The sequence below is a fragment of the Cavia porcellus genome, unplaced genomic scaffold (genome assembly GCF_034190915.1).
Source record: "Cavia porcellus strain 051 isolate PalLab524CR breed Dunkin Hartley unplaced genomic scaffold, mCavPor4.1 scaffold_19, whole genome shotgun sequence".
Lineage (NCBI taxonomy): Eukaryota > Metazoa > Chordata > Mammalia > Rodentia > Caviidae > Cavia > Cavia porcellus.
The window spans coordinates 4,827,947-4,942,485 of record NW_026947502.1 but is presented as its reverse complement, the minus strand read 5'-3'; the positions used below and the strand labels follow the sequence as shown (position 1 = coordinate 4,942,485).

At 40.5% G+C, this 114,539-nt stretch overlaps 4 protein-coding genes and 1 pseudogene across 7 annotated transcripts; 2 read left to right on the top strand and 3 right to left on the bottom strand.

The window, feature by feature from the left end:
• The first annotated feature begins 1,006 nt into the window (after window positions 1-1,006).
• Aff4 (ALF transcription elongation factor 4) lies at window positions 1,007-87,235 on the top strand. Of its 4 annotated transcripts, XM_063230620.1 has the most exons (22): window positions 1,007-1,472; window positions 24,145-24,252; window positions 29,305-29,431; window positions 31,553-32,335; window positions 33,585-33,629; window positions 37,708-37,794; window positions 55,533-55,569; window positions 57,088-57,133; window positions 60,047-60,101; window positions 60,360-60,397; window positions 60,810-60,972; window positions 62,053-62,970; window positions 66,226-66,314; window positions 66,888-67,128; window positions 70,267-70,361; window positions 71,507-71,570; window positions 71,866-72,002; window positions 72,349-72,420; window positions 73,562-73,655; window positions 74,418-74,461; window positions 78,268-78,485; window positions 81,665-87,235. In XM_063230620.1, the coding sequence occupies exons 3-22, from the start codon at window positions 29,309-29,311 to the stop codon at window positions 81,790-81,792; spliced, it is 3,477 nt and encodes a 1,158-aa protein (XP_063086690.1). In that variant the 5' UTR covers window positions 1,007-1,472; window positions 24,145-24,252; window positions 29,305-29,308; the 3' UTR covers window positions 81,793-87,235. The 4 variants fall into 4 exon arrangements, with proteins under 4 accessions (XP_063086690.1, XP_063086687.1, XP_063086688.1 ...); XM_063230617.1 differs by lacking the exon at window positions 24,145-24,252 and having other exon boundaries at window positions 1,007-1,284; XM_063230618.1 differs by lacking the exon at window positions 24,145-24,252 and having other exon boundaries at window positions 1,009-1,472.
• Window positions 52,254-52,740, bottom strand: LOC101787466 (signal peptidase complex catalytic subunit SEC11C-like; annotated as a pseudogene).
• A 682-nt stretch (window positions 87,236-87,917) lies between the features above and the next one.
• Leap2 (liver enriched antimicrobial peptide 2) lies at window positions 87,918-89,109 on the bottom strand. Its single transcript, XM_003464467.5, has 3 exons — window positions 88,771-89,109; window positions 88,490-88,629; window positions 87,918-88,208 (listed from the first exon to the last, which is right to left on the bottom strand). Exons 1-3 carry the CDS (start codon window positions 88,894-88,896, stop codon window positions 88,172-88,174), a joined length of 303 nt encoding a protein of 100 aa, XP_003464515.2. The 5' UTR covers window positions 88,897-89,109; the 3' UTR covers window positions 87,918-88,171.
• Window positions 89,110-93,664: 4,555 nt separating this feature from the next.
• Window positions 93,665-94,967, bottom strand: LOC100722793 (cytochrome b-c1 complex subunit 8). Its single transcript, XM_003464466.5, has 3 exons — window positions 94,826-94,967; window positions 94,523-94,689; window positions 93,665-93,858 (listed from the first exon to the last, which is right to left on the bottom strand). The coding sequence occupies exons 2-3, from the start codon at window positions 94,674-94,676 to the stop codon at window positions 93,764-93,766; spliced, it is 249 nt and encodes an 82-aa protein (XP_003464514.1). The 5' UTR covers window positions 94,677-94,689; window positions 94,826-94,967; the 3' UTR covers window positions 93,665-93,763.
• Window positions 94,968-95,106: 139 nt separating this feature from the next.
• Window positions 95,107-99,549, top strand: Gdf9 (growth differentiation factor 9). Its single transcript, XM_003464506.5, has 2 exons — window positions 95,107-97,651; window positions 98,341-99,549. Exons 1-2 carry the CDS (start codon window positions 97,258-97,260, stop codon window positions 99,264-99,266), a joined length of 1,320 nt encoding a protein of 439 aa, XP_003464554.1. The 5' UTR covers window positions 95,107-97,257; the 3' UTR covers window positions 99,267-99,549.
• The last annotated feature ends 14,990 nt before the right edge of the window (window positions 99,550-114,539 follow it).

Genomic DNA, 114,539 nt, shown 5'->3' with positions numbered 1-114,539 from the left:
CCCAGCCCCCAACCCTGGTTTCTTCATGTGCTATGCAGTTCAGGCTGTCTTTGAACTCACTTTGTAGCTCACACTGATCTGGAATGTGAAATGATCCTGCTGCCACAACCTCCTAAGTGCTGAGATTACAGGCCTGTGTCACCATGCCTGGATTCTGACATTTTAAAAACTGCAAACAACAAATATGCCCCTCAAGAGCTAAAGAAGCTGTGCTTTGCCCGTATTATTTTCCCTGTATTTTGTCTTTTAGTTTTGGATTAATAAAATTGTTAATTTATATACAGACATTTATGTAGCCACAGACTAGAAGGGTGCTTTAAAAAACAACTGGTGGTTAGAAATTAAAAAAAACAAAAAAACTATCCTATTGATGCTGGTGAATTTACCAGCTTTTGGAGGCCAATAAAAGCATTTTCATACATTTCTTAGCCGTATGGGGAAGAAAAATTCACTAGGTTCCTTCAGATGAAGCATGCAAAAACGAGCCAGTTATGTGTTTTCCATATGCGCTGCAGGGCAGCCTCCCTGACAGTTTCCACCCCGGGCCCTGAGCCCCTCCGACGCTGTCTGGTCTGTCACTACCAGCCTATTCTCAGTTCAATCCTGGCTTCGCCCCCTGGCATGATATTAAGAGGCGTAGCAAGTGTTCAGAATGACAACCAGAAAAATGATCAGTGGCAAGGGAGGTGCAGAGGATGACCAGGGTGGGCTCGGCCTCCCGGGCTGGGTGAAGCACAGATCAAGAATAAGCGCCCCGCAGCCTGCCCTCCCCGCGGGTTCCGGCCAGGCTCGGTCCGGCCCGGCCGCAGGCAGCACCGGAAGTTGCCGAGGAGCTTCGGGGCTTCGGCCCCCCCCCCCCCGCAGAACCGGTCATTCCGGCTCGGCTCGTCTAGCCCGGCCGAACCCCTCTAGCGAGCCGGGCAAGGGAGGGCGTACGAGCTGCATCCCGGGCGGCCGCTGGGACCTGGACCCCGGGCGGCCCTCGGCCGGTCCTCCGCCTCACGCGACCCGCGGGCGTCGCCTCCGGGCCCGGTCCTCGGCCCGGCGGGAGGGGCGCGGCCTGGTCACGTGACGCCGCCCCGCCCGGCCTGGTCACGTGGGTGGCGCGGCCGCTGCGTCAGTCAGAGCCGGAGCTGCGGGAGTCGAGTCGTCGCCGCCGCCGCCAGCGGACGGGGCGGGAGCTGGGTGCCCCGTCGTCGTCAGCCCGCCCCCCGCCGCCTGAGGCAGCCGTCGCGGGCTGGGCCCGGCCGTCATGCAGCGGGGCGGGACCTCCGCCGCTGCCCTGTGAGTGCGCCGCCGATCCCGGGCCTCGGAACCGCCGCCCCCGGCCTCCCGCCCTTGGCAGCCGGTCGCCGCAGCGGGCGGCCGGATGCGCGTTCCGTGAAGGCAGGCCCGCTCCTCCTCCTCCTCCTCCGCCGCCGCCGCCGCCGCCGCCGGGAGATGGTTTGGGCCTAGCGGAGCCGGGACTGGAGGTGAGCAGGGCCGGCGAGCCGCGGCCGTGCCGCGGGGGAGGGCGGCGGAGCTGCGCCATCGCCCTGGGCCCTCGTCCCTGCGCGCGCGCTCGGGCTCTCGGTCTTGGCGAGAGAAGGAAAAAGCCAGCCGAGTCCGGCGGAGGCTCGCAGACGCCCATCTCTCGCCGTCTTCCTTCCCTCGGTGGATCCGTCCCTTCCCGCGGACATTGCCCCTGCCGAATTGCTCCCTTTTAATAGCCTCCTCAATTTCAGGTTATTCTGATCGGAGAGCACAGAGGCCCCAATTTTCTGGCTGTCGTTACCCAGCTAGTTCTCGCTTTCCTTCTCGCGATCCTGCGCACCTCCCCCACCTCTCCTCTCTCCTCTGAAAAAAAAATTTTTCGTCTTCGTTAAGCGAAGGAGGTTGACTAAAAATGGAAACGTGGGGGTGTAATCCTTGAGTCTCCCCCCACCCCGAACTTCTGATCGGCCTGTTACCTTCTTACCCCAGAGCTTGCACTAGGCTATTGATGTTTAGGCCTTTCCTACAGCTGCCTGTGCTCGGGGTTAATCTCGTAATTGACGTCAGTGCTTTGTTCCTTCCACTTTACTGTTCCTTCCACTCTAGGAGGTTGGATCATGGGATCCAGGAGTTTGGGGAGTAACCTTCTTGCCTTTTCATGCACAGACGACATCATTTACAGGGTGTTGAAAGCACAGATCTGAAATGCTTGTGTGTGCAGTTTACACGAAGAGGAAGAGCTCGATTTGGGATTCTCATAGTTTTGTAAGAATTAAGAATTGTTAGATTTATTCCCTGGTGGCCATAGAGAGATTTTCTTTTTTTAAAATTAACCTCAGCCGTTTCGAGTGTCCGGTATTTTTCTTGACAGACTCCCAAGTTATAAGTGCCTGTGAATAGGTTATTTGTGTGACGTTTAAAATGTCTCCTGTTTTTTAGGGCTCAGATAAAGCTGTGGTTTGTATTGATTGTACAGAGCTTTATAAAGCCTTTTATTTCACTGCTTTTTAGCTTACCTACCTTCAAGTATTTATGAGAACTTTCTTAATTTTGGATTTGATAAAGAGCCTTTGTAGCCCAAGGAGTCTGCTTAGAATCTTTGGTCGTATGTGCTGCATAAAGAAGTATTGGCAAGTGGCCACTGGGTTCTCAACAAAGCTGGTTTTTTCAAATCGCTTGTGTTTCTTCTACTTATTAGTTGCTGCGTTTTTCATTCTCTAAACAACATATCTCAAGTTATTTTTAATTATGTTTCAGAGTGAATTTATTGAAAACGTTTGCAAGCATTTTTAAAAAATAAGCAGATTCGTTCAGATTGTAATAGTTTGGAGGCTGATTTTTGTTAACTTCGTTGGAACAGGAGGCAGAGTTTACTTAAGACAAATCTTGTGAGGTGTTTGTAGATGACCAAGTTTTTACTGGTTAGTTGGGGGGAAAAAAACACTAGTTGGAATGTGTTCTGCAGTGCTGGGGGTGAAAGGTGCCCTTCCGTGCTTTGTGAAGCTGTGTAATTAAGAATTCCTCAAGACAGTATTTTCGTTCCAATTCACTTTCTGTTTGAGACTCCAGGTCTCATACTCAGATTCATTCACTTTCTTTTCTGTACCCCTTTCAACTATTGTACCCTTTCTGTAACAGTTACCGTGTTGTCATTTTATATGTCTTATACATTTTAGCGTCCTTAGGGCAAGTTCCATATCTATCTTTTCCCTCCCCAATATTTTATACATTTATAAGGTCGGATTAGAATGTGATAGCACTTTGAACCTGAAGTTGTTATATCATTATCCATACTAAAATTTCACAAATAGGTAAACTTAAGGAAAACTACATGACCAAATAATCAGTATTTAAAGGGGCAAAAATGAGCATCATCTCAAGAATGTGAGCAGAAGATGAATCTTTCTAAAAGTTATGTGTCTTACCTCTTTTGAAGCAGTAAGGTAAATGTCATGGTTTGTGTCTACACGAGAGAGACAAAGAAAATAGGTGTTTCTTTTGTGGATTACAATGGAGTCCAAGATTATGTGGCCTTCTCTTCTTAGTATTTTTCTTTACTTTTTTTCTTTCTTTCTTTCTTTTTTTTTTTTTTTGGTACTGGCGACCAAACTCATCACCTCGCATGTGCCAGGCAGGTGCTTATGCCACTGAGCTAAATCCCTGGCTCCTTCATAGTTTTCATAAAATCAGGTAGTATCCTTAAATATGGAGGGCACACCTGAACAGTGACCCAGAAGTGCATTTATAGCATGAAAATTGATGGTATATATATATATATCTTTTTGCCTTAACTATATTCTATAGATAATCTAAAAATTTGCCTTTATAAAGCTTTCCTGTCTTTCCCATAATCATATTTTATCCTTTCTGTTGTTCATTTCCTCTGATAAGTTGGAATAACTATATTTGATTTCTGGGAGGGTGTTTGACAGTCTCAGTTATTGTGAAATAAGATGCAGTTAGTGACTGATGACTGCTCAAAGCTAACCTGACCTGTTATCTTGCTGCTTTTTTCTTTGATTTAAGGAATGTGCCCCCACTTTTTCTGACTCCCTATACTTACCCATCTTGGATATTTGGAGTTTGTTCTGGTACATAGAAGACAGCAACAATAGACATTACAATTACTAATTTTTGGCTGATAATTTATATTCCTTTTTGTCTTGATATTCATTTTCACTGGCATGTCCTGAGAATTTTAATGATATTGAAACATAGAAGATATTCATCACTAAATTTAGTTCCACAATACTCCAAAATATTTTAATGTTAGGGTTAGTCTACTTTTTTTTTTTTCTCCTCCTCCACCTCCTCTGTTTTTCTTTTTTGAGACAGGGTCTTGCTATGTAATTCAGAATGGCTGGACTCTCTGTGTAGTCCAGGCTGGCTTCAAATTTGCAGCGATTCCCCTGCTCAGTCTGCTGAGTGCTGGGATTACAGCCATGTGCCATGCTGCCCAGTACCTGTTCTGTTTTTGAAGAAATAAAAGTCTTATTTAAGATCTACCTCATCAGCTATATTTTTAAAAAAGTCTGTAACCTGAGTAATGTTCTGAGGGTAAGGTATTTCATGTATCTTTATCTTACTTGAAGTGCCTAATGTGATGGCAGGGAGACACAGTTTATTAGTAGATGCTTTTTAAAACTTAATTATTTTAATAATCATTTCCTGGATCAGGTAAAAGAATCTCATGAGCTTTTAGGTCAAGCTTCCTTGGGGAGGGAGGAAAAAAAGGAGGGGAAGAGGAGTAACACCAGTAGATTGCCCTGCAAAGCCAGTGTGGTTTGGTTACCTAGAGACTATAACCTGTTTCTTCCTGGGGCTCTGTAGGAGTAGTTTGGTCCTAAATGGCTCTTCTTCCATTTTGTTAATTTGAATTTGCATAGTGGGTTATGCTTTTTACTTTGACTTTTCCTTTCCAAGTCATCCTTGAGGAAGGACAGTTTTATGGAGAGGCGAATACAGCCTGGTACACTACAGCAGGAGAGGCTTTCTCACCTCTTTTTAGTTGCTTCCATTTTTTTCAACCTGGGATGTCATTTTTTTTCCTCTCATGTTCCTTTCTGTTAAAATTTCATCATCTTTTAAGATCTGATGCAAGTACAGTTGCCTTCCTAAAGTTTTATTTGACTTCTCAGCCTACTCCAGTAATGATCTACTTGCTTTGAATCCTTGTATCACTTTGTAGCTTTCACTTGCTTTGAATCTCTGTATCACTTTGTAGCTCTCACTTGCTTTGAATCTCTGTATCACTTTCTAGCTTTCATGGTATTACTTTGTATCTTAAACAGCACAATGGAACTACCCTGATGGTTGACAAGCTAGTAAAAAGGTAGACTTTGTATATATTTCATTTTGTATCTAAAAGGTAAGGATTAAAACAGTGTTATATATTAAAAATCAACAGAAAAAGTTAACAGGTTTTTTAGTAATCAGTATCTAGTCAGTGTTCACATTTCCCTGATAACAATTTTTTTCCTTTTTCTTTCTTTTTTTTTGGCATGGGGGATCGAACTCAGTACTGTGCACTTGCAAGGCAGGCCCTTGTACTGCTGAGTTAAATCCCCAGCCCTGATAACAATTTTTGTTTATTTTATTTTATTTTATTTTATTTTATCTTATTTTATTGAGATAAGGTCTCATTTTGTAGTTCAGACTGGCCTCATACTCACTATGTAGTTTAGGCTGGCTTTGAACTCACAGCGATCCTTGCGCTTCAGCCTCCTGAGTGCCAGGATTAGAGGCATGAGCCACCATACCCAACACATTGCTTCCATTGAAGATTGAACTACATCACCAGCCCTCTTTAATTTTTTGAGATAAAGTCTGGATATCACTGCTAAATTGTATCACAGCCTGGTTTTGAACTTGTGTTCTCCCATGGCCTTGCCTCCTTAATGCTGAAATCACAGTGCTAGAGCTGGACCCAGGGATTCTGTGTTACAGAGGTACATGCTTATTTTGGGATAGGGTCTTGCTAAATTGCTCAGACTGACCTTGAATCTATGATCTTCTGAGTGAGCTAAGTAGTTGGGATTACAGGCATGCACTGTTGCCCCCATTGCCTTCCATCTTTGTGTTACTTGCACAAAATTGATTTATTGAAGAATTTAGATCTTCTGCACTGTGAGATTTTTTCAGTCTGAATTGTGCTGATAGCATCCCTGTGATTTCATGTAATGTTTTTCTGTCTCCTGCATTTTCTGTTAGTAGTTGCATCTAGAAGTTTGATTTCAGACTTGATGTTTTAATAGCAAGAAATTTCATATGTAGTATTGTGCACTTACTCTTAAATTTTCAGTTTGATTTCTCATTCCACCATACCAGTGGTAATTGCTCTTATTGTAGAGTGTATGTTGCTGAATTGTGGAGTAATTGTTTAGTCCCTTATGTCTTTCTGTACTTGGTATCATTAACAATTTCATTGGCATTGTTTTCATTGACTTTTATGATGTTGCCTGTTTGATTTTTCCCTTTTCTATTGGCTATTATTCCTTTGCAGACTCTGATTTTCTGGTAATGCTTTTATATTGGTAGTTCTGCATTTTAGCTTTGGCCTTCTTTTTTTATTCTTCAGAGTTGATTTTATCCTTTTCTATTTCATTAGCCACAGAAGTATGAGGCAAAAACTTAAAAGGACTAAAGGTTTATTTTGGCTTATAATTTCAGGGATTTCAGTCCACAGTCATTTGGCCAGTTACTTTTAGGCTTGTGGCAAGGTAGCACATCATTGCAGAAGCATGCAAGGTTCATCTCTCAGTGGCCAGGAAGTAAAAGGAAAGAGAGTAGGCCCTGTCTTCCATTAAAGCCACAAGCTGGAGACCAGGCCGTTAGCACATGAGCCTTTTTGCAGGACCTTCTCAAATTAGACTATAACAGATACAGTCTTTTTATCTATCTATCTATCTATCTATCTATCTATCTATCTATCTACCTACCTATCTACCTATCTATCGCTACCGGGGATCAAGCTCACAACTGTACGCCTGCAAGGCAGGCGCTTATGCCACTGAGCTAAATCCCCAGCCCCCTATTTATTTTTTTAAGACAGGAACTTGCTGTACAGTTCAGAGTGACCCTGAATTCACTGAGTAGGCCAGGCTGGCATTAGACTTCTGTAATCCTGCTGCCTAAGCCCCCCAAAATGCCGGATTATAGGTGTGTACCAGTATGCTTGGCTGCAGCTACCATTTTGAAGTGATTTGTTATCGCCAGAACTCTTTAATCATAGAATACTCTTTAGATTGCTCATTAGAGACTCTTTTAGTTAGGAGATTGACACATACCTAACTGAAGCAAAAGGAGTTTATTTGGAACATACTAGGTACCTCATGTGTCTTAGTTACTTTTCTTGTTGTGAGACAAAGTATCTGACACTCATACCTACAAGAGGAATGGTTTATTGTGGCTCTCAGTTTGAAGAGGTTTCAGTTCATAGTTGGCTAGCTATAAGGCCAGATTTGACTGGGTCCAAGGCATGGCAGAGGGGCATTGCAGAGGAGAAACAGTTCATGGCAGGTAGAAGGCAACAAGTGACAAGTGACCACAGCAGCCTTCTTTCTGTCCATTTTATTGTTTGGTAGCACTCACACCCACAGAGGACCTTCCCATTATCTACTTTCAAAACTACGCCAAGCCAATCAGTGGCCCAATTTAGTAATCACACTCTTAATCCAAGTGTCTCACACTCTAGACGTAGCCACCTCTGAAAAGCCACACATATTGACTGCATGAGGCTTTAGGGGACAGCTAGATACAAGTTACAACATCATGAATTCCATGAACAGCTAAATCCAGGGTTTAAAATATGGTCAGGAGTATCTCTGTCGCCTGAGATGTAAGGTATTCAGTTAGTTCTCTTCTGTTACAGACTAACTTCAAAATTTGCTAATCTCTTTGAGTTTAAAACGTGTCCTTTTTTTTGAGACAGGGTCTTGCTGTGTAGCATAGCTGGCCTCAAACTACCATTGATCCTCCTGCTTCAGCCTCCTGAGTGTTGGGATTACAGGTGTGCACTACTGCACTGAGCATCTCTTTTTTTCTCCTGTCATCATAATTCTCAGTTCCAGATCTCAGGAAAGGGACTCATTAGATTCTGTGTCCATCTTTGGACCATTAACTCTGGTGAGGGAAGTCTAAATTGTAATGATATTTACTTGCAGCATTATAGGAAGAAATGGAATAAAGCACATTTGACATAGTTCATTCTGGGGCTGGGGATTTAGCTCAGTGGCATAAGCACCTGCCTTGCAAGCAGGCAGACATGAGTTCGATCCCTGGTACCGATAAAAAGGAAAAAGGCAGGAAAAAAAAAAAAAAAAAAAGAAATAGTTCATTCCATTTATCTCATGACTAGTACATATACATAGTTCTACTTTTTCCATATGTATTATTTTTCATTTAACACAATCTGCTTCTATACAACACTAAACAACCTCATTTCTTTTAGTGTAGATAACCTAAATTCATATCTTGCAACACAACCAGAGGCCACTGTTCTCCAAGTCTTGATTTGTATGTATATATGTGTGTGTATTTTATGTCTTCAGTCATGATTTTAAAGGTGCTGTTTCTTTTTTTGTGTTTTTATTTTTGTTTTTTGAGTCAGACTCTCTCTGTGTAGCTCAGGCCAGCTTTGAATTTACCGCAATCCAGGCAGGCCTCAAACTAGTGGTAATCCTCCTGCCTCAGCCTCTAGAGTGCTGGGATTACAGGAATGTGCCCTCATGCCCAGCCGAGGTGATGTTTCTGTTAATAACAAGTCTGAAAACTATAGGCTTAATATTAAATATATTTATACTTAATGTAACTGATACCCAGTAGTAGGAAAAACATTAATTCTTCCATTTAGAAAAAGAAGGTACTGTTATTATAAAATACCAAACACAAGTGATAGAACCAGCAAATTTACTTGTTGACTCAACTTCCTTGCAAATGGAGTGAGGTCTTTTGATCAGCTAGGAAAAGGTTTTTAGTTCTGTCCACTGGGATATTTTCCTTGTCTTGTCTGATGTTAGGGTAAACACAGAGAATATTTGGGAAGGAGTTTTATAGGTTGACAATTTTATGTTGCCTTAGTATAATATTCAGCAAACCATGATCAATAAATGCAGTGCAGCCTGCTGCCTCTTTCTGGATGATCTGCAAGCTAAGAAGGGATGGATATATATATATATATATATATATATATATATATATATGAATGAATTTTTTACAAGGTCTCATTGCGAAGTTCAGGCTGGTCTAGATCTTGTGATGATCCTCCTGCCTCAGCCTCCTGAGTGCTGGAGTTACAGGTGTGCACTACTACTCCTACCTGGGTTTTTTATGTTTTTATTTCTAACACGCTCTCAATATGTCTGTATTTTTATTTATTTATATTTTGTCTTTTTGGGGGGGGCAGGGTCTCACTATGCAGTTCAGGCTGGCCTTGAGCTCACTTTGTAGCCCAGGCTGGTCTCGAACTTGCAAGGATCCTCCTGCCTCAGCCTCCTGAGTGTTGGGATTACAGGCGTGAGCCACCACACCCCCGGCCTTATGGTCTGTTAAAGCTAAAGTGTTTTCTGTCTGGCCCTCCAAAAGTTTAGCAACTCTTGCTTTATTTTAGCAGATCAAATGGACTTTAGTTGATACTTGGGTTTTAGGATTGCCTTAAGATTGATCAATAAGGCTGGGTATTGTAACACATGTCTTGTAATCCCAGCACTGGGAGGTAGGAGGATTGCCATGAGTTCAAGGTCAGTCAGAATTGCATATTGAAACCCTGTCTCAAAACAACCAAAAAACAAAACAAAACAAAACAAAAAGATTGAACAGTAAGTTACAAGGTCTGTATTTACTGCAGTGGCTGTTAGGGATTTTTATTTGTAGACAGTATAAAAATATGTATAACGTTTATATATTATACACACATAATATATATTACATTATGTATTGTACACAATGTACAATGCTAAATATATATTATCCATATAGTGTAATATGTATAATTATATGATATACTATTGTAATTGGTCATCTTATTATACTAAATAGTATATAAAACAGGTGCGTTCTTGGCATTGGCTTACTTGTAGTTGGGGGTTCAAACTCCACCTGTGAACTACCCCATGCGTAGGGTTTTTTTTTTTTTTTTTTTTTTTTTTTTTTGTCTTTTTCCTTTTTATCAGTACCGGGGATCGAACTCACGACTGCCTGCTTGCAAGGCAGGCGCTATGCCGCTGAGCTAAACCTCCAGCCCCTTGTTTTAGTAAGATTCTGTTATGTGTCTGTTCCTGATTGGGGGAGAGAATTTCCAGAAAAACTGGGTATGAGATAAGGCTAGATGCTGAGCACATAATTGTCAGAGGTGTTCAGTGTGTACACATGAACCAGTGTAGTAGTTTTTTTTCTTCCTCTAGACAGGGTCTTGCTGGCCTTGAACTCACCTTGATCCTCCTGCCTCATTGACTGATGAGACTATAGCTACTCTGCCTGGCCCTTTAAAATATTTTCAAAAGGCCTTTGTTTCTGTTATTTAAATACTAATGGCTGGGAGTGATAGCACACACCTGTAATCCCAGCACTTGCCAGGCTGACACATGACCAAGGTGAGTTCGAGGCCAGCCTGTGCTCTCAAAAAACAAAACAAAAAAACCATATTATCTTCATTTTTACCATTACTTCTTTAATGTAAAGGAGGTTTTCGTTTCTCACTTGGAGAATTCTGACAGTCTTCTCATTTGTTTCCTTATTGCTAGTCTAATCACTTCATCTTGTACCAGTGAGTTTTTCTTCTAAACTGCAATTTTTTTGTGCATGTGTTACTAGGGATTGAACCCAGGTGTGCTGTTCATCTTCAGGCCTTATTTATTTTGAAAGAGGGTCGCACTAAGTTGCCCGGACTGGCCTTGAACCCATGACCTCTTTCCTCAGCCTGTTAGATTCTTGGAGGTGTGAGCATCTGTACCTGATGAAACTGCAAAACTTACTTTTTTTTCCCCCTCTTTGAGACAGGATTTTACCTGTATACCATGCTGGCCTTGAACTTACTGTAGTCCAGGCTCACCTTCAACTCAATAGTCCTCCTGCCTCAGACTCTCCAGTGCTGGGATTACAGATGGGTACTACCATGCTCAGCAATTTTGTCATTTCTTAATACTTCTTAGTAGTTCTGTATTTTCTGTAATCTTTTGAGGATTCCTGGGCATTGAGTCTTAAGCAGCTTCTGAAGGGACTACTTTATGACCAAACACTCCCTTGGATTTTGTTGCTGTTTTTTTTTTTTTTTTTTTTTTTTTTTTGGCTTTTTCATTTTTACCGGTACCAGGGATCGAACTCACGACTGCCTGCTTTCAAGGCAGGTGCTTATGCCGCTGAGCTAAATCCCCAGCCCTTTGTTGCTGTTTTTATCAGGTTACAGTGTGTTGCACTAATGATTTCACAGTAGTTCAGGTAGGGAAAGTTGGGTCACGACATGATGTGTATTAATACAGGTAAGGTGAAACCCAAAAGGCCTTTGACATCATAGTGTATCTCCACTTTGAGATGAATCTGGTGTATATCATGTTTATAATTACTCAACATGAAACTGTAAGTGGATTGTTCCAGACTTCAGCAGTACTGTTTAGATAAACATTAAATGTTGGTTTTAAGCTGGTGTTGTGGTACATGCTTGTAATCCCAGTATTACAAGCATGGGAAGCAAAGCCTGGATGATTGCAAGTTTGAGCCTATCTTGGGCAATTTAATGACTTAAGATCCAGTTTTGTTTTGTCTCTACTCTTCTTTTTTGTTTTTTTGGTGGTACCAGGGGTCAAACGCACAACCTCGTGCTTGCCAGGCAGGTGCTCTGCTCTTCTTGAGACAGGATTTCACTGTGTATTTTAGGCTAGCCTCGTACTAACTATGTAGCCCAGGCTGGCCTTGAACTCACAGCAATCCTACTGTCTCAGCCTTCTGAGTGCTGGGATTATGAGTAACTGCCACTATCCCTGGCATGTGTCCCTCTCTCAAAGTTGGGATATATCTCAGTGTGAAGGCCTAAGCTCCAATCCCTCGTACTGCCAGGAAAAAGTTCTTTTCATTAAGATACTTAAGTACAAATGAAAACAGTAGATTAACAGTTAACAAATGAAGCATCTTTAAAATCAGCATCTAAGAACTGTTATATGATAGCATAAGGTTGGATTTCACTGAAGTAAAGACTTTCAGTTAATAAATCTTTTTTCCTTGGTATCAGGGGTCAAACTCACGACTTCGCACTTGCCAGGCAGGCGCTTTTGCTGCTGAGCTAAATCCTGGACTCTTGTAAATCTTTTTAATGTGACTTATTTGTAAACATTTTCTTTGTTAGTATTATTGAAGTCAAAATTATAAAAATGGTTTAAATATATAGAACTAGATCTGGGAGGACATGATTTCTACATTTAACTACATTTTGATCTGATTTCTACAAAGCAATATCATTGATTACATTAATGTTATTTTATCCAAGTGTGGTAGTATACACTGGAGGTGCTAAAGCAGGAGGATCACCATGAATTCTTTTTTTTTTTTTTTTTTTTTTTGTCTTTTTCCTTTTTACCGGTACCAGGGATCTAACTCATAACTGCCTGCTTGCAAGGCAGGCACTTAGGCCGCTGCGCTAAATCCCCAGCCCCAATCATCATGAATTCTATTCCAGCCTGGACTACATAGGGCCAGCCTGCACTACAGAATAAGATCATGTCTGAAAAAACAAAAGTTATTTTAAATTTTGTTTTAAAGTTCCGTAAGTATAAGAGGAATTTATACTTTCTGTTTATACTGTGTATCAGTGTTTATATATATATATATATTTTGTTTGTTTGTTTGTTTGTTTGTTTTTAATCGGTACCAGTGATCGAACTCACGACTGCCTGCTTGCAAGGCAGGTACTTATGCCGCTGAGCTAAATCCCCAGCCCTTGTATCAATGTTTATAATAAAGATAATTGAAGTCAGCACTCAGGTTCTGACAAATTTAATTTTTATTGAAATGGTCTCCTTACCTGTCTGATTTGAGAAAAAGTCACAGCCTCGATGTAGTGTATTTCTCTGGTCATACCTTCTACTTCATGACTCCTTCCCAGGCCTGTTTCAACTATATTCCTCTATCTCCGTTCCCTGAGCGCCTGCTTCCTCCTCTGTTAGGCTGTTGAACGTGTTCTCTGCCTAGAACATCCTGCTTTTTCTCCTGTCTTTCTGTAGTCACATTAGCTGCAAACAAATCTCAAGGGAGAGAAATAGTTTTATTTCTTTGGTCCTTAGTTGTAGAAGAGTGTTTGGCATACTGTGTACTAGTAGTGGTGAACCTGTGGCACTCATGCTGTGGCAGGCACACAGAACCCTCTCTGTTGGCATGCCAGCCAAGTAACTCAGCAGCTGAGCATTAGGTAACAGTTGTCCCCCCCCCCCCAAACCAAACACCTCAGTAGTCAGGTTTAATTGTAGTGTTGGTGCTTTGCAATAAATAAGTGGGCTTGAGGTGGCAGTTTGGGACCTTGTTCTCTGAAGGGTTCACCATCACTGGATTACGAGTCTGCCCAAAACAATGTGTAACTGCTGCAGCAGTTTGCTATACTAATAAATGTCTGGAAGCTAATGGCCACCACTTTGAATACCTCTTGTAATTGTAGCCATCAGAGATAACTTGTAAATCACCCTTCTTTCTTTTCTTTTTTTTGGTATTGGGGATCAAACTCATGACCTTATACTTGCCAGGCAGGCGCTTACACCACTGAGCTGAATCCCCAGCTTCAAGAGATAACTTGTATTAACCTCATTAAGTCTTAGTAACATTTTTTTTGGTTTTTTTTTGAGACAGTGTCTCAGTCTATAGTCCAGACTGGCTTTGCACTTTCATTGTGAGCCTCCTGCCTCAGCCTCCCAAGTGATAGGATCATAAACATGTGTCACCATCCCAGCTTTAGTAAATTTAGTATTAATGTATTTATACAAGTTTTATTTTCCTAATAAAAATGTTTTTGGGGGCAGATTCTGTATTTGTGCTATGTAGATGTGGAGTGAACTTCAAGTGCTAACATTGTACCTTATGTGTTATAAGTCCTATCTTGAATAGGCAGATCTTTCCTTACATTTGGTGAATATTTGAGAGAATAGCATTTAGATAAAGTTGAAAATGATCATTTTTGTATATATATGTTTCCTTCTTGTATATTTTTCCTTTTAGGGAAACTCTTTAGAAAAAGGTCTTAAAATAATAAAATTCACTTAGTAGCATTACTAATGTTTTTAATTGGATTAATAAAAATATACTGTAGGGGCTGGAGATTTAGCTCAGCGGCACAAGCGCCTGCCTCGAAAGCAGACAGTTGTGAGTTCGATCCCTGGTACTGGCATAAAAACATAAAAGCAAAGAAAACAAAAACAAAAACAAAAAACCTGTAAACAGAGAAAAGACAAGTCTTTCTGTTTTCAGATAGCTAGAAATTTTAGGGAAGAAATTGGAGGTTATCTGTGGATAGTAAAAGATAAGTAACATCATATTCTGAAAATCCAGCCTTTATTGAGTATTTTCACTGGCTTGACTTGGTTCTTGAGGCAATCAACACTACAGTATTGACCTTACGGAATCCACAGACCATTTTGAGTGTGTGTTGTACTGCCAGAGGGGAGAGAAGGGAAGTTAAATGATAGTTGTATTTATTGCCATCTAGAAGCTTATAGTGTGGGGATAAGTGTTAAATGCCAAATGAGATTCAAAGAAGTGGTTGGTGAAGAGTGATTTTAGTGACAGAGAAATTTTGGACTATTTGTCAGTGGTGGTATCTGTAGTAAACTGTGTTTGGAAGTGAGAACAAGGAAGGTCATTCTAGGTAGAGGGACTGACTTAAGTAAGGATGTAGATCTGAAGGTTCGCAGGCAATTTTCACAGCCATAGACCCTGGAGCCTGCGTAGAAAGTGGGTAAGAATTCAATTGTGGACAGTGTTAAATTCTGAAATGAAAATTTTCTATAGAGCTTAGAGTTACTGGTTTTTTAATGAGAAGAATGTAATTAGTTTTTTTATGAATAAGGTTTATTGGTACATTTGAGATATATATCATGATCATGTTCATCATAGGGAATTTGTACCGATACATGATACATTTGGATTCCCCTTAATGTTTTCTTTCTCCCTTAATGTTTTTTTTTTTGTTTGTTTGTTTGTTTTTTTTTTTTTTTTTACTGGTACCGGGGATTGAACTCACAACCATGTGCTTGCAAGGCAGGTGTTTATGCCGCTGAGCTAAATCCCCAGCCCCTCCCCTTAATGTTTTATAAAGATAATGAAATGACTTCTTGTATTAGAGAAGTCTCAACACTTTCTGGAGTTCTTAAAAATACGTATATACCTGAAGAAACTGGGTCAGAAGATTGTTTTGTCTTTCTAAAAGAAATTGTAAAATTTGACTTATAACTGTCATCTCCCTTGGTGAAGGAGAGGGAGAGAGAGTGGTGCTTGGAAAGAGGCTTGGGGAAAACAAGGACCTTTTTTTTCCTTCCTGTTTTTTGTAAATGCTTGGGATAGAACTCAGGGCCTTGCACATGATAGGCAAGTGCTCTGCCAGTGAGCTACTTTCCCAGGCTCCCCCCCCCCCCCCGCTTCCTTTTTTATTTTTATTTTTTTCCCCTTTTTCCTTTGTTTTTTTTGTTTTTGAAACGGTCTCACTATGCGGTTCAGGCAGCCTTGAGCCCTCTTTGTAGCCCAGGCTGGTCTCAAATTTGCAGAGATCCTCTTGCCTCAGCCTCCCAAGGATTATGGGCGTAAGCCACCATGCCCCATTTTTGTTTCTTTTTAAAAGAATTTAAACAAATTTTTTTATTAAGTTGGAATGGTCATGAAAGGATTCAGAAGCTTCATTCTTTTTTTTTTTGCAATACCGAGGACTGAACTCACGACCTTGAGCTTGCCAGGCAGGCACTTAGGCAACTGAGCTAAATTCCTGGCCCCAGAAGCTTCATTAGAGAAGCAGTAGAAGCTGCTGGAGGAAAGTCATGTTATGATTTGTGTCTAGATGGTCCATTAAAACCTCATGCAGTCATAGGTGGGGCTTTTCAGAGGAGGCGGGGTCTGGAGTGTGTGATGCTGGGAGATGAAGGGTGGGCGGTTACTAAAGCATTACACTAATTGGTTTGGCACCATCCTGATCCAACTAGCCTAGAGTATGAAAGGAGCAGAAAGAAGCTGCCAGTGCCCTTTATTGCTTTGCTGCCTTCTGCTACCAGGAACTGTTTTTCCTCTGTGATGCCATCTTGCCTTGGAGCCAGCCAATTATGGACTGAAACATCTACAACTGTGAGCTAAATAAACTTCTTGCCCTAACTTGTGGGTGTTGGGCATTTTGTTTCAGTAATGAGAAAAGTAAGACAAGGCAGGTACTGATACAGGTCTGGACAACATCAAAGATGGGAATAACTGTTCTTTGATAGGAATAATAATTTTTTTCTTTTGTAACCTGGAGAGAAGAGATTATTATAGCTCTTGATTGTTCAAAAATCGATCGTTGTTTGATGAGAAGACTTTGCTGTGATATTTATTTTATTTAGGTATTTGAGATGGGGGTCTGGCTCTCTGGTTCAGGCTGGTTTTGAGTTCACTATCTAGTCCAAGTTTTGCCTCAAACTCACAGTGATCCTCCTGCCTCAGTCTCAGGAGTGCTGGGATTACAAGCATGTGCCACCATGCCCAGTGCATTTTTTATTCTATTCTATTTTTTGTCTCTTTGAGACAGGATCTCTGTGCAGTTCGGGCTGGCCTTGAGCTCACTTTATGGCCCAGCCTGTTCTTGAACTTGAAGCAGTCCTTCTGTCTCAGCCTCCAGAGTGCTGGGATTACAGGTATGTGCCTGGCTTGCATTATTTTAAATCTGAAAACAAAAGGCTAGTGGAGTAGCTCAATGGTAAAACATTTGCTTTGGGGCGGCTGGGGATTTAACTCAGAGCAAAAGTGCCTGCCTGGCAAGCATAAGGTCATGAGTTTGATCCCCAGTGCCCCCCCCCCAAAAAAAAACCCCAAAAACAAAAACAAAAAAACACATTTGCTTAGCACGGATGAGGCCCTGGGTTGAATTGCCAGGCTTGGGAGGGGAGACTGTACAAAGTCTCGTGACTTGACTTTGAGACAAGGTCCTTTCTGTATAAAATACTGTTTTGGGATTTGGTGTTTTGTTAGTTTGGCTTTGATCTCCAGGTGTGCACCTTTTGTTTTCCTACCTTGTAGGAAGTGATCTCTTCAGACTCTCTCATGGGTAGAGAAACCCTGCCAAATGAGTGGAAGGTGGGTTTCTTTACTTAGGAGACTTTGTACTTTATTTTTATTTATTTATTTTTTGCGGTGCTGGGGATTGAACTCATGACCTCGTGCTTGCCAGGCAAGTGCTTATGCCGCTGAGCTAAATCTCCAGCCCAAGACTTTATACTTTAAAATAGTGTGTTGTGGTAAAGTTATAGTTCAATAGTGGTTGTAATATACCAAAGTAGAAACAAGTGAAGTCTTAGTTCTTCTCATTTTGACTTTTAGAGTTTAAATCTCTTAATAATCTGATAGTTAAGTGACCCCACTTGTCAGGAAAATTGTTCCAAGACACCAGTTGCAGCAGGAGGAAAAAAAATACACCCCACATTGTAACAGATTTTAGTTCCCCTTGAAAGTGACAAATTTTAACATAACACATTTTACTCTAAATGCTTTAAATTTTTTTTCAACTGAAATTTTAAGTTATCAAACTAATGCCAGTGTTTAGTTAAAAAGAAAATGAATTTCTGATTGACTAGGATTGTACATTAAAAAAATTTTTTTTTGTCTTTTTCCTTTTTTTATTGGTACCAGGGATCGAACTCACGACTGCCTGCTTGCAAGGCAGGCGCTTATGCCGTTGAGCTAAATCCCCAGTCCCAGTACATTTAAAATTTTACTTTCCTGGCTCAGCAGCACCAGTGCCTGCTTGGCAAGTGGGAGGCCCTGAGTTTGATCCCTGGTACCAAAAGTAAATAAATAAGCAAGTAACTTTTTACTTTTCCTATATTCTCACTGATTTTTATTGTGGTAAAATATTCATAGCATAAAAACAGCTATTACATTTAAGTTAATTGCATTAAATTAATTCTATAGCAGTTACCACTGTCCACTTCTCGAACTTTACACCATGTTAAATAGAAGTAATGTTTTCCCATCGCCTGTACCTCTATTCTACTTTGTTTCATTGAATATTCCTGTTCTAATCATGCAGTATGTGTCCTTTAGTGTCCAAGTTATTTCACATAACTTGTTGTATTGAAGGTTCATCCTTGCTATAATAGAATTTCATTTATTTTTTATTTTGGAGAGGTACCAGGAGTTATATTCACTATCTCACACTTGTCAGGCAGGCACTGTGCTACTGAGAAATCCCCAGTCAAGTTTCACTTATTTTTTTTGGCTGAATAGTATTCTGTTCATCTATTCATCTATTGATGGATACTTGGGTTGTTTATTTTTGGTAGTGCAGGCTGGCCTTAAACTCATTAGGTAGCCTGAGTTGTCCTGGAACTCAGCAGTTCTCCTACCTTAGCCTCCTACTACTGGGATTTTGGCGTGTGCCACCATGCCTGGCTGTTACTGTGTTCTTGAAAAAATGTGTGTTTTGCTGCTGTTGGGTGTGAAATTGTGAGGGAAGAAACTCGATAGTTTTGCTGTTGTGTCTGACTACCAGAAAGTAATCAGTCAGTGTGTAAAAAAGACTTAAGATGGAAAAGGGATTCAGTTTGTTGGTGGAGGTGAACAGAAAAGGTGTTCCAGTTTGATGGCATTTGGTTTACTGGAAAGCATTGACCCACTATGAAGACTTCAGCATTGAATACCCTGAAACAAATGACTCCAAGCAATTATCATGAACTTTATTGCAGTATATTATTATTGTTATATTTTATTATCAGTTATCGTATATTTTGTATCTTTTTTTTTTAAGACATAGTCTGTGTACTCCAGGATGGCATGACCGTGCTATCTTCCTGCCTCAGTTTCCCAAGTACTGGGAAACTGTCATGGGTCATGTTGTACCATAGACCATTTCTATAGGAAAAACATAGTGTATATATAAAATGTGTCATCTGTAGTTTCAAGCATCTGCTGGGGATCTTGCCACATACTCACTGAAGATCAGGATACACTATAACGATTCTGGATGGTGGAAGTTGCTTACCAGAACTAGCTTTTTTCTTGCTTTAAGATCCAAATTCCTGGGGCTGGGGATTTAGCTCAGTGGCATAAGTGCCTGCCTTGCAAGCAGGCAGTCGTGAGTTCGATCCCCGGTACTGATAAAAACGAAAAAAAAGACCAAAAAAAAAAAAAAGATCCAAATTCCTTACTGTTCATAGTAGGATTCTCTGTCTACAGAGATCATGCATTTCTAATGTGAATTTGACTAGGAATGCTTAAAATCTGAAACATTTTTGGTCCCAGTAGTTCAGAAAAGGGATGTACAACCTTAATAGATAACAGAAACAAAGATCTAGATGGCACGATGTTTTTAACATAGAAGTTTAAGTTATTTATTTACTATTTACTTCAAATGGAAAACTGGGATAAGGTGAACAAATGTAGATTAAGATGAAAGAAGAAAGCAGTGAGAAACAAATGAAGACTTATAGAAACTATTGGCAGGTTTTTTTTGGTTTTTTTTTGTACTGGGGATTGAACTCATGACTGCCTGCTTGCAAGGCAGGTGCTTATGCCACTGAGCTAAATCCCCAGCTCCAACTATTGGCAATTTTTGACAACTGCGGTGAAGTGGTATCTTAATGTGCAGCAGTTGAAGAGAATTTAGGCATGGCCTGAGGGTAGAGTTTGGGAGGGAGGAGGCAGTGAACTGGAAAGTCAGTAAAATTAGGATGCATAGCTTAATATCTAATCTCAATCTTACATTCCTACTTTGAGATAAATGACAGGTAGGAAAAGTACATTTATTACCCAATAAAAGACTGTTGAAGCCAGGCATGGTGGTGCATGCCTTTAAGCCCAGCACTGGGGAGGCTGAGACAGGAAAATGGTTGTGAGTTCGAGACCAGCCTGGGCTACAAAGTGAGCTCAAGGTCAGCCTGAACTGCATAGGGAGACCCTGTCACAAAACGAAAAAAAAAAAAAAAAAAAAAAAAAGAAGAAGAAGAAGAAGACTTGCTTTATTAGAGAATGGATAAAATACAATGCTTGAATAGATTTTATAAAGTTATTCACAAGAGAAAGAATGTAAATGGCTGACTAGGAGAGGAGTTCAATATAATGCAGTTGACTGTAACCTCTAGTAAGGTCAAGAACTACCTGTATGTCACTGTTTTTATCTCTGGCTCCTGGCATAGTATCTAGCAGCTGTAGGTAGACTCATCTGTTTGTTTGTTGTGTGCTTGTGTATGTGTCTGGGTATGTTGTTTTTTGAGACAGGGTCTCATTGTGTAGTTCAGGCTGATCTTGAACTCCTTGAATTCCTGTCAGTCATCCTGCTTCAGCTTTCCTAGTACTGAGATTACAGGCATGCGCCACCATGCTAGGCCTCATATATTTGCTGAATAAATGAAATAAACAAATGATAGCTCATGAGTTAGTGGCACAATTTAAAGACTCATGCCTGTAATTGAAAATCATATGGTTAAAGTGCAGTCTCTGGTAGTGTTGTCAATTGATAAATCTATTAGCATTGAAAGGTATAGTGGTGCATGCCTGTAACCCTACACTGGGAAGGTTGAGGGGGGAAGATTTCTGTGAGTTCGAGGCCAGCCTGGGCTACATACTGAGTTCAAAACCAACCTGAACTACAGTGTCTTAAAGCAAGAACAAATACATGTATGTGATTATCTCCAGAATATTATTTATTTTGGGGGATAAAATTATTTTTTAATTTATTTATTTTTGTGCAGTGCTGGGGATCAACAGAGCCTTGTGCATGCTAGACTGAGCATTCGCAACCTGGGTGAAATTGGTAGCTATGTTTCATGTTGGGCTTCCATCCACCCTTTTGAAATAGTCTCATTATGTTGTGTAGGCTGGCCTTGGAAACTCCTGGGCTCAAGTGATCCTTCTGTCTCAGTTTCCCAAGGTAGCTGGGCTTACAGGTGCATGCCATAGTGCCAGTTCTATATTCTTTTTGTTTTGAATGCAAAACACATACTATTTTATAATGGGAAGAAAACCTTATGGTATATAAATCTTATGAAAAATATATAAACTGAAGGAAAGTACTCCTTACTCACATTTATAAGAATAGTCAGAACAGTAGCTGAGTGTGCTGGCACACCCTGTGATCCCAGCTCTCAGGCTGCTGAGTCAGGAGGATGCTGGATTTAATGCCAGTTTGTGCTGCAGGATGAGTTCTGGGCCAGATTGAACTATATAGAGAGACCCTGTCTCAAACAAAACAGACAGACAAACACAAGACAGAATGAATAGCCAGAACATTGACTGAGGGCCAAGAAAGATTTAGCTAAGTAGAGTGACAGTCTGCATCATTTGCTGGAAAGCTGCGTATATGTACAGATTGCAGTTTTCTTATGTTTAACTTGTGAACATTCCAAATGTAACACATTCTGATGTTAAATTACTTGTATCAAAAATAATGTTTCTTTTTTTTAGAGACAGAATTGTGCTATATAGCCCAGACTGGTCTCAAACTCTTGTCAAATCTCCTGCTTCAGCGTATGTAGTACTAGGATTTAAGACAGTTGTGTCTAATTATTATCTATATCCTCTATAGCTGACAATTCTAAGTTTGCCAAAGAAGTATGGAAAAATGTAATTTTGGTAATATTTTGAAAAAGTAATGAGCTTTCTTTCCTCTCACATTTTTTCTATAATTTTCTTTAGAGTCTGTGACTATATTCAAGGTTTTGTTTGCAGCGGTCTTAATTATAGTATTAGCTAAGATAAAGAAAAATGAAGAATTCTAGGATTAGACAAAAGGAAAAAAGAATCAAACACCTGCACAAAAATAAGAGGATTGGTTAAATAAAATTAATTAATTATGGGTTTTCCACTTCTTTATTCCAACTCTTGCAGTCAGATACAAATGTATATGGGTAGAAGGGTGTATTCTGGTTTTGGAATTTTTGTTGTTGTTATAGAGAACAGGGTCTTGCTATGTTTATCCTGAAGTTCAGGTTAGCCTCAGACTCTGCGAAGCCAAGACTAGCCTTGAATTTTTTTGATCCTCCTGCCAATGGGAACGAGAGATGGCAGCAGGAGGGTGGGAGGGAAAGGGAGTGAAAAAAAGGAGTTAAAGAGGTGCTTTGTATGTATGTGCCAGCTCACCCCAAGGAGTGTGTTATGTACTGTGAACATGTGCTAATAATAATAAAATTAGGGGCCAGGGTTTAGCTCAGCAACACAAGCGCCTGCTTGGCAAGCAGGAGTCCTGAGTTCGATCTCTGGTACCAAAACAGTAAAAAAGTTAAAAAAGAAAAAGAAAAAGCGGATTAACAGTTCTTCATGTGGGTGAACTGTGGTTTAATCGTTTCCCTATACTTGGGCATTCAGTTATCTACCAGAAAAATCATGTTGCAGTGAATATCCTTTTAGTGTAGCCATGCTTTTAAGTCTGTGGGGTATAGGCCTAGTAGTGAGAGTGGGATTTGTGGGAAGGATGTCTGTTTTTTTCTGGTTGAGTTTGAAATTTGTCTTCACTGTTTTATCTTTGACACCTTAAAAAAGTAGCTTTTTTTTTGGTACCAGGTATTGAACTCAAAACTTTGTGCTTGCCAGGCAGGTGCTTATGCCCCTGAGCTCGATCCCCAGCCCAGACAAGTAGCTCTTAATTTATTGTTGTTATTAAATAAGACACTTTTCTCATTGGTTTGATTTGGATTTATATATGGCCCCTGTTTTGTTTCACTAATTGGTTACTCTCTGCTATCGTGCTGTTTTGACAGTGGTGGCGACTTCACAGTAAATGTCCTATCTATGGACAAATTCTTTATGGTTGTGTTCCCTCCCCAGTGCCTTCCATTGTTTGATGATGATTTAAGATTTTAATAGATGGTTGTTGCTTACTTACTAAGTTCCTAAGTACAACTTAGGAAGTGAAAATAACTATTGAATCTTGGGATACCCATTTATCTTAGAGCAACTGATCATTGTTGATATTGATGGTGTCCTCTCCTATCCAAGCATGGATATAGCAATGTAACTTTCAAAAGTTGAGGAAAATAGAGTGATCATTATGAATTTCAAGGGGCACAGGTTAACCATAAGGGGAAATACTTTAGGCCTTTGAGAAGGGACAATTCAATAATAAACCCCAAGGCTAAAATACGCTATACAGAATCTCTAGAGCCCTAATGTATATTTATGACCCCTTTTGTCCCAATTTTATTTTGGAAAATGTTAAACATATAAAAAGGCATAATGAACATCCATCTGCTTTTTACCCAGATGTGCCAGTTTACTTTTTATTTTTTATTTTTTTGGTACTGGGGATCGAACTCACGCATGCTTGCCAAGCCAGCGCATATGCCGCTGAGCTAACCCCCCAACCCCTCAGTTCACATTTTTTACTGTACAGTAATTGCTGCTGCTTTGCTCCCCCTTCTTCAGTTCTTCCTGTCCCTTGCTCCTCTCCCTGTATGCATGCATGGTTACATGCACATGTGCACATATTTTTATACATGCCAGATAGATGTTTGGATGGGTATGGAACCATTTGAGAGTTAACAGACATCATGATACCTCGGCTGTTTGCTTGGCATATCAAGGAAGTTCTTTTTAACCAAATATAGCTACTGCAGTTGAGGAACAACATTAATCTATGATCATCTAAAATACTGCCTATATTCAAATTTCTCCCCTGTTTTCTGGTAATGACCTTAAACAGGCATCTCCACTCCCAGTAAAAGGTCTGAGGAATGAAGGTCATATGTTAGATATTGGTTCCCTTGAATTTAGAAGTAACGCTCCTGCCCTCCCTTTTGTTAAATGTAATAATACTTATTTTTTTGTTTTTAAAGACATTTTAGAAGAGCACAGGCTGGTTTTACAGGAAGTGCTTCAATTAAGGTTTGTTTATTCATAGACTAACTGTGGTATGATGAATCTCATCACTTTAGGAGACATATGATGTGGTCAGTTTCTCTATATTAATGTCTGATCAATAGATTAAGGATATTAAGCACTACCTTTACCTATTTTTACTTGTTTTTTTTGAGACAGGTTCTTTCTTTGTAGTTCAGGCTGGCCTTGAACTCAACTGTCTAGTCCAGGCTGGCCTCGAATTTGAAGTGATCTTCTGCTTCAGTCTCCCAAGTGCTGGGATTACAGGTGTGTGCTACCATGGCTGGTGTGTCTGTTTTTACTGATTTTATTTTTATTTTTTATTTTTTTCTTTTGAGACAGAGTCTCGGTATGTAATCCAGGCTGGCCTTGAATTCACTTTGTAGCCTGGGCTGGCCTCAAACTTAAAATGATCCTCCTGCACTCCTGAGTGCTGGGTTTGCAGGCTTGGGCCACCATACCCTACTTGTTTTTGCTGATTTTAAAGATGTTTTTTTCCTCTTCGCTCTAGGGTGATACCGAATATCATATTTTCCCAAAATTTTGGCTTAGTTTATTGCTAACTCTTGCCTCAGTTACTTACATAGTGATTGCCAATAGGTGACTTTCTGATTTTTTTGTTTCTTTTGCATTTGTTGTCATACTGATATAAAGGTGGCCATTTCCTCTCTGCTTAATTTCTCTTATTTTTATTGTTAGGTTCTCAGGGATCTTTATTTTTTTTGTCTTCTCGAGACAGGGTCTCGCTTGTAGTTCAGGCTGTCCTTGAGCTCACTTTGTAGCCCAAGTTGGTCTCAAATTTGCAATGATCCTCCTGCCTCAGCTTCCCCAGTGCTGGATTAAAGTAGGAACTACCAAACCCGGCTCACAAAATCTTCCATTCTTGTCATTATTCATTTTGTGCTCAAATGTTTTAAAATGTAATGTGGGAGACCCTCTTCCAGGCTTACTGTGCCATTTTGATGTGTCTCCATGCTGTTGTGAGCTTTCTTAACCATCACAAGATGACTCAGCTCTTGGTATCTTCCTTCCCTGCTGCAGCCTGGAATCAGCTGTTTCTCCAGGTCCTTCCGCCTTCACAGTGGGCAGGGTGGGAGAAGCCTAGAGCTGGGCTGGTGCTCCTCCTCCTGTGGAGTGGCAATGCTGCCCGGCCAGGGTGGTGAACTTTGCAGAGCTTTCCATGACACAAACAGCCTGTGGTGGCGTATGCGTCAGGGAATTGCTACCACACAGTTCAGGTAGATAGAAACAGAGAGCTCAAAGGGTATATACATGCTTACTTTCAGTTTTTCTTCTTATTTTGTATGATTTTTATACTTCTCATAGTAAGATCTTTGGTGTCTCATTGAGCTTTCATTTGCTCAGTTGATGGCAATGAATTTGCTACTGCACCATCGTCACCAGCACCAAATCTTGAAAGTTGAAGATTTCTGGTTTTTTGTTTTTGGCCCATTGAGAATGATTTATAATGTATTGTGTTAGTTTAACATAAGTACTTCATGGTTCACATTAAGTAAAATTTTAGATAGCTATCCTTTTATCTTGCTAATATTCTTTTAAAAATACATAATTTGATCATCCCATATATTTTCTTTTAATGTAGCAGTTAATCTTAGCTGAATCATATTTCAGTATATTAATTGTAGATGTTCTGAGGGATATGCTGTAAAATAGTTCTGCTTGGGCAGCAAAAATATACTTCAGACTGACTCATTTAATTTTTTTCTCACATTTAAATTTCATGTTAATTTTGTTTTAATTTTTTGTTTATTTATTTTATTTTATTATTATTATTTTTTTATCGGTACCGGGGATCGAACTCACGACTGCCTGCTTGCAAGGCAGGCGCTTACGCCGCTGAGCTAAATCCCCAGCCCCTATTTTATTTTTTTTTTTTGCTGCACCAGGGATTGAACTCATGACCTCGCACTTCCCTGGCAGATGCTTATGCCTCTGAGCTACGTGTTAATTTTAGTGTAGCACAGATTAGTGGAATTATTGGTTTTGAGAAAAACTTCATTTTACACAGAGATGGATTGATGATCAGAGAGAAGAAAAAAAGTCTGTTAAGTTTGATACAAAAATAAGTCAGATCACAAAAGTAGACTATAAGAGCTAGCTACAAGTGGGATATTTTTAGAAGCAGTTAATTATAATTTGAGCTTTCCGCCAGCCTTATTAAAAGGAAGTTTCAGTTGGATGGCTTTCATTGCTGTCAAAAAGAAACAGAGTATGTTCAGCATTTAATCATAGAAGAAATCTTAATATTTTTATAACAAATATATGATTAACCCCTCCCTTGTTTTCCTATCTTCCTATCCTTCCTTTCCTCTCTTCATTTCTCCCTTCTTTCCTTCTGTTTCTTTCTTTTGGTCAAGCGCAGGCTAGCAGTGAACTTGTAGGTTCAAGGAGCAGTCCTCTTGCCTCAGTCCCAAAGTAGCTGGGACCCACAGGCACATTACAATGCCTAACTCATACAATTACTTCTTCAGTGATTATTTTAGCACTGATGAGTGTATAACATTAAATCATATGCTGTATTATTTTTTTGTGTTTGTGGTGGGAACTGAATTCAGCGCCTTAAGCACTCATTTTATCACTCATTCTGCCAGCCTGATCTTTCAGGATTTGAATTTAGGTAGTTACCACAACCCCTAGACTGTTCATAACTTTGTAATAGAGGGGCAGCACCATAGTTCAGGAGACTTAATGGAAATTTGTTAGTAACCAAAAATTTATTAATCAGCCTAAATGTGCTGTATGATATTCTTTGGTTTTAGTCTCTGAACTTTAAGTACAGGACTGGTGTGGTGGCATGTGCCTATAGTCTATGCTTGAGAGGCTGAGGCTTGAGAATTAATCACTGAGTTCAAGGCCAATCTGAACTACATTGCAAGACCGTGTCTCCAAAAAAACCAAAAAACAAAACCCCAACCTTTACTGTAGATGTTTTATGATATTCATTAAAGGCAGATTTGGAAACTGTCTTTCTCTCTCTTCTTTTTTTATGGGGTTTTTAGGTTTTTTGAGACAAGATTTCACTATGTAGTGCAGGCTGGCCTCAAACTTGCTTATGTAGCCCAAATTGGCCTTGAACTACCAGTAGTCTTTCTGCTTTGGCCTCCTGAGTGCTAGGATTACAGTTGTGTGCCACAATGGTCAACAGATTAAGATTCTTTTTATGGTTCTGGTTTAGAGTGTGAAGTACTAGGAAAAACAAAGAAATCACTTAGTATATCTGAAATAGATTATGTTCTTATCTAAGTTTATTAGAATATCTTGCAAGTAAGAAAAAATTTGACTATATTGGAAACACTTAACATTCTCCACCCTTTCTCATTAAATTGGCTTACTTGCATGATACTAAATCATGCAAATTAGGAAGTTCTATTTTTGGATATTTACTTTCACTGTATGAATTGTTGATAGGATCCTCAGGAGTATGCTGATTTTTGCTGCCCAATCTGCTTTTATAATTATGGTTATCTTGTGGTACCTGTCCATCATCCCAACACTTGGGAGGTAGAGGCAGGAGGATTACTGTGAGTTTGAGATCAGCCTGGACTACATAGTTCAAGCCCAGTTTGAAAAAAACTTTAGGGGCTGGGGATTTAGCTCAGCGGCATAAGCACCTGCCTTGCAAGCAGGCAGTCGTGAGTTAGTCTTTTTGTTTATTTGTTTTTCAGACAGAGTCTCATGTAACTCAGGCTGGCCTTGAACTCACTATGTAGTCCCGGCTGACCTCAAATTCGAAAGTGATCCACCTGCCCCAGCTTCCTGAGTGCTGGGCTTATAGATGGCGTGCCACCATGCCCAACTTGATTGGCTTTAATTTTCTGATGTGGTTTAAAATTTAGGTTAGAAATCATACATTAATACAACTTGATTTTTCCTTTTGGCCTGTGGCTGGACTTTTTTTTTTTTAAGACAGTCTAGGCAGATGGTTTAATCTGCCTGTATGGAAAAATGTTGCAGATGATAATCTTTTGTCTCAGGATTTGACTTTTCCCCTCATTGTCGTTTAACTAGAAAGTCCTTGCTGCTATATGTAAGTAAGTTATTTCTCTTGATTTATTCCAGTGAAAATACAATGATTATAGAAATGAAGTTTGTATTTTCATGATTATGAGAATTACACTTGGATATTTCCCTCACCCAAAAGTTTTTCAGTACAATTCTTAGGTGAATTGCTAATCCAAGTTAATAATAGTTTCTGTCACTGAATATCTCAATTTAGCCATTTATTGAGTTACTGATTGAAATATTTATATATTTTTTAATTTTAATTTTTAATTTTATTTTTTTTGGTCTTGGGGATTGAACTTGTAACCTCGTGCTTACCAGGCAAGTGCTTGAGCTGCTGAGCTAAATCCCTGGCCTGAAATATTATATATTTAGAGCAAAAAGATAAAATTTTAAGGAAATCTAAAAACACTGAAGCTGAAGTCAAACTGCATAAGGGTAGACATCAAGGAAGTTATGTTCGGGACAATATAAAGTAGAGAAAAAGAACTGGACCTGGGAGAGAGGTGAGCAAGTGAGGCCAATTTTGTATGTCTGTTAGGGCAAAGAATAGGTAAGTCTTTGTGGCAGAAGCTGGAAGCATTTTTTTTTTTTTTTTTTTGGTGCTGGGGATCTCATGACCTCACACTTGCAAGGCAGGCGCTTAAGCCACTGAACTAAATCCCCAACTCCTAAAAGCTGAAAGCATTTATAGGAACTACTTAAGATTGGGGTTCTTTAAGTACTACTTTACCTCTGAATGTACAGTTTTAGCTAGCAGACTTCTTTAAAAATTGATAAACTCATTCCTGTAATTCCAGCTACTCAGGAGGCAGAAGTGAAAGAATCACAAGTTTGAACCTAACCCAGATAACTTAGGGAGACCCTGTCTTAAAATAATAAGGAAAGGGGGTTGGGGTATAGCTTAGTGGTAAGCTCCCCTAATTTCAGTTCTCAGTAGCCCCCCACACATACATGTACTTAATAAGGTTGGGCTAGTGGTGTAACTCAGTGGTAGAGTACTTGTCTACCAGACACTACAAAAAATTGTAAAAAAAAAAACAAAACAAAACAAAAAAACTTCATAAGGTTAAACGCTTCATTAGGGGAGTGGGTTCTAGTATTCTGGACTAGTATTTTTTTTCCCTGGTTGTGAAAGATTCTACTGGCATTAATTGATAAAACCATTGCCCAACCATTATCCAATGCCTGTTACTTGGAAAGGAATCTGACTCAGATATTAAACTGATAGAATCAATCCTGAAGTTTTAATTTTTCCATTTTTTGGTGTGATAAAGATTGTGTTTCTCTTCATAGCAACATGAATCTTGAAGACCGGAATGTGCTGCGTATGAAAGAAAGGGAAAGGCGGAATCAGGAAATTCAGCAGGGTGAAGACGCCTTCCCACCGAGCTCTCCTCTGTTTGCTGAGCCATACAAAGTTGTGAGTTATCTTTCTTTGATTTTTCTTTTTTCCATTAATGTGATACTTTTAAAATGTTTTTGGATTTTTATTTTTTATCTTAGAAAACTGGTCATGAATATCATTTAATGTTTTTTCTTCTAAACAGAACGTACTGTTTTAGGTAAGGTTTTTTGAAGTATTGCGGGCATGTATAAAACTACAGAAAATAAGTGTTATTCCTTGAAGAGTAGTGCTTAACTAAGCAAGCCACAGAAAATCAGTACTCAGTTCAAGAAGTGGAGCATTACAAATAGTTTAGAAGTCTTTCTCAAACCTCTCTCTCATTTCTGTTCTATACTTTTAAAAATTGGATCTGAATTGGCTCGAACATTCCTTTCTGTACTCTTGGCTGTGCACTTGCCAGTAAAGCCTTTGGTTTCTTTGTAGCTGTTCTTCGGCTGTAATATCAATCAGAGATGATTTTTGTAGATACTGTTACTTCTCTTTATTTATTTATTATTTTATTACTATTATTATTTTGGTATCAGGATTAAACTCACAACTTTGCACTTGCCAGACAAGTGCTTACACCACTGAGCTAAATCCCCAGCTTCTCTATACTTTTTGCCTTTTGCTTACTTAGTTCACTAGGTTTCATTAACTTCTTGTATGTTTGAGTAAAGTATCTTCAATATCAGTTTGGCCCTCTTTCTGTTATCATGGACTGAATTCTCTTGATTTTTCGTTTCCTTCTCATGTATTTATGTGTATATGGGGTTTCTTTGTGTGTGTGTGTGTGTGTGTGTGTGTGTGTGTGTGTGTGTGTATGAGACAGGATCTTGCAGTGTAGTTTAGGCTGGCCTTTAGTTTACCACATAGCCCAGTCTGACCTTGAACTTGCAGTGATCAGCCTGACTCAGCTTGCCCAGTGATGAGATTACAGGCATGTGACACCATGCCCAGCTATAATGTCCCCTATTAAAGCCATTTATGCAAAATTTTAAGGATTTTCTCATTTAAGGATAATCAGACCAATACCATTTATGTGAATAAGATAAGACCTACCATTAATAATTTGGGGGTTGAGGATTTAATTAGAGATTAAAGAGATTGGTAGAGAGAAACAAAAGCTTTCTCCAGAATCTTTGAATTGTACTACCATTTATTTTGTAATCACACTGTAATGAATTGAATTTGTTTTCTGATAATGATATCATCTCTTGGACAGAATTTTTGAACACTTTAATCAATTTTGGTATTTCAAAGTAGTAAAGGTTCAATTTTTATTTCTTTTTAATTAGTAAATTTCAATATGTATGAATATGGAAAAGTCCTAATGCTTATAGATGTTTTGAAACTTATTTCCCAAGAATAATTTTTGAAACTTGAAGTATTAACTTTAAAAGTAGTCAGAGCTTACTAGTCAGAGTTAACAGCTAGGATTTAAACTTCATCGGTGAGTTTTCCATGCTTAATTATTTTTTGAGATGTTTATTAGCTGGTGAGTCTCAGCAGCAGGAATTAAACAGTTGAGTATAACCTGTTTCACTAAGTTTTTGTTCTGTTCCTAACTATATCATTGAATTATAAGGGACATAGTGCTTTTATAGAGTATATTTAAAATATAAATGTTGGACCATAAATTTAGCTCAGTGGCACATGTGCTTGCCTGTCAAGCTCAAGGTCATGAGTTTGATTCCTGAGACCAAAAAAACCCAAAATAGAAATGTAATCTGCTGGTCTGGAATTTAATTACATAATAGCAGGTTACTTTTTTTTTTTTTTTTTTAATGTGTCTTTTTGACACAGGGTTGTGCTATGCAGTTCAGGCTGGCCTTGAACTCACTATGTGGCCCAGGCTGACCCACACTCACAGTAATCCAGAGTATTTATTGGTGAAATTTGGATTTTTTTTTCCATCCTGGAACCTATGTGTTTCTTACTGTCCTATAGAATGTTTTTGTTTAACCATGATTATTTTCAGAAACTTTTGGTGAACTTTTTTCACTAGCAAATTATATATTTAGAGCTTGCTTCTAGATAATAAGTTTAAGACATTAAGTGAAGACTTCCTTAGAAAAGCCCCTTCACATTTGAAGGTTAGCCAGAAGCATATCTTACTTCTGATTATGCTAATAATTTTTTGTTACCTTCTTGTAGACCAGCAAAGAAGATAAGTTATCAAGTCGTATTCAGAGTATGCTTGGAAACTACGAAGAAGTGAAGGATTTCATAGGAGACAGAGCGATACCAAAGCTTGTTGCAATTCCCAAGCCTACGATACCAACAACAGATGATGAAAAATCAAAGCCAAATTTCTTTGAACAGAGACATGGAAGCTCTCATCAGAGCAGCAAGTGGACCCCTGTAGGACCTGCACCAGGCACTTCTCAGTCTCAGAAGCGGTCCTCAGGCTTACAGAGTGGGCATAGTAGCCAGAGGACCAGTGCAAGTAGTAGCAGTAGCACTAACAGCACCAGTCAGAGGCATGATCGTGACTCATATGGTGGCAGCCGGAAAAAAGGCCAACATGGATCAGAACACTCCAAATCACGATCTTCTAGCCCTGGAAAACCCCAGGCTGTTTCTTCATTAAGCTCTAGTCATTCCAGATCTCATGGGAATGATCATCATGGCAAGGAACATCAACGCTCCAAATCACCTCGAGACCCTGATGCCAATTGGGATTCTCCTTCCCGTGTACCTTTCTCAAGTGGGCAACACTCAAATCAGTCTTTCCCACCTTCGTTGATATCAAAATCCAGTTCAATGTTGCAGAAACCCACTGCCTATGTACGGCCCATGGACGGACAGGAATCTGTGGAACCAAAGCTGTCCTCTGAGCATTACAGCAGCCAGTCTCATGGCAACAGCATGACTGAGCTGAAGCCCAGCAGCAAAGCACATCTTACCAAATTGAAAATACCTTCCCAGCCATTGGATGTAAGTTGCACATCTAGAGCTTTTTGAATTGTGACTATATAAAATAACTGACCACAGAATTATGAGTTTGAACTTTTTGTCTTACTAGTAAAGAATATAAAAGTTTAAAGAGGGAGGGATAGTTTAAGAAAGACTTGACTCTCAGATGGATTCATAAAACTATGAACTCGTGTTTTGGGAAAAGAAAGAATATGCCATTCATTTAATATTCAAATATTAAAATGACCAGTCAGTTACGGAATAAAAGCTATGATCCAAAAAAAAAGTTATAATCCATCAGTACCTTAGTTTTCCTCTTAAGTTTAAAAAGAAAATTAACTTCTCTGTTTTTACAGTGATATCATGAATAAGAAGTGGACCATAGTCCTTGGTGGTGATTGTTGGGATCTTTTGATCTGTGGCAATGTGTAGTTTGGATGCTGTCATCCTTTTCCTAGTTTTACTAAAAATATTGAGACAGCTGGTATAGGTGTGTATTAAAGCAGAATATTTAAATGAAGAATTAGGCAATCATTGTACAGTAGTTCCAGTTGTATCTTTTAATGTAGTTTGTGCAATGAAAAGTTCAAAAAAGAATGTTAGAAGCCAAAAATCAAAGCTCATGGTTCAAAATAGCGGAGAGTAATCAGGAGTACATAAAACATTGTTCTGAGAACATTTAAGAGTCTTTCCTGTGGCCTTGAGAAACTCAGCATTAGTTGCCCTTGTCATCTAATTACTGCTCTGAAGAAAGCAGTAAAGCTCTTTAATTGTTTTTAAAGAACAGAATTTAGCTCTTTAATTCTTATTTGTGCCTCAGAATAAGCAGTTAGCTTTCTGTGATTTAGGAGTGTGTAAAATGTCCATTGTGTTCCAGACCAATAATCCTTTAGGAATACTCATTTTACTGTATATGCAAAATGATATATCTTAGTATGATGGTGTATTTTGTATATGAATAAACTTAAATTTTGGATAAGCTACTTACCTGAAAAATTACATTTTAAAAATTATTTAAAGAATAAGAAAGATAGGAATTTTAAAACTTTTTTAAAAATACAAAGTTTTCAAGCTATGCACAGTTTGGTAATTAAAATTATATTTAGAGAAATTAGTCCAAAGATTCTACCTGGTGTTCTGATTTAGAATAGTGGAATTATACATCTTTGAATTATGTGTTATTTCTGATGTTTTAAAATCTGTGCAGGAAATACAAAAAAGCTAATAAATTACTCCAAATCTTATGTGTATTTCATTTCTTTTTCTTAAGGCATCAGCTTCTGGTGATGTGAGCTGTGTGGATGAAATTCTTAAAGTAAGTTTTTTAAAGCCTTTTCAATCTCTGTTGTTTAATTATGATACTCTGACCCCTCTTTCCACCTATCTTTCATGGAGTGCCTGAAGCAACAATTGGTTTTACATGTAACTTGATTGTGTCCACCATATATAATTGTTCTGCTTACACTTGCATTGTAAATCACATGATTTACTATTTGTCTTCAAAGAGTTGACTTTGCTTTTAAGTAAAACAAATTCTAATCCTACCAGTTTGCCTTGAAAAGGGAAGCCACATATAGCTGCACTGTCTCAGGTTATCAGTCAATAATTTGAAGCACTAAAAAACTTAAGTAGTTGTTATTCAAACTATTATGTTAAGACTAGCTTGTTCTGTGGTTCATCTGTATATAATAGCAAAATCCTACAATAAAAGGGCTCCTGAGCAATGTACAATTTGAATATTTATTGGTTATATTTTAAATCTGGACATAATCAAAAAAGTACATTCCTTGATTGAAAAAGAAAACGTCTGTTGGGAAGAAAGTCCAAAAAAAAGTCCAGCGAGTTAGGGAGTAACAGTGACTGCTTTTTTGCTCAGAGGAGAAAACTGTCGGTCTCTCATTTCTTGTACTTTTTTAGGGGGAGGAAGACTCCTAAATTTTTGTGTTCTTTTATTTCACTATAAGCTTTTTTTTTTTTGGCACTGGGAATTGAACTTGGGGACCTTGTGCTTGCCTGGTTAGGTGATTCAACACTTTTTCTCCCATTCCTTCCTTCAGGGTGCTGTGATCTTTCTGTCCTTGTACCGTTGTACTTACTATCTTCTTCTTTACACTGGGGGTTTAATGTGAATCCTCCCTCTACCTGCTGCTTTTTTTTTTTTTTAAGTACTGGGAATCTAGTCCTGAGTCTCACACATATACTAGGCAAGCCTCCAACATGCAGTCTTCCTGACTCAGCCTCCCTGAATAGCTGGGATTACATATAGGTTTGTGCTACCAAACTGCCTTAAGTTTTCTTTATGGTCTTTGTTGTTTAAGATTTTTAAAGTGTTTTTTTTCTGGCAATATCATTCTTTTTTTGACTGTTGTGTTTTGTTGTTTTTATTTCCCACCCACTTTGCTTGTCTCTTGTTCTCTGCCTTTCTTTAAAGTATGGGTATATTCTTTTTGCCTCTTTTGTCTGGACTTTATCTCATCGTTTCCACCCTGCTTGGCCTAATTGTTAAATAACTCTCAGTCTTCCTTTGGGTTTTTGTTTATCTCTGAACTGTTTTTTTGTTTTTTGGGTTTTTTTTTTTGGTATCAGGAATCTAACTCAGGACTTTGTGCTTGCCAGGCAGGCTCTGCTACTGGGCTGTATCCCTGGCTTCTGAACTGCTTCTTAACTGAGTTTCCATTTAAATTTTCTGTTTGCTTTCAGACTGAACATGTATAAAGCCATACTTGTCAAACTTCCTCTGTTAGTAGTATCACCATTCTCCTGTGCTTGTGTAAACTCTCATCTCTTAACTTCATCCTCTCATATTCTATTTCGTCAGAAAACTAGGTATAGACTTTGAGGTTTCATTGTATATATTCATTCCTGTGCGTTTCTGCTGTTTTGAGCTTTACAGTTTTGAGTCCTCTTTCTACCTTCAGTCTCTTTGTTCATCTGTCTTCTGCATTGCTTCCACATTCTTGTCTTTACTCCCTGGTCTTCATCGCTTAATTTTTTTTCTCTTAAATTTTTAGTGGCTTTCCAAGACCCCTAAAAAGAAAGAGTGTCCACATCTAACCTCCACAGGCCAATACTAGCCTCCCTACTACCAACTGAGCACTTTTCTGAATTGCTTTCCAGTACTGGGAATTGAACCCAAGAGCTTCACACTGAGCTACATCTTCAAACCTTTTTTTCCTCAAGACAAGGTCTTGCTAAATACTAAGTTGTGAATTGCCCAATATGGACTTGAACTTGCAATTCTCCTGTTCTAGCCTCCCGTCCTGCCTGGCCACTGCTGCTGCCTTATTTTATTTATTTATTTATTTATTTATTTTTGAGACAGGACCTTGTTATATAGTTCAGGCTGGTCTTGAATTCACTATGTAGCCCAAGAGGCCTCAGACTTCCAGCGATTCTCATGCCTCAGCCTCCTGAGTGCTGGTGTTATAGGCTTGTGTCACTACCTGGCAACCTGGCTTCTTTTACTTCCATAAAGTAAACTTTCTGGGAGTGTTTTTCTTCCTCCTCAGTCATAGATTTTCCTTTTTCAGAAGAATCCCAATGAAAACCTTCCTCCTATATTAGATCACAGTGGTAACTGTTTCCTTTAAATCATAATATTTTTTAGGTGCTGTGTATATAAAGTCTAAAGAGAGCATTATGTCTTTCCTCCTTAATCCTCAGCAATCATCGAATTTTAATACCTTAAAGATTTTCTAGCATTTAATTATCTTTGATATTAATAACCATTTAATTCACCTTTTATATGTGCAAAGCTTGGCATACAATCTTGAGTGTATTACTCAGTCACTTGATGAGAGGGGATTAAAATAGATTTTCAGTTGGTAGAGAATATTTTATTATTTGAGGTAGAAAATGCCATTGCTGAAACCCTGGGATACATGAGTTTCTTTTCCTTTTCTCTATGTGCTGTCTGCAAGAAACTTCAGCTCTGCATTCCTTTCGTTTTCTTATTTTTATTTTCATGATTTATAAAACTGTTTATAGTTTCTAGAACCCCACTATGAATTTAAGAAAAAATTTTAATGAATCTTTTATTGAAAAAATTGATTTATTCAAAGCCTATTAAGTAAGAACCAATTATGTGCTGAGCACTGGGGATACAGTGCTGATAATGATAGCTGCACACTCTTGAGGGGAGGTTCTTGACCTGAGTGTAGGAAACAGTAGCAGTATAAGAAGGTAAAGAGCAGTTTATGTGCATGTGCCTGTTTAAGAGGTCTTAGTACATACTACATCAAGTGCCCTGGTCTCTTCTTTCTGTAGTTGTAGTACTGAAATGTTAATTGTCCTTCCAGAGACATTTTCATATACAAAATTTAGTAGGATATAGATTATGATTTGTGATTGTCACCTAACAATACACTGTGGACCTTGTTTCATGTTAGAAGTTAAATTTCTCATTTTAATGTCTGGTTGGTGTTCCATTGTATGGTTGTCTGCTAATTTATTTTATCTGATTAAATACCTAGCTTATTTCTGTTTTTAAAATGTGAGCCCCTGAAATGTATATCTTCACATAACTAGTTATTACTGTAAGATAAATTCCTAGGCATTATAGATCTTTAATTTACCTGATGGCTTATTTTGAACTAAATGCCACAAATAAAATACTTCTTCCACATTCTAAGTGTGATCCCGCCCCCCGCGTTATTCCCCTGACATACAGTGACCTGTCTAAACCCCAGTTGGCCATATTTGACATGACTTGACAAAAAGCATTAAATAAAATTGGAGTTAAGATCTTGCTTGTCTGTTTTCCTCCTCATGTGCTTTTGAAATCTCACTTCTGATTCCGTTCCTTGGCCAAATTTTTCTATTAGCACATGTACTCTATAGTCAGACTTTCTAGGATAAAATTTTATGTCCATTAGTTACTAACTGTATAACTTTGAATAAATTATCGGGCCTTTATGCTTCATTTTCATCCTATGTAGAGATAGGATAATAATGCTATCTGTGTCATAATGGCATTGTGAGTACTGAATGAGCAACAGACATGTAACACTGAGCATACTGCCTGGTTCATTGAAGGTACACAGTAAATGTTAGCTGTTTTCTTATCTTTTTCCCCTGGGCCCCCTGCAAACTCCTCAGTAGTGTTTTATTATGTGCCTTGTATTTGATTACAGGCGGATTACTGTAACTATTGGTAGATTTCATTATCCTAACTGTAAACTCCATGAAGCCAGGGAATATTTATTATTTATCTTCCTTTATTACCAGCCCCATACTGCCTTGCACCCAGTTGTGCTTTGTTAATACTTAAAGACTAAATACAATTTTGGAGGAGCAATTAAGAAACCAGCATTTATAAGTACAAATCTGGTTTTTAGCTGTATAGTTTTTATCCTTGACCTGGTTGAACACAAACTGTAATAATTACATTTCAGGAGATGACGCACTCATGGCCTCCCCCTCTAACGGCTATTCATACACCTTGCAAAACAGAACCTTCCAAATTTCCTTTTCCAACTAAGGTAAGTAAATAAAATGTGTCTTTGGTAATGTTAAAAACAAAAATCTCTAAATGGCTCAATTCAAAGTGTATGAGTTCAAGATTGTCATCCCTATTCTAGGGGGCAGTAGACTACAAATTTAACAACTGAATAAACAGATAAATTTAGGTAGTGGACTGTGAAGAAATTTAAACAGATTAATGATATCAAGAACATCTTGGATTGAGAAGTATTTAAGAAAGACTGGTAGGTAATGTGGAGAGAGCCTTTTTAAAAAAATTGATATTTATTGTAAACTGTTAACGATATTCTAGACCAGAGGTGGCAAGGGCTTCTCAGACTTTCCTTTGAGGAGGTCCTTATCATAGGGCACAGCAGCCATGCAGTGGCCTTGGAAAGAGGTTCCTTAAACAACTGTAAGCCCATCTAAAATCAGCAGGCTTTTAAAACATGAATTTAAATATAGTACTTACACAAATAACACCATAATACATTTTCCATGAGAAAGTTTGACCAGGAATCCTAATAATAGCCTTTCCCAAATCTTGCCCCTTCATCTCATCAGAGCTGCTTTCATATGTACCTTTTCAAATCTTTTTATATGTATTTACATATGTACATATGTAATTTTATGTATATAGTTGTTACATATAAGCGTTTTCTTATTTCTATACAGATATATTGTTCTGTATCATTAATCTGTCAATAGTAGTCTTGGAGACAGTTCCATGTTAGTACATATAGAGGTCTTTTATTTCTTTTAACTTCATCCATAGTATAAATACATGTATCCTAGTATATTTAGCTATTTCTCTGGTATTTTTGTTACCAAGTTTTTAGTTCTTTTAGGGGGGTGGGTATCAGGAATCAAACTCAGCCGCACACTTGGCAGGCAGGTGCTATGCCTCTAAGTTATAATCTTCGGCCCAAGTTTTTAGTTCTTAAACATTTCTTTAGTAGTTATATTTGTGCCATTTTTTGTTTTGCTTTTGTTTTATTTTTGGCCTTTTTGAGACAGGGTCTCACTATGCAGTTCAAGCTGGCCTTGAACTCACTTTGTAGCTCAGGCTGGCCTCACACTCACAGCAATCCTCCTGCTTCAGCTTCCCAAATACTGGGATTACAGTAATGCACCACCACACTAGGCATTGGTCTTGTTTTTGTGGTATTGGAGATTGAATTTAGGATCTTTGCACTGAGCTACATCCCCAACCCTTCTCTTTTTTCTTTTTAGGCAGGGTCTCACTATTAAGTCACTGAGTAGCCCAAAGTGACCTTGTGATCCTCCTGTCTCAGGCTCCCAGAGTGCTGGGATTATAGGCATGCACCACCATACTTGGAGCATGAGCATTTCTTCAGAATGTAAAACAAGAGAATTTCTGATGTGTGTGTTGACTATATACTCGCTGTAGTTGCATTATAGGATTTGTATCAGTGTTGTCACTTGTAGTACCTATTATTCCACATATGCATAGCACTGATATTATTCAACACCAATCTTTTGAGTGAAAAATGTCATTCTGCTTGCTGGGTTTCCAATAAGGGTTATCATTTTTGCATCTTTACATATTCATCGTTCACTTGATTTTGTTTCTTTTTAAATTTTTATTAATGCATGTTCACAGTACATAATAATTACATTTATTTGAGGCTTGGTACATATACATAACACAGTTTCTTTTTCCAGTTTGATTTCTGTATGGATCTGCCTATTCCTGCTGCCATTTAGATGGCATATTGTACCTAATGAGTGTAGGAGGGCTTCCTTTGTGTTTTTCTGGTGTTTGGTTGGAATTTTGAATTTTAATAATTAGTAATTTCAAATGTATCTCCCAGTGAGGTTCTTTTCTAAGTTTAATGGCCCAGAAAATTTTAATTTTGATGAATACAATATTTCCTTCCCTTTGTTTATAGCATTTGCTTCAACATTTTATTAAATAAGGCTTGTCCTCCTCCAGAATCATAAATATACCCTCATATATATATATATATATATATTTTTTTTTTTTTTTTTTTTCAATATAGTTTTAGTTTTGGTTTTGGTTTTCAGTGTTTTTTGAGACAGGGTCTCACTATATAATTCAGGGCACCCTTGAACTCACTGGGTAGCCCAGGCTACAAATTCTCAGTGATCCTCCTGCCTCAACCTGCTAAGTACTGGGATTATAGTCTGTACCACCGTGTTAGTTTTGCTTTTTTTATGTTTATTTTTAGCCCACATTACTTTTTGTGAGTAATATGTGAGGTAGGGATGTAACTTTCTGACTGCTGTATGACATATTTGTATTAAATGTAGTGTGAAGTTTTTTGTTTGTTGAGTCAGGTTCTCACCATGTAGTAGCATAGGCTAGCCTTGTACTCCATATGTAGCCCGTGCTGGTCTTGAATTCGTGATCCTTTTCCCCCAGCTTCCTGAGTACTGGAATTGTAGGCACATGTCATTGTGCTTGGCCTTAATTTGAGATTTGGTATATATACGCATCTGTGTTAACTGCTTTCCCCAGTTGAGAGTTAGAACATTTCCATCTCTCCCAAATTTCTTTGTAGTTCATCCAATTCCCACCATAGATGAGCCCTAGCACGCACTTGGTCTGTTTTGTGTTACTCTGCCATACAGTGTGTACTTTTTTTTTTTTTTTACATGTTTGCATGCCTTCTCTTACTCAGCACATGCTTTTAGAATTCTTCTGTGTGTGTGCACATGCGCACCCACTGGTCTAGAACCCAGGCCTGTGCATACAAGACATAAATGCTGTCATTGAGCTGTATCACAGCCTTCTTCCCTGTTCTGGAGTATATCCATAGTATTTCTTCTATATTTCCAATTAGTATTCTGTTATGTGAGAATACCAAAATTGACTTATCCATTTACCTGTTACTGAGTGTGTGCATTATTTTCAGATTAGGATGTTAAGAATAAATCAGCTATAAGCATTATCTATATGTCTTTTTGTGCTTTCACTTTTTTTTCCTCATGAATAAATGCTGGGTCTTACAATAAAAAGGGAGAATTATTGAGTTTTATGGTAAGTGCATGTTCAATTCATAATAAACTTAAAGGTGTTTTCCAAGGTGGTTGTTTCCCATTCCTATCACACTCCATCCTTAATTGTCTGCAGTTTATGATTGTTTTAGTTGTTCTATATCAGTGCCTACATTTAATGTTGCCAGCCTATTTAGTTTTAGCTTTTTTTTCTTTGCCCCCACACTAAACCCCCTTGCTAGCCTTTCTTTTCCCTTTCCTTTTCCTCTTTCTCTTTCTCTATTTCCTTTTCTTCTTGGTCTTTCTCTTTTTCCTTTTTTTTTTTTGACAGGATCTTGTAAGTTGCCCATGCCAGGCTAAAACTTAGACTCTTCCTCCTGCCTTAGTCTTCCAGTGTGTGGAGGTCACAGGCCTGTACCAACACAACTGGATAGTTGTACCTACTTTCCCAGGCTTTTAGTGTGCATCATTTTTATATTAATGTATTTCCTGGATGACTGATGATATTGAACACCTTTCATGTGCTTATTGGCCATTCATATACAAATTGAGTATCCCTTATCTAAAATATTTGAGGTGAAAAGCATTTTAATTTCATGTGATTTTGCCAGTAAACCTACCACTTGGGAGACTGAGGCAGGAGGAGTGCTAAGGCCAGCCTGAACTACTTAGGGAGATCCTGCCTCAGCCCTCTCCCCACAAATACAGGTGTTTTAAAGTTTCGGAATATTTTTAAGAAATGGGCTGTTTTAGGGGTGAAATCGAAGCCTAAACACAATGTTTATTTACATTCGTATACACATTACACATTAGACATACAGCCTGAAGATAATTTTACACAATGTTTTTATTGTACCTGCAGTTTGATTATAATCTGTCACATGAGGCCAGAAGTTGAATTTCTGCTTTTAGTATCAAGGTAGTGTTCAAGTTTTAGATTTGCAGCATTTTGGATTTTATTTATTTATTTTTGGTCTTTTTTTTTTTTTTTATCGGTACCAGGGATCGAACTCACGACTGCCTGCTTGCAAGGCAGGCGCTTATGCTGCTGTGCTAAATCCCCAGCCCCAGCATTTTGGATTTTAAATTTTTAGGTTAGCAATGGTTATCCTCTGTCTTTTTGAAGGGCTAGTTCAAAAAGTTTTGTGTGGATCTGGGCATGCAGCTCAGTGATTGAGTGATTGCCTAACATGCATGAGCCTCTGAGTTCAATCCCTAGTACTGTTTTAAAAAGGCTTTTGGTTTTTTTTTGGTGGAGATGTTGAGGCTTGTTTGAAGTGTTTTTTTTGTTTGTTTGTGTTTGTTTGTTTTTTTTTTTTTTTTTTTTTTTTTTTTTTTTTTTTTTGGTGCCGGGGATCGAACTGACAACCTCGCATTTGCCAGCTGAGCTAAACTTCTGGCCTCTTGAAGTTTCTTGTTTTTATTTGGCTTTGGTATTAGGCTTGTGCTGGTCTCTTAAAAGGAGCAGGAATGTGTTGCCTTTATCTCTAGTTTTTGAAATAGTTTGTGGACTATTAGTGTTAATTCTTCCTTGAGGGGGCTGGGGATTTAGCTCAGTGGCTTAAGTGCCTGCTTTGCAAGAGGGTGGTCATGAGTTCGATCCCTGGTACTGATAAAAAATTAAAAATTAAAAAAAATACTTCCTTGAATGTCTTACAAAAATTCAGCTGCAAAGCTGTCTGAGCCTGTAGCATTCTGTGTGTTTCTGTAGTCTACTGGGAATCCATCCCAGGGTGTACACATGTCACACACGTGCTCTACCACTGAGCTCTGCTTAATGTTGGTTTTAGTTTTTGGTAATGCTGGGGATCAGATACTTTATGGTTTTTAATTACAAATTCAAGTTTTAAAGTGGAGAACTACTTAAATGTTCTACTCATTTTTGTGTCAGTTTTGGTAATTTGTTTATACTTATTTTATTAATGTCTATAGGACCTATAGTGATGTATTCCCCTTTTTTTCCTAGTTACTGGTAAAGTGTGTGTGTGTGTGTGTGTGTGTGTGTGTGTGTGTGTGTGTGAATGTGTGTGCTTCCTCCTTCATTAGTCTAGCTCAAGGTCTTTCCGTTGGATTCTTGGGGTTTTTTTTTTCTTCTTTTATTGTGATTATTTTTCTTTTTCCTACTTTTAAGGTTGAAGCTTATAACATTGTTTGTAAAGGTTTTCTAATGTGTTTAAAATTACTGATTTTACTGAAGTCCTGCTATAGTTTAATCCTACAAATTTTTACATGTTGTTATCGTCTTCAGTTTAGTGGACTTCCTAATTTTCTGCGATGTCTTTGATCCTTGAGTTACTTAGGAATACATGGATTTGTTTTCAAATATTTGAATATTTTTAAGATATTCTAAAGAAAAAAGAAGATACCATTCTGTTATTCTAATTTATTTGTATTCTTTCCAGACAATATATGGTATTTATTTTAGTTTTCGTAAGCTTATTGAAATTTGTTGTGCAGCTCTGTATGTGACCTTTTTATTTACTATTTCACAGAACCAGACATGATTTGTATAGCTCATACCAACTTTATTGAGAGTCTATATATTTTGCCAGTCATTTATATATATTTTTTACTGACTTTATGCTTGTTCCATCAATCACTGTTGACATAGTGTCTTAATAGATTTGCCTCACTTCTCCTTTCAGAAAATTTTGTCAGCCTTTGCTTCTTGTGTTTTGAAACTTTATCATGAAGTACACATTTAAGATTACTGTGTCTTTGTGCTGAGTTGATCTTTTTCATCATTGTGGGGTGGTTCTTTTTTGTCTCTGTTTATTATGAAGTCTACTTTTCCTCACACTTACTCAGCCAATGCAGGTTTCTTTGAATTTATTCTTTTTTTTTTTTTTTTTTTTTTTTTTGTCTTTTTCCTTTTATCGGTACCGGGGATCAAACTCACGACTGCCTGCTTGCCAGGCAGGCGCTTATGCCACTGAATTTATTCTTGATCTGGCTTATCATTTATTAGTCTTTTAATCTGTGTCTTTGAATTTAATCAACCAAGTAGGAACTTTGTTAAAATTTACTCTCTTCCCATTGGATTGTCTTGGCACCCTTGTTAAGTCTAAGAATGAGAGTTTATTTGTGAAGTCTAAGTCTGAGTTAAGTTAACTTAACTCAGTTAAGTCAAGTTAAGTTAACTTAACTCAGTTAAGTCTAAATCTAAGTTATCAGTTAAGTCTAAGAATGAGAGTTTATTTGTGAAGTTTGACATTTGTTTCATTGATTGACAGTTTGGTTTTTTTGTAACGGGTTCTCATTATATCATTTAGGCTGGCCTTAGATTTGAGGTGATTCTCCTGCCTCAGCCTCTTTGAGTGCTGGTATTACAGACATGCACTGCCACACCTAGTGCTCTTTTAAATAATTTATTAAGTTCCAGTTCAACAGATGGCATATATTTAAATTACCCAATTTGGCTAGTTTCATCATACATATACAGCTATGACACCACCATCATAATTAAGATAATGAACATTTTGGAAATTCTGAACATACCAGAATAAACCCCCAAAAGTTTCCTAATGATTCTGCATAATCCTTTTTCCTTTTGTTTTCTATCTCTAGGTACCTATTATTCTGAGATATTTTTTGCTTATGCATATTAATTTATACATTTTATAGATAGTAAGGATATACAATTTATAAATAATAAACTGTTATACAGAGCTCTTTATTGTAAGTTCCATATAGTCAGTTATATGTTACAAAATGTTTTGGCTGATTTTTGTGGAATTCACATCAACGTGCAGTCTGTGATTGCAGTTCAACCATGACTTGACAAAAGGGGTGTCATTTCAGTTCACTAACTCTTCTCAATAAGTGTATTGTCATTAAATCTGAATTGTGATCTTACTGTTAGATTATTATGAATCTTTGTATAAATTTTACTTGCGTAAGATCTCTGTCAGTTTCAGTATTACATCATGGAACTTCACTTATTCATCAGTGAGAGAAGTGACTTTGCTGAATTGAAAAGTACTTTTCAAGTACTAGAAAAATATCTCCTTAATGTTTCCTGTTATTCATAATATGCCTGCAGACAGTGCCATATTTTCAAGTTTAATGTACATTTTAAACATTATTACTTTTCTTAAGTTTAGACAATCAGCAAAATAATAAATCAAACCCTGACTTGCAGCAAGTACTAATTTCCATGGTATATAACCATTTCCATTGTGCTGAGTTCAGACTACCAGCATGAGTTAACTAAAGGCAGAATTGGGAAGCAATATGCATTTACTCTTACAAATGCAATAGGTGTCATTTGATATCTTTATGATTATTTAGAATTCTCTGAATAATCTATATTTACTTATGTTTCTATTGGGTTACGAGTTATGAGTACCTTTTGTATTTTATGAGTCACACGAATCATCTGTCACTAGGTGTGTGCCATACATGCTGGGGTAGTCTTTGTTTATTCAGCATTGTATTTGGTAGTACCTACTACATCAAAGGCGTTTAAACAGATATTTTACTGAATAGATGTGTTACCAATGTTTCCCAATCATTTGTCTTAATCTACTTATGTTTGTGTGTTTTCCTGTACAAAAATGTTAAATTGCTCTGGGCATGGTGATACATTCCTGTAATCCTGGCACTGAGGTAGGAGGATCACTGTTTGAGTTTGAGACCAGCCGAGGCTGCGAAGTGAGTTTAAGACCAGCCTAAACTGCATAGCAAGACCCTGTATATCAAAAAAAGCTAAATCATGTGCACTGATTTGTTTTCATTTACTGTTCCTGAATTTACTGTCCTATTATTTATTATTTTATTTTATTATGTTTAGTTTTTTGAGGCAGGGTCTTGCTATGTAGTCAAGGGTAGCCTTATAGTCTAAGGTGGTCTCAGACTTGTGATAATCCTCCTGCCACAGCCTTCCAAATGCTGGAGTTACAAGTATCTGCCAGCATGCCTGGTCCCCTGTCCTATTTAAAAATGCTCCTCTCATCTCAGGGTTATTCTAAATTTTCTAGAAATTTTATTTTTATTGCATTTAATCTGGAATCTGTCTGGAAATTTTCTGTGTGACATGCATTTCTTCCAAATGGGTAGTCTTGTGTGCTGTTTTTTATAAATTTATTTTTTAACACTAAAAGAACTGAAATTCTACCTTTGGGTGGAATATTAAGTTCCTATGTATGTTGTACTCTTTTTCTGGTTCTGATCCTACCAATAGTACATGAGAGCTGGATGTGGTGGCACATGCCTGTAGCCCGCACACTGGGGAGGCTGGGACAGGAGGATTGCTGTGAGTTCCAGGCGAGCCAGGACTACATAGTGAGTCTAGGCCAGCCTGACCTACATAGCGAGACCCAGACTCAAAAAAAAAAAAAGTACATGAGTTCCGGTTGTTTTACATCTTCACTAAGGATTGATGTGCTCAACACTGACATCTTTTCATGTACTTATCATCTGCTTATATACTTAGGTTACAGTGTCTGTATGAATCTTTGTCTCTTTTTCATTGGATTATTGTATTTTCTGGGTATAAATTCATTATCGGATTTGTGGTTTACTAAAACTTTCTTGGTCTGTTCTTTCCTTTTTGTTCTCTTAACTGTCTTCCTAACAACAAAAGTTACTAATTTTGATGAAATCCACTTACTAAATGTAAATGGTGTGTGATTTAGTGTGATTATTAATATAGTAGAGTTTAAATCTGCCATCTTACTTTTTAATTTCTACTGATTTCATCAGGTGGTTATTTGTTTTTGCCATAACTGTTGTTATGGCTGTGTCTAGATGTTTCCTCAGTCTCGTGTGATCAGAAGTAAAGCTTTTTCAGAGATGGCTAAATCTTGTGTGTGACTGATTTATGTTGCAATGTTGGGATTAAGGATGTATGATTATTATTTTTTTTCTTTTTCTTTTTTTTTTATTGGTAACGGGGATCGAACTCACGACCGCCTGCTTGCAAGGCAGGTGCTTATGCCACTGAACTAAATCCCCAGCATATTAAATTAGTCTACTGATTGGTTTGGCAGTGCCATAATCCTGGGAGCCTGGATAGAGTATAAAAGGGGCAGAAAGACACTGTTACCGTCCTTGGTTGCTTTTGCTGTGTTGCCACTCTGAACAGTTTCCCTTCTGCCATGTGCCACCCTGCTCTGGAGCCAGCTGGTTATGAACTAATAGCTCCACAAACTGTAAGTTAAATAAACCTTTCCTCCTTTAACTTTGGGTGTTGGGTATTTTGTCTCAGCAACGAGAAAAATAACTTAAGATAGTTGTGTTACTTAATGTTGACTTTAGGGTTTTATGGTACATACCTTTATCAGTCTGTTTTTGTACTTTTTTTTTTTTTTTTTTGTCTTTTTCCTTTTTATCGGTACCGGGGATTGAACTCACGACTGCCTGCTTGCAAGGCAGGCACTTATGCCGCTGAGCTAAATTCCCAGCCCCTGTTTTTGTACTATTACAGCATTTTTGTCTCTTGTATAAGAAACTTTCCTTACCGCATTTGCATGTGGTAAGAAATTCCTCTCCCATTATGTGTGGTGTTATATATATTTTGTTTCCACTGAAGTTATAGATACTATAATATTATTGCTATTTTATTGAAAGCCCATTTTGTCTTTTACTAGTTGTTTTGTTTTTGTTTTTTCTTTCTTTTGTTTTATTTATTTATTTGTCTTTTTGAGACAGGGTCTCTGTGCAGTTCAGGCTGGCCTTGAGCTCACTTTGTAGCTCAGGCTATTCTCGAACTCGCAACAATCCTCCTGCCTCAGCCTCTCAAGTGTTTGGGATTACAAGTGTGAGCCACCATGCCTGCATTGTTTTATTTTTTGAGACAGGCTCTCACTATGTAGCCTAGGCTGATCTTGAACTCACAGAGATCTTCTGCCTCAGCCTCCTGTTGGGATTACACCTTACACCCAACTGTTAGTGTTTAAGAGGAGCAAAAGACCTAAAAATACTTCTCTAATCCCAGCAATTTGGGAAACTGAGGTGAGAACACACATTTGAACCTGGCCTGGGCAACTCAGTGACTTAGATCATGGTTCAGAAGTAAAAATAAATAGAAAGATCTGAGGATATAGTTCACTGTGAAAGCTCTAGGTTCAATCCATCCATTCATTCATGCATTTTTCAATCCTTAATAACACACGTGAGCTGGGGATGTGGCTCAGTGGTGGAGCTCTTGCCTTGTGTGTACAACAGGGTCTTAGGTTCAATCCCCAGCAACACACACACACAATGTAACCAGTAACACACATGTACACACATAAGGAAAGATTATATTTTCCCTGTATGCAGTTGTATTTCTTTTGCTCTTCATTCCTTTATATTTGTACAGTTCCTGTCTAGTATGTATGTATGTATGTGTGTGTATGTGTGTGTGTGTGTGTGTATTTTGGGGGGTCTTTTAGAGACAAGGTTTTTTGCTATGCAGTTTGGGCAGGCCTTGAATTCACTTTGTAGCCCCACTCCTGGCTGTTTTGTCTTTTTGTGACAAGGTTTCATTGCAGTTCAGGCTGGCTTTGAATTCATGGCAGTCATCCTGCCTTAGTCTCCCAAATGCTGGGATGGTATATTTCCTTTAACATTTCTTTTTAGTGGTTCTCTGCTGTATGTCTGAAATAAATCTTTATTTTATCTTTCTTTTCTTTACTCATTCATGTAGAATGATATTAAGATATGCTACAATGTCTAGCTTTGTTTTGTTTTGTTTTCATTTGTTTGTTTTTGGGAGGTCTTTTTGAGACAGATAATACAGTTCAGGCTGTCCTTGAACTCACTTTGTAGCCCAGGCTGGCCTCGAATTCACAGCAGTCCTCCTGCTTTTGCCCCTTAGTGCTGGGTCATTTTTGGTTTTTAAGTTATTTTCCTGGGTATAGAATTCTGGGTTGAGGATGTTGCCCCTCTATGCTCTTGCTTACATCATTTGAGATGTTACTGTTTTGTTTATATATAATGTGCCTTTCCTCATCTTTCTCGTGTTTGGGGTTTGTTCAGCTTCTTAGAGTTTCCATCCAATTTAGAGAGCTGATGTATTTATTTACAGTACTTAGAATGCCGTTCTTTTCCTCTTGTCTTTTTCCTTCCCAAGGACTCCAATTACATGTCTATTAGGGACTTTTAAGTTGTCCCACAATTTAGTAACATGTCGCTCATTTGTTTTCAGTCTTCATGCTTTATAGCTTCATTTTGTATTGTTCTGTTTCTGTCTCTACAGGTTAAGTGAGATAAAGTGCAGATAAGATGCTCAGGACCTTAAGCTTGTAATGTGTTCAGATTTGATAGTTCCTCCTTACTGTTGATGAGCATTTTTTATTATAAAACTGAGGACAGAGGATGGATTGTAGTGAGCTCAAAAGATTGGAGATAGTGAATATGTAAAAAAAATTGATTGTTGCAGTATTTTTCTGTAAAATAACAGAGAAATGTGCTAGGAATGTCATGGTTATATTTAGAATGATATTATGGGAATATTTTATCATATTTATGTGCCGATCATAACAACTTAGTTTAAAAAAAAAAACAAACACTTGATATGTGGGAAAGAGAGAAGGTAGCTTTGAGAAGTCCCTCACAGGAAGGGTTGCAAGTCACTGTCCAAGCAGAAGACAGTGGCCTTAGAATAGAGCATAACAAGGTCATTCCCTGGAGAAAGCAGAGTACATGGGTGTAGTTGGGGCTGATGGCACATGGTAGGTTTCCCAGTGGCATTCTGGAGAGTACTAAAGCAGTCCATTGCCATGCACATACCATATGTTTGGAACAGCCTCTGACAGTGTTGAGGTGCTACAGGTATCCAAACAGCCGCTTATCAGAAAGGAAGGAAGATGGCATGTGCCTGTTTTCATGAAGATGATCAATGGCAAATTGATTATAATCCAAATTCATTTTTGGCAAATCCAGTTACATTTTTTATTTTTCATCTTCATGGGGCTTCTCATTAGCATTAAGTATTATTTTAGTCACTTGTTTGTGTCCCATTATATGTTGCTAACCTAGATATACCCTCTTTTTCTGGCTGTTACTTTTTTCTTTATATTGCTCCCTTTACTGTTAAGTTTTCCGTGTGTGTGTGTGTGTGTGTGTGTGTGTGTGTGTGTGTGTGTTAGCTACAAGAAAATAAAAGATAACTATGGTTTTTTTTGTTGCGCTTGTATGCCTAGCATTCAGTTGTGGAAATAAAATAATACAAAGGAAAAAAAGGAATTAGATGTTACTGTTTCCTTGGGTACATAGTTGTATTTGTGATACTTAGACCTAAATTATCTCCTTTTTGTACCCTTCTTCTTTGCCTAGTACCTTTCACCCAGGTGCTTTAGTAATCTTTTACAATCTCCTTAAGAAAATGGTCTGCCTGTCTTTGTCCTTATTCCATTTCTTTTGTCTAATAATAGTGCCCCTTCTACTTTCTTATCTTTTGTAGAGTCCACATATGTAATATTTGTCTATATGAATTCGGTTTATTTTGCTTAACATGGTGATCTTTAGCTTTAACGTGCCCCGCCTTGTGAATGACAGATTTTCTTTTTTTTTTCTTTTTTTTTTTTTTTTGTCTTTTTCATTTTTATTGGTACCAGGGATCGAACTCACGACCGCCTGCTTGCAAGGCAGGTGCTTAAGCCCCTGAGCTAAATCCCCAGCCCCTTTTCTTTCTTTTCTTTTCTTTCTTTCTTTCTTTCTTTCTTTCTTTCTTTCTTTCTTTCTTTTTTTTTTTTTAGACAGGATCTTGCTATCCAGTTCAGGCTGGCCTTAAGCTCACTTTGTAACCCAGGCTGGTCTCAAACTTGTAGTGATCCTCCTGTCTCAGTCTCCTGAGTGCTGGGATTACAGGCTTGCACCACCATGCCCAACTTAATTTGTTTCTTTCTGATGGCTAAATAACACTCCATTGCCCTGACCTATGCGGCTCTTGAGGTTCTTGAAAGAACATGAGAGGAGGATGAGAAAATAAAGAAGAGATAAAAGCTGGAGTCAGGTGGAGCCCTTCCTGTCCTTCTGAGAGAGAATGAACTGCCTAAACAGTGTGGCACATTTAGTTATATACTCAGAAGCATGATGCCCATTTCAGCCCTATTGCCTAGCACTTTGTGTACCTGGCTGGCCTGGGCCCCTTGCTTTCTTGGAACTCGAACAGCTTATTTATGTGGCCTGTTTTGGTCTCTCTGTTTTTGGGGTTGGCCTTTTTAGCCCCACACATCTGATCAATCTCCAGCTTCAACGGCTCCCTACACTCCATTGCATATACCGTATTTTATCTGTTCATCTTGATGGGCATCCAGGCTGGTACCATATCCCTGTGGCTGATGTAAGTTGTGCCACAATAACATGAGTATGAAGGTATATCTCTATGGTATACTGACTGTAGTTGCTTCAAGTGTATAACAAGGGGGGCTGTGCCTGGCTCATGTGCTAGTCTATTGGGTTTTTTTTCTTTTTTTTTTTCTTTTTTGTTTTTTATCGGTACCAGGAATCGAACTCATGACTGCCTGCTTGCAAGGCAGGTGCTTATGCCACTGAGCTAAATCCCCAGCCCCAGTCTATTGGTTTTTGAGGAACCTCCATTCTAACTACCACAGTGGCTATACTAACTTGAATTACTAGCATTGTAGAAGTGTTCATTTTTCACTCACATCCTTGCTAGCATAATGTGTTTTGTACTTTTGATGATGGCCATTCCAACAGGGATAAGATGGAATCAGAGCATAGTTTTCATTTATATTTTCATAATGGCAACAGGTGATGAACGTTTTTTTCATTTACTTATGGCTATTTGTACTTTTTTTTAGAAGTGTCTGTTGACTTCATTTGTCCATTTATTGATCGGGCTATTTAATTTTTTAATGTTGACCAAAAAAAAAAAGGGGGGGTCCTGGGGATTTAGCTCAGCGGCATAAGCACCTGCCTTGCAAGCAGGCAGTCAATGAGTTCGATCCCCAGTACCGATAAAAAAGAAAAAGACAAAAAAATTTAATGTTAAGATTTTTAAATTCTTTATATATTCTGGATCCTTTCAGAATATATAAAGATTTTCATCCATTCCATAAGCTATTTCTTCACTCTTTTTGTTGTTTCTCTTCCTATATAGAAACTTTTTAGTTTGATGTAGTCTCATCTGTTGATTCTTGATACTTTGTGTGCTGTGAGTCCTATTCAGGAAGTCTTTTTTTTTTTTTTTCCTGAGACAGGATCACAGTATGTAGCGCAGCCTGGCCTCGAACTCATGGCAGTCCTCCTGCCTCCGCCTCCAAGTGCTGGGATGGTGTGCACTTCTGTGTCTGGCAGGAAGTCTTTGCCTGGAACTATGGCTTCATATGTTTCCCCCATATTTTCTTCTGGCAATTCCAGGTTTGGGTCTTACATCTAACACCTATTTTGATTTTTTTTTTTTAATGATGAATCATTTATTTGGACAAGACAAAAATATCTCCACAGAGTTTTCTTTTATACAGAAAGTGGAGCATTTCAAATATATTACTTTTTTTTCTTTTCAACAGAATTCACTTCAGTCTAGTCCTAGTCTTTGCTTCTCATGTTAGGATTCACGTTGCAGTAACACATATACACCCATTATAGCCAAAAGTGCATACTTGAATTTTGGATAGTCATTCATTATTATGGTGACCATATCAGCATATGGTAAAAACCCTCATGCTCTTTCCCCATGTCCTGCTTTTGCAGCCAGTTCTGGCCTTCTTTGTACAAGCCTCTATCATCAACTTCGTTATTATCTCCTTTAGTCAGAAAATTGATGTTATCTTTTTCATGAACTTTGATTATTCTGTGTACTATTGGAATGTCTTGTCCTTCGACTTTAAAAACAATTATTTAAAAACAACCCCACCAGCTCTGATGGGGTCTTCCTGGAAGTTTGTGAGGAACAGAAGGTCCCCTGTGAAAGGCTGGCTCCATCCTGCCACTCCGCACCACCATGATGGGGCTCTCACTGTGAGGGCAGTCAAGCCTTCCTGTATCATGAGTACAGAAGACACGATCATGGCAAAGTTTAAAACCTGGTAGTACAGTTGGAATGAAAAAGGCCAGACCCAAAGTGAAAAGCCACTTGCAGAATATTCAACACCCCAAAGCCAGAAATATGCTTCTGGCACTTGTTATTCTTTCTCGAGTCTCCAAAAATGTCCAGGCACAACGCTCACATAGCAGCATTGTGGGTTTGACCCTATCTTGGGCAAAATAGCAAGACCCTATGTCAACATTTTAAGTAAGGGCTGAGTCTGTCGCTCAGTGCAAAAGCCCTATTTGAGTTCCCCAGCACTGCACTCCCCAGAAATTCTTTACCATGTAATGCATCATTTTAAAATGTACAGTTCAGTGCTTTTGAGTATACTTAACAGATATGTAAAGCCATCACTATAATATTAGAATATTTTCGTCACTCCAAAAAGAAATTTCACATTCTTTCCCCTCTCTTTTCCCTCCTGAGCAATCACTGGTCTATCTCTATAAATTGTTCTGTTCTGGACATTTCATGTAAATGGGCTGTTTCAAGACTTTCTGTAACTGGACTCTTTCACTTCTCATGCCTTCAGGGTTCACCCGAGTTATAGCAAGTGTCAGTTTCTTTTTATGGAAGGATGTTCCATTGAGCCTTATTCATTCAGGTTTTGTGAGACAAGGTCCCACTTGTAGCTTAGGCTATCTTTGGGCTAAGTAACCCAGGCTGGCCTTGGAACTTGTAGCAGTCTTCCTGCCTCATCATCCCAAGTGCTGGGATTATAGGCATGTGCCACCTTACCCAGTAAGTCATACTTTATTGATACATTCATCAGCTCTTGGTAATTTCTGTTGTTTCTTTCTTCAATTATGAATAACGCTGCCATAGACATTCTTAGAGAAGTATTTGTGTGCATATGTGCTTTCATTTTGCTCAGTTATATAAATATATGAATTCATTATATTTTATGGTTAACAGTGTCTAATCATTTGAGAAACTGCCAGCATGTTTCCAAACCACTTGTACCATTTTGCATTTTTATCAGAGTTCTGATTTCTCCAATCCTTGAAAATGCTTGTTATCTCTCTCTGTTTTTTTTCAAAGCTATGGAGTTCCAGTTGGTTTGTAGCTCACAAGAATTCTCCTGCCTCAGCCTCCCAAATACTAGGATTAGAGGCATGTGCCACCATATCTGGTTCTTTTATTTTAATCATCTTTTTTTTTTGGTCTTTTTCATTTTTATCGGTACCAGGGATCGAACTCACGACTGCCTGCTTGCAAGGCAGGTGCTTATGCCACTGAGCTAAATCCCCAGCCCCCATATTTTAGTCATCTTAATGAATATGCAGTAGTGTCTCATCATGGGATTTGATCTATCCATGTTTATGAACATCTTTCATGTAGTTATTGGCTATTTTTTTTCTTGGGAGAAATGTCTAGTAGTTTAGATGATTTTCTCATTTTTAAAATTGGGTTATCTTACGTTTGAATTGTAAGAGGTCTTTATATATTGTAGATGCCAGTTCATCCTTTGCAAATACTTTCTCCCATTCTGTAAATTGTCTTTTTACTTTCTTGATGTTGTCTTTTGGAGTGCAAAAGTTCCTAATTTTCATGAAGTCTCATTTATCTTTTTTTTTTTTTTAATGTTACATCATGCTTTTGGTATCAAATGTAAGAATTCTCTGTCAAATTGAAGTCTTTAAGGTTTGGTACCACATTTTCTTCCTTGAGTTGTTTTTTTGTTTTTTTGGTACCAGGGATTGTCAAATGCTTGTGGATAATAGATTAAAAGTTTTTTTTGAGGCAGCGAATGGGGATTGAACTTAGGTTCTTCACAATGAGCTGTGTCCCCAGCAATCCTCCCCCATTCCTTTTTTGAGACAGGTTCTCAATAAGTCATTAAGTTGCCCAGTCTGGCCTCGAACTTGGAATGCTTCAGCCTCAGCCTCCCAGAATGCTGAGATTACAAGTGTGCACAACTGTGATTAGTTTAGATTCGTAGTTTTTAAATAGCAAAACTATAATTTAACTTTGTTACTGTTTGGATTGCTTTTTCACTAATAGTAGTGTCATGAAGGAAGGTTGTGTTTTACTTTTAAATAGGCTTTTGAGTCTTTGCTATAAATTTTAGTATTACATCAGGTATCAACTAGAAACTCAATGTGGAAATACAGTTATCATATAAGACACCTGTTATAATCACGAATATTATTGGGGAAGCTATGTTTCTTTCCTTGACAGTAACATTTTGGTTTCTGTTAATGTTTCTTCAGCATCAGATGAAGTGTCAGGTGCTACACTGTTATAGGACTTTTGAGAGGACATAGATGATGTTCTTTCAGATTTCTGATGGTTTATAAGATGCTGGCAACGTTGTAAGAGAGAGAAAATGACATGACAATATGCGTGTGAATTTTTGTGGGTTTTTTGAGGGGTGGTCCATAGAAGTGGTACCTTCAATATATATAGGTTGCATAGTTACTTTTACCTAGTGTACTGTTCTTAATACCACCTTTTAAAAAAAATCAGCATTTTCTTAAGACCAAAATTTCTTGAATTGAAATTATTTACTCTCTAGATCTTCAAATTTAAGTTAGTACTACGGGTGCTGCTGTAAAGAAATGAATAATAAAAATTACTGCATAACTTAATGCTTTTCAAGAAGTGTTTTGTAAGTGGATTTTGTAAACCTCTGGTAAAGTCCAGTGTTGAGCACAAAATCGCCATTACTAATTAAATAATGCCATCACATTCTTTCAGTATTGGAAGCACTTTCATGTAATTGGAAGCATTTTCCAATAATGGACTGTTCTGTTTTAAATTCACTTTATATTATTTTATCTTCCTTTTCTTTAGGAGTCTCAGCAGTCCAATTTTGGCCCTGGGGAACAAAGTGAGTATTTGTTTTTCTTTAGGTTTTCAAATTAATTAACTGAGCATATGGAATATACCTCAGATTACTTTAGTAGTTCTTTCTGTGTAATTTCATAATTACGTGATTTGATAAGTAGTAACTGCTTCTTTAAAAAGTAAGAACTGTATAGGTCATTAGGAATGATTTATAGTTGAAAGTTTGTAAAGTTAACTTGATGGGCCCCTCATTAACTCTGGAGCTATACTTCTGTCTTTCTACTTCCTCGCAGATAACTTGGTTCTGTTATGGTAAAACTGTCGGGAAGAACAGATTAATTTTAGTAAGCTGTGACTGTTCTTCCTATGTTGATGTATTCCCTGTTCTTCTTGTATCTTATGGTCTAGATTAAAAAAATCTGCAGTTTTCTACAACCCTGCTTTCACTTCAGCTCTTGACCTTCTAGAGCTTCTGGGAATTTATGTGTGATCCCAGAAGATGTATAGATAGGTGGCACTGAGGTCAGGAACCATCACAAATGTTTGAGTTTAGCCCTAAAGCTCTGTAACAAAAGAGTTACTTTTGCCAAGAGAAACAACTTCTTAAATAACTTAGATTTATACTCCTTTAAAGTATTTTGAGAGATGAAAATATGGAACTTTTTTGATCCTTTGCTAGTGAATCCAAATTAGCATATCATGCTTAATGTTTAACTTTCTATATCTGTGTAACCATTTTAGTTCTTCCTCGTAGCTGTAGTTAAAGAAAACAACATTGTACATTGTTGATATGTACAAAAATTCCACCCCCCTCTACCCCCCCCCCTAAGAATATCTCATCTCCAGGCATGGTGGCACACGCCTGTAATCCCAGCACTTGGGAAGCTGAGGCAGAAGGATTGCTGTGAGTTTGAGGGAATCCAGGGCTCCGCTGTGAGTTCAAGGGTCTCCTGAACTACATAGTGAGACCCTGCCTCCAAAAAAAAAGTCATCTTTGCTTCTGCCCCACCTCATTCCTTCTCCTGAAGCTAACTGTGCTAATCATAAGCTGCATCTATTCTTTGTTATCTTGTTTTATTTACATTGTTTTAAAATTGTATTAGTATAAAGCTGTGTTCATTTTTTTAATACTAAAATTGTATTATATGAAAGAATCATAATTTATATACCAGTACTCTACTGATGAACATTTATTTTCAGCTTTTGCTATGAAAAACCATTTTTGTGAGTGTCTTTGTGTTTATATCCTCCAGATATAAAATAGATTTCTTTTGTTCAAATAGGACAGTAGCATGTAGTTACAGTATTGATGAGATAAGATTACCAAATTGACTTCCAAAAAGATTGTATGAAGTTACAGTGCTAACAGCATCATACAGGCATACTTGTTTTCCTCATACTCACCATGTCATAGTATTGAATTGCAGTGTGTTGCTATTTTGATGGGTAAGGAATTATATCATTCAATTTATATTTTATTGAGAGTAGATATTTAGAACAATGTTGTATAATCTTGAATAGCCAACCTCACTTGCTTGTTTCTACGTTCTTTATGTTACAGAAAGATACAATCCTGCTAAAACTTCAAATGGCCACCAGTCTAAATCGTAAGTTTATTGCTTATAATAAGTTTGTCTGGCTTGCTAAAAGCTGTCTGTAGTATCCGAATGTTTTGAGTAATAGCAGTATTCTTTTTTCTTTTTTTTTCTCCCCTGACATTGAGAATTGATCCCAGGCCCTTGTGCATGCTAAAGCACATACTTCTCTGCATAGTTACATCCTGGGCAGAAGTACTACTCTTTGGCAGAATACTAACCTTTTAAGGCAGGCATAGGGAAGTCTTTATGTAATGGGGTCAGAAATAGAAATTTTTAGTTTTCACGTCACATGGCTTCTGTCTTGTGTACTCAGTTCTGTCACTGCAGAGTGAGAACTGCCATAGGCCATGAATATGAGTATGTGACAGTTTTCTTTCTCTTGGAGAGGTATGTTTAAAAAAAAGTATGTGGGAATTCTGAGTGAACTCTCCATTTCACTACTAAGTGCTGTATGTTAAGGTAACACAGGTTGTATTACCCATATCTTTTTGGGGGAGAATGGTGTAGTGTGGGGGGATCAAGCACAGGGCCTTTGCACTATGCTACATATTTTGAGACATGGTCTTACTAAGTTGCTCAGGCTAGGCTTGAACTTGAGAGCCTCTTACCTGTAAATCCTAGTTATTTGGGAGACTGATACAAAAAGATCACAACTCTGAGGCTCATCAGGGCTACTTAGTGAGACCTTGTCTCAAAATGAAAAAGGGCTGAATGTATAATTTGTGTTGCCTGGGTTCCATTCCCAGCACTACAAAAAATAATAATAATAATAAAAAGTAACAGGATAGTGTATTGGATGGTTGTAAATTCTAGTTTAAGAAGTGAGTTTGTGAATTCTTGAGACCACAAGTTAACTCAGCTTTTAAAACAAATTCTAAAGAAATAATGACTAGAGGGAAGAAAGAGGCAGAAGAGGGAAAGGGGAAGTAAGAGTTGCTCAGTGCCAGTTTCCCATGATGGATGTAACTGTCAGGTGGTACAAACACGGACTGACCACAAAGTCCTGTGCCACAGTGCCAATTTTTCATGCCATAACCACAAATTCTGCTCATTATCCCTATCTGGTATTCTCTGCAGCTAAACAAGGGAGGGAGGACTAAGTGAGAATGAAAATACGTGAACGGAGGCAGCTTCTTGCTGCGCTGAGGAATTGCCTAGGATGTACAAGGTCCTAGCTTCATACCCCTGCACCTCAAAAGCAAAAAAACCTGTGTGTGGGGGGGGGGGGAAGCACCTTTCTCCTAAGCTGCTAAAGAATTCAAATTACACTTTTTTACCATATTTGTATCAAAGAACTGATGCATGATTACCATGGTCTCACTTGGTTGCTGAGGGAACAACAGAATGTACGACACTGAACAGCCTAGTAAAAGCTTTGACATATTGTATTCATACATGTAAACAGGTTCATTGAGCTGCCATTGTTAAATCATAAGGGCTGAGGGAATTCAGAATGAGTAAACGTCTTTAGAGAAAGTCATTTATAAAGGTGATCTAAGGTCTTCTCCAAAACAGAAATCTGTCCAGGTGTGATGGCCCACACCAGCACTTAGGAGGCTGAGTAAAGAGGCTTGTCATGAGTTTCAAGACATTTCAGGTTCCATAGTGACTTCAAGGCCACCCTGAACTCACATAGTGAGACACTGTCTCAAAAAAGCACCAAAGGCAAAGCTCCTTTTTTCTGTGTTCCCTTTATGCCAGTCTTACAGTACTTTCCATTATTGTATAATCATACGGTTATTTAGGCTGGGTATGTATAGCACAGCACCTGACTGGGCAAGGTTCTGAGTTTGATTTCTGGTACTAGAAAAAAATTGTATAGTTATTTTATTTCAAGGGGATATTTTGTGTAATAATTTGAACTTTAAGTCAAACTTAGAAAAGCAAATTGAACTTTGAGAGGAAAGTACAAGTAGTTACTAGGAAAAGAAGACTTCCGTCCCAGTGATTGGAAACTTAAAAATTTTTAAAAGAAAGAATAGAATGTACTGGGGGCTGGGGATTTAGCTCAGCGGCATAAGCGTCTGCCTTGCAAGCAGGCAGTCGTGAGTTCGATCCCCGGTACCGATAAAAAAGAAAAAGACAAAAAAAAAAAAAAAAAAAAAAAAAGAATAGAATGTACTGGTAATGAGAAGTTAAACATCTTTCTACTGCAGTTAGTTTTCCTTTGTACTAATTTTTTTTCTTTCATAAAAAGACAGAATGTTTTACAGATTGTAATGCAGATTTAAGGTTTAATGGTTTTGATTTTATGACTTTAAGGAAATTTTCAATCCTTAATTTTATTTTTCAAAACAAATTGCAGAAAATATCAGCCTATGATATTTATGTGTATTTTTAAAAACCAATTTGAAATTTGATGAAGGAAGACTTGGAGCCTGGAGATTTAAAAATGTATATTTGGTCATTTTTTCCTGTTTACAAAAATCACTTTTCCTTTATACTAAGGCATTTATTTAGTTAGGAAATTGTGTTCTCTGCTTTTCACTATTACCCCATTGCCAATGGCAATACAAATCTCTCAGAACAGAGAATCACTTGATGCTTACATTTTATCTTGCTTTATTTAGGAGTTATTTTCTTTTTCAGACTATTGTGTTGACTGTTAATTTGTTTTAATAGTGATACAGTGGTATATGCGTGCATTTAGAGAAAAGTTGATAATATTAAAATGAATAGGAAATTTATGGGAAATAGCTTATGTTTATTTGGAAAAGAAAGGTGACTATTTCACCCATGACCATTTAGAGCTTATGAAATGATTGAATTCTTTTTTTGGTTTTCTGTTTGTGAATTTGTTTTTCAATTAAATCTTTGGCCATCAAAGTGATTATTTCTAGTATTACTGATAGGTATTAATACTTTGGCATCCTATAGTGAATCTGTTCCAAAAATAATCCTTTCTGCCTTTTTTTTCTCTAGTATGTTAAAAGATGACTTAAAACTAAGCAGCAGTGAAGACAGTGATGGGGAACAGGTATGTCTACTGCATAATTTCCCATGTCATACAATATTGTTTTCATTTTACTTATAAAAATTGTAATTAAATAGTAACATTGAAGAGCCAGTTGTTAGAGATAAGTTCTTTTTATAAGCTTCTTAAACACTGAAATGTTACAATTCTCCATGCGTACATTAGCAGTTTTTATAATTAAGAAAGTTCAGATACTGTCCACATTAAACAAAGAGTACTATTTATTCACACAGAGTTCCTTTCTATGCTTTTTAATTTTAGGATTGTGATAAAACGATGCCAAGAAGTACACCAGGAAGGTGAGCATCATTTGTTTTACTTGAAGGAGTAAGGTCAGCCTGATTGATTAACATTATTAATGATGTAGTAAGAGACCTTGTAAATATTGGCGATTGTGTTAGTAGTTTTAAAATTTTGTAAGTTTATGCTTAAAAAACTAGGTTTTTAAAAATCATTAAATTAGACACGTAAACTAGGTGAATTTATGATATGTAAAGTAGACCTCAGACTGTTTTGAAAATGAGAGTATTAGCAAGTAGCACATTAGAAACTTATTTAGAGAAGTGTTTATTTCATTTATAAGGAAGTTTTAGATTCATTGAATAATAACAGCATAGGCAGACATTGTAAACGAAGTTGTCAGGTTTGGATGATTTTCTGTTGCCACGATAAAATAAGCCTTTCATCATTTGTATGTTTTATCTCCTTCAGCAACTCTGAACCTTCACATCATAATAGTGAAGGAGCAGATAATTCCAGAGATGATTCTAGCAGCCACAGTGGATCCGAAAGCAGCTCTGGATCTGACTCAGAAAGTGAAAGTAGCTCCAGTGACAGTGAGGCCAATGAGCCGTCCCAGAGTGCCTCTCCCGAGGTAGGAGGAGGGCGGGGGACCTTCCCCGCCCACCCCGAGCCCCTCGCAATGTCCTGTTGAAACCTCCTTCAGATGTAAAAGCTGAAGAAAGGTTACACACTTGACACAAGGCTATTGAGTTGTATATCCTAAACAAACCTAAATACTTGATTATCTTTTTTGAACAGTTTTCCTAGATTAGTAACCACTTAAGGTCATTTCATGGGTCACTAAAATACTGGAGTTGGGAGGCGTGCTCATCATTTGTATGAACCCAGGGCTTCACTCATACTAAGCAAATACTTTGCCTCTGAGTTCCATCCCCAACCCCAAATATTAGATTTCTTTGATCTGGTCTTTTGTGTCTACATAGCAATTCATGTAACATTGTTATTGTGGACAAAACAAGTCTTACATATTATAATATTATTGTAGCTTAAAATGTGGTTTGAAGGTCTTTTTTTCTAGTTATGGTGACACACACTTGTAATACCAGTGCTTTGGAAGCCTGAGGCAGACAGTTGCAAATTCAAGCCCAGTCTGGACAGCTTAGTGACTTAGCAAGACCCTGCCACAAAATAAAGCAAAAAAGAAAGAAAAGGGCTAGTGATATAAGCCAGTGCCAAAACACTGGGTTCAGTCTCCAGTAAGAGAGACGAGGTTAAAAATCTCCTTTGCAGGGGCTGGGGATTTAGCTCAGCGGCATAAGCACCTGCCTTGCAAGCAGGCGGTCGTGAGTTCGATCCCCGGTACTGATAAAAATGAAAAAGACAAAAAAAAAAAAAAAAAAAAAAAAATCCTTTGAAACTTCCAATGTGTACTTTCTAGAATTAAAAATATTATATGGTCATTCATGATAATGCCTTTCAAATTAGATTCCTGATAAGATTGTTTGCTATTTAAAGGCCAAATATAAAAGTAAGCTTATCTTCTAATTCAAGTAATTAGAGCTAAAAGTCTCTCACCCTATGCTTTAGTCCTGTCAGAACCTTTAAAAACAAAATGTTGTTACATTAGGCATTATTTTTTCCTTTACCTTGACATTATAAAGGAGAAATGTTCAATATTAAAATAAAAATAATAAGTATTTTTCTTTTTCAGCCTGAACCACCACCAACAAATAAATGGCAACTTGATAATTGGTTGAATAAAGTAAACCCACATAAAGTTTCACCAGCTTCTTCTGTAGATAGTAACATTCCATCATCTCAAGGCTACAAAAAAGAAAGCCGTGAGCAGGTTACTGGGAATAGCTACTCTGATCCAGGTGGGCCTAAAGAAACAAGTTCTACTACTCCTGGAAGAGACTCGAAAACCATCCAAAAGGGATCAGAAAGTGGGCGTGGGAGGCAGAAGTCTCCTGCACAGAGTGATAGCACAACACAAAGGAGAACTGTAGGCAAAAAACAACCCAAAAAAGCTGAGAAGGCAGCCGCCGAGGAGCCTCGGGGAGGCCTGAAGATAGAGAGTGAAACCCCCGTAGACATGGCTACTAGTATGCCCTCCAGCAGACACAAAGCAGCCACCAAAGGCTCAAGGAAACCCAATATAAAAAAGGAGTCCAAATCTTCCCCTCGACCTACAGCAGAGAAAAAGAAATACAAGTCAACGAGTAAATCTTCCCAGAAATCAAGGGAAATCATAGAAACAGATACCTCGTCCTCAGATTCAGATGAAAGTGAAAGCCTGCCTCCTTCCTCGCAAACTCCTAAGTACCCTGACAGCAGCAGGACTCCCGTGAAACCCTCCTCCGTGGAGGAAGAAGACAGCTTTTTCCGGCAACGAATGTTCTCTCCTATGGAAGAGAAGGAACTCCTTTCACCTCTCAGTGAGCCTGATGAGAGGTATCCACTTATTGTGAAGATTGACCTGAATCTTTTGACCAGAATACCCGGAAAGCCTTATAAAGAGACAGAACCACCCAAGGGGGAAAAGAAAACTGTGCTGGAAAAGCACCCGAGAGAAGCTCAGAAGCAAGCCTCAGAGAAAATTTCCAATAAAGGAAAGAGGAAACATAAGGTTTGTAAAGATTGTTGTGGGTTTTTTTTTTTTTTTTTTTTTCCTTTTTCTTTTAGAGACAGGGTTTCACTGTGCAGTTTAGGCCAACCTTGAACGCATTTTGCAGCCCAGGTTGGCCTTGAACTTGCAGCAATCCTCCTGTCTCAGCCTCCCAAGTGCTGGGATTACAGGTGTGAACCACCACACACTCGGCTGATTTTTTTCATTTTTAAACATTTCTATCTGAAATGCTCAGTAAGTCTTGAGTTAGAAAATAGCGGGATGAGTCCAAAGCCTGATTGAGAGTACATATAGAGCAGGCCCTTGGAGAGTTCTGTGCTCTTTCAGTAAAGCAGAGTAATTTTTAACTAAATAAGAAATGAGCCAGTCATCTCTGTTGACAATATGTGATGGCCAGGGTAGACGTGGGCGTGCAAGAAAGGCTGTAAATTTGCATTTGCAGCATTCTTAAAAATGTGGTTGTGTGCAGTTCTAGTTGGGATACAACCCCTACCATTCTCTTCTATTTATACCCAGACAAGTCACATTTTAAAGATTAGTGGTTAGAATCCAGCTGAATATAATTAACTCACAATTTTGATACACTCTTTGAGAATTTCATCCACCCACTGCACACAGTTGTGCATAGCTTTTTTCCTTTAAAGTTCAGAACTAAAAGCATCTGCTGGGGATGCGAGCTTAGCTAGTGGTAGACACTTGTCCATCGTGTGTGGCCTTCTGAGGTATTGCCGAGCGCCGTAGGCACTTAGAGACAGATGCTGGTATATATTTAAGGTTAGCTTTTTGTAAACCCAGGAAATCAGAAAACTCGTGAATATCTAAGATTTAAGGGTAACAGTGTTACAGACATGCAAAACTCTGTGGTATTTGCCAGTAATTCCAAATACTTGGGAACTGAGGCAAGACAATTGAAAATTTGAGGCCAGCCTGGACAGCGTAGCCAGATGTCATCTCAAAAATAAAATAATAAAATATAAAATCCTTCTTATTCTGCTTAAATTTCTTACTATGTATATGTAACTTGTAATTCTTCCTCAAAAACAAAAAGAAGTGCCCTATATTTTCCTCCTCCCCATGTCTCATTAGCATTTACTACTGCAGAGTTTTTATGTATCTGTGAGTCAGTCTTTGATTTTATAAAGTACATAACAGCATTAAACTTGATTATGATTTTTGAAACATGGTTTTAATAAAGTGCCAGGGCGATTCCTGAAGACAAAGCAGGTGGAACTAAGAGGCGATGTAGTCCAAGGCAGTAAGGGTTGTAGATAGTGTTTTCTCATTTCTTCATTTGGCCCTCATTCATGCAGGGGAGCAGACTTTTCTAACAGAGTATTTGTATTCATGTGCCCTAGTATTTGAAGCAATAGGGAAACTTTGATGTAGCTATGAAAGTTGTATCAATAATAGGTAGATCTGCCACTTATGTTTTCAGCCAGTAAGATTTTTAAAACTTTCTGAGACTCGGCTATACTGAAAAGCTGAGACTATAATAAATGATAGTGAAAATCTAGAAAGATAGGGATTTCTGTGTATAGCGTTGGTAGGAATGTAAACTAGTATAGCTGCTTTAGAATACAATTTGGTAGTTCTGCCACAAGTTAAACAGAATTACCTTAGGTCTTAGGCACTTTGTTCATTGCTGAGACACAATGCCCGCCACTTGGCGATGTAAAGGAATGGAGGTGTCTTTTGCCCAGAGGGGCATAGCAGAGGGGCATACATGTCAGAGAAATAGCTGCTCACCTCACAGCAGCCAGGGAACCAAGAGAGAGTGAAGGAAAGCGCTAGGGAAATAGATAGACCCATCCAGGTCACCCAAAGGTTTCCTGTCTTTCCTGATCAGAGCCCACCTCCCAACAGCAGTCACCTATAACGCTCCAGTAACGCATACACCTTCCAAAAGCCCCATTTGTGAGGACATGAGCTCTTGGACAGACGTATGGATATAAACCATAACATCTTATGACCCAGCTTTGTACTCGTAGGTGTGTACCCAAGAGAAATGAAAACATGCACAAAAATTTGTACACTTAGATGTTCATAGCAACATTAAACTAGCTAAAAAGTCACTCCAGATGGTCTTGAGTTGTTGGATGGATAAATGGTAATATATCTATTATTCAGCCATGTGAGGGAAATGTTGATCTATACCACCAAATGAATGGACCTTACAAAAACAGTTTACACGAAATGAAAGAAGCCAGATATAAAAGATTATGCACGCTGTGATTCCATTTATATGTAATATTTAGAACATAGGTAACATCTGGAATCCCCAAAAAATTGCATAGGTAAACTGTAGAGTCTGGGGAGGAGGAAAGAATGCTACAGATACAGTTCTTTTTGAAATGATGAAAATGTGCTAATTTCTTTTAAAATGTGCTAAAATTGATTGCTATGATGGCTCCACAACTGTGAAGATAGCACATGCTATGCAATTGTGCCACCCGCTCCTCCCCCCAGGGTCTTGTTATGTAGTGCAAGCTGGGCTTGAATTTGTTTTTGTATCCCAGGCTGGCCTCAAATTCACAGTTATCCTCCTGCCTCAGCCTCCCAAGTGCTGGGATTACAGGCATCTACCACCATGCCTATAGGATTGTGTACTTTTAAAGTTTGAGTTTCATGGTATATGAGTTACAAGTTTTTGGAATACCTTCTTCAAAATCATTACGTAAAAGAAAATCTCATCTAAAACTACAGGAAATCTCTGAGTTCACTCTAAAGAGAAAGATTCATGCTAGTGTTGTTTGGGCAATTGAATGCAGGTGTCTTATGCTGTGAGTGAGTGATTGGGTAGTGACAATGCACAATGTACCTACCATTGTTGCCCCCGATGTGTTTTGAAATTTTGGTGTAGTTTTTTTTTTTTCCTTTTGATCCTTGAAATAAAATGAATTTGGAAAAATAAAACTATAGAGAATTTCTTTCAGTATTTGGAGATTCTATGTATCTAACATAGAGAACTTTCCTACCTTGAAACCTTGTTTTGACCAGGTGGTGTTGCATGCTTATAATCCCAGCATTTAGGAGGCTTAGGTGGGAGGATTGCTGCAAATTCAAAGCCTGAACTACATAGTGAGACCCTGTCTCAGAAACCAAGACCTTATTATTCATTGTTTAAGTGAGCTGTTTTCCTCATTCATCTTATTTCTGAGGTTGTATTAGGCATAAAGTGGGGATTTCTAGTGATCAAAGCTGGAGTTAGATGAAAAATATCAGATCCAGTAACTGCTGTTTTCCTTTGTCGTCCAGAATGAGGATGATAATCGAGCTAGTGAGAGCAAAAAACCCAAAACAGAGGAGAAGAACTCATCAGGCCACAAGCCATCCAGCAACAGAGAGTAAGTCTCCCTGAAACACGTTGCCTGCCTGTGTTCATGTCTGTGTATCAGTGGGCACTGAATACTTTTCTACCTTGTTGTCACTGATGCTACCCGTGTGCCTTTGCTTAATTTTACGGGAGCTTTCGCATTTAGCCAGTAGGAGTGAAAACATTTAAGATTTACTTTCTCCTTTGTACTTCCTTTAATAGGATATGGTTAACAGTTAAAACTTTTTTCTGGGTAGATGCAAGATTGTGTATAACTTGCTGGAGACTTGTTGCTAACTTGTAAACATTAATCTTTTTCATCAGTCATCTGTTCTTTTAGTTAGTGTGCATAGTTACAGTTTTGAAATGGTATACACTGTGGAGAGAAAAGACAAGAGAGAAGAGGGAAGCGGAGAAAGATAAAATGTCCACCAGCTCTCATAACATTCACAGTTTCATTCACCTCACAGTAAAATATTTATCCTAGTAATCAAGTCGGGGGGAAGCAAGTTTTTCTTGAAAGCAGGTAAAGAGAAAGGGAAAAATCCATTCCCTCTGTATTGCTGTGTGAAAAAATGAGGGCAGCGTTTGCTTTGTTCGGCAGGTCATCCAAACAGAGTGCTGCAAAAGAAAAGGAATTGTTGCCTTCACCTGCTGGGCCTGTACCTTCAAAAGATCCAAAAACAGAGCATGGCTCTCGGAAGAGGACTATCAGCCAATCATCTTCCTTAAAATCAAGCAATAATAGCAACAAAGAGAATAGTGGCAGCAGCAAAAACAGTTCCTCCACGTCAAAGCAGAAAAAGACTGAAGGGAAAATTTCCAGTAGCTCCAAGGAGGTTAAGGTACATTTCCGAAGTGTCTTACTGTTACGTGACTTTGTCAGGGTAACAGTGTTTTGAAATTTTTGTTAAAATCTCCTAGGCTTGCACATTATATTCATACTGTCAGAATATTGAAGATAAATTTATACAGTGATCTAAGATCGTGAAAGCAATAACTAAGCCGTCCCCATGCCTATTAATTCAGTTAGAGACTTGGAAAAATTGGTTATGACATTTTAAAAACAGTTAATGATAGAACTGTGGAGGGGAGGAAGAAGAGGAGCACCTGCGGCGGCTGAAAAGATAAGAAGTATAAAATATAAGTAACCTTTATATTGGGAATGCGGGGAGAGACACCCCGACCCCCTGGGGCGTGGCATCTCCACCCTGGGGCGGGCGATCTCTCCGTGGAACATGTGGAGTGAGGCACATAAGTAGCCTCGGCCTGGGGTGGAACCTAAGGGGGGCATTAGGGATGCACAGGTAGCCCATTGATCTTAGTTTGGCACCAGAGGTAATTCCTAAGGGTGGGGGAAGATAGGAGCTCCCTGGCTTTACCGGCTACAGTATCTGGCCTGGGCCAGCAACCCTTTCATATCCCGTCTTATGATTATTAGGAAAAGGGGCGAAGATTTGTCTCTGTAACTACTTCCTGCTGGCTGAGGGCGCTGTACTGGGGTCTAGGGGAGTCGACGGGATGACGGTTGATGTCTAGGTAGAAGCTGGTGCCAGGAGTTTTAGCCAGGACAACTTCACTGGTGAATGCACGTATGTTAGACTGAAAAAACAAAGAGACTCTGAAATTATTCCTAATTGTTGGTATTCCTAACATGCATATAACATAGAGGAGGATATTCTTTTCTTTTCTTCTTCTTTTTCTTTTTTATTGGTACCAAGGATCTAACTCACAACCTAGCGCTTCCCAGGCAGGTACTTACACAGCTGAGCTAAATCTCCAGCCCTGGAGGTTATTCTTTATGTCTATGGATGAAGATTTGGATTGAAAAGTTTTTTTCAAGACTATTTTTCAATAGACTGTCTCTCTGTTTTTTAACCAGGTTCTTTGCATTGCTTTCTAAATTGGTCTCATTAGGTGTAAACAATATGTTAGACAAAATTAAAATCTGTACATTTTTTAAGAGTATAAGTCACTGGATTATTATTTGTGATTTAAGTAAGTAAAGTTTGAGATTTGAAAACTCGGACTCACAAAAAAAAAACTCATCCTTGATCTGCACATGGTGGTGCACACCTATAATCCCAGCATTTGAGAGGCAGAGACAGGAGTATCAACTGCCAGTTTGAGACCAGCCTGGGCTACACAATTGAGTTCAAGGCCAGCTTGCACTGCACAGTGAAACCTTGTCTCAAAAAGACCACAAAAATAAAACAGAACCAAAAAAAATTTTAAAGTAAAAAACTGTCATCCTTATTAAATATGGTTAAATTTTTTTAAGATTAAGGTCATTCACATTATGAATAACTTCTCAAACTAAGATGTACAGGTTTTTTTCTTTAGACAGATACTTTTCTACAATAGTTTGGAGAATGGTTATCATGTCCCAGGGACCCAGATGTGCTGGACTCATGACTGGACTTACCAATGTAGAGCCCCACAGTCCCATCACCTGCCAAATGAAAACGTGAACATTTGGGAGACGTTTTAGATCTAAACAATAACAATGTATAAAACGTAGAAGAGATAGTAATGTTATACTGCAGCGTCATTTTCAGGAAACCACTTTACAAACATAAACTGTACCCTAAAGAATCTAGCATTTCTCAAATAATAGTACTTTTATTTTCATTCCTTGAAATAAGTCATAATACCATAGATGGAACTGAAAAGCTCTTGCAAGACAAAATAAAAAAAATTACTACCTGGTTCATTTTAAGTGGTTTTAAGCACAAATGTGAATGACACATTATCAAGTTTTTCTACTGTTGAAACATACATGCATTGATGGGATAAATTCTGCTAGTTTCCAGTGTTGTACTGTAGGAACATACTCTTTATCTTGCTAAAGATAGGGCTGTATAGAATGCATTTGCAAAGAGAAAGACTGAGTCCTCGTATAAAGAAATTGTTGATAGAAATCAGAATAAAACTTAAGAGGAGAGGGCTGTAAGAATCAGATCAGATCGGGCCTGGAGGTTTAGCTCAGTGGCATAAGCACCTGCCTTGCAAGCAGGCAGTCATGAGTTCGATCTCCGGTACCAATAAAAAGGAAAAAGACAAAAGAAAAAAAAAAGAATCAGATCAGATTATACATCTAAAGATATATGAACTTAGGCAATTTACTTAGCTTCTTTTTTTTTTTTTTTTTTTTAAATTGGTACCAGGTATCGAACTCATGACTGCATGCTTGCAAGGCAGGTGCTTATGCCGCTGAGCTAAATCCCCAGCCCCTACTTAGCCTCTTTGATTGAAAAAGTTCATATAATACCTATTTCATAGAATTGCTGAAGGATTAATAACTATGCTAAGTGCTTAATTTAGTTCCTGTTAAGTAATAAGCACCTAATAAACATTATAGCAGTTTTCACTGATCTGTAAATTTTGTCATTTTGATATGAGGTCTGTATCTCTAATTTTTCAGCATGTGCCTGTCTCAGTGCCTACTATGTAATAGATTTTTTTGTGGGGAGGGTCTTTTTGAGATAGGGTCTTGCTAAGCAGTTCTGGCTGGCCTTGAGCTCATTTTGTAGCCCAGGCTGGTCTCAAACTTGCAGCAATCCTCATGCCTCAGCCTCCCAAGTGCTGGGATTACAGGTGTGTGCCCCTACACCCAGTTTGTACATTCTTTTGTCTTTTTCATTTTTATCGGTACCAGGGATCGAACTCACGACTGCCTGCTTTCAAGGCAGGCGCTTATGCTGCTGAGCTAAATCCCCAGTCCCAGTTTGTACATTCTTAATAAATATGAGAATATTTTGGTTACATAATAAAATGGACCCATTTTACATTATAAAGTTAGAAGTTTTATAAGAGGTTAGTACCAAAGATAGTGGAAGTTTATTTTCATTTTAGCAGTAGCTGGGGAAATGCTGTTAGCTTGATTTTTTTTTTTTTTTTTTAATCTCCTCAGTTTTCATGATACTGTGTGTGTATATATATATATATATATATTTTTTTTTTTTTTTTTTTTTTTTGGTTAGGAAAAGGCTGCAAATATCTCCTCTAATTGTCCTCTATCAACACCGATTCCTGATGCTTCTAAGCCTCGGAGAACAAAGCTTGCCTTTGATGACAGGTGAGATAAATACAATCTTTCAAAATGCATTTAAGAAATGGTGTCAGTCACTGGTAAAAGAAACATTTTTAATTTGTCAGTGACCAGAGGTTTAATATTTGAGTGTGATTCACAGGAGAGTTTAACTTGAAAGCACCCTCTGATCCTTGTCCACCTCTGTTGCCTAACCCTTGTGGAGGCCAGAGAGGATGTGCCTTCCAGTAGGTGGCCACTGTTGCTGGTATACTGTGTCACTGTTTAAAATAGGTGCTTTCAAAAAAAATAAAATAAAATAGGTGTTTTCTTGGCCAAGGAAGAGCAGTGTTGTTGTTCCCTAATTTTTGTTAAAAGATTATTTCTCCTATGTTTTACTTACTCTTTCCTTTTTTCTAGACAGGGTCTCACTGCAGTCCAGGCCAATTTTGAACCTGCTGTGTAGCCCAGGTTGGCCTCAAATTCCTAATCCTTTCACCTCAGCCTTCCAAGTACTGGGATTATAAGTATATGCCACCAAGCCTAACTTTATTTACTTTTAATCTTTAAAACAACTCAGTAAAGTTAGTAGTTAATATTAGAGAGCTTGAGCCAGTGGTAATGGTACACATCTGTAATCCCAGCTACTCAGGAGGTTGAGACAAGAGGATAAGTTTAAGCCCAGTCTGGCTCAGTGAGACCCTGCCTCAAAATTTAAAATAAATAAATAAGAACATGAATTACATATTGTAATATTTAATATACACTTAATAAAACAAATATAGGCCTGGGGTTTACCTCAGCAGCATAGGCACCTGCCTGACAAGCACAAGGTCATGAGTTCAATCACTGGTACCAAAAATAAATAAATACATATGTGCATTCATGCATTGTAGGAAGCTTGATTTCTGTTTTCTTGAATAAAACATTTGCCGTGAGTTTATGCTATTAACCTGATAAAAACATTTATTAAAAAAAAAAACGCTAAGAGCTGGGATTTAGCTCAGAGGTGTAAGCACCTGTCTAGCAAGGGCAAGATTGTGAGTTTGATCCCCGGTACCAAAAAAAACCTGAAATGAATACTTACTGATAGCTTGTTTTCTTTACTTAAGCACATGAAAGCAATGTTACTAGAAACTGAAATGAACTACTATTCTCTTACAAAAATATTTGCTATTTTATTTACATTGCAGAAATTACTCAGCAGATCATTATTTACAAGAAGCAAAAAAGCTAAAGCACAATGCGGATGCATTGGTATGTAAATATTCTTATACTTACATTTTATTTTATTTATTTTTATTTATTTTGTCGTTTTGAGACAGGGTCTCGCTATGCAGTTCAGGCTGGCCTTGAGCTCACTTTGTAGCCCAGGCAGGTCTCGAACTCACAACGATCCTCCTGTCTCAGCCTCCCAAGTGCTGGGATTACAGGCATGAGCCACCACACCCAGCTCTTGTACTTACATTTTAATCAAATTAGCTTAAATCTCCATTTGTTATTTGTACTTAGAGTGGATCGCTACTCATTACTTTTATTCTCCTTTCTTTAGTCTGATAGGTTTGAGAAAGCGGTATACTACCTTGATGCTGTGGTGTCCTTTATTGAATGTGGGAATGCATTAGAGAAGAATGCTCAGGAATCCAAATCCCCATTCCCTATGTATTCAGACACAGTGGAGCTCATCAAGTAAGTGTAACATCTGCAACAGCATCGCCAGTAATGTTTCTCTGATCCCTCTTCTAAGGGGTTGATACACATAAACTGATGTGGATGTTTAATCTTTTATTTTCCTTGAAAAAGGACAACTGGATGTGTTAGTGGGTGTTTTATTTAGGTTTGATTATAATATTTGAGAATAAAGTCATAAGATCAAGGGAAGTTTCTTAAAGATGAGCTTTGTCCTGATGCTTTCAGAGACACTTAGTGCTGTATGTGTAGTGGAGTTTTATTGGGGTTTTGCTTATTATTTTTTTTCTACAGAATTCTTTAAATAATTCTCAAGTATTTTACTTATTTATTTGTTAACTCACAGGTACACTATGAAGCTAAAGAATTACTTGGCACCAGATGCTACAGCTGCAGATAAAAGACTTACAGTACTTTGGTGAGTGTGTGTGTTATAATTTCTGCTCAGTAACAGGTGGTTCCTTGGTACATTGTGCTGTGTATGTTCTTTGGTGTGAGACCCATGGATCAGCCTTTCTTAACTGTATCACAAAACTCATAAAGAATTCAGCTGGAAATAACTTAAGATTACAGTTGTCAGTCTGTCTCTCTGATCCATTTCTGTTTAAAGGAAGCCTTGATATGGTGAGACTAATGTTGAAACTCTTTACTGACTTCAAGCGATCACTTGTGGGAGCTCTTCTTTTGGGAACCTCTCTCTGGTCCCACTCTCTACTCATGTATGTCCCTTGTGTTTAAGAGAAAACCACTGTGACCTGTTTGTCTCATTCCTAGCCAGGGAGCTGTTACTACTTTACTTACTTTAGTTTGCCTAGTGCACTCATTGTATTGCACCCTGGGTTATGTATCTATGAGTTGTCTGACATGGTTCTCTTCGTCATGGAGTTTACAGCTAGGTTTGAGGAGACAGAAATCAATAAATAACACAAAAGTGTATGAGGTGAGTCCTTTGAAGGAGAAGTCTGTGTTAGCAAAGAAGAGAAGACCTATCTGTAGATAGAAAAACATCTTACAGGACTATACTTTGGGAAGGAATAGGAAATTTTTAAGGAACTAAAAGGAACTAGGTATGAAGTCAACATGACTGGATAGGCAGGTAGAAATAGTCATGCAGGAACTTTGTATAAACTGTGGTTATGTATGTTCCACCAGAATTCTAATGTTCATAGTTCTGTTTCTGAATTTTTAGATTGATTATAATTTTTATAATTTTGCGCAGAGACTATCCCTTAGCAATTTTTTTAATGCCTGTGTTACTATGATATATTGGTATTCTATGGGTAAGGTTTTGATTTGCGAATGTCAGAGACTAATGGGAGGCTAATCTTTGGTTTTCAATCATGTTCTTTTCTCCCTGGTGGATTCCGCCATGAGAACATGCCTCTTGGTTATGACTAAGGGTTACTGTTGATAACCGCTGTGCCGAGGTCTGCTTTGATGTTCAGTCTTACGCTCTTGGAAGAGTCAGTCCTCTACTCTTGCATGTTGCAAAGGTTGTCTGTGCAGTTGTGGCCAGAGTCTGCTGTCCTGGTAAATATGCTGCCTTTTCTATTGGCTAGCCTGAGATGCCAGTCTCTGCTGTACCTGAGGCTGTTCAAACTGAAGAAGGAAAATGCTCTCAAGTACTCAAAGACACTGACAGAGCACCTGAAGGTAAGTATGCAACAGAGGAGGATCCGTTTCCCAGGAGATAAAATTGTTACCCTAGAAGTGGTCTCATAAAACACAAGAGGGGCCGAGCTACTACTACAGAACTCTCAAATATGTTCATGGTTTCTTGGGAAAGGTTTTCAGTGTATATATATCTGATTGTAGAACTTCCACTGTTTGTGTGGCAGCCTTGTTTATCTTTGAAATGATCTGTGATCTTTAGCACCATGCTGCTTTAGATGGTTTAGTTTTCTAAAACATTTTTGCATATAATTTTTTCAGGCCAGCACCACCTAAGTCCTCCTAAAGGTCTTCTCTGGCTCTAACTTGGAGCCCCTCACAGCCCCTCAGGAGTTCATTGTTGTCCTTAGGGTTAGGTCCCTACTGCTTACCCAGTCCTACAAAGTCGAAGGTTTTTCTCTGTCTTCTCCCTTGTTTAAATCTCTGCTTTAAGCAAACCATATGAGTCATGTATGTTCTTTTCTCCACCTCTTTATACATAGTGTAACATCCCTATTCCATCTCCCCTTCCTTTTTTCTGTGTTACTTACTTCCTGTGCTTCTTTGTGGAGTTTTCCAGGACACTCTAGCTCTTCTGAATGACATCTTTCAGTTTTACATTCCCATGTACCCATTTTAGTGTATTCAAGTGATAGAGCTTAATACCATCTCTAGCCCTGTGCTTTTAGGTATATTTAGTACGTTATATGTAGTAATTTTTTTGGTTCTTTGTTGATTAAGTGAATTTTATTTTTTTTTCTACAGAATTCTTATAATAATTCTCAAGCACCATCCCCCGGCTTAGGAAGGTAGGTCAAATTTTATTCTATAAAGTAATTATTTGCAGCAAGTGTGGTGGTAAATACCAGTAATCCCAGCATTTGGGAGCCAAGGTAGGAGGATTGCAAGTTTGAGCCAGAGTGAGCTACTTAGGCAAGACCCTTTGTCTCATTAAAAAGTAGCTTTGAATGTAGCTCATGGGAAGGCCCTGAGTTAAAATTGGAGTGCTGCATACGCACAGCATTGTTTGTAACAGGCTTACTTATATGTGATGTGGAAGTAGAATGTCTAAAGGTCTACTTTCTAAAAATGGCAAAATGGCAGCTACTTTTTTATAGATTAATGTTTGGTAAAGTATTGTATTCATTCATTCTTCATTTGCTGGTTCTAGGGATTAAACCCAGGCAAGACCTTGTATATACTAAGTACGTTGTTCTACCACTGAGCTACACCTTTTGAAATGTTTCAAGTTTTTCAAATCCATTTTATTTTAAAGAGAAAAAATAAAACAAAATTTTAAAACACAACAATCAAGGGGGCAACAGTGGTACATACATTGCACGTTGCCACCCTCAAATCAGTCACCCAGAGCACAACACACCTACATTCAATTATTTGTACAGTAGCAGCACAAACCTTTCTCTCCATGAACTCAGAGAAATCAGAAGTATAGCCATCTTAACTGTACTTTGTATGTATTTTATATATATTTCACATACAGTGTTTCTTTCAGCTCATACTAGTGAGAGAGTACTATGATTACATGCTCATGTCTGATTTATTTCACTTATAAGTAAGTATGGACTCAGGTTGTGTCCATTTATCTATAAAACTCTCATTTGCCCTTTATGGTTGAGTCATACTCTATTGTATAAAAGTACCACATCTCTTTTATCCATTCCTCAGTCGATGGGCATTTAGGTTGTTTCAAACATGGGTGCACATATATCACTTTTTAATTCTTCTGGAAGATACCAAGAAGGGGAATAGCTGGATCAAATAGGACCTCCACCCTCCACACTGATTTCCAGAGTAGTTGCACCAGTCTACACTCCCCATCCACAGTGGAGAAGGGTTTCTTTTTCCTCAGAGCCCCTCCCGCATTTGTTACTGCTTGATTTCTTGATAATAGCCATTTTTTCTGGGGTGACGAAGAATCTCAGTGTTGATTTAATTTGTATCTCTCAAGTGACTGTAATGTTGACTATTTTTTCATATATTTATTTGCTGTTTGTGTTTCTTCATCGGAGAAGTGTACATTCATCTCAGATGCCCATTTTTGGACTGGGTTTTTAAATCTGAGAGGACTGATTGTTTTGAGTTCATTATGTGTTCATTTTTTTATGTTCTTGATAGCAATCTTTTGTCTGAGAAACAGCTGACAAGTGTTTTCTCTCACATTGTGCATTCTCTTCACTCTGTTGATTTTTCTTGCTGTGAAAAGCTTTTCTATGAGATCCCAGTAGTTGATTCTTTGTGATAGTTCCTGTGCAATCAGGGTTTTGTTCATAGACTTTGCCTACACCAGTATCTTCAAGAGTTTTAATGTATGGCATGTGCAGGGCCAGTTTTTCCAGCACCATTTATTAAAGCTATCTTTCTTCCAGTTGTTGTGTTTGGCACCTTTGTCAAAGATAAGGTGACTTCGTGTATCTGGAGTTGTTTCTAATCTGTTCCACTGATCTTTTTCAGATCTGTTTTTTGTTTGTTTTTTGCCAGTACCACACTGTTTTTATCACAGTAGCTTTATAGTGTAATTTCAAGTCAGGAATTATGATGCCCTCTGCTTTGCCTTTGTTGCCCAGTATTGCCTTTGCTATTCTAGGTCTCTTATGGTTCCAGATGAATTTTACGATTGTTTTCTCTTAATTCTGTGAACTATGCTATTGCAATTTTGATTGTGATTGCACTGAATCTGTATAATAATTTTGGAAGTATGAGCATTTTTACTATATTGGTTCTTCCTAACCAAGCGCACGCAATCTCTCTTCATTTTCTAATATCCTCTTTAATCTCCTTTTTCAGAGTACTGTAGTTTTCAATGTATAAGTCTTTTATATCTTTCATTAGATTGATTCCTAGGTATTTCATTTTTGGGGGATGCTATTATGAACTTTGGTGGGGGGAGGTTGGGGATTGAACTCACAACCTCATGCTTGCCAGGTAGGCTCTTGTGCCATTGAGCTAAATCCCCAGCCCCTGGATGCTATTATGAAAAGAATTGCTTTCCTGATTTCTCTCTCAGTGAGTTTGTTATTCATGTACAAGAAGGCTATTGATTTTTGACTTTGTATCCAGGCATGCTACTGACTTGCTTATTAAATCTACTGCTTTTTTAATGGAGTTTTCGGAGTCTTCTATGTAGAGTATCATGTCATCTGCAAATAACAATACTTTAATTTCTTCCTTGTTTTTTTTTTTTTTTTTTTTGGTACTAGGGCTCAAACTCATGACCTCGCACTTGCCAGGCAGTGCTTATGCCGCTGGGCTAAATCCCCAGCCCTTCCTTTCCTATCTTTAGTCCTTTAATTTCTTTCTCTTGTCTAATTGCTCAAGCTACAGTTTCCAGGACTACATTCAATAAGAGTGGAGACAGTGGACATCCTTGTGTTGTTCCTGATTTTAAAGACAAAGTTTTCAGTTTTTGTCCATTTAGTATGACGTTGGCTGTTGGTTTGTCATAGATAGTTTTTATTAGATTGAGATAAAGACCATCTGATCTAATTTTCTGTAAGTTTTTTTTTTTTTTTTATCATAAATGAATGCTGGACTTGGTAAAACACCCTTTCTGAGGGACAGGGGTTTAGTTCAGTGGCACAAGTGCCTTCCTAGAAAGTGCAAGGTTATGAGTTCAATCCCCAGTAACACCCCCCCCCCAAAAAAAAAAGGCTTTTTTTCTGCATCTATTGATGGACAGTTTTTGTCCTTGGCTCTGTTAATATGGTACATTACATTTGTGGATTTATGTATGTTGAGCTATCCCTGCATCCCTGGGATGAATCTCACTTCTTGATGATTTGCCGCATTCTGTTTCTGTTTGCCAGTATCTTATTAAGGATTTTTGCATCTATGTTCATTAGGGAAATTGCCCTGTAATTCTCTTCCTTAGTTGAGTCCTCCGATTTTGATATCAGGGTATTTCTTGCTTCCAGGAATAAATTTGGGAGTATTGCTTCCCTTTCAGTTTCATTAAAGAATTTGAGAAGTAGTAGTGTCAGGTCTTCTCTAAATTTTTTGTAGAATTCAGCAGTGAATCCGTCAGGGCCAGACTTTTCTTTGTTGATAGGTTGTCAGTTATATCTTTATTTCATTTATTCTTACTGGTTTATTACAGTTTGTTTTTGTTTTTGAGACAGTCTTACTACAGTTCAGGCTGGCTTTGAGCTCACTTTGTAGCCCAGGCTGGTCTCAAATTTGAGTGATTCTCTTGCCTTAGCCTCCCGAGTGCTGGGATTACAGGGAGTGCACCACTATGCCCTGTAGTATATCTTCTTGATTCAGCTTTGGTAATTCATATGTATCCAGGAATCTGTCCATTTCTTCTATATTTTCCATCTTATTATGTTTATATGAAATGACATTCAGTCATTGCTTTGCTTATATTTTCCTAACCAAATTTGTAATCCTAAAAGTACAGTTAAAAATATATAAAGTCCCATACCTGTGATCCCAGTATGTGGGAGGCTGAGCCAGGAGGATCACTGTGAGTTTAAGGTCAGTCTGAACCACATGGTGAGATCATGTCTCAAAAAACAAAATAAACAAAAACAAGGTGGGTACGTCCATTTCCTAATGTTGTTTATATGAACTAACTTCCTATTTCTCTTGTATGTAGCAAAGCTGTTGGGATGCCTTCACCTGTATCTCCAAAGCTGTCACCAGGCAATTCAGGAAATTATTCTTCTGGGGGCAGTAGTTCAGCAAGTGGTTCTTCAGTGACCATTCCACAGAAAATCCACCAGATGGCAGCCAGCTATGTTCAGGTTACATCCAACTTTCTCTATGCCACTGAAATTTGGGACCAAGCGGAGCAGCTTTCCAAAGAACAAAAAGGTAGGTAGCGTTCCAGATAAACTTGAAGGGTGGAATTATTAAAAAGAACTTTTAGGATTTAGTTGAGTGTTGTATTAATACCTCTCGTTATCCTGGTGACACAAGCTAATGATCTTAATCTAAGGTAAGTATGTGTCATTTTTGAATTTTAAGTGCATTGCACACTTTAAAAGTAATGTGTTAACCAAGCATGGTGGTGCACACCTGTAGACTTAGCACTTGGAAGGCTGAGGCAGAGAGGGATTGTTGCAAATTGAGGCCAGCCTGAACTATGTAGCAAGATCCTGTCTTCAGAATAAAAGGGAAGGGCCAGGGATTTAGCTCAGCAGCATAAATGCCTCCCTGACAGATGCAAGGTCATGAGTTCAATCCCCAGGACCAAAAAAAAAAAAAAAATTTTTTTAAAAGGGAATAGGTCATACTGTGGGCTGATTAATATTTAACTATGAAAATAAGATTACATTTAGATGTCTTACTCATTTGAGATGTTTAACTGAATTTTTAGATATAATGGAAGATAGTTATGTGATAAACAAATAGATTTCTTAGCTTTTGTTAATATTAGGTTGAGGTATTTCATCTTAAAAGTTTATTATTACCTAAACTTAGACCATAGAAAATAATAAAAATATTTAAAGCTCTTAGGGGAAAGTGCTATATGTATACTAGCTTATTACAGTAGATTTTATCTTCAGATATAAGTGCATAGCACTTATTCAGTTTGCAGAGAAATATTAAAATAGCCTGTCAGAGTCATTTTATCACATAGTACTTCAGTGCTTACAGTATGAGGAGGCAGGCAGATGCAAATGAAAGATTCCTGTCCTGTTCCTAAGGAGAAATAATGATGAGAGACACCTAACGTTTGGCTTTTATGTTTTCTGTTAACTTAGTCTGTCATCAGATTTTTCTTTTTGGGGGGAGGCCCTTCCTCCCCAGGGCTCATCATCAGATTTTTTCTTATCATCTCAAATGTCCATTTTTTTTTTTTTAATTATCAGATTTATTTCAAACAGGATCTAAGCAAAGTTTGTAAATAATAGCATGTCGTTGCTAAGGCTCTTTATGCCCTCCACTTTTTTTTCTTCTTTTCTTTTTGGAGGACATGCTATTGATGATGAGGAGAATCTGGGTTATAGAATGTTTTATTCAGGATTTGAGTGATTACTTCCTTATGATGTCACTTAATTGGTTGTTCTGTCTCATTTTCTTTATACTGATAGTTATATGCTGAGGGTTGATTAGATTGAAACACAGTTGGTTTATTTGAGTGTGTTTCCTCTCTTTTTTTGTGGCTTGAACCCAGGGCCTTGTACTTGGTGGGCAAGTGCCCTTCCACTGCGCTATACCCCCAATCCCTCAAGTATTTTAGATAAGGATCCTCTCCATAGGCTTGTGCTAACAAACCTTTCAGAGACTGAGTACCAGGACTGCAACCCAAAACCCACTTATTTATCGTAAGTGCCAACACTGCAGTTAAACCCAAATACTGAGGTTTTAGTTTAGAAAAAACCAACAGTTAAAAAGAAAATCAGCAGTTGTCCACTACTCCACTGCTGGGGTGACTTGGCTCTCGTGTCTACAAAGAGAACTGTGTGTGCCTGCTGTGACCCATGTCCAGTAGGTTCTTCAGTACTGCCACAGGCTGTGCACTAGAGCTACTACTATTGTCCTTTATTAGCATACACTTTTAATTTCCCTTTTTGTAATGTCTGGTCATTAGAGTTATTCTGGTGATGTCAGGCTGATGACTTTGATCCAGAAGTCAATATTCAACTTTAGCTTTTTTTTTTTTTCCAACTCCATTTTATTTCAAAGAGGGAAGAAAATTTAAAAAAGAAAATTCCAAAACATCAATTGGGAGCTACAATGGTATATATTTATCGCAATTGTCATCCCCAAATCATTCACCCAGAGTACAAGACATCTGCGGTAAATTGGCCGAACAATACTAGCACAAATCTTTCTCTTTAACAAACTCAGAGAAATCAGTAGTATTACTAATATATATATATATATATCATTAATTTTTTGTTTATCATCATTGCCTAGGCCCATGACTGTATGAGCTCCCATTCCCCCTTCCCTGTGCTTCTTATGGTACCAGGCCTTAAAAACCTAGGGCCTTGTGTGTAATAGACAAATATCTCCAACCCTCATTAGCAGTTTTCTATTTGGACATTCCTTCTGCATTTATTAGCTAGAATTCTGTAAAGGTGACCCTTCGCTCAAGCATTTAGTTACTCCCTGTCCTGTTTAAATAGTGTGATAGCTTTAAGAACTCTCTTTTTTCTCTGCATGTCTAAGAACAGTCTTAATTTGTAGCCTTACATCCTTTTTTTGTTTCCATAATTACATTAAAATCAAATCCTGAGACACTGTTCTCCCTCCCAATTTCCCTCACATGCAACCTCTATTTGTTCATATAAGAATTTTTATTTCCATCCCTTGAAAATTTTTTTTTTTTTTTTGGTCTTTTTTGTTTTTATCGGTACCAGAGATCGAACTCACGACAGCACACGTATAAGGCAGGCGCTTATGCCGCTGAGCTAAATCCCCAGCCCCAATCCCTTGAATTTTTAAACTATCTGAAAATACGGGTTTTATCAGTGACATATGACATAAAGTTACACCAGAAAGGTTGAGTGCAGACTTACAATTATCTACCCTCTCAAAGGCTGTTATGGGAAACATGCAAAGAATATCTTTATTAACACTGTTAACATGCTTTTATGGTAATAAAAATGAGCAAAATTTTTTAAAAGTATATTCTGTTTAGCACCAGTTGAGTAATCCAACAGGGCATTGTGTATGTATGCGGCACTAGATGTCCACTGTAATGCATAAGAGCAGTTCATTATAATCATTGTCAGTGGTATATTCTGCATGTACATATAACACTTAATTTCAGATGGTGCATTTTCTTTTTTATTTTGGTACCAGGGCTCGAACTCACAACCTTGCGCTTGCCAGGCAGGTGCTTATGCCACTGAGCTAAATCCCCGGCCAGACTGTGCATTTTCTAAAACATTGCCTGACCTGGAAGCAGCATGACTTGAGAGACAGTGGGCCTGCCGTGCTGAGACAAACTTATCATTTGAGTAGGGGGCAGGATGGTTTTTACTTCGTATTAATGCTGTTTTATAGGCTTTATTTAATGAATGTTTTTGGTTTTCTAGAATTCTTTGCTGAACTGGATAAAGTAATGGGCCCACTCATCTTTAACGCAAGCATCATGACAGATCTAGCTCGTTATACCCGGCAGGGACTGCACTGGCTTCGCCAAGACGCCAAGTTGGTGTCTTGAACTGAACACATTCTCGTTGCCTCTGATTTTCTCCACAACACTGTGTCACATCACAAAGGAAAACTGCCATAACATGTCACCCAGTCAACACTACGAATGAGGAATGATTTTCTCCTCCTTGGTTCATGTGTTGTTGTGTCTAACCCAAAGCCATCGTATCACTGGACCCCCTCGGTACTCCCAATGTGAAAAATTATTTAAATGCTAAATGTTAAATGTTATTTAAATGTTAAATCTGCAGCACATTGATAAGATGGTTTTAATGATCTGTAATATGATTGAATTCCAGTTGCAATTTGTAACTAACCAAGTAAAATTCTATTTATTTTGAATTTTTTTTTTTTTTTTTTAGGTTCCCAAATTGAGGCTTGTTTAAAACTTAGTTATTTCTACTTAGGAATTTACTCTGTTGAATATTTAGCGTAAACATAATGTAGGCATTTTTATTTATATATTTTGGGAGCTTCGTTACCTTTTTTTTTCTTGTGGTAGCTCTTCTGTGAGTAAAATAGGGACATGTTCTTCCTAGCTCTACTACCTGATATTATTTCAAATCTGAGCTACAAGTTTATTATTGTAAAATTTATGCTTAGTACTAAGCATTCTTCTACACATAAGAAATCATTTAAATATGAGAAGAGGACATTTAAGATGGATGTAAAAAAACAAAAAATTTCTGATTTGGTATTTCAAAAGCTGTGAATGTGTGTTAACACTATAGCAATCACAAGGTGACTGTAACTTGCATGTAATGCATTACAAAGGAGAGCAGGCAGACATTCTAGGAGACGCTTATCATTTTGAAGGGTTTCATAAAAGGACAATCTTAAGTTTCATGGATTTTATTAAAACTCTTCTTGTTGCTAATCATTTGACACTTAATTGAAGGAGAATAAGTTACCCTTGCAAAAAGGATGATTTATCTCTTGAGGGTTCCTGCCTACATCTCTTTAATTGATAATGTCCAAAGGTTAAAACCTCTTGGGAGAATTCCCCCACACTTGCTTGTGATGCTCTGGTATGAGCATGTAGTGACTGATACTGTTGGTGTGTGTGGTTTTGCTATACAACTTATATACAGTGCTAATGCCTGATGTAGCGATGATGAGTTTATCCATTTTAAAGGCCTCCCATTAGTGGTGTATGTTTCTGTAGGATCAGAAAATTTACACAGCAAAGTACTGACTTGGTTCAGTGTGTGCTCCTGGAAAGGGGGAGGAGAGCAATCATAGAGCTTAAGAAGCCAGCTTCCTGAGCATTGTATGTCAAAGTACCCTTCCCTGCAAGGTGCATAAAGGAGTCAGGGGTGAGGAACGCACCTGCTGTGCTTTGTGTCGCGTATCATGTCTGGTGTGCCTTAAATCTTACCTTTAAATGAAGAGTCTGTGGATTGTTTACAGATCAAATTAACACTAGGACTAGATTGTCCATACATGGTTGTCCTTTACATGAATAATGAATTCTCTTTCACTTTAAACCTCCCTTTAGGGTCACATAAGGATTAATCAGTTTTTAAAAGTTAATGCTTTTAAAAAGTTAGACATGACTTAGTCTAATTGGGTAATGCTGCTTCAAAAGAAATAGTTTGTCTTATTCTAAAACTGAATCTATCCAGTTAGGAAAAACGATTGCCCTACTATTTGTAGACAATTGCTGAGGCTTGAAACCGGAAAAGGGAAAGAAGGAACAGATCTCCAAGTGTAGTGGTGTGGCGAGGCCTCTGCTCGAGTCTCCGCCACACTTCACCTCGGAAGCCCGGGAACTCTGAGTGTCCTGTGGCTTCATGTCTATAGAGCTCTACTGGTTTTGGCCTTCAAATTATGGAGAATTTAACCTTTTTCTCTTTGAGAAATTGCCTCAGAGTCCTATTAATTTAATCTTAGCGTGTTCTAGGAACAGTTTCCCTTAAGAGGACAATTCCTCAGCAATTGTGATGGTTCTCTAGTAGAAAGAATGGTTAATCAAGTGATATGTATGTCCTGTCCCTCTGATTGCTTGATCTGCAGCTGAAAAACAGCCAGCAGGGTACCTCCAGTGCATTCTGGTGTCAGTGTGTCCATAAAGGGAGCAGGAGCATTTCTGGGGTTACACTGATTTTTTCTTAAAGCAGAGTTTCCTATGTGTCTTATGGTGCTGCTCTAAAACATTGCCTCTTTAAAATCGTGTTAATTTTTATAGAGTGAATTTTTGAAGCTTTTCATTGTGGAGAGCTTTTCCTACCAGGTGGTGATGGGGAATGGATCAAAATCCAATCCTAAATGATTGAATTTTCAGAAACACCATGATCTGTGTAACTGCCACTCCCTCCCCGTCTTCTGGAACACTCTGTGTCATCTGCTCCAGCACACACTGTGAACTCCTGTACAGGTGGTCAGTCTTCCCTCCTCAGTAGGCGTCATCAGTATTTTGTAACATTTAAAACTAAATTTGACAAGTGGCTAAAATGTAGTCTGAGACTTGTACTTAATATAGGTAATTGTGGAAATAGCAACTGTTTTTAAAAAAATCACTCACCCGACTGCTCTTTTAAGACCATCCTTGTACTCCAGGCGGCAGCAGCCTTCCCGTTGGACTCTTTCCAGGCGCCCGCACAGCGGTTGCGGCACCTGAAGCTGTCAGAGTAGTCTTGCCCAGGCATGGCTGGCTGTGGGGAGCGCTTCCCTCCAGTGGTTCAGGCTTCCACACTCTGGCCCAGCTCCTCTCCGGCTGGACAGTGTTCAGCCCTTTCCCTGCCTCAGTGCCACCTTTTCTGGGCAAGGAACCAAGAAGTAAACTTTATAAGCATTGAACACTTCAGATAAATTTACAACTATAGCTGCTGAAGAGCAGAGAAGACTGAGCACCTCTGGTCTTAATTCTGCAATATAAAAGCAGTTTAAAGTAGTGTGTGCGCGTGCCTACATATGCCTGTGTTTCTGGGGAGCTCTTGGCCTGGGTCTGCATAGGCATCTGGGCTGCACTTTGAATGATACACTTGTGCTTTAGTAGATTCACTGTTTTTAAACTGTTTGTTTCTTTTCATGAAAGGTTTTAATCAACTAGGTCAGGCAGCATCATTTTGTATTTAACAGCAGAAACTTTGGAACATTAACTTTTAATGAATGCACTTGCATGGTGAAGCAAGAGCCTACAAAGGCACCTATTACAAATGAAAGTGCTGGGTTTGGAAGCCAGTACTTGTTGGAGTTTCAGAGCAGTCAGTGATTGTTTGAGTCAGCGATGCATAGCTGTGGAGAGGAAGGGTTCTCTGTGCACTCTTCCAGGTAGGAGGGTATGCAACTTTGGATCTTAAACTTCTGTACACATACACACTTTATATATATGTATGTATGTATGTATGAAATTAGTTTGTCAAAATGTGTGTTTAGTATTTTAGCTTAGTGCAACTATTTCCACATTATTTATTAAATTGATCTAAGACACTTTCTTGTTGACACCTTGAATAATAATGTTCAAGGGTGCAATGTGTATTCCTTTAGATTGTTAAAGCTTAATTACTATGATTTGTAGTAAATTAACTTTTAAAATATATTTGAGCCCTTCTGTAGTGTAATAGGGCTCTTACAGGGTGGGAAAGATTTTAATTTTCTGGTAGCTAATTGAACAAAATGGCTTCATTTTGTCTCTTGATTTATAGGAGTTTGCATCTGGGTCCTAGGAACATCTTCTGGGGATGACTGCTTCAGGCAGATTGTGATGATGCTTTTAAAAAGAAAGAACAACAGCAAAACCTAAGTAACTGAGGGAGCTGGAGCGCTTCAAAATCCACATACACTCCTGTGACGCATGTTTCCCAGGTTACGTGGAACCTGTATTTCATTTTAGCTTGGTGTATCAGTGTGGTAGAGAGACAGACTTTTTTCCATTAACAATATTGCACACCAAAGGTTGCTATTCAGAAAAATCAGTAAAGAAATAACCATCAAATGACGTGGAATATGCAGGGACAAGATGCTAAATTAATCACGTTGGTGAGCATACCTTTCACCCACTCACTACTGGAGAAGTGCAGTTCAGATTTCTGGGCTCCAAAACCAGGCTAGCAAATGACAGGAAATAAGTTGTAAAATTAGGTAAAGGGATGTTGGATCCCGGGATTAATTAAAAAGAGCTGCCTTCAGGAAAGGGAAAGGAATAAGTAAATCCCCATTTAAATGGAATCTGGTCACCTGATAAAGGGTTCAGGTTAAGTCTTGACCAAGTCATAGATATTTGAAGTATCCTGAGAGAGCAGCCTAAGCAGGCATCACAGCAGGAAAGTGATTTTTCAGGAATGTTAGCATGGACCTCTCCTTGCCACCATTGTTCAGTTGAGCATAAATTACCATTATTAAAGACAAGAGTTAAAAAGTTCTCTAAAGGAGTGTGGAAAAGTTCCCACCCAGAAGTTAGTTTTATTAGGGCTCGTGACTTCCATGTTGGGTTCCTTTGCAGCTTTTAACCATTGGAATTTTCTACTGTTAGGTTCCTTTCTCAAAAATATCTATTTGGAAACACTGCCATTCAAATTGGTGCCGTGATTACCCCCATTGTTGAGTTTGTTGTTGCTGTTCAGGAAGTGTTCCCATTTTACAGCTGTGCAAGCGCCCCTGGCATATCACTGACGCAAGTGAACATTGGACAGCATTGGGGAGGGCATGGGGCTCACCAGCAGAGCTGGCCCGGCCGTCCGCGTCTGAAAGGCGTCACCTTTGGGGGCCAGGTGTGGAGTTGGCAAGCACAGTTAGGAAAACATTGTATCTAGCCTCCGTTCTGGGTGATTTTAAGAAATTTTGTATATGGAGGATAGAAATGCTTATATATTTATTGAAAATCCTTTTATGTTATTTGAAAATTATTTGGTAAATAATTGTTTCATATTTGGGGAGGGTTTTGCAGGGAAGGTAATGCCATGATAAATTATAAGCCTGTTGATTGTGCGGAAAGGTACTGTCAGTGACTAATTGGATGCCTTTGTTTTGTACATGATCTTAATCTTTGTTTTACATTTCTTTATCCAAAATATTTAGGCATCTGACATTTTCAACCAAAATTTCAATTATATACTGTGATTTTTATTTGTTTGCAATACATTAAAATTTCAGAGGTACTCTGGGGTTCAAAAGCTCGGATTTCTAAGTCAGTACAGTATGTGCATTTCACATAATAAAGCTGTTAATGGTGAGCAAAGTATTATATACTAACTAGATTTTTCCACATCTGTATAGTATATTATATGTATTTTGTGGTATTGAGATTATAGAAAGTTTAGAGTGTCAAACGTGTTTAATGTGTATTTTTAAACAAATTTATGGCAATTAAAATATTTGGAGACAAGGGTATCACATTTCAATTTGTAAAAATCTTTTTAACTCTACTGTGTCATTAAGATGCTTTGTATAATGCCAAACCATAGCTGGAGAAACTAAGTTTAATAAATATCAAATAGATTTTCTGTATTAAAGTTTATGAACACTGTGCTCTTTACACTTCCTCAGCTCTCACTTGCCTTTTTTTTCTGGTACCGGGATTGAATTTATGACCTAGCACTTGCCAGGCAGGTGCTCATGCCGCTGAGCTAAATCCCTGGCCCTCCTTTGCCCTTTTCATGCAATTCTTGTTTTATATTTTTGGTTCCAGTACTACACTTTTTGGTCATTCTAGTGTAGGTTTTGTTTTTCAAATTACAGACATTGTGACTGTGCAGCCCATGGGCCTTGCGTGTACATGATGTTTGCCCTGCTCCAGCAGACATCTCCGATGCTTTCTGGTGTTCTGGGTGGCTCAGGCTTCCGTTGTTTTCTTAAGCTGGGGCTCAGGCCCCTGTATGTGCAGAGCGTCCTAGATAACATGCACACACGGCAGGAGGCAGCCAGAGCCAGGCGCCCCTCTCGGCCCGCTCTGAAAATTTGTTTCTTTGACATGTAAGGGCCAGGATCCAGGGCAACAGCTTAGGAACTTGCCAAGGCAGTCACAAAGCTGCCACTAAACTTCCCCTTACCCTGCCCTTGCCTGCTTTAGAAGACTTAGAGAAACAGTAACTCGCCCTCACTTTCCAGAAGGAGAGGCTGTCACGTCGTTGTGCAGTGCTGGTTTTTCTACGCCTAGTGATTCCTCCTTCAAGTTTGAATTTCACACTGCCACAATTTCAATTTGAGCTGTTTAATAATATAAAAAAATAAACTCTAAACTGATAGATTTACTTACACTTACCCACGTATATACATTCTAAGGAGAAAAATGGAGACCAATTTAAAGCATACATATCTGTCTTTAAATACAGCACAAGATCGCTTCACTTGTATATCCCCAGCCAAAATGCCGAAATGCAATTAATAGTCCGCAGAACGGAGCATCGTTGGAGGTGACTGCTGCACTGTGTCTTCCCCTGGTGGGTGCATCATTCCTGGGCCACGCTCAGGGAGCAGCGTCTTTTTCTAGAGAAAAAAAAAAAGATGTGTTGGACTGCCTTCCGAGTGCCTAGGGCCCCTTCTGCTACCTTTCCCTCCTCTGGTGGCTGTCTGGTCTCAGGAAAGGTACACCCTTTGGTGGTGCCTGAGTGGCTCTTGGCTCTGAGGAATTCCCCTGCACAGAGCTTGCAGCCTCTGCCCAGGTGCCACGCCTGCAGCCCAGCTTTACTCTGCTGTCCCGTTTCCTGCTCTTGCCCTGCCGAGTCTATCGGGGCTCTGTGCTGCCCTGCACCCGGGGCAAGGCTTACTTGCACAGCCTCGTGATGCACTCAGAGTCATCCCGACAGGAGGCTCCAATGGGCCTGAGGGAAACTCCTCTCCAAAATGGGGTCATTCTTCTCAGCCTTTTCTTCACTGAGCTCTTTTCAGGAACTGGGGAGCCATCTACCTGCAGAGCAAAGTCAGTCACCTGAGGTACGGAAGAAGAGACATCTGCGCAGAAGGAGCCTTCTGCAGTTCTGTGCAATGCTCAGCCACTCTGAATTCCACCGCCACTGCCATGTCCACGGTGACAGATGCCTTTCCTTACCTGGCCCAGCAGCAGCAGGCAGATGAGGAGCACCACTGAGAGTTTGAGGGGCCACATCCTGGCTGAGGAAGGGGCTTGGAGCGTGGAGGCCAAGGGCAGTTTCTGCTTCCTTTTATAGACTGACATCTGCCTTTCTCATGGTTGCCAGGTGAGATGGGGCAAAGTTTATGTTTGTAATCAAGATCAATTTAATCGAGTTAATGTCTACCAGAGGAATGTGCTCAAGGGCTACTTTGAGGCACTTTGTATTTACTGATCCCTCATCTGGACTTTGAATGATTGTGTCGCTGGCCTGGAGCCTTTCACCCAGTATGTCAAAAGTCCACGCTGCCCGTCCTTTACTTTGGAAGCCACGTGAAACCCCTGAGGGAGGGTGGGAACCGGACCACGTTTCTATTCTAAAATAGCTCAGCACACCCGGTGTAGCTCAGTGGCAGGATGTGTGAGGGCCTGGGTTGAATTCCCAGCATATGCATGCATGTGCACGCACCCGAAAGTAGCTCAGAGCACACACTAGCATCAAAACACAACTCTGTAACAGTACAGTTCTAATGAATGGTGTTGAGCTTTTCCAGCTTGGCAGGAATGCTGACCTGTCATGCACAGGCAATTCGGTGTGCCCATTCTTTCCCTCTAAGGGAGCACACCTAGGCAGAAAGGAACCATGGCCCTCAGGCCCCCATTGGCCCAGATGAGCCATCGCCTGTAAGCTGCACCAGCTCGTGTCCTCACAGCATGATGCCCCAGAGGACAGCCATCCTCCGATACCTCCCAGGAGAAAAGCAGCCATAGGGCACAGCAGTTGAGCCACATAGGCCCCTAGGTGAATTGACAAGGTCTTGTTTAAATGAGTGGAAAGCCAACAAGAGCTCCTAAGTCAGTGGCAGAGTGGAAAAGTGACAGGACTCAGTGATGGTCTTTATACCAGTAGCTGAGTGAAGCCTTGGGAGAGCATTTCCTTCCAGCAGACAAGCATAGGGCTGAGTCCAAAGTCCGAAACATCCATTAGCTTTAGAAGGAGTCAGTACAGGTTTCTAGATCAAGAGGACATATATCTAGATCAAGAGTTGTTGGACGTGGCGGCACACCTGTAACCTTAGCACTCAGGAGACAGGCAAAAGGGTCATTGTGAGTTTGAGGCGGCCTGAACTCCATAGCGAGACCCTGTCATAGGTAGCACAAGTGTTGATTAAAGGACATGATAATCACCAGTCGTGTGGCCAGGCAAATAGAAGGCTCTTGCCAAGGTGAAGTAGGATTGGGGCTGGGGATTTAGCTCAGCGGCATAAGCACTTGCCTTGCAAGCAGGCAGTCGTGAGTTCGATCCCTGTTACTGATAAAAAGAAAAAAGACCCAAAAAAGGTGAAGTAGGATGGTACGACGGCTCTAAAAGTCGGCATTGGGTGGGATGTGACTCCTCAAGTCTGTCCTGGTTCCAGTCCTCTTGGGACTATGGAGCTTGGCTGAGAGGGGCCACTTCGCCTTGGACTTTAAACCACTGAGGAGTAACTCTGTCCACAAACCAAACTCTCCAGCCCTACAAACTCAAGACCACTTAGCTGCTCTCTTTCTTTATCCTTGAGGTCCGGGACTGAATGAACCCAGGAAGGGCACTAACAAGGAACTCCTGCAGGGGTGAGGAGAGGCTGCGTGGTCACCCATCGAGCATTGAGTAAGCGCACAAATCTGATAAGCAACAGGCTGAACAGTGTGATGTCCCAGAACTAGCTGGGTCTGTGGGCTCGCCGCCAGCTTCCCCTTCACCAGCCTGCAGTGACAGGCCCCATTCAAAACATGAGGCCCTTTGTAAGTGGGGTGGGAGGAAAATCGGTTATATCATGTACAAATTCTTTATGAAGACTGTGATCATTATACATACCCCAAATTACCAATAAAGCACCAGGGATTTAGCTCAGTGCCACAAGTCCTGCATGGCCAGCAAAAGGTTGTGAGATTGATCCCTGATGCAAAAAAAAAATAAAATCTCATTTTTAAAAATTGCAAACCAGAAAAACTGAAGATGAATCCACACACCCTACATTCTGCCCTCCTAGCAGAATCAGACCAGTGTTCATTGCTAAGCCACGGCAAGGAAAGAAAGCCTAAGCCTGCGCTCCCTGTGCATAGAAAAAGGCCAGAGCATCCTCATGGGTCAGGGCTCTCAGGTGCCACCTGCCTTCCCTGAGGACTCACCACGTGTGTTCTCTAGGAGCAAGCCAGGGCAAGTGCCTCATGTACACGGACTGTAGCTGTAGATATGGATCTACAGCTGCTCAAACTCAGAGCAGCACCCAGGGAACCGATCTAACTGGACAGCCACTGCCCATAGCTATCCCATGACTTGAGACTGTGAAGACCTGCTCCTAAGATTTAAGATAAAGTTCATGGGCGCTCTGCAGTCAAGTATTTTGAATAAATCGTTACACACTTTTTTGGTAAAAAGGCCTCAGCAGCCTCAGTCAGGAAAGAATGCTTGCTTGGCTGGAAGGGAGGAGCCTCGGGTCTCCAAGTACACCTGACAGTCTGCCAGCTTCTGCCTTCTGTTCAGTCAGTCAGAGGGGAGACCTCAAGTCTCTCCTGCTCTGGCATTTGGGGTCCAGATGACTGACTAACAAGGAAATGAGACAAGCAAACTTGGTCCCTCTGGACACAACTTGGGGGACAGCTGAGATGTGTGCCTAGGAGATAGCAGAAGACCCGACATGAGCAGCTGTGGGAAACAGCCCAGATGGAGAGGAGATCATCAGGACTTGGCAGTAATTGGGAGCGTGCTATCCCTGAACAGGAGGCACCTAAGAAGAGATGAACGACTTGCAAATGGGAAAACTTCCTGGTAAAAGTTCAATAAAAGGTCACAGTGTATTTGCTTTTCTGCCAGCTGGTGCTGGCCTGCACATCAGATCCACAAAGACCCCAAGAGGGTAGAGGCATTCAGGGCAAGGATCCACGGAGCAGGTGGCTGTGCCATGGCCAGCGAAAAGCAGCCACACCTAGGGCTGGGAGCTCCAGGTGGGAGAATGGCAAGCAATGGGGCCCACAGCAACCGCCCTCCCCTCAAAAGCTCTGCTCAAGTTGTCTGCAAATTTAAACAAAGTGATCCCAGGACTCATATGTTGTGTAGGATCTCCAGGCTGCAGCACACACCCCACATACCCACCACCTCAGCACCCCTGCTGCAGAGGTGAGACCATGGCCCCAGGGAAGAGACAGACCTACATTTTACAGCGCACTTTGTTTTAGCATCAACAGAAACTCAGTGCATCCAAGGGCTTACACCAATCACGGTTGCCTCAGTGGAACAATCCTGGGATAAAAAGGGATTCAGACCGATGGGTCCAGCATCTGCTAAGTTTGCTTCTTTTGAGCTGGTAACACCCAGGGGGCCAGAGAGGTAGTGTGCCACCACCAGGTACACGGAAGAGTGCCATATCTCTTGGAAGCTTGGGGTAGGAGGACCTTAAGCTCCTGTCCAGCAGGGGAGGCCCTGGCCTGGGAAGCTCCCTCAGTAAGGCTAGATAAGGTTGGGTGCAGTTATACTGCCGTTGGGTCCAGAACTTTCATCAGATTCCCAAAGGCATCTGTGACCTGAACATGTTGCAATACCTGGCAACAAGACCAGGGAATAAATCTGAACAAAGAGCTAAACAGGAAAATGACCCTGCCTGGTGCCCAAAATACCTTCAGATATCTGCTGTTAACCCAGTTATCACCTTGCCAGATACAAATGTCACCTCTCCATCACGAACTAAGGACTTAAGAGTATTTCTGTTACACAGATGTGAAATTTAAGGCTCGATAACGTAGGTTTCTTGCCAGTATCAGCGTAAGGAAGTGACAGTTTTTTTTTTTGTACTGGGAATTAAACTCATGACCTCATGCTTGCCAGGCAGATGCTTAATGCTGCTGAGCTAATTCCCCGGCCCACGGAAGTGACAATTTAAAGGTTTGGGCCCACGATTGTCACTACTCCCATATCCTACTTTGCAATCAATGGAGTTTATGTTGTGAGGTCTTTTGCTGAAATAATTTTGGTTCTTAAAAGCAACAGTAATAATTAGAAAAAGCCTGAGCCACAAGCTCAGCTGGACTGTAAAAGTTCTAAACAGTACAAAGCCAGAGGCATGCAACTGCCAACCACACCTAACCATACCTTCCTTTCCCATCTAGTAAAGGGGAAGTGACGACTCTTTGACTAAAAGGGTAATTCAGAGGCTCCAGAGCAGGGAGAAACTTTTTCAAGGTAACCTCTTTTAAGCTGATGGTCTATAGCCATTTAATGTGGAGCCCTGCTGTCCAGGTAAAGGAATCAGCCCATCCCCTCCTTTTATAGCTGACTTCTCAGGCTAAAGACAGCCTGCCTTAGATGGATCTGGACCTCGCACTTAGCAGGCAGGTGCTTATACCACTAAGCTGAAGCCCCAGGCAACTTAAGTTTTAAGAGCACACATTGCCCCCCCCCCTTTCCTATTTACTGCTCCATAATGGAGGGCAAATTTCTTTTTTTTTTTTTTTTTTTTTGAGGGCAAATTTCTTAACCTCCTCCTGTTTCCTCATCTGCAAAGTAGGAATAATGGTAAAGATTGTTAAGCTTAAAACTTTATTAGCATGGCTTTGCAGATATCAGACACACAGTAATTACCACATAGTTACTAGGCCTTGTGGTTGTAATAGGAGCAAAGGGTCAAGAACCAACACTCCCCACAAACCACAGCACCCAAACTGGTTAGCAGCTGTGGACGCAGGTACTTGCTTGTAGGTTTAGGGTAAGGAGTAAGCGCACTCCTTCACCGAAAGCCTACATTTGCAAAACTGTTGAGGACTCACGCTGAGAGGCGGCATGAACTTGAACATCAGCAGTCAAGAATTCTGCTCACAAAAATGCAAAGTCGCCATATGCACCCCATAACAAGTTTATTGTGTCTTCAAGAAACTACAAACTCCTCTCCCAAAGAAGGGTCTGTCAGGAGCAGGATCTGTCACACAGGTGAGGTGCTCATTTGTCATTTTCGTAGTCAGCCGGGTTCTTCCTCTTGGATTTCTCAAACTCCTGGGTCCCCCACGAGTAGATAAGATAAGCCAGTACGAATGCTTTAAAAGTCAAAAGCGAGAGAAAGCATATGTAAAACACAGTTCTCAATGCTCCTCTCTACCCACCTTTTGCTCTCTAGCTTTTTAGCTGCGATACTCCTTTTAAATTACAGCAGCAAGAAAGGTTACATTACAAACCCATTTAACAACTAACCAAAAAAATATTCAGCCAGGCGCGGGGCAGTACACCTGTACTCCCAGCTCTGGTTAGGCTGAGGCAGGACTGCTGCGTGTTCAAGGCCTGCCTGGACTACATCGTGAGACCGTGTCTCAACAAAACCAGGTATCATTTAAAAGTGTTCACGTCGCCAGACCTGCTGGCACAGGCCTGTGATCCCAGCACTCGGGAGGCTGAGGCTGCAGGATCGCCGCGAGTTCGAGGCCAACCTGGGCTACACGGCACAGTGAGACTCTGTCTCAAAACAAAACAAAGTGTACAGTTAGGCAGTCAGTGTCCTCATGATGTTATACAACTGGCTAGCGCCACAGCGCAGCACATCCACAAGACAGTTCGTCACCGATAAGTGGATGACGATAACCTCAGTGAAATGCTGGAGTCACCCGAGCGACCTTAGTCCAGCAGTCCTGTCATCGTATGACTACTCAAGGGCTGTCAGCAATGCAAGCTCAGAGCGCCCGTCCCAGCCCCCGCCCGGCCACTCACGCGGCGCCACGCGCAGAATGCACCCCCGGGTGCGGCGCAGCACGTTGGGGATGCCCTTGCTGAAGTAGTTGGGGAAGGCGCGCTGCTCAAAGGGCGACAAGCTGTACGTGATCACATGCCGTACCCGCGTCAGATTGCCAAACTCACGGCCCATGGTCACGGCGGCCCTGCAGAAGCAAGGGTCGGTGCGCTCCGCTCAGCGTCGGGACGTGCCACGGCCCGCGCGCGCCCACGGCCCAATGCCCGCCCCACACTCCTCACGCCCCCCACCCCAGCCCTGGCACGGCCCCATTCTTTCCTGACCTAGGCGCGCACCGAGGTCACCTCGCCCGATACCGACACTGCACCGCCCGCTTCTTGCGTCACTTCCGGTGGGACAGGAAGCCGTTTCCAGAGACCGGAAGTCACTTCCGGGGAGTACCATTGTCTGTGGATTCCAGGGGAGGACCCGGTCCCCCACTTCTAAAGAGCAGTGGGCTGGCCGGTAACCAGGGGTTGGGCGGGGCACGAAGGCCCCAGTGTGGAGGCGCTGCCCTCTCCCGACTCGTTCCAACCCCGGGAACCCCAGGCTGGAAGGGGCGGGTGCTGAAGGCGGGAAGAGAAAGGGATCTGCCGCTTCCCGGGCCGCCAGTCCTCCCGGCCTTGGAGAGCTAGGCTGGCCCGCGGCGGAGGCGCGCAGGGCGTTAGGTGATCTGGTCCGGTGGCTCTGAGGGGCCATCGGCGGCCCCGTACGGAATCAGAGCCAAGGATCTAGCGCTTCCTCTGGTAACCTGTGCTTTAAGATGGAACACAGGCATTTCAAGCTTGGCTACGAAAGTCATCAGAGCCCAAATCCTTACCAATCCCGGAGCGGGGCACCGGGTTGTGGTCTCCGGGAGCGGGCTGCGGCCTGACTTTTGTCCTGGGCGGCTCCTGACTGCACCGTGTGTGACCGCGGTCACCTGGACTAACCACTCCCTACGCAATCTGGAGCGTTTATAACGCTGCTTGGAGCTACAAATCAGCCGGGCTGGGCAGGCAATAAATTTAAGTTTTGCTAATGCACCTTAGCTTTGTCAGCATAGGTACTGCACAGCCTGGCTTTGGACCTCGTGTGAGTGCGGGATGCCTTTTTCCAGCTGGTTGTCTCCTGCTGGGCGCTACTCCGTGGCCTCTCCTTTGGCTTTTCCTGGTGCCCCTTTGCCTCATTTTTCTAAAATGCAGTATCTAGCCTGGTCTCAGTTCCAAGACAAGAACACAGATACTTGTAACTGTTAAGGACAAAAATAATGTAGTGAACTCTACTCGCATCTGGGTCATTCATAAAAATAAAACATCGGGGCCCAAGATTTAGCTCAGCAGCGTAAGTGCCTGCCTTTCAAGTGCGTGGTCGTGAGTTCAATCCCTGGTACCAAAAATAAATAATCAATAAAACATTGATTTCATAGCACCTGCAAACATAGCTCAAAACTTTTCAACTAAAGCTTGTGTAGATAAAAATGCTAGCCGAAGTAAAGACATCAAGATAATATATTTTAAAACTAGTTAAGGCCAATGGGGCGCCTACTGTAATGGAGATTCAACCCAGAGTCTCAAGTAAGCTAAGTAACTGCCCCCAGTCCATCTTTTTTTTTTTCTATCTTTCTTTCCTTTTCTTTCTTTCCTTCTTTCTTTTTTTGACTCTGTCTACTGTCTTCCAAGCCAGCATTGAACTTACTATGTAGGCCAGGCTACAGCCTTCTTCCTCAGCCAGAGTGCTGAGATTCCAGGCATATACCACCCCACCCAACTCAATGGCTTTTAAAATACTGCCAAGTACAGTTGTAAAATGCCAAGCCATTGCCTGGCAAATGCAAGGTCCTGAGTTCGATTTCCGATTCAAAAAAAAAATGCCAAGTCATGCCTGTGCTAAGCCGCCCTGGAGGACAGAACAACCTAACAGTTCTCTGCTTCCTGGAACTTTGCTGTCAACTGTAACTTTCACTACAAATCAATGCACAGGAGTGGGAAGATAGCTCAGTGGCATAAGTGTCTGCCTGTGAAGTGCAAGATCCTGAGTTCAAGTCCCATAGCCCCCAAAAAATCAATGCACAAGTAATTATTGCAAGCACCTGGAAACTGGAGCGGTGGCCAGGATGGATGAGAGTAAATCTAATGCCCTAAGCTGCACACTAACAGTACTTTTCCACATGCCCCTGCAGTTTCAGAACGCACCTAGGGGACATTATAAAAGCCCTAATTTCTTGCTGGGTGTGGTGGTGCACACCTGCAATCCTAGTACTCGGAAGGCTGAAGCAGGAGGATCAAAGCATTTGAAACCAGCCAGGGAGACATAGCGAGTTCAAGGCCAGACGGCACCACAGCTGTCTCAAAGTGAAACAGAATCCTAATTTCTCAGAAAAAAGGTTTTAAGATAATCCCTCAATTTTTCTTAGACTTTCTGCTACCTAGTCCATTCATATAACAGTAACGTACAGGGTTTTAAGGACGTGATGGAGAAAGGGTAAGCGGAAAGCTAAATGAATATAAATTTGTATCTAAGGAGGGCAAATTGGATAATGAGGGTGCTATCAGCTGAGTGATATAAACCTGATAAAAAGTATCTCAGCCAGGTACCCTTGAGGCCTGATTGCAGAGGTGATGCCAGGCCAGCCGCACACCTAGAAGGTATTGAAGAGATCGCGTGCGCGCGCCTTCCTGGCCTTTAGGGAGCCGAGGGCGCGGGGCGATGTTGCCCGGGTTCCTTCCCCCACACCATGGCGCTTCTCCGCAGCGTCCTCTTTTGCTTTTGCTGCTTTGCTTGGCTGAGTTCTAAGAATCTGAGTTCTTGGGCATCTAGGGGAGAAGCTGGGGCTGCAGTGAGCGGCAAGTTGGAACCTGAAGCGGAGCCCTGGTCCTTGCAGCAGCCAGTAGATGGGGGACACAGCTCCAGCCTGCTTCCGCCCCTCTTCAAGGTGCTGTGGGGCAGGCGTGGTGGGGCCCCTGGGCTGCAGCCTGACTCCAGAGCTCTGCACTACATGAAGAAGCTCTATAAGACGTACACCACCAAGGAGGGGATCCCCAAGTCCACCAGGAGTCACCTCTACAACACTGTCCGACTCTTCACTGCCTCCTCCCTGCACAAGCACTCAGCCGGAGGCCAGGTGACAGGTGTGTGGGAGCTGAGGCCTTAGCTGGCTGGAGGGGTGTAGAAATGTCTATGTTTCAGGCACAGAAAGGAACTGGGGCTTTGCTGCTTGGTTTTGTTTTCTGGTTTGTTTGTTTGCTTTTTGAGACTGTGCATTTCAGCTAGGCATGGACTCACCACGTAGCTCAGGCTGGCCTCTCAGCAATCCTCCTGCCTCAGCCTCCCAAGCGCTGGAATCACAGGCGTATACTAGCACGCCCAGCAAGTGTTTAAACTTACTAGGATGATTTTTCCTAACATAGATTTGCCGAAAGAAAACCACTACTTTCCTTGTTAGCTTCCTATGTGAAGCAGGTTGTTCAGACTTGAGTTTCTGCTTTAACTCACCGTCAAGCTGCTGTGATTTTTTTCCAGGGAACAAGTGTCCAGGCCTGGGATTTGGTAGGACACCCTTACCTTTGCTCTGTGTAGTGTCCCCTCTTCATCTTGTTTTCGAGGCTTGAGGAAGTGGAGTTGGGGGATTAGGGGAGAGATCACATATTACAAAATACCCCTGTTTTTATGGAAGTGGTTTGGAGGCCGGGGCCTGTTGCTCGCTAGGAAAGTGCTTTAACCACCCGGCTGCCCGGGGAGGTCCGCGTGCTGGCCTTGACTTCCCGTCCTGCCCAGCCGATGTGTGCGCAGGCGATCTGACGGTCCTTTTCGTCCTCAGGAGCCTTTCCCCCGGCGGACCTGCTTTTTGACCTGGGCCGCGTCGCCGCCGTTGAACACTTGCTCAAGTCGGTGCTGCTGTACGCGGTGGACACCGCCGCCGCCCTCACCTCTGCGGCTGCATGCGCGTGCTCGCTGGTGCTCACCGGGCCCGGCACTCCCAGCCAGGCTCCCCCCGGAGCTGCCCTCTCCGCCCCCTGCAGCTCGCAGCTGGCACTCGGGAAGAACCCCAGATGGCTGGAGATCGACGTGACCCCCCTCCTGCAGCCCCTGCTGGCTGCCAGCCAGAGAAGCGTTCAGGTGTCCGTCAACGTCACCTGCCCGAGGGCCCCGGGGCAGCCCCTGCCCGGCCTGCCCCTGCGGGTGCCGCCCTCCCTGATCCTGTACCTGAATGACACCAGCGCGCAGGCCCCGCGCGGCCGCTGGTCCTTCCCGTCCAAGAGTTCTGCGCAGGCCCGGGCCCCGGACAGCGCGGGGCAGCAGCCCGCAGCGGGTGGCCGAGCTCGGCAGCCCCGGAGAGGCCGCGAGAGCCCGGGCCGCACGGCGCAGAGGCCTCGGGGCGCAGCGCCCCCCAGCCTGGGCGCGTACCTGAGCCGCCTCCTGTCCCCCCACGGCGAGTGCCAGCTGCACGACTTCAGGCTGAGCTTCCGGCAGCTGCGCTGGGACCGCTGGATCGTGGCCCCGCAGCGGTACAACCCGCGGTTCTGCCAGGGCGCCTGTCCGCGCGCCGTGCGCCACCGCTACGGCTCCCCGCTCCACACGCTGGTGCAGAACATCATCTGCGAGAAGCTGGACGCGTCGGTGCCGCGGCCGTCGTGCGTGCCCGCGGCCTACGCGCCCCTGAGCGTGCTGACCATCGAGCCCGACGCCTCCATCGCCTACAAGGAGTACGACAACATGATCGCCACCCGCTGCACCTGCCGCTGACCGCGCCCGGGCCTGGCCCGAGCCGCTTGGTGCAGCCAGCCGAGGGGTGCACTGCGGCGTCTCTCCCGGTGTCCACAGAAAACCCCGGTGGTGGCGTGGTTGGTTACCACTGAGCTTGCTTTTTAAAAATGAGCTTCGTTATTTTTGTTTCCCCCTCCATGAGCCATGTTTTTCTTTGCACACGGTCGGAAAATGTCTTAAGGTAGATTTTGGAACTGCGGTGATCAACAGTTCAGAGCGCTCCCAGTGCTCTGCAACCGGAAAATAAATTCCTGTCGATGGCCTCGGTGGTGCGTGTTTTATTAAATAAAGATAATTTGTATGTGGTCATTTGGGAGAAAGGAAGTTGTGGCTTGCATCTAGATGGCCCCCACCCCAAAGCCTCCTGCGGTCAGAGCTGGTTTTCAGAGGTGGCTGGCTCCAGAGTGTGGCTCAAAGGTGGGAGACTGGCTGGGATTAAGGGTGTGAGCACCACCCTGCTGTGGAGTAGGCACCTGCACACAGTGGGAGGCTTTGTCCTTTGCTGCTTTTGCTACCTTGTGGATGCCATGAACAGGCTCTCCGGTGCCAGCCTCCCTGCCTGGAGCCAGCTGATTATGGACTGAACCCCCACAACCTGGGAGCCAAACAAACCTTTTCTCCTTTAACTTGGTGTCAGGTATTTTGTCTCAGCAAAGAGAAAAAGGATTTCTAAAAGTTGTTGGCCTTGGCTGGGCCTGGGCCTTTCATCTGGAGTAAAAGGGAAGCCAATTTCCTCCGGCTGGGTGCAGGTGGGGTGAGATTCGCTGGGACCAGGGAGAATGCGGCCTAACCAGCTCCTGCTGCTGCTGTGACAGTTGGAGCACCAGTGCCTTAAGTAAGTGGAAAGCCGGGCCCTCTAATGGAAAGGAAATGGCCTTGGTTTTCCAAGAAAAGTTTCGATTTTTAAAATGTATTTTTCCCCTTTGTACATTTTAAACTTCTTATAAAACTCAAAATCATTGTTTTCTTTTGTTGGCTTTTTGCTGGTTTCAGTCCGCCACTGCAAGCCTATTTCCAGATGGCTTTAGCCCTGCAAGCCTAAACTAACCAGCGCTGACCATGTTATGTTCCTGAGCAGATCTTCTGGGACTCACCAGCTTTTGTGTGGATTTTCAGAATCTCCTTGAGAAAGTCCTGGAGGCACAGAGTGAGGCTGCTGCAGTGATTTTGATTCAGGATTTTTTTAATTTTAAGTTTAATTAGCACGTGTTTGCAGTACCTAATCGTTACATTCATTGTGGGAATCGGTGCCTATGTAAAACACATGTCAATTCTTTTTTTCCCCCTCTTCCTCCTTCCCCTTTGAATTCTTTTTGGCAGCATCAGATTAATTTATAAATCCGTATTAAATTAATTATAAGTTAAGTGTGGTGGCACACACCTGCAATCCCAGCACTAGGAGGCTGAGTTCCAGCCCAGCCTGCAACCTGTCTCAAAATGAAAAAATCAAAAGCAACAAAATTATAAACACAGATTAACAGCCAGACTAACAAAAAAAAAAACATAAAACAATTATGCTAAAGCTATACTTTAGATACATTGACCATACTGGATTGCAATAACTTTTTTCCTTCTTTGGTCTTTATTTTGAATTGTTTTATATATTGGGTTTCGCATATAAGAGAAACCATGTGATACTTGTATTTGATTTACTTCACTTAACGTTAAGGGCTCAAGGTACATCCAATTATCTTTTTCTTTTTGGGTACCAGGGATTAACCTTACAGCTCGCGCTGGCCAGGCAGGTCCTCAGCCGCAATCCAGTTTTGTACCGATGCCTCAGCCCCTCCTTTGCGGCAGGGTACTGAACACCCCCTGCGTGTAAAAACCGCGTCTGTCCGTTCCTGGCTGCTTCCGCGACCTACACGGTTATTCAGGTACCGCCACAATAGGTCGCTAACCCCCGGGGAGATACCTGGAAGGGAAGTAGCCAGGTCAGATGGGATCTTGGTTACCGTTTCCTGAGGGTTCCGCGCTGATTTCCGTAATTGGTTGCACCAGGCTGAGCTCCTGCCCTCGATGCATGCGGGTTCTTTCCCCACCCCCACTCGAAATCTCTCCAGCATCGGTGACTGAGTGCTTGATGGTAGCCGTACTTTCTGCAGTGAGGTCAAATCTCGGTGTAGTTTCAATCTGCATTTCTTGAATAGCTGGCCATGTTTCTTCATGTATTTATTGGCCATTCGAACTTCAGCTGAGAAATATCTATTTCAGTTGCCCGTTTTTAGAGTAGGTCTTTATATCTCAGGGGTAATATTTTGAGTTCTTTATATATTCTAGATATTAGTCCTTTAAGGATATAGCTGGTAAAAGAAAAAAAACTCCCATTCTGTAGGTCGTCTCTTCTCTGTCGGTGGTTTCCTTTGCTGTGCACAAGTTTTTTAATTTGATTTGATCCCATTTGTTGGTTCTTGGTATTGTTTTCTGTGCAACAGGGTTCTGTTCAGAAAGTCTTTGTGCTTGGGGCTGGGGATTTAGCTCAGCAGCATAAGCACCTGCCTGGCAAGCGCGAGGTTGTGAATTCAGTCCCCAGTAGCAAAAAAAAAAAAACAAAAAAACAAAAAAACAGAGTTTTATCTACATTGTCTTCCAGCATATTGTTTCTGTTTGTTTATTTATTTATTGAGACAGGGTCTCACTGTGCAGTTCAGGCTGGCCTTGAGCTCACTTTGTAGCCCAGGCTGGTCTTGAACTCACATGGATCCTCCTGCCTCGGCCTCCCAAGTGCTGGGTTTACTGGCATGAGGCACCACACCCAACTCTTTTAATATTGAGATCTTTGTTCCATTTTTATTTTAGCTTTAGTACATGGTGAGAGATAGGATTCTAGGTTCGACCTTCTGCACGTGGACTACCCGTGTTTTCCAGCACCTCTTGTTAAAGGAGTCTTTCCTCTAATGATGGGATCTGTCCCCTTTGTCAAACAGAAGGTAGCTGAGCGTCCCTGGAGCTGTTTCTGCATCCTTGACTCTGTTCCACTGTTTCATTGTAGTGGTGGTTGGTTTGTTTTTTTTTTTTTCAATACCATGCTTCTGCTGCTGCTGCTGCTGCTTTTTAAAATCACTGTAGCTTTGCAGTGTAACTTGAAGTCGGGGATTGTGAGGCCTCCTGCCCTGCCCTTGCTGGCCAGAATTGCTTCTGCTATTTGTTCGAGGTCTCCTCTGATTCCACACAAATCTCAGGATTGTTAGACTGGCGTTGTGTTGAGTCTGCATAACAGCTTTGCAAGTGTGGCCACTTTGACTACCCTGGTGCTGCCTACCCAGGAACGGGCTGGCTTCATGTTCTGTGATGCCCTCCTCTGCCTCCTTCAGGACAGTACTGAGGTTTCCATGGTAGATGCTTTCACTTCCTCAGGCGAAATCCTAAGTGATTTAGCCGATATTGTCAAGGTGTGGTTTTTCTAATTTCTCTGTTGGTGTGTACTGTTGGTGTACAGGACTGCTATTATTTTTTGTTTGTTTGTTTTGTTTTTGGTACCTCGGATCGAACTCACAACCGCACCCCTGCAAGGCAGGCACTTATGCCGCTGACTAAATCCCTGGTCTTGCTGTTGACTTTTGAGTGTTGATTTTGAATCCTATTATGCTGCTGAATTTGTTTATTCTCAATTCATTTTGCTGGAGTTTTTGAGTCTTCTATGTAGTGTCATCTAAAAATAACAATAATTTAACTTCTTCCTTTCCTATCCATATTCCTTTCTTTCTCTTGTCTGATTACTCTGGCCAATGCTTCAAGAGCTATATGAAACAGGGCTGGGGGTTTAGCACAGCGGCATAAGCGCCTGCCTGGCAAGCATGAGGTTGTGAGTTTGATTCCCCCCCCCCCCAAAAAAAAAGAACTATATGAAGCAGTGATGGTGACAGTGGACATCCTCGTCTTGTTCCTGATTTTAGGAGGGAAGCTTTCACTTTCTCCCCATTTATTATGATGCTGGGCATTGGCTTGTCATAGATGACTTCTATCAGATTGAGATAAATACATCTGCTATTTTCTTTAGGGTTTTTATCATGAATGGAAGTTGGATTTTGTCAAATGCTTTTTCTGGACTGCCTGAGATAAGTGATTTTTGTCCTTGCTTCTGTTTATATATCACATTTATTGATCTGCATACATGGAACCATCCCTGGATCCCTGGCATGAGCCTCATTTGTTTGAGGTCCAATTTTTGTGACGATTTGCTGCATTCTGTGTGCCAGTATCTTACTGAGAACTTTTACATCTATGTTCATTAATGAGATTGGCCTGTAGTTCTCCTTTTTGGTTGGGTCCTTTTCAGCTTTGGAATTAGGAGAACGCTTGCTTCCAGCGATGACTTTGGGTGTATTACTTCCCTTCTGATTTCATTAAAGAGTTTGAGGAATATTAGATCTCCTCTAACGTTCTTTTTTTTTTATCGGTACCAGGGATCGAACTCATGACCACCTGCTTGCAAGGCAGGCGCTTATGCCGCTGAGCTAAATCCCCAGCCCCTCTTTTTCATTTCTAATTGCATAGATCTGAGTGAAATTTTGTTAAGGGTTGTTTATTTTCCTGTTTCAGAGAACCAACTCTTTGATTCATTGATTCTTTGTTTTGGGTTTTTTTTTGGTTCTGGAGATCAAACTCATAACCTCACGCTTGCCAGGCAGGTACTTATGACACTGAGCTAAATCCCTGGCCTTTGGATTTTTTTTAGTCTCAATTTCATTAATTTCTGCTCTGATCTTTATAATTTCCTTCCTGGTACTAGCTGTGGATTTGGGTTGTTCTTTTTTTTTTCTAGGACCTCCAGTTGCATCATCAGGTTATTCATTTGTGCTCACTCTGTTTTTCTGATGTAGAATTCACAGCCATAGACTTCTCTTCCGGGAGTGCCTTTTTGAAATTAGGCCTCACTGTGCAGCCCAGGCCGGCTTCGACTTTGCAGCGGCCTTCCTGCCTCAGCCTGGGATGGCAGGTGCCACACAGGGTTTAGGGCTGATTGTATCCTGTCCTGTGGGTTCTGGTATATTCTGGTGTACACTGGCATTGTTGGATTGTGGGAACTGCCTGCTTTCTTCCTTAATTCGTCTGTGACCATTCATTATTCAAGAGGCTGTTGTTTAATCTGCATGTGTTTGCATAGTCTCTGTGGTTTCTCTTGCCATTGATTTCTAGTTTCATTGTGCTATGATCTGATATGCAGGAGTAATTTCTGTTCTTTTGCATTTACCTAAGCATCTTTATTGGCTAGTACTGTGTGGTCTGTTTTGGAGAAAGTCCCATGTGCTGCTGAGAGGAATGTTTATCTGTTTTTGGATGGAATGTTCTATTGTACATATCTATTAAATCCATTTTTCTTGAAGGTCTGGTTCAACTCTGATTTTTTTTTTTTTTTTTTTTTTTTGTCTAGATGATCTGTCCACTTGGGACAGTGGGATATTGAGGTTCCCCAATACAATTGTGTTGGTGTTTATCTAATTTTTCGTGTCCATTCGTGTTTATTTTACAAAGTTGGATGTGCCAGTATTTCGTGCTTATATGTTTATAATTGGTATCTTTTCCTATTGAATTGTTCCTTTAACCAATATGTAGTGACCTTTAGGCAGGAGGATCACTGCGAGTTTGAGGCCAGCCTGGGCTACACAGAGAGATCCTGTCTCAAAACACGAGTCAAAACATGAAAACAGAAAACAAAACAAAACAAATCCGCATTCCTCCGACTGAATGATAAGAATGTCTTCCTGTGCCTTTCAGCCATTTGTGTCTCTTTTTGAAGAAAAATCTTTTCCGTTTCTTTGCCCATTCCCTGTGTTACTTGTATTTCTATTAGTGCGTTGTAAAAGTTCTTTATATGTTATAAAGTCCCCTAGCAGACATCACCTCCAAATTTTTTTTCCTTTCTATGAAGTGTCTGTGTGTGTTCCAGTGGTAAAATTTGTACAGCGTAGAAATTTTTGGCCTTCACCATTCTAAAGAGTGCAGTTCAGGGCTGTGAAGGACTGTCAGTGTTGTTCTGCTTTCCCCTCGGCCTCCAGGGCTCTCACTGCCGCGGAGGGAAGCTGTGCCCTCTCACCCTCCCTGGTGCCCGCTCTCTGTCTATGATTTGCCCCTGCTGGGTCTCTCCTGTACGAGGGATCACTCAGTATTGCTCCTGGGTGACTTATTACTTCGAGCACAGTATTTTCAACACTGATGTTGTAGTATGTTTTGTTTTATTCTATTTTATTGATTGACCAGGCAGGCGCTTATGCTGCTGAGCTAAATCCCCGGCCCCTCCTTTGCCTATTTTAAATTAGGTTCATTTTGTTATTTTTAAGAGTTCTTCATATATTTAGAATATGAATCCTTTATGGGATCTATGATATGGAAATATTTTATCCCATTCCAAAGGCTGCCTTTTCACAGTTAGTAGTTCTTTTCTGAGTTAAAAACGTTGCTGTAAAGGGGATGGAGCGATGGGGACAAACAGGAATTGAGACGTGTTGGGTGGGTGTACCAGTCCCTCAGGTGAACTGATCGTTATGTACCGCAAACGTGCACTGCTAAACAGTTTGGAAAACAAAGAATAAACTGTTCTGTTCGTGTGTGTTTGCAGTACACGGTGAGCACATTCACCGTGGGAGCGGGTCACGTCCCAGCACCCCTTAGCCCTGCTTACTCCCCTGTCTCCACACTCTGCGGAGTATTTTAAGCAACAGTTTTCTGTTGAGTTGGCCTAGTTTACCAATTTTTTCATTTCTCGCCTATGCTTTTGGTTTCTTTTTTAAGAAATCATCACCATACTTCATGGTATTGCATGTGGAGATCCCAGGGTTAGTTTTTAATATGTTTATTTTTTTTCTTACTGCATTTGTTGAAAATCAGTTGATTTAGTCGGGTGTGATGGTGCACTCCTGTAATCCCAGCACTTGGGAGGCTGAGGCAGGAGGATCTTGCAAGTTGAAACCAACCTGGGCTACAAAGTGAGTTCAAGGCCAGCCTGAACAGCCTGTCTCAAAAAGAAGAAAACAAAAAATCAGCTGACAATTGATACATTTCTGTCTGGACTCTATTCTGTTGATCTATATGTCTAGCTTCATGCCAGTATTATTGCACAGTTTTGATTTCTATTGTATTATATAGTGAGTTTTGGAATCAAATTCTCTCTCTCTCTCTCTCTCTCTCTCTCTCTCTCTCTCTCTCTCTTGCCCAGGCTGCACTCAAAATTAGGATCCTTCTGCCTCAGCCTCCCAGAATGCTGAAATGACAGGCTTGCATCACGGTGTCCAATTTTTCCAAATTGCCTTAACTATTCTAGGCCCACTGTAAGTTGTGTAACTCATAGCCAGGTCGCAGTGTCCTTGGGGAAGTCAGTTTGGATCTCACAGGGATTACACCGAGTCTCTGTGTAGATTCATTTGGGGATTTATTCCCATTGTAATGAACACACTTCCAACAGTAAAGATGATTTATTTAAATCACCTTTCATTTTTAGAATTTTCTGAGCCTGTTTTATGCTTTTTTGGTATTTCATCCTTGATGCTAATCTGGGATTTTATTTTATTTTTTGGTACCAGGGATCAAACTCAAAACTGTGCACTCACCAGGCAGGCACTTATGCCACTGAGCTAAATCCCTGGTCCCAGGGATTATTTTCTTAATTTAACTTTTGAATGCTTTTCTCGGCACACTGTTAACGCACACGTTACAAACCAGCACATACTGACTGTGTCTGTCCTATGTCATCTGCCCCATCTTTCCCTCTTGAAGATTTCTGAAGTAGAGATGAAGCAAAGGGGGACACTTTAGGTGGCCCTGATTCCAAATAACCTTCTTGTGTGGTGGTGCAGCTTGGACCGGGCATAATCTCTGGCAAAGGACATGGACAATCAAAGAGAGAATGGGAGTATCACAGTTTTATGCCACCCTGTCTGTCACCCCGTCCTTTTTTCCCCTCTTTCTTCCTGAGCTGGGGATTGAACCCAGGGCCTTGCACCTGGTAAGCAAGGGCCCTGCTTCCAAGCTGCATCCCCAGCCCTTCTGTCATGTTTTTTGAGTCAGGGTCTTGCTATGCAGTTCAGGCTGGCCTGGAGCTCACCTGGTAGCCCAGGATGGTCTCGAACTCACAACAATCCTCCTGCCTCAGCCTCCCAACACCACCATGCCCAGCCCTTCTGTCCTTTTTAGGAGTAAAACAAAACCTGAAACGGAACAGGTGAGCACAACTGGGAGGGGGGGAATGTGTAGCTGGGCTGAGTTGAAGGGGTTTCCAAACTGACGCACAGAATACACGGAGAGACTTGAAAGGCTTCCTCACGGTTTCCCAGTTACTCAGATTTTTCTGTGGCAACAGGGCAACGTGTTGGGGGGGTTTTGTGGCTGTTTTCTTTCTTTTGAGGTGGGATCTCAGTACGCTTCCTAGATGGTCTTGTTTTCTTTTCTCTGCGTTCCCAGTAGCTAGGGCTGGAGGCCTGAGCTGATGTACTTTTATTTTTTGCAAGGCCTAATTCTGTGCAGAGTGTACAATGTGGTCTGAGGTCTGAGGATTTCAAAAAGAGGGAAACGAAGGGGTAGTTTTAAAGCAAGTTAAGGATTAGCATCAATGCCAAGAGTTTTGGGGACAGAACAGTGATTAATTTTTTTTGTGTGTGTCTTTTTCCTTTTTATTGGTACCGGGGGTCGAACTCACGACTGCCTGCTTGCAAGGCAGGCGCTTATGCCGCTGAGCTAAATCCCCAGCCCATGATTGATTATTTTTATAGATACGTTCTAAAATTGGCTCCATTTTCTTTGGCAGACTGCTTTGATACACAGCTGGATAACAATAGCTTGAAGAACTGTAAGGTGGGCATGAAAACTTTTTGAGGCCCTTCTGTAAATGCATTTTCATTCACAGGACAATGTTAATATTCAGGGCTGATAAACCTGCTAAATTTAAACTTCAAAGATTCCCCTTCTACAGGGTCTTGTCCCCAAGCTCCCGCCTCCACAGGAAACCTACTTTTCTTCAGTTAGGCTTACAAAAGCCGCCACTTGAGCAGTAGATGAGAAAGGACAGCAGCGATGGCAATCTGGAAATTTAAGGACGGGCTACATCTGCCTTAAATGGATGCATTCAGCTTTGGTATTTGGACCAGATGAGATAGGAGGTCGCCGATGTGATGGGCAGCTCGCTTGCCGAGAACAATGGGCCGGGCTGCAGAGCCCTTTCAGCTGGGGCTCTGAATTTCCTGCTCCTTATCGGTTCAGATCAGCTCCTGTGGTAGCTGAGTGCTTTGGGCTTTACTAAGAAGCTCGAAGGGCAGCAGCCACTTGGTTGAAAGCTGGTTGAGGCGTTCGGTGGAAACAGTGAAGTCACACTTTCCCAGGGAAAGCTGTATTCACGGTTACATAAGCTCGCTGCACAGAAACGTTTCAGTAGTCCATTTTAATTTTTAATTTTGCAGGTATCATAATATAAAATGATAAATGAAGTAAAGGACACTATTTTAATTTATTTATTACTATTATTTTTTGAGACAGGGTCTCACTTTGTCGCCCAGGCTGGCCTTGAACACAGCGATCCTCCTGTCTCAGCCTCCTGAGTGCTGGGATGACAGGCGTATGCCACCGCGCCTGGCTAATGAAACTATTTTAAATATCCCTTTAGAGGGTGCCACTCTCCCAAACAGTTTTTAGGAATTCAGACTGGCTGAGTGGATTGAGACTAAAAAGAAACTGTTTTACCCATTTTTTTTTTTAAACCAGAGTCCCAAGTCAAATAGGATCTTTGCATGCAGCTAACAGCTTCTAACTGCAGCAGCCCTTGGTAAACCTCCTCGTATTCCTGGGGAATAAACTTTAAGATCTCAGTGTGTGCTGAAACCAGAGTAGTGAAGCCTTTTCTCTCATATGCACAGTAAGAAACCAACGGCAACTGACCATAAAACAGAACAATTAAAATTTCTGCAATCAAAGTTAAATATATTCTTTCAAATTCTTACTGTAGGCCCAGCGTGGTGGCGCACGCCTGTCATCCCAGCAATCAGGAGGCTGAGGCAGGAGGATTGTTGCAAATTCAAGACCAGCCTGAGCTACAAAGTGAGCTCAAGGCCAGCGCGAACTGCATAGTGAAACCCTGTCTCAAGAAGACAAAAAACAACCCCCCCCCAATTTATTGTAGCTAAAAAAAAGAAAAAAATCTTACAGTAGCTGACAATTACCGGATAGCCCTCGTTTTCAGGTAGAAACACCCTGAACACTGAGTGTTTTACTTTATTTTACTTAGTAGTGACACCGGCAATACAAGTTGCCAGAAAGAAACTGGAAAGTGCTTTCTTTGAGTGAAAAGGTGAACCTCTTAAGGCTAACATTGTTGATTAAATAAGATGGAAAAAAATCACACTGAGGTTGCTAAAATCTACATCTATGGATAGATGTGTATGAACACATCTATCCATGAAATTGTGAAGGACAAACAAAATCATGCCAACTTTGCCATGTTTGGCCACAGGTAACTGAAGAAAGCCAAACTGTTGCTAAAGGGGAACTTCTGCACTAGTACATTTTTTCTGTATTTACATTTATGTATCATCCGTCCACCTGTACGGAACTTGGTGTTTCGCCTGCCCAACATGGCACTGGGCCCTAGAGTGACAGCGCGTCCCTCCAATACTGACTTCCGTCTTCTTCTTCCAAACCCGAAATTGAACTTCCTGCTTTTCGTGTGCCAGCGTCTCCCAATCAGCTGTCACTACGTCATTGGTCCCACCCCCCCAAACAGAATAAAAGCCCCCTACTTGTTTGCCTTGGAGTCATTTTGCGGTATTTTGCAGCCCTGTTCTGCAGTCTTTCTGGGCAGCAATAAAGGCCTCTTTTTCTTCTTCTTCCTTTTGTCCTTTTTGTGCTGTTGCTTCTCTACCTTGTCAAGGAAAAACCTAACCATTTATTTATTTTGAGACAGGGTCTCGCCATATAGTCCAGGCTGGCCTTGAACTCCCCTACGTAGCCAAGACTGGCCTCAAACCCTCAGTGATGCTCCTGCCTCAGCCTCCCAAGTGCTGGGATTACAGGTGTGCGCCACCAAGCCTAGCCGGTAAATTTTTAGCAAGGGTCTTGAGTTGTTAATATGACCAAGACTCTTTCAACTGGACATACATGGGTGAGCTGAGCTGCACCTTGCAGGCTTAAGTGCTTTGGGGCAGTTTCCTCATTCACGGAGCTGTCTGCGAGGCTGCTGCCTGTCTTTCCCCTTTGGAACGCTAGCACAGGAAGTGTTAGGAGTGCTTTCAGCCCCTGCCTGGCTGTCATTTTGGCTTTCTGAGAAACAGTTATCTCACTGGATAAATATTTATTGAACACTATGGGCCAGGCATCATGTAAGGTGAAGAACAGAGTCCGCCGTTCCCAGCTCCCGGAAAACTGAGTTTTCTTGGTTATCCTTCGTGTTGTCCAGCAAGCTGCAGAGAGAGATGTTTCAGCTGGGACCACACAAGCAGGCCGGCTGAATGTTATCTTACTTTTATATTTGAATTTTTTAAAAATTAAGCTCAAGATAATTTTAGATTTGCATACAATTGTGAAAAATCATGCAGAGAGAGCCTGTGTATTCTTTATCTAGTGCCCTCAGTGAAAACATCTTGCAAAACTGTATCCTAACAGGGCAGCCAGGAGTGTGACATTGATAAAATGAAATTTCCCACATAGAAACCTGCTTGGGCCAAGGGAAATGTTGATTCTGATACCCACAGTGTTTTTATATTCCCTGATGGAATTTACCTAACGGCTCGGTGTATTTTCATCTTATACTATTTTATCTCTGCCCTTGAACCTTGAAGCCTTTTGTACCCCAATTAAATTGTTCAATAAATATTTTTTCACCATCAAGAAATGATAAATAGCCAGGTGTGGTGGCACACACTTGTCATCCCAGCACTCAGCAGACTGAGGAAGGAGGATCTCTGTGAGTTCAAAGCCAGCCTGGGCTGCATAACATGACCCTGTCTCAAAAAGAAAGCAAGCAAGAAAGAAAATAAACGATAAATGTTCATGGGAGTGGACAAGTTTAATTTGATTTGATTTAATTTGATTGAAACATACAATATATACAGGTACCAAACCATCACATTATGAAACGGTATAATCTCCATGTTTTGATTTGTTTGTACCAGGGATCGAATTCATAGCCTGACTTCCATGTTTTAATGTATTTGTTGGGACGGGGACCTAGCTCAGCAGCACAGCTCCTGCCTGGCAAGCAGAAGGTCCTGAGTTCAATTCCCTGTACCAAAAAATACTATAACAGATACATTACTTTAGACCAGCCTAAACTAGATAGTGAGACTCTGTCCCCCTAAAATAAAATAAATAAACCTAATAAAGAATTCAGTCATTTCAGGACTTGGTTAAATATTCTCAATGTTCAAACATTCTGCTGCCTAAGCCTTCCAAATGCTGTGCCTAGCTGTTGAACTCTTTCTTTCTTTCATTTTTTTTGTCGCTGGGAATTGAACTCATGAATTTGCACTTGCTAGGCCGGCCCCATGACACTGAGCTGCATCCCCAGCTTTGATTGCTTTTTAAAGATCACTCTAGGTATTCTGTGCAGCATACATTAGCGTGAGCTGCTCCACGGCAGGCAAACGTCTGAAGGACGTGGGGAAGTGGGGAAAAACTCAGATTTTGTGTGCGGTGGCTTCTCTGGATGTCAGCAGGCCCACACTCTGAGCTGTAGATGGCAACCTAGCAAGGAAGGAATCTTATTACACGTTTACAGTAACAACGTATCTGAGGCCCTGGCTTTTACTGTGTTTGGCATTTGGACTTCTGAGAGGCACTGGGACTCACACTCAGGACCTCGTGCTGCCAGACAGGCGCTGTGCCCCTGAGCTACATCCCCAGCCTCATCTGGGATTGGCTTTGCCTTCCCAGCCAGATGAAATGCTTCTCAATCATAACTTTTTGAAATTGTCTTGCTTTGTTTCTGTCTGTTTCTGTCTGTTCTTTCTGTTTTGGTCTTTGTCTGTCATGTTGGATACTTTGCAAAAGACTTTCTTCATGTTGTTTTTTTATTTGTTTTTGGTAACAGGGATCGAACTCACTCAGGACCTCAGAGTTGCCAGGCGGCACAGGTACTGCTGAGCTACACCCCCAGCCCTGCAAAACCCTTCGAGGTCCATCATCTGTAACCATGAGGCCCTGCTGATTAGCAGCGGCTCATCAGGGGGCCGGGCGGTGTTTAGTGAGCGCTCCTGTGGGTCTCTGTGCTTTTACACTGAAGAATCATCCAATCTTCTGATGGGAGAAATATGGGCAAAGGCAGTCACAGCATGCACAGGGCAAAGAGATGATTCCCCGGGAACCCTGGCTGAGCTGTCTTTCCTAGCTCTGTCCGCGTCCCCCCAGCCTCCAGCCTGGGCTTCCCTGGGCCGCAAACCTCTGCAGAATCCTCGCAGAATCAGCCACAGACCTCTCCCAGGCTGGACGAAGGTCTATTATCCAGCCGTCTGGATTAGGAGTGAACGGCCTAGGTGGCACCTCTGCCTCCCAGGGGCAGGCCCACTCCCCATCTCTGTCCCAGACCCCAGCAGGGGTAGGATTCCCACTTTCCTGACCCCATTCACTGTTTCAGCCTGATTGCAGGTCCCAGAACTTCGTCTACGCTTGGTGTATGCTCTCTTGGTCTGTTCTCACCTCCCCCCTACATCTGTTTATTTATTTGCTCTGAACTTAGTAGAGATACTCAGTTCTCCCCGGCCCAAAGAGGCTCTTCTGTGAGCCCCACGCAGAGTCCGAGTTCAAACCTCTGCTCAGGAAAGCTGGAAATGTGGACGGCATTACAGTCCCCTGGGGGCTCACGAAGCATGTTTGCCAGTTTGTTTTTTAACATTGCAAGTTGAACCCAGGACGTCTTGCATGCCAGACAAGCACTCTGCACCGAGCTGCAGCCCAGCTCTGCACGTGGCTCCGCTTCCATCTCTAACCTGCTGCTGCTTACTATCCTGTCCAGCCAGGGTGAGGTAAGGAAAGCAGAAGCATTTCTAAGGAAGGGGAGCATCAGTGTTTGGATTGTTTCCTTTTTCTGGTATCGGGAATTGAACTAAGGACCTTGCGCTTGCCAGGCAGGTGCTTGTGCTGCTGGGCTAATATCCCTGGCCCTGGACTGTCTCTAATATCCGTCCTGTATAACATAAAAAGTACTTCGTTACCTAGTGGGAGCTAGCAGGCCTGAGCCACTTGGCAACAAGGGATCTAAGCTTTTGTCTGAATGTAGAAAATTTGAATTCCATCACACTTTAGAAACAGGCGGAACAGGCTGAACAGTTTAGGATTCAGAAGCCTCCGTGTTCCAGCTCCCGTTGCACCATCCCGGGGAAGATCCGGCTGTGCATTTGGGAAGTGCGGTATGACTGGGCAACTGTCAGCGTCACAAGGCTTCACTGTGTCTGTGCCCTTGACCGTTGCCAGTTTGTAAAATACTTGTTGCAGCAGGGTCGGGAGATGAAGCTGAGAAGCACACTGACCACCTCTTGGGCCTGATCAGATCCATCTCCAGCAGATGGACAGACAACCATGCAGAGTGCAAACCACCAGCCTCGCAGGGCTCCTTTACTGCCACTTGCTTTTTTGTTTTGTTTGGTTTGGTTTGGTACCACGGATAGAACTCACAACCTTGCACTTGCCAAGCATGCGCTTATGCCACTGAGCTAAATCCCAGCCCTTTCCTACTGCTTTTTCACGGTCACACTAGGTAGAGTCAAAATAGGCACAGGGGAGGATCACAGAATAGGCAGAACTATGATCTTTGGAATCATGCTAGAAATAACTTTGGGCAAATGGGTTGATCTGTCTGGAACTCAGTTGCATTGTTTGTAAAATGGAATAATAATAATTCTTATTTCACATGGTTGCATGATGATTCAGTGAGGGAATACTTATAAAAAGCTGAGAGTGATGTTTCCAAATAGATTCTCCACGCTGCTTTTATTGTTAATACTGTAACTATCACTGTTACCATGGCACTCAGGGCTGCTCTGCAGGTTCAGTGCTGTAATCAGTGCTGTTAAGGGGAATATAATTTAGGTACAGCACTTACCTCTCTAGGAAGACCAGAGGGTTGCAGTCTGCTTAATTCTAACCCTCTCCTGGCACATAATTTTAATTCTGGGGGATTTTTGAAATGGGAATTGAACTCACAACCTTGTGCTTCATCACACAGGCGCTGTGCCACTGAGCGAGCTCCCTGGCCAAGCACAAACAATGTTTGAAAAGCATCTCTGTTCACAGAATAGCTGTAAACCAGGACCTACCGCCGCGGTAATAAGGTTATTA

Bases quoted from the DNA above. Each gene is read 5' to 3' on its own strand.
- Aff4 (XM_063230617.1), top strand. From the start codon at position 1,253: ATGCAGCGGGGCGGGACCTCCGCCGCTGCCCT. The intron at 37,795-55,532 runs GTAAGTAAATAA...CCTTTTCTTTAG, and splicing joins AATTTCCTTTTCCAACTAAG to GAGTCTCAGCAGTCCAATTT. The intron at 71,571-71,865 runs GTATGTAAATAT...TCCTTTCTTTAG, and splicing joins AGCACAATGCGGATGCATTG to TCTGATAGGTTTGAGAAAGC.
- Leap2 (XM_003464467.5), bottom strand. From the start codon at position 88,896: ATGTCAGTCTATAAAAGGAAGCAGAAACTGCCCTTGGCCTCCACGCTC. The intron at 88,630-88,770 runs GTAAGGAAAGGC...TTTGCTCTGCAG, and splicing joins GCCTGCTGCTGCTGGGCCAG to GTAGATGGCTCCCCAGTTCC. The intron at 88,209-88,489 runs GTAAGCCTTGCC...TTTTTTCTCTAG, and splicing joins TGCATCACGAGGCTGTGCAA to AAAAAGACGCTGCTCCCTGA.
- LOC100722793 (XM_003464466.5), bottom strand. From the start codon at position 94,676: ATGGGCCGTGAGTTTGGCAATCTGACGCGGGTACGGCATGTGATCACG. The intron at 93,859-94,522 runs GTGAGTGGCCGG...TGACTTTTAAAG, and splicing joins CATTCTGCGCGTGGCGCCGC to CATTCGTACTGGCTTATCTT.
- Gdf9 (XM_003464506.5), top strand. From the start codon at position 97,258: ATGGCGCTTCTCCGCAGCGTCCTCTTTTGCTTTTGCTGCTTTGCTTGG. The intron at 97,652-98,340 runs GTGTGTGGGAGC...TTTCGTCCTCAG, and splicing joins AGCCGGAGGCCAGGTGACAG to GAGCCTTTCCCCCGGCGGAC.